Below are 144,179 nucleotides of genomic sequence, written 5' to 3'. Positions count from 1 at the left end.
CAATAGGCCTTATATCATCAGAATGGAGAAATCAATAAGAAATATCACCTATTTCTTATAATCTTTTAAAATTTAATTTCTACATTCAGATTCAGAGTATCTGATTGTGATGCTATGCATAGATGACAGTGATTTAGAATTTGGACCCAATTCTTGATTAAATAAAACAGTCTGTTGCTTTGCAACAGTTCTTTTACAATCCAGAGCATAGCAGCCTGAAACTACTCCTAATTGCCACTCCCTTATGGCATGGATCTTTGCAATACTGATGAGTCAAAAGGGAAAGTAATGTGGAAACAGTGAGGAAAAAAGCACATACAATTCCTCAAATGCTGAAAGCACCACCAAGCCTTGGAATTACAGAAGTACTGTACCCATTGATGGCTACTGAGTTGAATCTGTCATAGAGCTCCTACGTTTATTGCAATGATATAAAAACTGATGGGTCAAGTAAAAGGTACTTCTCTTGCTTATCTTTTTTATCCTCCTTATACTTTTATTTTTAAAGTGGTAATAAGTATATGTCTAATAAAGAACTCCTTCAAAAATCTTTATTACTAGCCAACCTAAATCTCTTCTTTCCCCATCCTCTTGCATCAATTTTTCAGAGACTGAAACACTGGACACTTCTTGCACTTTTCTTGGCAAAGCTTTTCAGAAATTGTTTGCCACTACCTCTTTTCTAAGACTGGCAGAAGGTGACTGTCCCAAAGTTACCCAACTGGGTTTGTGCTTAAAGCAGTAGTAGAACTCACAATCACCCAATTTCTAGCCAGATGTCTTAACCACTACATCACACTAGCTCTCCTCTGCCTTCTCTTTACCTTCCTATAATCTCTTGTAAATGAGAAAGAAGGAGTTTGGCTCTTTAAAAGAGCTCTTTGAATGCAGATGCTTTCCACACTTATAATCGCCCCTTTTCTTTAACAAAGAAGGCCCATTACGAATCCTTTCTTTCTCCGGGGCACCTCTGTGCAAAGACAGTCTTTCACACATTGGTGTAAAGATTTATTTGGTGTAAAGATTTATTTGGAAAGCTCAGAATTTAGACTGGAAAAGAAGGAGGCTGGACATAATTATGCTAAATTTAGGGGCCATTACCAAACAGATCTGAAAGCAACACTGATTGCATTTTAATTACTGATAATGTTACCTTGGAATCTTCCATGCCTGTTGGAGACGTGGGATGAGGATCTTAGAGGCAATCCAGTACTATCAGAATATAAACTTTGGGTTGGATAATATGCAATTATGATTCAATTATTAAACAAGTATGAAATTAAGATTGATTAAATATTAAAATAACTAGTTTAATGCACTGTTGTATTTGTATATAGTGGGATGAGTATATAGTTTTAAACATCTAGCAGTTGTAGTCCACTCTTAAGAAGCACTTCAATCTTTTTGAAATTAAAAATAAAATTAAAATGATACATATTTTATTCAATTACCTATTATGATGAACACTGGGTTAGATCCAAATTAAAGACAGATGGAACTATTTCCATGTGAAATCAACTAGACAGATTGGTCAAGAAAATTAAATTCAACTAACTTTTCTAGGAATACACAATTTAGTGAGTCTCCAGTTTTGGGGGACCCCCCCCCCCAAAAAAACCAGTGGGGAAACAGATTGACTCCTGACAAAACATGTCAGGATATTTCTACAAGTCTAGATCCTATCCATAGGGCTATTTTCTTGTAGAAGTTCCATTAAAGCAGATAAACCCCACAATCAATTATTATAGCCCATATGCCAGAACTGTTTTTCCTTTCCCATGGCAGTAAAAAATACAACAGAAATACACCTTCAGAACATTCTAAATCAGCCACTTGATGTGGCAGCAGATGCACTATGCCTGCCTTGTTTTATTATAAATATTTGGTTTATTTCTGATCAAAATTGGTTTTCATATAACTCCTGTTGTTCCCTTGCTTGCCCTACAGAGTGTCTCTCTTCCCCCAGGACCCTAAACTGTAGGAGAATCTGGTATGTGTAATAGGATCAGGCTGTAGCCTTTCTTTCTGAACAACTGACCCTAAGCCTTTCTTCCCTTATCTCTCCCCTACTCTGCCAACTTAGCCTCTTCCTTTCCCTTCCCCCTCCTGCCATCTTGGCTTATCCTCAACCTCTTATCTTCCTGCAGTTGTAATTCTTCCCCTGTCATATTTCAAGTCCTGCTCCTACTTCTCCCCTGCCTGACCCAAGGCTTTTATCTGGGCTCTGCAACTTGATCATGCTTTAAAAAAAACCACCACACCTTCCACTTTGTGCTGTCTTTCTTTCCTCCCACTTTCCAAGTTTCCCCCCCCCTCCAAACTGCTAGCACCAAGCTAGGCTTTTGTCCCTGGTGTAGCTGACCCCAGGAAAGCTGCTTCTGTGTTCTTTGAAACTTGGTTGCCTGTTTTGTTTCAAGCTATTTGTGATTTTTTTTCCATTTAAAATAACCCAGGCTGGGGCAACCTGATCCAATTCAAGCCAACCACAAAACTCTTCAGTTCTACATTCCTAGAGACAAATGAATTGCCATTCATGACCACCATAAAAGCAATGTACTTCTGGTACAAAATGACCAGGAAATAGGACCAGAATTCTTTAAATGTTCCATATGATGTTTCAGATTCTCCTGCCCTTGCCTCCCACCTACATACATTTTCTTGCTAGTTAATAGCTGTCCATTATTGCACCGTTTCTTGGTTGGTTTCTTTTGTATTTTTATTGCAAGCCTAATAGTGTAAGAGCAATGTCTTGTTTTGCAAAACTGGCCTAGTTAAATGCAGCAACAACTTAATGCTGAATTGTATCTCTGATAACTACTACTTTTCACCTCCAGGTCTTCACGTAAGAAAGTACATAATAAACCAAGATCAAATAAAGAACCATCTCCAAACACATTATGGGAACCCAGACGGAAATATTTTTGAACGCAATCGTTATTGCAATTAAAACACTCACTGTGCACAAATTGTAGTAAAAAATAGATTATTTAATCATAATTTATTAAACTGCAGTTGGCTAGTTTCCACCAATAAGTGAATCATACTTTGGCTTAGCTTGTTCTATAAATCTAGCCACTGTCAGACTAAACTTCTCTCCACTGTGACCAGACTACATCTGACAATAAAACAACCATGCTGAAACTGTAAGAAATCTCTAACCTAATTATCATTGCTAACCTGTCCCCTTAAGGAGCTGTTTTATTATAAAATGTTTTGAAATTCCCAAATAAATGAAGTATAGTCATATAATAATGTGCCAGAATATAGTGCTCAGTAGAGCAGGTAATGGCCAAACCATGAATTAGCCAAGTCAAATGCTGGATTTGGTTTTCCTGGTGCAAAGTAGTCAACTATCACACCAGGCAGGAAATTGCAACCTATTTATTCTGTACAGGTTTTGGGACTACATCACAAATTAAGAGAGCCCCCAATACACAAATTAGAATAGTTTTTATATACTATTATACAAAACAAAGGCACATGTTCATTAGCAAGCCATAGGCAACAAGCAACAAAATATTCACACCCCTGGTAGAGGATGGTTCTCCCAGAAGATAAGTTCCTTAGTAAAACATTACAGCTTTTGTCCCTAACTCGTCAGGCTGATAATTAAGTATGCAAAACTTTCTAGCTAATTTATCTGCAATAGGAAAGGGACTTCAGCTGGACTGGACTTATAGCTGACTCAATTGCTAGACTGGTTTGAGTTCAGGTTGTCTTTTAGGGTAAGGATGTGAAGCGTAAGAATGAAACATGAGGCCCCAAGGATAGAAACATGAAAGTTATTCAACAAAATGGAGGGGTTTTTTGGCGGGGGGTGTTTAAAACTAGTTATATACTTTTACACAAGGATGGACAGGTTTCAACCATATTTAATGGACTGTACTTAGGTTCCACCAAGTTAGAGACAGGTCAAAACTGAAGCACTTTTCAAGCATGCTATTCTAGAGAGAGAGCAGTCATTGTAAGTCCACAGAACATTCCAAGCCTAAGACAAAACATGATAATTAATAAGTTACCCCAAATAGAGGAGAGGTAAGACCATTTTCTGAGCAGTATGGTTTTCTGTGGAAAAAAAGGCACTCATAGAAATACAGGTAACCTTGTCTTACAACAGTTCATTTAGTGACTGTTTAAATGCACTGAAAAAAGTGACTTATGACCATTTTTCACACTTACTGTGATCAAAATTCAGGTGCTTAGCAACTGGTTCATACTTATGATCGTTGCTATGTCAACTATGTTACTAACTTAACAACTGCAGTGATTCATTTAACAACTGTGGCAAGAAAAGTTGTAAAATAAGCCAAAATTAACTCAACAAATGTCTCACTTAGTAACATAAATTCTAGGCTCAATTGTGGTCATGCCAAGCACTACTTAGAGCCTATTGGAGTCTGTAGTATGGTAGAAGAATGTGATCCTAGTCCTTTCGTGCAAGCAATTCTTTCAAATAATTTTCACTTCTGCATTTCATTTAGGCAAAAGAAAAAAACAACTATTGTTATTAGAAGAATCCCGTATTGATCTTTTGCAAAAACACTCAGAGTTTGAGTTTGATTCTACTTCTGGAACTGAATCACAGACAGTATGTTGCTTCATGTTGCTGTTTTGTGTGAAGCTTTTCAGGCGTTCTCCATTCTTATTGTGGTGAGAAAAAAAATGTACTTGCATAATGCTGGAACATTCTTGCATTCCATTCCATCCTGAACTGAAGCTTCTTGGCTGAGCATCCCTGTGCAGTGGGGCTGGGCTGCTTTTATTCCCGTCTCCTTTTTATCCCTGGGGCAACACCAACCCACAGTTACATACTCAGCTGGGTTCATGAAACGTAGAAAACCCTAATCCTAGATTAACAAATCACAATGGCAAATTGCATCTTATGCTATATTATTAGCATGAAGACATTACCTGATTCACACAACATGCTGGCACAATAGCTGACTTCACATAACACCATAATGCTTCAGCTAACTGAATTCATTTTAAGGCATACTTAATGTTCTGTATGTAGCTATCCTTGATTGTCTTTAGAAACTATCAAATATCAAAATCAGAAACCAGAATAGTGACTGTCAGTCTGCCTTCCTTTTTGTACAAAACCTAGAATGAGTTGTAAAAGAAAAGCAAGCATTGTAATGACTTCCATCTGATGGAAGTAATCAGGTTGCTTTTATGATTTTCCTGAAGAGCAAGCGGCCTTATGTTCCCAGGAGTCCTTGAGCATGGTTAGTGAGAGAAACAAGGTTGCTTTCTTTGTTTCCATTGTTCCTAAGTCAGAAATGAGAGAGGATGGGTTTCTGCATTTCCAAATCCTACATAACTGATAGGACTCTCACGTAAGCATGGGTGCAATTGAGCTATTTGCCATGAGCTCATCCTGTGTTGAATCTCTGCAGAGGTTCCTCTAAAGTGCCTACTATTCTTACCCTAGGATGTATCACAAATTCCCATCAGGGGCACTTTGAAAACAAAGGATTACCATCCCCCTGGAAGAAAACAATAGGCTGGTGCAAATTTGCATGGTATACCTATTGGGAAAAGAACTCCATTTGAAAAGGTATAGGATCTCCTGTCTGAGCAGGGGGGCTGGACTAGAAGATATCCAAGGTCCCTTCCAGCTCTATTCTGATTGATTGAATTTTCTCAGAGACTTCACCCTGGCAGTGAGATGAAACTCTTTGCAGTTGCTTCTCTAGTCAGTGAAGGAACTGGTTGTCCTCCGTAATAATGTTCTTCCTCAGGACATTTTTATGTGTAATACTTTGGGTTTAATTGCTGATAAATGCCTCAGAATACTCAATAGAAGAAAGCAAATATACCATCTGACTCGTGACTCATTAAAACAGACATGACTCTTTCCAAGAAGGCACATAGCTGCTCAGAGATATGAGAAACCTATACAATGTACCTAACCAACCATGTCTGTATTTGCACAACAGGAGTTAGCTAACCAAAATTTCAACCCAAATGCCAGCTTTGTATGACACTGAATCATAATTTAACCACAAGAGGTGGGCTAGTAGATACTACAAGATTAAATTGTATTTGACTAGTTTGTGATTTAATCTGTCATGCAAATAATGTCAATCACTGGATTCATGTGTCATGCTAAACTAATTATATGCTTGATTTGAAATAGGTGTATTATTTGAACTCCAATTATGATTTACAAACTATGACTTATGAAAGGAGTACAAAAAACTGATACTTGGGTGCTGCATGCTGTCTACAAATATTCCTTTTGCCATACCCATAGCCCACTGAATGGTAAATCCAAAAGCTCTGTCTCTTTCTGCATCGAGAAAAATGCTCTCTCTTCATGTATATATGAAGCTTGATTGGTGCTGTGCTGTGGGGCACAGCACCAAGAAAAGCAGCAGAGAAGACTCAACTAGAAGGAAAATACGTGGACACATCTCATTGCCTAAGTACACTGTACTTAAATTGTAAGAGATAAATTGCTATATTCACACAATCTATAAATCATAAGCCATTGTTTACTATCTGCAATTGGTTTAAATCCCAATCAATTAGGTCTATAAATTCTCATGGAATTCTGACAATATTTAAGAGGACGGTTGATAGAGATAACTGGTTGTCAGGGTGATGTACCCCAAGTTACCCCAGCACTTCTTTTTGTTTTCAATTATAGGTAGTCCTCAATTTACAACAGTTCATTTAGTAACCATTTGAAGCTACAATGGGCCTGAAAGTGACATGACTTTCACACTTACGAATGGTGCAGCATCCTCATGGTCACATGATCAAAATTTGGATGTTTGGCAATTGGTTCATATTTATGACAATTGCAGTGTCCTGGGGTCACGTAAACTCCTTTTGCAACCGTCTGACAAGCAAAGTCAATGGGAAAGCCAGATTCACTTAACAACCATGTTACTAACTTAACAATTGCAGCAATTCACTTAACAACTGTGGCAAAAAGTTCATAAAATGGAGCAAAATTCCCTTAACAAATGACTCACTTAACAACAGAAATTTTGGGCTCATTCCGGTTTTAAGTTGAGAACTATCTATATGGCTGACATTAGATTTTCTCTTTTAATCTTCAATGCAAGCCTAATCTGGCTTTATGTTACGTTGCTTGCTCTCATGTTTGTAAAGTTTTGCTTGCTGACAGAGTTACAAAAATGCATGGAATATCGAAGCACTTAAAACAGCTTTCCCCAATCTGATGCCCCACAGTTTTGGTATGTAAAGATAGTGGGAATTATAATCCAAAGCATCTGACAGATCCTGTGCTGTGTCAGATGAGAAATTGGCTTCCTGAACTACCACTTTCAGCAGTCTCCACCAGCAGGGCCAATGATAAGAGAGGATGGGAGTTGTAGTTTGGCGAATCTGGAGAGCCTTAGGTTCTGAGAAGACAATCTTTTGCACTACTTTCATCAAGAGGCCCCACCAGATGTTAATATTTTTCTCTTCCAATTATTAGCAACTTTATTTCTGAACTATATGTGTTCCATCACTATTCCCAAATTATCCAACCACCAAAACAAACACTGGAGACAGGATTCAACATTTTGTGACACTCTGCTTTCATGATGAGAAGCCTTTCACACATCACCCAGTGGCAAAGAGGCAATTGAAAGGAAAAGAACAGGGACTGGTAACTCTCAGGAGGAGAAGTGGAGCAAACAAGCTTCAGGGAGCAGAGCTTCTGTGCTACCCAGAGCATCTTGCCTTCGCCTTGACAAGTGGCAACAAAATAAATAAACAATGTAAATAAGAAAATATGCAAATAAATGCTATTTGCATATTTACACAAATTGCAAAAGACAGCATTTGGTGGGATAGCATTTCAATTGCTTTGCTGCCCAATATTTATTTATTTCTAGAGGAAGAGCAGAAGGAAGCTGTTTGGAAGATTCCAGCCATGAGTGAAACTGGTTAGTGGATTTATTTAATTCTACCTCATGTGCCTTGCTTAAGATTGCCAGCACTGAGATTTGGTCATAAATAACTTCATCCTGATGTTTTGAAGTCTTTGGATAAGTGTTAGTGAAAGGAAAGAATGGCCTGGCGCTATTTCTTTCCTTGCCTAAACTTTCTCTCTCATTCTCACTCACGACTTTTTTCATACTTCTTCCCACTGCCCCCACTCCTTCTTGCTTGTTCTCTTTCCATCATTCTTCTTCCTTTTCTACCCAGTTTTTTCTTTTGGGATTTTCTTCCCCACCCAAGCCTCCCCCGCTCCGCTCCCCGTCTCTCTCTCTCCCCCCCTCCAACTTCTTTCCTTCACTCAGCTCTCTCCTTTTCCTGTAACTTAAGCTTTTGTTGAGAGCAGGAGAAGGCCGGTCTGCCTTGAAAAGAGGCCCCTCTCTGCCTTTCAGGGTGTAATTGAAACCATAGGCGCTGTTCCTAGCCTTGGAGGAGGGGGGTATAGGATCCCAGAATCAAAGATCTGGAGCTGGGCTGGGGGGGGGGAATAATTTGACCCTTCAAGACAAACAGTGATTTATGATCCTCTTGCTCACCAGCTAGTCAGTCGCTTTTCCTACTCCAACCTTTGGCAAGCAAGGAATTCTCCCCCCATCCGTAAAACTCAGGCAACTACACACACACAGAATTTTCTACTTGCACACCATAAGCCAGAAATCCTAGAGAACATTTCATTTCAGATGACTATAAAGAGAACTACTTTTCAGCTCAACACAAAAATTCATACACAAACTAGTTACTTCACTGCTATTTACCAAACCTGTCCCGTCCCCCCTGTCCCACCCCATCTGTTTCTGCCACTAAAAGTTAAGAAAATTCAGTCAGGAGAATTATTTATTTGGTTTTGTGACAAAACTTTTTTTTCTTACTGCTCCATCTATAAACTAGAATATTCAACCAGAATTTAGGATAGATATATGATTGTTAGGGTTTCTTTTCTGATTTTATCTTGTTTTTTAAATTAGGTAAAAAGAAAAACAACAACAACAACAATAACAACAACATAGAAAGGTGAAACTGTCAGAATGGCTGGATCCTTCCAAAAAAATGTAATCCTACAACTTTTGAGCATATGCAAATTGTGTTTTGAAATCTGAGTTAAGATTCATGGCTTGATCTGTTTTGAAATTTTCATGTTCTGTTAGTCGTGGTTTGCTTTAACCAAGAAAAGACACAAAATGTCTTTGCAAATACACAAAATGTTTTCATTAGAAAAATTATCATTTATTAATTGTATTAGCTACCAGATAATCTTGACTCACAGTGGCTTGTGACTGCAACATAAAATTACAATAAAACATCCACAGTTAAGAAAATTAATCCACAATCTCAAATAATATTATAACATAAACTCATAACAAGTAAAAATGAAAAGTAATAGTTACTAAACACATTAAGAAATAAAATACCAATGACAAGAAAACTCATAACAAGATCTGATACCTTGTTCTGAGCTTGCTTGCCACTAATATTTTTCATTTTTTTTTGATGTTTTATTTGTATTTATCTTCAGTAACTTCCAGAATGTCATTAGTAAAGAAGCTGAAATCCGCATATCTCCATGTTGCCAAGGCTTAGAACCTCTATTCTAGGGACAGGCTATTGCAGAGTGTAGATGCTACTATGGAAAAACATCCACTTACAACCTCATAGGCTTGGAGCCCCTCTACCACAACGAAATGGGCTAACTTCACTTCTCCAACGCTTTTAAAACATTAGTTTAATAGCAGCAACACATTTTATTATAGCCATTGGCTGATCAATAAATAAAATTAAAATGCAATATAGTACAAGTCTTCATATAATCAAATTTTAAATAAATATAATTGGGCTGACGTGGTTAATAAAATGCCTGTAACTGAATATTTGTGTTTGTGTGGGAAAAGAGAAAGAGGGAGGGGGAGAGAAGGAGAGAATCTCCAAATATTCAGTTACTGTCATTTTATATATATAATGTATGATATATTTTATGATATATATAATGTATGATATAATTTTGATCATTGCTTAAGCAGAGTTATCAAAAGATTTCTGATTTTATCATTAACTTACTTTAATTTTGAAAAAATCCTTTCTCCTATTATACCTGTATTTACATGTTTTAAGTGATTTTTGTAATTGATCTAGAAATCAATTTAATAAGCAACCTGTAATGTAATATATTAAATTAATTCATTCAGTTCAGGTATTCTGCACAATATGTGGACGATAAATATATCCTCGGCTGTGAAAAAGATCCATTTTCATATGAGCATGCATGTTGAGGGAATTCTAGAAGTTGGGAGTCCATGCATCTTAAAGTTGCAGAGGTTGAAAAACACAGAGCACGAGGAAATTTTATTAAGAACAGTTTAGTTATATATAGATATTTCCTTATGCCTTAAGGACAATATTTTGTCTGTATCATATTCCAAAGCAGAACAACTGAATTAAATGTTTTTAGTTTGGTATGACCTGCAGTTGATCTCATGCACAGTGTAAAATGTTTGCAAGAGACCAGACCACTAGTGGAGAGCAGCTTATCTCTGACATAGTTTTTGTCCTGATTAATGCTGAAGTGAACTGAGCTCTCTTGCATACCACTCTGCTATGATCACTATTATTTCTTGCCATTTTCTGAGCAGGATGACCTATCATTTCTATTCGTATATTCATATAATGTCAAAGTGAAATAACCATCTTTTAGTTTTGTGCAAGAAACCAGGAGACCATGAATTCTAATCAAAGATGATATACAGCAGGTTCTGACTAATTCTGGAGAACTGGTAGCAGAAATTTTGAGTAGTTTGGAGAACCAGTAAATACCATCTCTGACTGGCCCCGCTTCCATCTATTTTCTGCCTCCTGAGTCCCAGCTGATCGGTAGGAAATGGGAATTTTGCAGTAACCTTCCTCTGGAGTGGGGAGGTAATGGAGATTTTACAGTATCCTTCCCCTGCCATGCCCATCAAGCAACGCCAACAGAACCAGTAGTAAAACATTTTGAATCCCACCATTGAGTCTAGTCCAGGCTTATGAAACCAAATGGGTGACTTCTAAGGAGAAGGCAGTTGGAAACTCTTTCAAAAAGACTAGCAGAAAGAAATCATTGCCAGGAGTTATAACTAATTCAAAAGAGGGAAGGAACTCAGCCTTCATGTCTACAAAGTACTTTGGCTAAGGTGACCATATTTTAAAATTGGTAAAGTGGGACACCATTGACTGGGGGGGGGGTGTTCTTGATTAAAAATTTTGCCGCCTGGCGCTGCGGCTGAAGTGAAGCCACCAAAGCTCCCGCTGGTGCCCCTGCTTGTGGCAGCGGTGGCAGCGGCTCCCCCTCCGCTCGGAGCACCTGAGCTGGGCACCGTGTTACCCCTGCCACCGCCTCCTCCTCCTCCGCCGTGCTTTTGAGAAGCCATGGGGCCTTTTTTTTCCTGCTCCCGCCCCCTCCGCTGCCTTCCTACTGGCTCCTGCGGCCTCATGGCTCCTCAAAAGCATGGTGGAAGAGGAGGGGGCAGGGGTAATGCGGTGCCCAGCTCAGGTGCTCCGAGCGAAGGGGGAGGCGCCGCTGCCCCGGGCGGGGGCACCGGCGGGAGCTTGGCGACTTCATCTTTCACTGTTTTTATTGCAGAGATCCTCTGAAATCCTCTGTATTGTTTAAAACTCCTCTAGGACTTATGACCTCGTCTCCTAGCATGTAAACAAGGACACCTTTAAACACCTGCAAAATTGCATTTCTTTCACTGCAGCCTATCTCCATCATCTCTAGATAATAAAGGAGATGCTCAGTGTGCAACTTCTAGAGCAGGGCCCCCCAAACTTGGCAACTTTAAAACTTGTGGACTTCAACTCACAGAATTCTCCAGCCAGGCTGGAGAATTCTGGGAGTTGAAGTCCACAAGTCTTAAAGTTGCCAAGGTTGAAGACCTCTGTTCCAGAGCTGTGTTAGCTTTTGAAACAGGCTTTCCCATCCTCAGTTTCTGCAGAGACTCCAAACCTAACAGCGGAGCCTCCTGCCTTTCTCCCACCGCTCCTCTGCAAGCCAGAGACACTTACAGAGTGTGCCCGCAAACATTGACCATCAGCTTGAGGGAAGGGTTTCTGTATTTGGTGGTCTTGCACCGGGGGCAACTTTGGTCATCCATGGCGAGAATCTTCCTACTAAATTTGTCGCCGGAGCTGCCACCACCCTCACTCCAGAAACACAGCATCCGCCCTTTAAAAGCATCTGTCTGGCTCTCCAGCGAGGGAAAGGATTGTTCCACTGTGCAACAGGAAAAAATGTTCTGTGCCCTTTGCTAATTACTTTATGTGGGCTTTGAAAAGAGGAGAGTGGGTGAAAAGTGAGGTGGGAGGGCGAATTGAAGCGAGTGGCAGGGCGAGTGGCAGGGCGAATTGAAGCGAATTTCTTCAGGAGGTATTTGATGTGAAACACGGTTATCCGTGCTTACTCGGAAGTAAGTTCTATTCACCCGGTTTATTTCCTTAAAATAAAATAAAAAAGCTTCAACGCTTACAATTAGAGTAATATCGGTTGAGACGAGACGATTCCTTTCCCGCGGGGCTTGCAGGAACTACTAGAGACAGCAGCCCCAACAGCAATAGGAAAGCCATAAAATAACAGTGCAATTGTTATATAATAAAGGACCTCCCTGGGCTTGTTTTGCTGAACACGGAGCGACTGACGATAGTTTGAGCAGGCGTGGCAGTCGCCCCACGCTCATCAAAACAAGTTCTAGCCGCCTGCAAAGGACCTCCCCAGCTTCTGGAGCCTCTGACAGTAGAAATCACTGCGCGGCAGTTGCAAACTGCCATGTGGTGTTTTCTTGCCACATGCGCGGCCACGCGAAAAATTGGGACTTTTTTGAAATGCCACGGGGCACGGGACAAATTATTAATAATCGGAACTGTCCCACTAAAAGCAGGACGTCTGGTCACCTTAACTTTGGCATGGTCTGTAGATCTGTGACCAAAAATAAATTAATAAATTCTCACATAGTAAGGAAATATATACCCACCTCTTCTGCTTGGAGGATGGGACATTATGGACAGGAGTTTATCACAGTCACAAAGTGTTTCAGAGCTACTCTTAGTGTTCCCCAGTTCCCCAGAATTATGAAGAAAGTGGAAATATGAGAAAACAGAAGAGGAGAATCAGCAGAGGGCATATGAAATTGGAGAATGGCAGTCAGGAAAACAAACTCAAAGGATAACAATCATACAGGGCCCAAGGATGTGAGGGAATAATAAGCAGGTGATACGAAATAAATTGACAAGTTTTCTTGGGAGGATTGTGGGGAAATGTGTACAGATGATTAAGTAGAAGGTATCAGCTTCAGCGGTTATTGGATAAAAATGTCATGAAAATTCACATTTCAAATATAAGAATTCATGAATAATGTTGAAAATCAAGACAATTCCTTTAATTATAATCAGAGATGAGGGCATTGCTGAGAGCCGTATTCCTAAATCGGGGAAGTACAGGAAAGAGTTTTTCACAAAGTTGTAAGTAATTAGGAAGAATTAAAGATAATAATCTGAAATTTTTCCTGAAGTAACATAATTTTCATCTGTGTTTTAAAAGGGTATACTTGGAATAAGAACGGGATGGACTGGAAAGATCCTTCCTACAGAATTTAGTTGACCTTGTTTGTGAATATGTGAAGGAAAGGAGCTGGGAGCCCAACTGATTTCAGTCTTGGCTTCTCAAGACTTAAACGCCACGTGCTTAGAGAAGTATTAAGTCTTTCTTCCAATCACCCCCAATCCAGTTGTCCAAACTTAGCAAGAACAGCTGAGGGCCCTCATATGACTCAGCATGGGGGCTCCATAGAGGAAAGCCAAGGAGATACCAGCCAGAGCAGGGATCCTGCAGCTGTGCTTATCAGGGTTCACCTCGTTGGAATACTTAACCATGCAGGAGATTGTGGCATTGGTTATGTAGTTCTTTTAAAGGAGAAGAGTAAACAGTTTGAGGATAGGCAGACAAAAAGAGTAAATGGTCTTTTACAGTTCCATGCTGATCCCTGAAAAAGTTGCATTTCTCACATGGGATATAATATTTGCACTTAAGAAACCATATAGCTGCTTCCTCAAGCACTATAACCATATAGTGCTTGAGGAAGCATTTTGTAAAGGGAAACAAATTTAATAAATAAATAAATAAAATGCATTTCTCAGCCCTTATCCAATATATTCTATTGGAATAACTGAAGGAATTGCTGCCTTGAAAAACTGGAATTGGATATGGGATATCGGAATACCTTGTGCCAGTGTCTTCATATTTGACAACAACTTTATTATTTGTGTTCAAAAAACACACTTGCAACAGACTCTATGTAATATTCATGCTGAAGTTGTAGAAGCAGCCTGGAATTTAAGGGTGGCCACAACTTTGGACAAGATTACTCCCATGCAGCCTCTCTTGAATCATTATTCCCAACCCTCCTCATGGTTTAGGGAAGAATTAAAGGTTCTGAAAAGGGCCAAGGAACACCTAGAACACAGATGGAGGAAGACAAGGGATGACTCTAACTGGACACTGCTTAGAACTTATATTAAGGCTTACCTCATGGCGATAAGAGCAGTGAAACAGCAGGTATTGCTCTTATTGCATCCTCAGAGTACTGCCCAAAGGCCCTAGGTCAGGCAAAGGGTTTTGTTCAGCATCTGGACAAAATTGCTTGGATTCATTCCCAATTGAAACCCATGTATGGAGATAGCCCATGTGAGATGATGGGGGGAAGGGGGAGAGGAGAGGTCTTGCCCTGTTATCTGGGAACAGTTTGAGCCAGTTGGCCCTGATGAAGTGGACAGGGCCCTTGATGCTGTCAGTGCCACCACCTGTCAGTTAGATCCTTGTCCCTCCTGGATGGTGAAAGCCTAGCAGCTGGATCCAGACAGTGATTAATACATCACTAGAGGAGGGAAGATTTCCAGATGCTTCTAAGCAAGCCCTGTTCACCCTCCCCTCCTTAAAAAAACCCACTGATTCTCACATGTCTGGACAATTTCCAACCAGTTTCCCTTCGACCAATCAGATTGAATCTCTGTTCCCGCCGGAACAGAGGATCTTGGTGTAAACTATTACCAATGTTACTGGTATCTAATACCCCTCCCCGCTTAGATGGGCTCAACCGATTTGTGACGTAGTCATGCAGGTAGGCAGGCTTTCTGGTGGCTTGCCCAGACTTGCGCAGTTCAGTTGGTGGGTGTTCTTCAATCAGGTCAGATGGACCTGTTGTCTCCGCGGCTTTGCCTGGTGGAAGCTCCTGGAACTTCTCACAGGCCGCAGCTGGAGTTTCTGGAACCAGTTCGCTCGGAACTCGCTGCGGACCTGCAACAATTACAGATAAGTGCCCTGGTACCTTCGGGATTGAGTTATCTGTGGAAGGAATGAATACGTGCTCCTTTTGTGTAGGGTTCTGGCTAACTTGTGCAGGAGTTACCTCTGATTGCCTAAGACTAGAGTTGGAGATGCGGCCACGGAGTTGGTCAATGTGCCATCTCCAATTTCGACTGTCCTCGAGCTCTAATAGGTAAGAGCGAGGTCCAGGGATGCCTATTACTGTGGCAGGAATCCAAAGAGTTCCCCCAGCGTAGTTGTGGGCGTAAACTTGATCCCCTACACTAAAGTTTCTTATTTTTCCGGTTGAATCTGGGGGCGACGCGGCAGAGTAGTTTGGGTGTAGCTGGTCTAAGTGGGACCTTAGCCGGTGACCCATTAGAAGCTTGGAAGGGCTTCTACCAGTGGTAGCACTTGGCGTGATGTCCTGTATAAGGAGGAATTAATCAACCTGTGTGCCAATCTCCCAGGCCCATCCTGGATAGGACTTCTTTTGCAGATCTCACCATTCTCTCTGCCTGACCATTGGAAGCCGGATGGAATGGAGTGACCAGGGCATGTCTGATTCCCTGTGCTGCTAAGTAGGTCTCGAATTGCATGGCTGTAAATTGGGGCCCGTTGTCAGAGACCAAAACATCGGGCAGGCCGTGAGTGGAGAAAAGTCTCTGTAACCATTTCACACCGGCGACTGCAGCCAGAGCCTCGGTTGTAGTTCCACTCGGCAGCAGACAATGTTCGTTAGTAGGCGATGGGCGCCTCGGTTTCATTGGGCATGCGGTGGCTGAGGACAGCTCCTATGCTAAACGGGGAAGCGTCGCACGTTAGGACAAGTGGCAGAGTCTGGCTATATTGGACCAAAAACATGTCCGCTGACAGCAGTTTCTTCACCGCAGCAAATGCTTCTGCCCCAGGACAACTTGGCATGTTTACTGAGAAGCCAATGCAAAGGTTCAGTAACCGTGGCTTTCTGCTTGAGAAAAAAACTGTAGAAGGAGCCTGAGGAACCCCTGCAGTTCGGCCTGATTGCAAGGAGTAGGGGCGTCCTGGATTGCCTTAATTTTTTTGTTGGTCGGGTGAATCCCAGAGCTGTCAATGAGGTACCCCAGGAATTCAACCTTTGGCACGTTAATTTGGCATTTTTCTTTTTTGAGGTGGAGGCCTCTGTCTCTGATTCTGGCCAGAAGAGTTCCCAATCTTTTAAATAATTGCACCTTATTAGCAGCTGATAACAAAATGTCATCAAAATAGGGGACAACTCCCCGAATCTCTTGCAAAAGCTGCTCCATTACGCTTTGGAACAGTCCAGGGGTGATACTAACTCCGAATTGAAGGCAGGTGCATTTGAATGCACCCCTGTGCATCACAATGTTTTGGGCCTCCATTGTGGCACCATCTACGGGCAACCTCTGGTATGCCTGGCCCATATCTAATTTTGCAAAAACTTTTCTGGGGCCTAATGAGTGCAGTAAATGCTGTACAAAGCTTTGTTTATTGTGCACTTATAATCCACGCAGATGCAGACAGACCCGTTAGGCTTGACAGGTGTCACTAGAGATGTTTCCCAGCGTGCATGATCTACCGGCTCTAGGATTCTCTGGCCAATGAATTTGTCTAGTTCCAAATCAATTTTAGGATGGAGAGCAAAAGGTACTCTCTTGGGTTTTAACCTGATGGGGGCTACATTGGGGTCCAACTTAAAAGATATTGGAGTCCCCTCATACTTACCTAGACTGGTACTGAAGACGTCCTCAAACTCCTTAAGGAATTCCTCAGTGCTTTCGTCTCGTATGGCATTGATTCTGGTCACTTCTAGGCCCAGGGCTTCGAACCAGTCAAGCCCCAGGAGGCTCTGTAGGTCTCTGTTGACTACTGTCGTTGGTAGCTGGCCACAGGACTTGAACCTTGCCTGGCCCTCGATGGGGACTCAGTTCCCCTGGTAGTCGCGAAGTCTAGAACTCGCAGCTGATGCTTTTTAAGGCTAGGGATAGCCTGTTTGAGCACAGACCAAGACATTATGGTCAAAGATGACCCCATGTCAATCTCCATATTGCATGGAGAGTCTTCAATGAGGACTGTTGACTTTCAGCTTTTTTGGCCACTTCATGTGGACTTGGCCTATGGAGGTGTGGTAGGTGACTCTGGTGTCGCCGTCTGTTCGCTGCCATACCCCTTGATTGGGCCTCTGCTGGTGGTTAGGTATGCTTCTGGGATTCCAGGTTGTAGTGGGGCGATCGCTTCTGCAGACCTTGACGATGTGCCCCTTGCGTTTGCAGCATTGACAAATGGCATCGCAGAAAGGGCAATGTGTTCTGAGGTGGTTTCCTCTGCACCCGGCGCAAGGCGGGAAACGCAGTTCCAATTTACACATCGGCTTGGTGCGATCACTGCGCATGCGATAGCTGTCATCTTCACTCTCTGAGCCTTCAGGCTCTGTGGCCTCGCGATGCAAGCCTTCCGCACGCCCTTTGGACTATTTTGGTGCTGCAGGGTTTCCATTGATTTAATTGAAGCCCTGGCTTCGTCTAGGGCAATTTGGAGAGTAAGATTAGTTTTTGCTAATCTCTGCAGGCCAATGTCCCTAACACTGCATATGATGCAGTCAAGTAGTAGTTCATCATCACTGCCTACTGAGGCTTGACTTCCGGAGGCCAAACCCCCACCGTAGGGAGGAGGAACCGACCAGGTGGTTCCGCCCCAGGCGACTTATGGACCCTCTGAGGTTCCAGACGGAGCTTGGGGTAATTCCCGACACTCTCGCCCACAGTTCGGCGGAGACTCTGGTTGCCGCCTGGCATTTGGCGGCGTCGGAGTCTCTTGACCGGATTGCACCACTACGGCCCCTCCGGGTCAGCGGATCCCGGAGACCTCCTTGGTTCACCGAGGAGCTCCGGGAGAAGAAGCGCCGGAGGAGACGCCTAGAGCACCTGTGGAGGTCCGATAAGTCCGAGGAGAACCGAGCACTTTTAACTACCTGCACCAAGGATTACATCCGGGCACTAAGAGTTGCCAAAAGAACGCATATCTCCGCCTTGGTAGCGTCCGCCAAGTCACGCCCAGCCGCCCTGTTTAGGATCACCCGCTCCCTCCTTAATAGGAGGGATGCGGGAGACCCCTTGCAGGGTAGGGCTGAGGACTATGCCCAGTTCTTGGCGGACAAAGTTGCTCGGTTTCGTTCGGACTTGGACTCCACCGCCGTAGATCCAGCCGAGACACAGGGGGATTACTTGGTAAACCATCTCTGGGCTGAGTTCCAGGATGTTGCCTCTGGGGATGTGGACAAGGCCATTCGAGCTGTAAGTGCCTCCACCTGTATTCTGGACCCGTGTCCCTCCTGGCTGGTTGCCAACAGCAGGGAGGTGACACATGGCTGGATCCAGGCGGTTGTGACCGCCTCCCTTCGGGAGGGGTACTTCCCCGCCGCACTTAAGACGGCGGTGGTGAGACCCCTCCTGAAGAAACCATCCTTGGATCCAGCCATTTTAAACAACTATCGTCCTGTCTCCAACCTCCCCTTTATTGGGAAGGTTGTCGAGAAGGTGGTGGCCTTCCAGCTTCAACGGGCCTTGGAGGAAGCTAGCTATCTTGACCCCTTCCAGTCCGGCTTCAGACCCGGTTACAGCACTGAAACCGCTTTGGTCGCATTGACCGATGATCTCTGGAGGGCCAGAGATGGAGGCCATGCGTCCATCCTGGTTCTCCTTGACCTCTCAGCGGCTTTCGATACCATCGACCATGGTATCCTTCTGCGACGACTGCGGGAGGTGGGGGTGGGAGGCACTGTTTTGCAGTGGTTCTCCTCCTACCTCTCGGACAGGTCGCAGTCGGTGTTGGTCGGGGGGCAGAGATCGTCCCTGAGGCCCCTAACATATGGGGTACCGCAGGGTTCGGTCTTATCCCCCCTACTATTTAACATTTACATGAAACCGCTGGGCGAGATCATCCGGAGGCACGGGATAAAATACCATCAATATGCGGACGATACACAACTGTATCTGTCCGCCCCGTGCCAACTCAATGAAGCGGTGGACGTGATGAGCCGGGGCCTTGAGGCCGTTAAGAATTGGATGAGCGCTAACAAACTGGTACTTAACCCGGACAAGACCGAGTGGCTGTTGTGTTTCCCTCCCAATAATTTGGCTGACATTCCAACACTCAGGCTGGGGGGTCAAATTTTATACCCCTCAGATAGGGTCCGTAATCTAGGAGTCCTCCTGGATCCACAGCTGACTTTTAACCATCAGTTGTCGGCTGTGACCAGGGGGGCATTTGCCCAGGTTCGCCTGGTCCGCCGGTTACGGCCCTACCTGGACCGGGAGGCTCTCACAACAGTCACTCGAGCCCTTGTGATCTCTAGGCTGGAATACTGCAATGGGCTCTACATGGGGTTGCCCTTGAAGTGCATCCGGTGACTGCAGTTAGTCCAGAATGCAGCCGCGCGAGTGATAGTGGGCGCACCGCGGTTCGCCCACATTACACCCATCCTCCGCGAGCTGCACTGGCTACCTGTCGATCTCCGGGTGCGCTTCAGGGTATTGATGACCACCTTTAAAGCACTCCATGGTAGTGGATCTGGGTACTTGAGAGACCGCCTTCTGCCGATTACCTCCCTTCGACCAATTAGATCGCACAGATTGGGCCTCCTCTGGATTCCATCTGCCAGTCAATGTCGACTGGCGACTACACGGAGGAGAGCCTTTTCTGTTGCAGCTCCGACCCTGTGGAACGATCTCCCCGTTGAGATTCGTACCCTCACCACCATCCAGACCTTCCGCACGGCCATTAAGACCTGGCTCTCCCAGCAGGCCTGGGGATAAGCTTTTAAATTACCCGCCCGAGTGTTGACTGTTGAATGCAAGTTGGTGTTTTATTATCTATCTTGTTTACTCACTGTTTGTCTTGTATTATTGCACCCCCTTCCCGTGATTGTAAGCCGCCCTGAGTCCCCTCAGGGAGAAGGGCGGCCTATAAATCGTAATAAATGTCTGAAATGTCTGAAATCAAGATCTCTAAACTTGCAGTATGCTGCGGCTCTTCTGAGTGCTGCAACGTATTCGTTGATGGATTCCCCTTCTTTTTGGTTACAGATGTTGAATTCATGCCTCGGGATGTATTTAGACGGTCTGGGAGCATAGTGTGTGCTCAGTGTCTGTTGTAGAACGGACCAAGCAACCGATTGGAGTGGCGTTGGCTCAGATAAATCCTTCGCCATCTCGAACACCTCTGGTCCGCAGTAGCTCAAGAACATATTCCTTTTTCAGCCTTAGGAAAGGCCCATGAGGTTGTTGGCTTCAAGGAAGCAATCAAACCTCATCATGTAGGATTCCCAGTGTTCGGTGGCTGGGTTGTATGGAATCGGTGGGGTGTGCGTTGTCATCTTGTGTTCCTGAGCGCGTTTGAATTTGCCACTCAAAGATGTCTGCTCGATGCCAAGCCGTACTCCGGGCTTGATTGACTTGCTGGATTGTCATACTCTTTTTGTCTGCCTAGTTGCTTTCTAATCCCACCCTCATCGCCAGTGTTAGATCGGGTGAATGAAGGCACACTCAGGCTTCAGAGTAACAAACAGTTCTTTATTAGCACAAGTCAACTATGTACAATCCAGCAAAGGTTCAGTCTGACAGCAGCCCTTTTATAGGGAGTTGTCAGACACTTTGACCAATCAGATTGAATCTCTGTTCCCGCCAGAACAGAGGACCTTGGTGTAAACCATTACCAATGTTTCTGGTATCTAACACAAAAGCTTCTGGGGCCATGATCTCTTGAGACTTCCGGTACCCATCCACTTTTGCAAAGAATGGATACCTAAAGTCTTGCAATAGTAGGGTATCCAGAAGCTTCCAGTCTGTGTACAAAAAGTGTTTGCACACCAACAGGAGACTTGAAGCAATGTGATTTTGCTGCCCCAAACCTCCCTTCCGTTTGCAAACACTTTTCCATGCCAACCCTGGAAGCCTTTGGAGGAGACTCACAGCCGCCACTTCAGAAGTAGCAGGTAGCCTCGGTGAGTCAGAGAAACTTAGCAGAGAGCGCTTGTCCTGCTCTCCCTCTGGTCCCACCGCTCATCAGGAGCAGGCAAAGAAACAGAGAGGCTGAAGAGAAGACAGATCTTCACAAGGTAAATGACCTGGTGCAGCAGGTTGGGGGGGAGCAATTGTGGGGACCCCAGGGGAGGAAGAATGAGGTATCTCAGTGGGTCGTGGGAAACTTTGGGTGGTCTGAAGCAGGTGGCCTGTTCCATCACTAGGCCTCCCCATGGCCTTCCCCACCCTGAGATATCATACTTCATGTGCACTTAATGAGCTAGACATTCAATTAGCGAATGTGTGGACGATAGAAGGGAGTGGCCCAGAGGTGGTATTCAGCAGGTTCTGACCACTTCTGGAGAACCGGTAGCAGAAATTTTGAGTAGTCCAAAGAACCAGTAAATACCACCTCTGACTGGCCCCGCCCCCATCTAGTCTCTGCCTCCTGAGTCCCAGCTGATCGGAAGGGAATGGGGATTTTGCAGTATCTTTTCCCTACCATGTCCACTAAGCCAGGCCCACAAAGCCATGCCACATTCACAAAGCCACACCCACAAAGCCACGCCCACAGAGACCTGGGAATGATTTTGTCAGTTTAAATTTGGCAACTTTTAAGATGGGTAGAATTTCAAATCCCCAAATTTTCTAGCCAGCATGCTACCTGAATGCTGAGAACAGAACTAGGTATGATTTCCTCAGTCTAACCCAGTGTTTCTCCAATTTGTCAACATTAAGATGGATGAATTTTTCAGAACTCCCTAATCAGCATGCTAGGGAAGGTTGGGGGCTCTAGCATGTTGGCTGGGGAGTTGAAGTCCATCCATTTTAAAGTTGCCAAATTTTGAGAAAAAGGAACCTGGTGTAAACATTGAAAGTAGATTGAGTGAAGACTGGAGCTACAAACCTTGTGATGAGCAAGTACATGTTATCAGAATCTGCCTGGACCTCATGACAGTATAGTGTGCATGTTTGAGGAATTCAGTTTGCTCTAAGAAGCGCAGTCATAGAGTACATGGGAAATCCAGCCTGCTATAGATTTTGGCAAAGTATGCCCAGCTGCTGGGACGGTCAGAAACTATTTTAACTCTCCTAAGGAACGTGATACTACAAAAGGAGACGTTTAAAAGAGACTGCAGGTGGGCTTTAGGCTTGTTGAGCCAGTCTGAGTGCTGTTTCCTTTTCCTTCCACATACTACCAGCCCTTCATGTTTGCATGTGACAAAATGCCAAGGGGGACAGCTATTTATAAGGTTGGAGAATCTTCGGGGCTGCTATGACAAATTTTTATCCTGTGTAGGAGATTTGCTACATGGAAATAATTAGCTGTACTCTATTCCCCACCCTGAGGGCAGCAACACCAACTAGCTTTCCTATTCTCTGTATTCTAGCCTATCTTAACTTTCTCATTCATTCTGCATCAGTTTTCTAGGTAGCTTGTTAGACACAAACCTGGGAATCAAGATTTGAATTTTGGGCTTTGATTACTCAACACTGTAAATAATCAGTGGGGGGACGTGACCACTTTTCTCCTGACCACTATGCTTCTCTCCCACTTCTCTCTTGAAATCTGTGATGAAGAGTAGCACTCACGAACATGGAAGTAATTGCTTGCTGAGGGAAGCTCATGATTTACTAAAACAGGGATACAAGGTAGGAATTTAATGGGAAAGAAGACCCCAAACAGTGCATTACAGAAAGACTGTCAACTTACTGTTAGAAGGATGTTGGAGTTCAGATATTTAGGAGAGAGAATTGGAGTACTCTGGAAGAAGGCATAGCGATGGCCAGTCTCTTAGAGAGGAGAGTTCAACACCATAACTTTTGCTTTGGGATCTTCATCTGCATGTACGTCACACACAAAATTTCATTCTTTGTTAGATTTATATAGTAATATTTATAAAGTCATCAAGTGAGCTTTCATGGCTGATGGTGGATTGGAACCTGTGTCTCTCTGTTCCAAGTCTCGCATCTTCATCTGTACATGACACTTATGGTAGATGAGCTTGGGCTTTAATATCTTTTCCAGCTCTTTTCCTGTTACCATGTCTTAAACTGTCTACCGTGGACCTCACCCCATTCCTAAGAGGTCTGTAAGGAGGCTTGTATAAGCACCTACCATCTCTGTCCTACTGTACCCATTTATTTCTACTCATTTCTTATGTATATATGTATACATGCTTATACTTGTATTGTTTTCTCATACATGCTTGACAAACTTAAATAAATAAATAAATTAAAAATTTTTTAAAAAATATTGAATGTTTTTAAGCCTATGAGCTGTCTGGCAATATCTGCCATTTTTAATTATCTATAGTTATGAATAAAGTGATACTGGAAAAACAATAAACTTACAGGAGTTAAGACATTCTTTGGTCTAACAAAACATCCTAGAATCTGTTCTGAGGCCTGATACATAGTAGATTCTGCTGAGATCAAGCTCCCATAGCTGATTTCTCTGGTACTGATATAAACTTTGTGAAAATATAAATTCTCCAGCTCAATATGGAATAGAACAAGACAGAATAGATATTTTTGTGGATGGGGCCATTTCTGTCGTTGGGGTAAAGAACTTTGTTTTCTTCAAATGTTATAATGGAAGTGGATTAGATCCAGAGGTGGTATTTAGCAGGTTCTGACCAGTTCTGGAGAACCGGTAGGGGCAATTTTGAGTAGTTTGGAGAAACAGTAAATACCACCTCTGATTGGCCCCACCCCCATCTATTCTCTGCCTCCCAAGTCCCAGCTGATTGGGAGGAAATGGGGATTTTGCAGTAACCTTCCCCTGGAGTATGGAGGGAATGGAGATTTTATAGTATCCTTTCCCTGCCACACCCACCACGCCACGCCCACCAAACCATGCCCACAAAACCGGTAGTAAAAATTTTTGCATCCCACCACTGATTAGATTGAAATTAAATTGGGTGGATGTTACAGGAGCATATGTAGAAAGCCAGCTTGCTGTAACCATAAAGTTGCTTGGCTCATGAACTTAGAAATAGGTACACATGTAAAGGAAGATTACATTTTGTGTTTTTTTGTTATATTCTACTGTACTATAATTGTGTTCTATTCTAATCACCTACACCAAGTTGGATAACATTTGAATAATCAATAGCCAGTAAAAGCTATTGCATAAGCTAAACTATAAAAGTGTGACATAAACTACAGCAATATCATTTGTATACTCATTAGCTTCAATGGGATAACAGAACAAGCGTTGTCTGTTGCAGATGATCTTCTTAGCAAAAACATATTCTTCAACTTAGATGGATCGCAGATCCTGTTGGTTTTTGGTTGGTTTTTTAAAAAGTCTTTAAAACATGCCTCCTCCAAAGAATTTTGAGTGTAGAATACCAGCCCCCTCCCCACTTTTAATTGGAATTTTAATATAAAGTTTTAACCATTTCTCTGGCCCTGGGGTTATTGTAATTTGCATTTTTTCAGCTTGTTTGTAGCCTTCCTATTGTAAAAGGACAGGCAAATCCTAAGAGTCTCTTGAGGATTAGAATAATATATAAATTCTAATAAATAGTTATGCATAATCATATTTTGATTAACCAAACTTCAGTATGCTTAGCTTTGCTAAATCATGCCACAGACAAAAGAAATGAGCTCCATTATTAGGGAGAGGAAGTGAGAAAAAGAAGATTGCCCACATTTTTTTTTGTTTTCCAAGAGGTGATGCAGTAAAAGTGAATTTTATGGTGCTGTTGAGCCCACAATGTATATAACTTGTATATTAAAGTAGGTGGTTTTGTATGTTACTCCCAGCCAATATGCAATTTTAATGGCAGGTAACTTATTTTGAAAGGGCCTGCTGCTTAGATACCTGCACAATAAAAGAGCTGTTCAATTATGCAGCAATGGTTTAGGTCAGGGGTGTCAAACTTCCAGCCCGCGGGGCGAATGTATCACATGCTGGCCCCCCCCCGCCCCCAGTTTAGAAAAGGAGGAAAAAGTTGCAATACATCATGTGACGATGTGTTGTCGCAAGTTTGACACCCCGGGTTAGGTTGTTAAGGGGAAGATGTACCTCAAAGCACAATTTCTTTACTTTCTTTTTCAGGTCCACATAGCCAGGCTCTCTACGCACACTTTCCAAAATTACTCTTAAAGGGTCTGGGAATGCTCCCTCTTGCTCAGGGTTTTAGCATTGATGCCTGGAGATTTGGGAGGGGGTGTTAGTGCTTGCATGCTACAAGAGGAAGACTCTTTCTTCTGATATTTTATTCCTGCACATACCCCTTCAGCTTTGCTTTTGTCTCACACTTAAGAGTCTTTTAATTAAAACCAGCTACAAAAGGCCTAACTAAGTGCTGCCCGCCAAGGAGAAAAAGAGGATCATTGCTATGGAAATCAATGGGAGAGGCTGAACTACCATTACATACTTGGCATCATCAATCAAGCGAAGCTGGGCTGGGGTAGAAAATCACATAACTACGAAATGTGGACTATCTAATGTATTTCACATTTGTAACCTGTTTCTTACCAACAGCAAGAGTTCTCACAATTCATAGATTGGGCTTGCCCTATACATAGAGAATAGGGATCCATAAGATACCCTAATCCAACCCAATATTATTTGAATTTAAAAACCTCAGATGCGCTCAGATGGTCTTTGTAGAATTGTAGAAGAGACTGAAACCCAGAAGAGGTACTAACTCAAATGCAGCGCTCTTAATCTTGTGTTCTCTAGCTTTTTTGAAATTACAGCTGCTACAATTCACCAGGCACCTCTGTGTTTACAGTGTCATGTGTTCACTTCATCCTCTAAGTGGTAATAAAGTCAAAGGCAAGCATAGGCATCTGAGTTTGCTTTTCATTATGCTTCATTTATAAATTGGTGGAAATAAGTGGAGCCAAAATAGATCCACCACATCACACCCGGTGTTCATAAACATTTATGCTGAATAATAAGTTGCTTCCAACTTCCAACTATTTTTATGCTCATGTTGGCTGAAGTGGATTTTCCAGCATTTCCTCCCACCTTACTCATTTCGCAAGAGACGATGGACCTGGCGTGGGAAAGAAGGGTCAAAGAAGTCAATTTCTTAACAAAGTTACCTACTTAGTGCACATGGATCCAAGTCAGTGTTTTAATTGCTTATTTTTGTTTAATTACACATACAGTTGAAGAAAAGGTGAATTGCTCTCCAAGCTGATAGCAATCTTAGAGTATTCAAAATGAACAAATTTTGCAATCATTGCTTACTTATCCGGCTCTACCAGTCAGTGATTTTATCCGAATAACAAAAGGTCAATTAATATCTACAATATAATTATATCTATCATGGGTTTAATTAGACTAAATCAGAGGTGGCTTCCTACCGGTTTGGACCCGTTCGGCCGAGTAGGTAGTAACTCGGTCTGCCACGCCCCCAAACTGGTTCTCTCGGCAGTGCCATTTGCTTCTGCGCATGTACGTAAGCGTTTTTTAATACTGTGCATGCACATCAGCCGCCCGGAGTCCTCCGGGAGTGGGCGGCATACAAGACAAATAAATAATAATAAAGTGTGTGAGCATCAAGTGCGTGCGTAAAGCGCATCCCTGAGCGAAACGGTAGTAGCAGCAGCCAGAACCCAATCCTGGGCTAAATGTACATTTTGTTCTGAAAAAGACTCACAATGTAGATAGTCCATGACTTACAACCATTTAATGACCATCAGACAATTACATCATCCCTGTGATAATGTGATCAAAATTCAGGGCTTGGAAACCGGCATGCACTTACAACAGTTGCAGTATTCTGGGGGTCACATGATCACTATTTGCAATCTTCCCAGGGGAGTTCTGACAATCAATGGCAAATGGCAATAGGGGAATCAAAATTTATTAAGAAACCACGCGATTTGCCTGACAACAGAGGTTAAATAGGTTCTAAAATCAGGTGTGACTTACTTTGCAACTGCATTGCTTAATGTCAGAAGTTCTAATCCCAAATGTGGTCATAAGTCAAGGACTACTGGTATAAGGAGGTAGTAAAATGTGGGAAGGAGGGTTACACTTGAATGGCATATAGGAGACAATACTCCAAAGAATTCTGAAACCAGGGCAAAAGTTAACTTTGATTTTAATTAGCTACTCTCCATATATTTAATAGTTTCCTATCATATAAAAAACAGGGTAGTGATGCAGTAGTTTTTGGAATGGTTTTGGTAGCTAAAGCTTTTGGAGCCTTTGGAATCTCTGATCTACTTGGAAATTCTGGACATGAAAGAAGATAAGCTAAAACTATGAATATTTTTTTGTTATTAAGATGTAACTGTTATTACTACTGAACTATACTGTTACATTTAAATTACAATCATAACTATCATTATTGTCTTGCTTCAAAATCCAAATTTCCCCAATACTTTGCTTTCTTTTTACTCTCTTCATTCTAAAGCTTCAGGATTCGTATTTAAAAGGAAATAAATTATTGACTTTGCACATTTCAGTCGTTCTTAAATATTACCATTCTTGAATGAGCAGCAACAATGCAAATTCTTGTCCTGCTGATATGACAGTGTGAGGATGACAATTTATCTTGTGTCTTCTTCTCAGTCAAGATGATGTGCTCTGCAAGGAGAGCATCGTCCACTCCCAAGAAGTTGCAGGTGGAAACAAGATGATTATAGAGGTCTTAATAGCTCTTTCACTCAGGCTAACTCATTCATCCCAAACTGTGGCACAGAAAATAGCAATTTGCCTAACAGGTTTGTTGCACATGGATTGCTATGTGGGAAGCCTTTCACACTTGAAATATGTCACAAAAATATTGTGGAATGCTTTTATACATGTGTCAAATTTAATTTGCCACCAACTTTTCTGATTGTTTAATAGACTTAATAGGTAGCTACATAACAAAGATTGTTCCTGAAGCTTTTTGTTGTTTGGAGCTTGGGGGGGGGGGGGGAGTTGCAGACAGTTTGATTGTGTTGTTGTTATGACTGTTGTTCCTATTAAACAGTAAACCCATCATGGATTGTTAATTTGGAGGGTGGTTCTTTTCCGCTGTTGTCAGGTTCAGTCATAGCATGCAAAGCCTTAATCTAGATATGGGATAGAGGACTTTGAGGCTGTCACAAAAAATGATATCTCTCTCCCTCTGTCTCCTAAAGCTGTACCTTTTTCCCTGCATTGCAAACTTAGGAGCTCTCCCAGCACCACAAGGTTTTCTCATCACCTTATTTCATTTTAGCCAGCTGTTAAATGTGCAGAGAATAAAAGGCTGGTGGTAGCCACCAGTACTCACTGCTAAAAAACTTAAGTAGGGGCAAAAGACTTTCCCCAGAAAACCAGCACGCTATCCTTCGGGGGAGACAACTTGGTGACCCATCTGGGGTCCAGGAGGCTGGTCTCCTTTCCCGGGTAACTTGAGGGTGAAAGTGAAGAAAAACTGGTAGTGGCGATGGGAACAAACCTTAGTATTGTTCCTGCGCTTCTTCAAAGATGGCCCGTCGGCGCCCGCCGCCCAGTCGAGAGAAGAAGCTGCCTTTAAGCGCACCTTGACCTTGCTGGCGGGGGACGGATCCCTCCACTTGTCCAACACGTCTCCTGCCAGGGAGCGGCATTGAAAGAGCCGAGAGCCAGAGCGCGCTGAGGAAAGAGCCTGAAAAGACAGCTTAGGGCCTCCCGCGGCGAGGAGCGAGGGATTAGGAGGGGCCTTTGGGGAAAGAGGTAGACTGGCAAGTGGGGAGGGAGGGAGGGAGAGTCACGCTAAGGCGGAGGTACAGCCTGGATTTACCCCAGGAGTGGATTGCTCTAAAACTCCTCGTGCTGGGGAGGCCCAGATACACCGTCCTCTGGCGGAATTCTCTTGCAATTACGTAAGGATCATATCCGAGGAAAGGAGAGGACGAACACCCAGCCCCCTTATAGGCCAGGCGGTTGGGGGTGGGTGGGGGACGTTAGCGAGTTGCTCCGGTACGGAGGGGAGCGGGATAGAAAGCAGCTGGCCGCCCCACTTGGGAGAAAAATATTTGATCCTCTTAACTATTGATAGTGTATTTCCTTGCCATCTGGCAAATTGTGGGTTTGCTCAAAACCTTTGTATTCTTCCTTCCTTTCCTAAAGGTTAAGGTAACTTAAACAGTAAAATAGCCAACTAAACATAGGATTATTGAGAAGCAACCAGAAGATGGTTTTGATTGAATGGAGGGAATGCTTGGATTTAATCTGCCAAACTGTTAGAAGAATTTTCTTGGCCCAATTTCCTGAGCCAGGTCATAAATAAATACACATGGTAACTGCTGGAAGTAGTTTAGCCATTCAACCACATTGTTAGGCGGCTACCAGTAGAGCAGTAATCTGTCCAGTATACCAGTGTATAGTATATCAGTATAATGACAAGTGGGATTTGATTTTTAGATGTGCAGACTGATGTGGTCCTATCCTGGGCATTGATCTTGAGATGTGTGCTGAATGTGTGTAGAGATAATCCCAACCAATACAGTCCTGAGCTTTGTTTTGCCAATTGGACCTACAATACTTGCTGATACTGTTAATCCATTCTGTTTTGTCTTTCATGGATGCTTTTTATTAAATGGGATCCATTCTATGACAGCCTTTGTTCACCTGCCATCAGTTTTATTACTATGTGACCAGCCCATTTGCATTTCAATTCTTTTACTCTCTTGATATCATATACTTTTGTTTGTTCTCTAATCCATGTGCAGGCCTTTCTATCTTGTCTTGTAATGCTGAGCATGTATCTTTCTCTGTGCCACTCATAGCTTTTGTATCGTGAGGTTAGTGTCCATGTTTCACCAGCAAATGTTAGAACAGGTAGCATACATTGATCGAAAACTTTTCTCTTCAGGCATTGGGGGGAGGGGTGTTGTTGAAAATGTCTGCCAACTATATTTAAAATGCCGCTCCGTTTCCTTTATTTATCATCTTCCTTTGAGATCCAAGTAAATGTAGTGGTCTACTATGTCTAGTTCTTCTCCATATATAAAAACTTTTCTTTGGTGAATTTATAAAAAATAACCAGGTTTATTTTTAAGCCAAATGGTTCTCCTGCTTTGTGCAGCTCTTGTATGTGTGGGTCTTGTGAGAAGAGAACATCATCATCTGCAAATCTTAAATGACTTAAATAGATGCCATTGATCTTTATTCTATCTTTTGCCCAGTCTATTTTGCAAAATACTTCTTCAGGGCAGGCTGAGAAAAGGATAAGTGATACTGTATCACCTTGTCGTATACCTCATTCTATGTTGATTTTCATCTTAAGATCATTAAAACAAATTGTTGCCATTGTTTTTTCATATATTGATTTTTTTAATATATTGATTGTAGTAAGTTTATGTAAGCAGTGTTACACCTTGGTTGAACAATGCCTTAATTATTTCCTGACAGTTAGAACAATTAATCGGTGGAATAGCTTGCCTCCAGAAGTTGTGAAAGCCCCAACAATGGAAGTCTTTTGGAAGATGTTGGATAGCCATTTGTCTGAAGTGGTGTAGTTTCCTGCCTATGCAGTGGGTTGGACTAGAAGACCTCCAAGGTTCCCTCCAACTCTGCTATTGTATTGTATTGCTTGCTGGAATACTGAGTCAAACGCTTTCCCCACTGTATAGATTCCAACAATCAATTAAAAATGATTATTGTTTCTGATCTTAGGGTAAGGTTTTAGAATCCCTGTTTCTGGTTTTTACTGATATTGAGTTAGTTTTTTAGTCAGGGAATGAGATTAAAGAATTTCTACTCAGAAGGAAATTACAGCTACTCTCCCCCACATAGCAATGACAGAATTGGTTATGAGTTCCTGTCAGTGTTGTTATGCAGTGAAACAGACAAACTAATCCAATATGTAATTTTCCCAGTTCTCGCCATGTTATTCTCCTCCAACTGGGAGTCTTCTTTGTCCTACTCAGCCTAGCTAATACTCTGACTCCAAAAAGTGGAAAAGTTAAGCATAGACCAGTTTGTTGCTCATCTTTGTCTAGGATAGTGTTTATAGATTTATAGATTTAGATTTTATAGATTTTATTAATATTTGTAGGCCGCCCTTTTCCCTGAGGGGACTCAGGGCGGCTCACATAAAATCGGGGAAGGGGAGTACAGACATTAAGATAGAAACATATAATAAAATAGTAAACAACATACATTCATCATTCGGGAGGGGTAACTATCCTTGTCCCCAGGCCTGACGGGCGAGCCAGTTCTTAAGGGCTATGCGGAAGGCCTGGACGGTGGAGAGGGTGCGAATCTCCACGGGGAGCTCGTTCCAAAGTTTTGCTGGTATGAAATGCAAATTGGATCCCATAGGGAAGGGGAAGTCAAACAATCTCATCAGAATCATCTTTCTGCAGTCTGTATCTTCTGGATGCACTGATATGCAACTTTTTGATCTTACTACTTTTACAGATGAAATGTCATTGAATTTCATAATGAGATTTGATTTTGCCTTAGCCTGTTTTGTGACCCCAGACCCTTGTGAGTTATTCAGCAAATATGTTTAAAGGATGGCTTTATACATGTGTTAGCCCTTCAAAGTTGCTCAGATTAGGCAACAGGCTTCACAAGAAGACTAGGAGTTTGATTTATAGAGCAGGCTATATTAACAAAATCTTTCAAATCTGACTGTATTTTCCAGCCTTTCCCCTGTGAGTCAGGGAAAAGCCAGTTTGAATCTCTACCTACCGGTAATACTACTGCCTTTCCATGGTGCAAGTAATGATGACTTTTTTGTTTTTGTAACAACTTCTGAATATTTACATCAAAGCCTTTATTATTTACATCAAAACATGGCATGATTCTAGTTACAGCCTGGAAGATCCAAAATATATTGGTCCTTATTCAATGATACTTCGGTACACATCGTTAATTGGTTCTGGGAGATGTGACAAGTACTAAAAACAATGAATGCCAAACAAACCACATGACCCTTTGTTTCAACTGGGAAGGACTTTCTGTCTTGTCACTTTTCCTATGTCGGTGACCTTTCCAGCATGGCCATCTTCCTGTCCTTACTCTGTAGTCGTCCTCCTCTTCCTTTTGCGGCAACTTTCCCAGCATGGCCGACTTCCTGTCCATTTTCCACAGCCATCCTATCGTAGCTTGTTGAGTACCATACAAACAAGTACCAGGACAATGCATCAAAATGCATTGAGTATCAAATTCAGTGAATTTTGAAATTGACAAGTATTGAAGTACCACTATACTGGAAAATCCAAACCGCCTGACATTTGGATGGCTTCACTCATTAATACTAAAAATTCACTTAGTTTGTGTGAAGCTGCACTTCATTGTAATAGCTTATACTGAAAAACAGGAATGAATTGGCAGAAAATCACAATACATTAATCTTAATTTACAACTATAAATGCTAAGTAAGTCTAAATCAAACAAATGCTTTAATAAAATCATCATATTAAACTATCATGATGTTTGCTCAATTAAGCCTTGTTAACTTGAACACAGCCAATCTGGCATGTTAAGCCATGGTTTATGGCCTGGAATGTTCTTTAAACATGGTCACTGTATATGAAATATCAGATCTGTCCTTCTCAGAATTTCACCTGGTATCTGCAAATTCCAAGAAGCCCGCCATCTTATCATACAACTCTATCCACTAAAATAGTTTGTATTACTGAATTGGGCAAATTTTTAATATGGTTAAATGAAGCCCCCTGCTGGTCATTGTTGAAGGAGCAGAAAAAAAAACAAAAATGGGAACAATATGGGATGGGTTGCACTCAATAAATAGTATTCTGAATTGCAATGATATTGAATACGCTACTTGGTGAGTCAGTATGTACTAAAAAAATAGCTCTTGTCTTAATATAATCTGCGAAACAGGCTATCACATTAAGGCACAACATATATTTGACCATAGGATGACATCTGAATAGAAGAATTATATGCCAAACTATATTATGTGGCTTTTAGGTAAAGCTTGTGACCAACAGAACTTCAGGTTGAGTTTGAATAATAGTAAGGTAAAATTTGGTTGGTCACACAATAACTTAAGTAGGTCAGTTAAGGGGTCATAGTATGCAGAGCATAGCAAGATGTTACTGTTAGATACTGTTTGTGGGCTTAGTATGAACATTTTACACACAAACACTGAAGCATCCCTATGGTCCCATGATCAAAATTTGGATGCCTGGCGAGTTGCATGTATTTATCATAGTTGCAATTGTAAGAAAAGTAATAATAGCTAAATGTTGTTTTTGCAGGTATCATACATTTTAGGGAACACTAAGAAATGCTTAGGGCTTAGAATTATAAAAAAAGGTAGATGTTTGCAGCTCCAAAATCAGGCTAGGTGACTCATGCCTACTTTGCTAGCCACTCAACTAGCAAAGAACGTATTGTGCAATGCTGCTTCACTTAATAACTCTGTCCAATTTCTGACTGGTGAGTGCATTTCTCACACAATGTCCTTGGGTTTTGTGATCATCTTTTGCAACCTTCTAAGAAGCCAAGCCAATGGGGAAGCCAACTGTCACTACAACTGAACAATTGCAGCAATTCACTTAACAACTCTGACAAGAAAGTTTGCAAAATGGGGCAAAATTCACTTAACAACTGTTTCACTTAGCAACAGGAATTTTGGGCTCAATTGTTGTAAGTTAAGAACTATCTGTATAAATTAGGGAACTGTAACTTTAACACATCTGCTGTTATGCAAAATAGGCACAGTTATGCAGTTAAATAATACACTTAGGAACCTTGGTAGTGTTTCATGAGATTTTATGACATATGATAGATTTTCTTTCTATCAGTGATTGTGGAGTGACTGTGGAGATTATTGTATACTCCTTTAGTCAATGTTCTAAAATGCTCAAAAAAATATTTATGACATGTCCATTACAGCATCCCGAGAGTTATGTAATTGAAATCCAAGCACATGTCAATCAGCTCAAATTTACAATATTTGCAGCATCCCAATCACATGTTCATGATCTGCCACCTTCCCGGCTGACTTTGGCAAGCTAAGCTAAAGGGGATACTGGCAGGGAAGGCTACAAATCACAATCACATGATGTTTCTCATAACTGATGAGGCAAAGTAGATTGTAAAATTGGGTGTAGAGATGTGATGCTTTACTTAACAACCACACTATTTAACAATGAATTTGCAGTTCTCAATTGTGGTAAGTCAAGAACTGTACTCTATGCCTGAATGATTGTATTGTACTGGACCAACAGGTGGCAGCATCATACATGTAAAAATATTTTCAAAGCAGGAAATTGGAGTAAGTTATTTTCACATCTCGGTCCCATTGCAGGTAAGTGATAATTTATAAATGTATCTCTCCTACAATCCAAAGCCATATTTTTAAAAGCTAGCTCACTGGCACAATACAATTTGGTGAAAATGTGACATATAAAGTTACAGAAGGTAATAACAGATTAGGTAAAATCATTACTCCATACTCCATAAATGTTTTAAATATAATGAGATAACTCTGTTAATGTGTTGGGTCATTCTTTAAGAGAAAGGTATAGTGTTGTTGTTGCGAGGTTGTGTCTGACCCATCATGACCCCATGGACAACGTTCCTCCAGGCCTTTCTGTCCTCTACCATCCTCTGGAGTCCATTTAAGCTCACGCTGACTGCTTCGGTGACTCCATCCAGCCACCTCATTCTCTGTCGTCCCCTTCTTCCTTTGCTCTCAGTCTTCCCCAGCATTAGGCGGTTCTCCAGTGAGTCCAATGTACAGTAGTGCAGACTCTTTGAGGGGGAATGAAGATTAAATTTAGACTGACCATATTTTTAATATTTTATGAAATATTAACCATAATAATGCCAATAATATATTTTCTATTATTTCAATGACCATTTTTACCCCAGTTCTGTACAGTTCCATGATCATTCTAAGAAGAATATATAGTATAAATAGAATTTGAATTGAATTGAATTCTTAATTGGCCAAGTGTTATTGGACACACATGGAATTTGTCTTCCATTCAGAAACACTCAATGTACATGCAAAGTAACAGAATGATGATGATAATCATAATTATACCAATAAAATGGGGAAGTAAAGAAGATAAGATAAATATTACAGCCATACTACATGGATAAATAAATGTAGGCATATAACAAAAATTATAATGGCAAATAGATTTCAACAAGTCAATATTTACTTACCTGAACTGACAAACAGAATGACCATATGCTTGCAAAAAAAAAAAAAAAAAAGCAATGGGAGTGGGAGCAACTTCTGACTTTCTACTGGTTTCCCCATTAACTTGGTTTATGGAAAGTTGGAGGGAGCATCAAATATCATTAGTCAAGTGATCGTAGCAATGCTGCAACAGCCCAACTTTGGGAATAAAATTGGTCTAAATATCATGGAAATTTCAATTCCACAGAAGTAATGTGTCCCATATTTTTAATGCATTCTTTAATTTAGTGGATTTTAGGAAGCTTGATTCAAAAATTCTTGCAGTTGAATTATCCTTTGGGAAACGTGATGGTCCAAAGAGATAAGCAATTAAAGTTTTATTAGTATATTATTTATACTAGATAATAAAGTAAAATAAAATTATAAATGTTAAATCACATCTAAGCAAAAATGTAATTCGCTTATTGCCAAAAAAAAGTAAGAAAGTAGGCATGACTATTAGGCAAGGCATTCTAAAGGTGGAATGACTGGTTGGTGTCTATATTGAACAAATCCAATTAATTGGATTTATATAATCATTGGTTAGCATTAAAAACTCTGCAGGCTTTGAAAATGTAATAAAGTTACTTGGAAAAGGGAGCCTAAGAACAAAGTCTCTTTAAAGCAACTGCATTCCTACTTTTGGCTTTAAAAACTCTTAAAAGTACAAGTGTTTTAATAAATATGATTAATTAAAGTAACCAGATTTTTAATGGGACTTATTAAAAGTAACTGCTTTAGCGTAGCTCATAAAAGCCTGCATAAAGATGCAACCGCTTTTTAAAAGAGCTGCATCCTTGTTTCTATACAAGTGTCTTCCACAAGATGATTTCTCATTCTCTTTGAAACAGGCCCAACATAAATTAACAAAGCACATCAACCACATAATCATAAATCAAGTCATGCATCATCTAAACGCATAGGATGAATTTGTAGGAATTCCTACAAATTCTCCACCACTCTTCAGGGGTAAGGATTTCCTATATCAATTTCAGGTGACTGGTGATAACCAGTTTCAAATACAGGAAGCCCACAAAGATAGCTAGAGCAGTTGTAATTTCCTGCTTTTATCAAGGCTGGCCCATTTCAGGAAAGAATTTACAGAGGAGGATATTACTTTACCGATAGGATTGAAAGGGGTGGGGAGATGTAAATGAATCAAAAAGATAGTGAACCTAAACACTATACTCAAAATCTACAATCAAATGTTTTTTCTCCTAATAATTATTTTTTAAAATTCGGTGCATGTTTAGTAAACTAAGCATTCAATTTGTAAAAACCATAATTTCTGTATTTATTCATATTTTATTCTAAGCACATTAAGTAACTCATATACTGTACATCAAACCTTTTAATTTCAGCTTGAAAGTAGACAAATATTGACATCGTTCCCATTGAAGCTTTTAAGGGGTTAACTTCGGTTAATCATTGTATTAATAAAACAACGTGAACTTTATTTTTGTTGAGATGACCTCATGAAATCAATCGAATAAGTATTCCAGTGGGAAACTCGCTACCTTTCATTCCCTAGTAGTTCCTTTCCCTCCAAATCAGCATGGGGCGTATAAATAACCTAAAAGTGGTCCGGCGAAGGAGGAGGAGGAAACTTAAGCAATAGTGGCTAATCCCCCCATGGATAAAGCACTTCCCAAAGGTGGGGAAAAGGAAACTAGCCCAGTGCTGGAAGCCCCTGTCATTTAGTACTTCTGGGGGTGGGTTATAATCAATGCCAGGAATAGATGGGTGCAATTCTTTAATAGCTTCAAATTTTCTCTGAGGAAACGTTTTTCTGCACTTAAAAGGCGACGAAGTTCTGAGCCTCCTTCAGGAGATCTCTAACCTGAAGGACGTGGGCAGTGTTAAGGACAAAGGTGGCTGGAATCCGCAGCTACTAAACACGGGGCGAGGCTGTTTCTGGTGGTTCTCGGGTGCTGCGCTTACTAAGGAGCAGCTGAGGAAAGGCATTAGAGCTGTAGCAGTTAGAGCTACAGAGGGCGAAAAGAATGGAACCTGGAGACCTCTCGGCCGCTCTCCCATCAGTAGTCAGCTTTCTGAATGTCTAGTGTTGGGGTGCTGCTCCCTAGAGAAAAAAAATGGTAAAACTTAAAACACTTGATTTTCCAAAAAAAGAGAACCAGCAAAAAGTGACTATATGTAGAATCATAGCTTGGCCGATGTAACGAAGAGCACCCTACACGATTTTAAATCATAGTTCAGCTAAACATTAATTTCTGAGTACTAAAACTTTTTTTAAAATGTCTGCGCCAGACATTACTCGGTCAGTGGGCGTTTTTTGCTGGTGGTTGTTGATAGACGTCAGGCTAATATAGGGCTACTCTTCTTGGCTGTCAGATTTCGGATTTCATATCCCTAACTTAAAACTTGATTTTTTTTAAAACGGAAAATCTCCAATACTAAATAATTACTCGGGTTGCGGCAGTTTACTTAAACTGGATTCTAGTCCAAATCCAGCGTTCACTAGCAAACAGAACACAAGCTTAACCTGGAGTTTAAACATTCCCCCCCCCCTCCTTCATTATAAAGAACAGGCAGTTCTGTTTTCGCTGCCTTGTAACAGGGAGAAGGTGGGGGCGCTGCTGGCCAATCACAATCTTGAGAAAAACCTCTACGTTAAAAAAAAAAAAGGCCAAACAGGCTCGGAAGCTGAGCGTTCGTGTGAATCTAAATCTGAGTCTGTAAGCGACGATCGCCCTGGGTGTGCGCACGTCAAGTACGTAAGGCTCCTCTTCGTCGCAGTCTCCTAAGATAAAGGCGAACCGAACGAAAATGGCGGATAGGTTTTCCCGCTTCAACGAGGACAGGGACTTCCAGGTACCGATACCCACGGCCAGAAATGGCGGCCGTGTTTGACCGTAGCATATGGGTGCCCGCCTTCCTTCCTTTTGGGGGGGACAAAGGGAAAACAGTGGCGCCCACTCCCGCTTCGAAGTGTTTATTCCATGCAGTTAAAGGCCTCTTCCTTTCAGGTTTCCGTCGCCCGCTCTGTTCATCTTTGGGGGAGCCGTTTGAAGTATTTGTCCTTTTGCTGCTTCGTTTTTCTTTTGAGGGGGGGAGGGATCGAGATTTTCCCCTTTCTGTCAGGTTTGCACTGGAGACTGAGCTCCCCAGAGTGAATAGTATGGGATCTTCTCTTGAAGTTTGGTTGGGAATGAGAGGATGCTCTTCCGTTGCATGTTTTTAATCCAGTCTTTTAAAGACAGGTTCTTTGTGTCCCCCCCCCCACCTCTCTCGCTTTCATGCCACACATCCCAGTCGAGTATATATTCTGCTTTTATTCCCTCTAGCTTCTAGGGGGATAAGAGAAGGAGAAATGTTTAGGGATCACCAGCCATGTTTTTAGCTTCCTTGCCTTCCGCCAAGGATTTAAATATTATAGATTGATTCGAAATGGCCTCCTTTACTTTCCAGTATAATGCACACTTTTAGGTAGAATTTCTGGACAATGCGCATTTCCAGTTACTTTTAAGGGGCTTCTTACTGTGGGATGGTTTTTCCATTTGATCTCAGTTTAAAGCAATAAAAATGGGTATTTTATGGTGAAGGGAATTCTTTGGTAATAATCAGATGGAAGTGGAAATGTTAAAAATGTATTTAGTATTTTCTTTTCTGGTCCTTGGTATGTACAGCCAACATACTGTATTGCAGAAAAATAAACTGCTGATCCTTGTTAATGAGGATATCGTCTTTTCCATATTGATGATCTTGCATTCTAAAGAAAACAATCCTCCACTCTTGTTTTTTGTAGCTTTGTAAAATCAAAGCTCTTGCTGCCTGATGCAGATTGAAGAATGATCTGCTACATGACTTCTTTTCCAACCTATTGCTTAAATAAGGTTACATAATTATGTTTCTTATGCCATCCAGTCTTTTATGATTAGAGTCTTTAAAACGTAGCAGTAATGGGCTTTATTTCAAATGGGGAAGGTAATCACTACTATAAGAGCTGTTGAAGTTACATATTTACTTAAAATAAGTTTATCTCACTTTTCTACTTGAAAAGGATTAGGGCATACTTCTCTTTATTACTTAAGTTTTCTTGCCAGCCAGGAACATATATTTGCAGGAGAAATTTTGGGCATGCAGCAGCAGTTTAAAATTGCCAGGGTTTTTTGCTTATTGAAGATTGTATCTATAATAATTTAAATCTTGTAATATGCAAATAATAGTCATAGTTACACAAAATTACATAAATCAAAAGCCTTGAGCATTTGAGCATTGACAAAAATATTAGTATCTCTTGAATCTCCTTTTTTTGCACAGCTGATTCCTTCTGATGTAAACATCTAGATGTAAAATTTATATTTACTTTTTACATTCAGATTTCTATTTTTTTAAAATGTCAGTCTTTGCTAGAAATGAGTATATTATATTATACTAGCTCTGTGTTTCAAAAACACTGGTTATTGAGTAGATAATGGGCATATTTATTTTTTCTGTTCCCTCCATAAAAGTAAAGCTTTTTGCAGTTTCAGAAGAAAGTACTGCATTATGCTGAACCTATCTGTAATAGCAATGGGGGTTGGAGGATGAATATTGGCTTTTCTTTCTAGATGTCTGATGGAGACTGAAATGTGAACTCTAGTTGCAGCAGAAATAATTCTGGAGTTCTTCCTTCAGCCATAGGGCTTTATCTCTGAACTGTTTGGAAAACAAGAAACTATGTTGATACATGAATTGGAAATAGTTGTACATTCCCTTCTATTTCTTTAGGGCTGTTTTTAGTAATGGACATATAACATGTTCTGTAGGATGATGAAATTTTACATTGCTATCTTAAAAATGCAACAGTTAATTTCAGTTTTATTGTAAAATAGTATCCCAAGTGTAACTTATTCTTGCATATAAAAATGATATAATTTACACAGTTTTACAGTTATTTCATAAATGTTTCACAGCTAACTACTGTTCAAACATTAAGAGAAATATTAAATTGATTTTTGGGTTTTTATTCTCCTGAAATTATCATATGTTTTTAATATGGCATATCTAAAAATGTACTGTGTAAATAAATCTTTTAAGTAGAGACATTTATCTTCATTATCTTGGTTTTCTTAATGAGATGTAATACGGTAGTAATTAGAGCTTATTTTCTTGTTTTATCTTGTATGTGTAAGATATTGTGAAGGACAGTTAGAAAACAATTCTCTTCTACAAGAGCAAGGATACAATCTCTGATGATTAAAAAAATAACTGGCAGTATAGAGTGTTTCACATTAGATTTCCAAAGAACATAAACACAGAACCTGTCTACAACACCTTAAAGAAGCTACTGGATCATATCACACACCCCTGAAAATATTGAAACTTCTGAACACAATTTTGATAAGTAAAGCAATTAATAACTTCATTGAACCAACTCTACATAAAATTATTAAGCAGCAGTCCTCTATTTCTAAGTGAGAAAGATAATGTACTAAGTTTAATAACCCGATTGTTGTTAAAACATTTGCAGATAAGAGATTCATTGCTACTTCTGTTTAATAAATTACTTTCATTAAAGATACTACAATGCTATAAACAGCCAAAATCCACCCATAAAACTCAGTCCCTCCTCCCCTCATACACACATCATCTGGATAAAATCTTAGTTTGATATTTTTGATTGTTTGTCACAGTGACTGAAGAGTAGGTCCATTCTGGAGAAGTGGTTGACCTCTTGTGTATTGTTGACCTGTCTAGTCTCAAGCTCTTTGCATCTGATTGGTTTTTCTAGTTCTCACATAATAGTACTGATGAAAGAAAAGTTGAGCTAGCCAAATTTCTTTATTAAAAACTATATTTTAGAAGATTTTAAATGTATGACTTTTGATGTATATACTCACAGAAAATTTAAAAATAAAAGGTTAACTAACCAGTAATATGATATGTACATACCATTGAGATCCACAAACTCTAACCATGTCTCAAATCACGCTTATATGGGGAAAACTATTACCATGTTTTCCACAAAATAAGACAGGGTCTTATTTTCTTTTTGGATTTGGATTTTTTGGATTTTATTAGTATTTATAGGCCGCCCTTTTCCCTGAGGGGACTCAGTGCGGCTTACATAAAATAAGGAAGGGAGGGTACAGACAATAGACACAAACAATACATAGAAGTAAAATAGTAAGCAACATTCATTCATCATCCGGGTGGGGACAAATTAGCTTTATCCCCAGGCCTGACGGGCTAGCCAGGTCTTAAGGGCTGTGCGGAAGGTCTGGACGGTGGTGAGGGTACGAATCTCCACGGGGAGATCGTTCCAAAGGGTCGGAGCTACTACTGAAAAGGCTCTCCTCCGTGTAGTTGCCAGTCGGCACTGACTGGCAGATGGAACTCGGAGGAGGCCTAATCTATGCGATCTAATTGGTCGCAGGGAGGTAATTGGCAGGAGGCGGTCTCTCAAGTACGCAGATCCACTACCATGGAGGGCTTTATGAGTGACAAGTAGCACCTTGAAGCGCACCCAGAGATCAACAGGTAGCCAGCGCAGCTCGCGGAGGATAGGTGTTTTTACTCACAAAATATGGCTTGGGCCATTGAGTGGAGGCTTTATTGTTTTGGGATTGCTGGGCGGCTGCTCTCTTGAGAGCGGGCTCCCAAAGGGCCGGGCACAACCTCATGGGTGAATGGTTGTGTTGCACTGTCGCAGCAGCGCAACACAACAGCCATGAAGCGACCATGCTCACGAGCAGCCACCCGGCAAACCCCCTTTCCAACTGGGCACAATAGCAATAGCAATAGCAGTAGACTTATATACCGCTTCATAGGCCTTTCAGGCCTCTCTAAGCGGTTTACAGAGAGTCAGCATATTGCCCCCAACAATCTGGGTCCTCATTTTACCCACCTCGGAAGGATGGAAGGCTGAGTCAACCCTGAGCCGGTGAGATTTGAACCGCTGACCTGCTGATCTAGCAGTAGCCTGCAGTGCTGCATTTAACCACTGCGCCACCTTGGCTCTTACTATTCACTGACTATTCACAACACTATTCACTGACCAAGCCGCGTGAGCGAGTATTCCAGCAGTGGCCGCTAGTTGCCGGCAGAGTGTACAACTATAGAGCGTACTCCCAGGGCCACTGCTGGAATACTCGGTTTGGAAGCCGCCGAAAAAGCCATGCTGGGATGGCGGTGGCGGCGGCAGCAGAGGTGCCCTGGCTCTGCAGGGAGAGCTGGGCCAGGGCATAGTGAGGCTGGGAGGTGCGAGAGCGGAACAGCCGCTCGCGCAACCCCCCTCTCCAGCCATGCAGAGCGCCATTCACTGGCATTTCGAAGGTGCCAAGCCGCGGGAGCTAGACGGTGGCGAACAAGCGCTCATGTGGCTTGGCGATGCCCCTAGATCAGTTAATGGCATTGTGCCCATCTGGAAAGGGGGTTTGCCGAGTGGCTGCTCGTGAGCGTGGTTGCTTTATGGCTGTTGTGTTGTGCTGCTGCATTAGTGGGGATGTTATTTCCTACATTTATGTTATAGTAAGCAATATTTCTCATGTTTATGTCTTTGTCCTTGTTCTGATTCATTTTTGATTTTCTTATTCTGTAGCCCCTGTTTTAAAATTTAGCTTCTGAACATCTTATAAAAGAATCTTACTATTTTTGATATTTTATAATTCAAAGTGCTCTATTATTTTAGGAATATAGATTAAATCTGATTATATATGAAACTATAACCCAGTTTCTCATAATATCAATCATGAGGCACAAATAGCATGGATGGTTTAACAATTATTTATTTAAGAGTTCTGTATGGCTGCCCAAGAATTTTAGTCAGGAACCTAACTTTATTTTTACACTCTTCCCAATAGCAACTTCAATCACCTTGACCCCAAAGTACTAAGTTTTAAGAGCCTTTTTAAAAGGGTTCAAAGCCAATAATACATTGAGGAGGCAGTAGGTATCCCAGTGGAAAAGGCATGCTTCCTGAATTCTATCGGATGATATTACTTCTGGGACAAGAACTGAAGCATGCCCCTCCTATTTAAACAGGTGGAGCAGATAGTTATTTTTGGAAATAAGGACAATAACTCAGTTCTATGCCATACAAGAGTTTGTAGATGATACCCAGCACCTTGAATTGCACCTGGCAGCATATTGGAACTAATGCAGCTCATAAAATAATGATGTTACATGGGTGTACTAAAATGCACCCATAACTTCACATACCACTGCATTCTGAACCAATTGAAGGTTCCAAATGTCCTTTAGGGGCTGCCACATAGAGCACATTGTAGAGATATACTTGAGAGGTGAGTCTAATTTGAGCTCTAATTCAGGAATGACTACATTTGGTGCACAAGATCAAGTTATGCAAAGGTCCTCCTGGTCTCCTGGAACTGTGTTTCTAAAAGGACCCCCAAGTTGTACTCTGCTTCTGAATTGGAGAGTGCCCCCTTCCTCAGAATCAACAGTGAAAATCTGCAGTCCAGAGATCAGGAGGATCAAGGACCCATAGACAGTCAGCCTTGCTATTCAGGTGACCACTTTTAGAAACTGGGACAGAACCTTGACAATATTGCTGAGCAAAAGCAGCAATACATAACTGAGTATCATCAGTGTATTGATGATATTGTATCCCATACCTATAGATGGCCTCCTCCAACAGCTTCATGTAGATGAGAGGGGAGAGCCATGAAGAAATCTTGCAAAATAGTGGCCTAGGATAGACCATTCCCTGCATACCGACAATAAATGGAAGTGGTGATGAATGAAGAAGTACGGTTACAAATTTTCCAACCCTCTGAGCCAGTCCAGAATTGCACCTGGCAGAAACCAGAAACCATGGTCAATGGTAAGGATTATTGAGAGATCAAGAAAAGTCAGGATGGATGGCTTCTCCCAATAGGCCATCAGCAACCAATTCTTTCTCTACTGTATCTCAGTCTGAAACCAGACTGGAAGGATTCCAAAGGACTCATTCCTCTAGGATCAATTCAATAACCTATCTTTTTAGATATTGGAGTGGAGAGTAAGGAACATGATATTGATGGAAATAGGCAGAAATCATTACCTAAGCGACGGGGGTTGGAATTTTTTTGAGTCCAGAACAACCAATGTCATTCAAAAGATAACATTTAGAAATGGATCAGACAGATACCTCCCTAATTTAGTTGTGTATAAGAGGAGGAGGAGGAGGAAGAGGTACAGCACAATCAGATATTTAAGATTCTGTCACTATAGACAACGTCAACAAAAGTAGTTCTAATCATCCTGTAGAAAAATGTATTGGACTGGTGTAACTAGTAGGGCTGACAGTTGAAATCAGGATGAACATTGCCCAATTCAGCAATGGTTTCTTTCAAACAGCACTATAGGTGAACAGATCCAACATATGCTTACTCTCTTAAGGTTCTAACCAATCAGGAAGAGTACAAATCTAAAATACAGTGCCTAATAACTAACAGCTCCAAAGATCCTCTTCCTCAGAACTAAAAGCATTATCTCCTCCAAGATAACAACAAAAGATTATGTCTCAGTCACTTCCATAGGATTTGAGTAAACTGGAATCAAATTTATCGCCAGGTTCCAAAGCAATCCTCATATTAACCTTGCAAATGTTTCCCTGATCCTTTCCTATCAGAAGAGACTGTCACATTGAACAAAGCTGCTGGCTGTCACTTGGAAGACACATTAAGAGGGGAGAAATAAATATATGTTGCCATTCCTATTCACATAAATTAAGGAAGGTTCTTACCTGTGTCCAGTTAGATCATACTTTATCTTCCAAGCAGTACTATAGGTATCTTTTCTGTAACTTTATCTTCTGGATGTCCTTTGTAAATTGAGACCCTCTGGGATCTGCATGCAGAGTCCACATTGATACAATTTTATTCAAGGTCATTATCATCTTTTCATTCCACGCATTGACTAAGACTTCATTCAACTGGGATGGATTGATTTCTTATATAATTACTTATTTTGATTATGAAATTACATTAAAACAATTCTGAGCAAGTTTATTGTGGCCCTCCATTAGTTTTTCCTCTCTCTTTCAATTCCTATTAAAAGGGGGAGGGGTGAAACAAGGATAAATCTTAGTAGTAGTCCTTTTAAATTTTATATTCTGTGGTATTATTTTATCAAAAACTGAATTCCTACATTAACTAAATTAACCTATCTCAGTTCTTTTGTATGTAGAGGCTGCTGTTGTGTTCTATACATTGAGGTTTGAGACAATGTATTTGGGTACTAATTGTACTACTATCCGTAAAAGGAAATCTAATGAATCACAAAAAACAAAAGGTTCTATTTCCCAAAAGAAGTGTTTATTTTATCAATCAGTACAAGATTTTTAAATATTTGAACCAAGAACTGTCCATCTGCACTGGATTCAGAAAAAGAACCATTGGTTTGTGGAAATTCTGAAAAGGATCTAATTTAATTGCTTAATTACTTGGATGTGCGAAAGAAGGTTTGAAAGAGACTGAAAGAGACTATTCCTAACTGCTTCAGTTCCTTCCGTTTACCTATGTCTCCTTCCAGGTTTATCAAAAGAGAGTGAAAAGAGGAATGTATTAGATTTACTGTGCTCAGCTTGACTTCTGCTGGATCTCTTCAAACTGATCACGTTTTCCTGCTTTGGGGAAGAACCTCTGTAAAGGTCTTCTGCCCAGTCCATTCTCAGAGAAAGGCTTCACAATAACAAATGTCATCTTTTTGGAACTTCAGTTCCCTTCCTTCAGTAAAGTTACCAGTGGACTCTTCTCCTTCCAGGAACCAATAACAAATACTATCACATAACTTCATTCTTTTTTTTTTCCAGTCACTCCATTTTGTATAGACTTTCTCTCTTCTCATTTTTCTCTTTATAATTTGGGATCAGATGGCCAGCATGTCTGCCAGCAACTGAGTAGTTGAATGCCCCCTCCCCGCCAGGGCTTTACTCCCCTACACTTACATACCAGGCTAGGCCAATGTCTAGCTGTCTGTTTCTACATCTCTCCACCAGTCATAGCTAGGAGCCTGGTCAGCTCATTAGCCTTTGCAACAGTATAGCTTCCTTTCAAGGCCACAATGGAGCTGCTTCTCTCTCTTTCTCCATAGTGAGGGGGGAGGAGTATCCAGAATGGGTTGACCTTATCCTCTCGTGATTGGATTGAGTCAGATAAGCTCTTTGGGCTCCTCCCCCTGGAACCGGGCATGCCCAGTTTTTCTGACTCAAAACGATCATGAGACGTTGCTCATTCTGGATCTCCAGCAATTTACTAGGATCTAAAGGAAAATTCACTTGGACCCGTCGAGTTTTGCCTCCCTGCTTCGCACACAGCCTCCTCCTGCAGGATTGGGACTGCCACTAGCCCCCCTGGGGCGGCACGCTGCCCTGGCCACTGAGGACATCCGAAGACTCTCAGTGAGGACCTTGGCCGGGCAGCAGGAGGACGGGCAAAAGCCTCTAGCAGGCAGCCCTAACCGCTGAGGCTTATAAGTCGCTGGAGCGCTCCGTTGCTCCCCTCAAGGGTTGAGCAATGAACCAGGGCTTCCAAACGCCCTGGAGTGCCCGCGCTGCCTCCACGTGGCCAGAGGATCGTGAGGAAGCCGAAGAAGCTGTTCCTGGCCACAGCGGCATTGGAGGAGAGGCAGGAGGAAGAGAATCCGGCTGGGAGCACACGTGGCAAGCTCTCAGGAGCACAAGCCTCTCTTCAGGCACTTTTAAATTTTGCGCCCCTTTGCAAGCCGGTCGGCGCCATTTCGAAGCCAGGAGGACCCACGTGGTCCAAGATGGCTGCGCCCAGCAGCTACCAGGAAGGAGAATCCCAGGCAGCTGCAAGCATGGACTGCAGCCCCACCGGAGGGGCAGAAGAGCAAGCATCCAGGTCAGTGGCTTCCCCAGAGACTGCCCGAGGAGGGGGGGGAGAGGAAAGGCTAAATGCAAAACCAAGCACCTTTCCCCCAGGGCAGATCCAGAGGAAGGGAGGGGTCACAAGACCTCCAAGCTCTCTAAATATGAGCGGAGGAGGCATAAGGCTTTAGAGAGGCTTTGCAAAAAGGCAGCCATCCATCAGGATGCCCCAGGCAAAGGGGGAGATAATCCAGGCACTCCCTTATCCAATGGAGGCTCAGGGGAGAATCCAGCCCTGCCAGCAAAGATCCCTATAGACACCTCGGGACTTTGGGGCTCTACTCAGGGGTGGCAATCCCCTACCACCCCTACTGTGGGGGCAGCCTTGCCTACTGGCTTTTCCCTTTTGGGCAGCCCCCCCCTGCTCAGGGGGGCATCAGCCCCAACCAAGCACCTCCCACAGGGGCCCCCAACTTCCAGGAATTAATGATGCAGGCTTTTCAGCAATACATGGCTGCAGCATTCCAACAGCCACAGCCTCAGGGGGCCCCCCTCCCACCCACCCCCAGGGCTCCTGAATTCCCAGAAGCCCAGGAGGAAGAGATTCACAGCTCCTCAGATTCATCCCAGGAGGACAATGAAAGTGAGGAAGGCGAGATCAGAGAACTCAAGTTGTCAGAGGATGGAAGACATGCCTCCTCCTAAACCTACATTCACCAGGTTGTTCCAGCCCTCACTGTTTAACTCTTCAAGGCCAAGGCAACGGTCAAGCTAGGCAACAGAGCAGCGGAGGCCACACCCCAACGCCAGGGCTTCTCAGCGGAGAACATCTTCGATGAGCAGGCCATTGAGGCAGACACTGTTCCTACGCCCAAGACCTTCCTCGACCTGATAAGGCGCCAATGGGCATCTCCTACAACTGGCCCCTCACCTTCCTCTTCAGACAGGGTGTTCTTCAATGTGGACCAAGAGCTGGCTAAGCTACTTGCACAGCCCGTCATAGATGATCCAGTCGTGGCTCTTCATACATCCTTCAACATGCCTGGGGAGCCAGAGGATGCCTTGAAGGCGGAGGACAAGAAAGCAGATCTCACCTTGCAGAGGGGTCATCTAGCAGCGGCCTGGGCTGTGAAAGCATCCACCACAGCCTCCTTCATCATCAGATCTTCCTTGCTGTGGCTGCTGGAGCTACAGCAATGCACCCCCATAGCAGATGCCCGGTCACATCAGGACATCAACAGGCTGGCAGCGGCCATCCAGTTCTCATCGGATGCCACCCTGGCTGCAGCCAGATTTGCTTCCAGGGCGATCGCATCGTCGGTGGCATCACGCAGGCTGCTGTGGCTTCGACAGTGGCAGGCGGAGGTTCGTCCCCCTTCACAGGGGACTCCCTCTTTGGCTCGGCTCTGGACCGGTTCCTGATTGAGAACAAGGACAAGAGGAAGGTCCTCACCACTGCCCAGAAGAAAGGCAGCTTCAGGTCGACTCCATACCCCAGACGCTCCTACTCCCGGGGTCAGGACTCTGGTTCCTTCTTTCGGGGTCAGGACTCCCTTAGGGGGTCAGAGGCAGGTTTCTCTGGAAGCAGGCAGTATCAGGGGGGATTCCCTGCTAGACAGAGGTACCCGGACAGACAGCAAAGAGGCAGGCAGCAGAAGCGGCCCTTTCGAGGAGGCGGAGGGGGGCGCTCCTTCCGCAGAAACTAAAGCTAGGCCCAGCGTTCTCCCCATTGGGGGATGCTTAGCGCACTTCGCTGACTGCTGGGACCTCACCTCCTCTGACAGATGGGTGCAGAAGACCATCAGGCATGGCCTTTCACTCGAATTTCTTTCCAGTCCCCCGAGCTTCTTCCGGATATGTCCGGTTTCTAAGAACCCGACCCGGAGGCTGCTGATGCAGGAAGCCATCCAACACCTGTTGGAGATCAGGGCAATCCAGCCAGTGCCTCCAGAGCAACAGGGTGAGGGGCACTATTCCATCCTGTTTGTCATCCCCAAGGCCTCTGGGGGCTGGAGAGCAATCCTTGACCTGAAACGCCTGAACCGTTCCATTTGCTATAGGAGGTTCAAGATGCACTCCCTACACTCTATCTTGGAGGGGGTTAGACAAGGAGACTTTCTCACTTCAATAGACCTCACTGAGGCCTATCTGCACATTCCCAGTGCCCAGGATCACCGTAGGTATCTCAGGTTCTGCTACATGGGACACCACTATCAGTACCGGGCCCTCCCCTTTGGGCTGTCTTCGGCCCCGAGGGTATTCACAAAGGTAATGGCAGCGCTGGCAGCGCACCTGAGACAGGTCCCGGTGCGCATCCAATGTTACCTGGATGACCTGCTCCTGCAGTCATCTTCCTTTAGGGGCGCTCTGCAAGACCTAGACGTCACCATGACAGTCCTGAGGGACCACGGGTTTACTGTGAACCTAGCCAAGAGTCACCTCCACCCCTCTACTAGTCTGATTCACCTAGGAGCCAGAATAGATACCCAGGCGGGCATGGTCTTCCTGTCGCCCGACAGACAGATAGCACTTAGACAGCTAGCCTCCTCGATAGCCAGGAAGCGCAAGGTGTCCTTATCCACTCTGTCTAAACTACTAGGCACCATGGTCTCCGCCATTGGCATCGTCCTGTGGGCTCGCCTCCACACCAGAGATCTCCAATGGTTCCTCTTGCCGTTCCAGCGAAGGCGCATGAGCTGTTCGCAGACCAAGGTACTTCTCCCGGTAGAGGTCTCCCGCTCCCTGACTTGGTGGACGTCCCCAGTGATCACGAAGGGCGAAACCTTCTGGCCACCCGACCGCTTGACAGTAACGATAGACGCCAGTCTGAGTGGGTGGGGTGCCCATCTGCTGGCTCAGATGGCGCAAGGACAGTGGACTCAGGCGGAAGGGACTCACAACATAAACTGGTTGGAGCTCAGGGCGGTCCGCCTGGTCCTGTTACGGTTCCAGAACTCGGTCAGGGGCCAGCACATATTAGTCCTCACAGACAATATCACCACCAAGGCTCACATAAACAGACGGGGGGACAAGATCAAGGGCCCTCATGAAGGAGGCCAAACGTCTGGGTCAGTGGGCCGAAAGGAACCTCCGGTCTTTGAGGGCAGAACACATAGCGGGGGTGGACAACACCAGGGCCGACTGGCTCAGCCGGGCCGAGGTGGACAACTCAGAGTGGAGGCTACAGCCTGCGATATTCAAGGAGGTGGCCGAGCGCTTCGGGCGCCCGGAGGTCGGTCTGTTTGCCACTCTCCTCAACACTCAGCTCCCGAGGTTCTTCTCCAGGTACTGGACACGGGGAGCGGAAGGGACGGACGCTCTGCGGAGCTCATGGCCCAGGGGTCTTTTGTATGCCTTTCCTCCCTTGCCCCTGATTCCCAGGGTCATACGGAAGATCCTTCAGGAGGGGGCGGAAGTGGTTCTGTTGGCTCCTCATTGGCCCCGGAGGCCTTGGTTTGCAGATCTCCAGTCTCTGTCGGTGGAGAGGCCCTGGAGAATTCCCCAGGAGAGGATATCCCTCAGCCAGGGGGCTCTGGAGCACCCGGATCCTCAATGGCTCCAGTTGACCGCTTGGCGATTGAGCAGAGCATCCTGAGGAAAGACCTCTTCTCCCCCAGGGTGATAAGGACTATCCAGGCCGCCCGCAGACCCTCCACAGAGCGCATCTATGGCTCCACGTGGCGGGCCTTTGACTCTTGGTGCAACTCCCGGGGGTACAACCCCATCCAGGCTACGGTGCCACAGGTTCTGGACTTCCTCCAGGCGGGCCTGGATAGAGGGTTAGCTCCTAACACAATTAGGAGACAGGTTTCTGCCATCTCATCAGTTTTCCTGTGTGGCAGAAACCAGAGCTTGACGCACCATCCCATGGTCAGGCAATTCCTTAAGGGGGCCTCCAATCTCAGACCACCTACGGTACACAGGTACTCTTCCTGGGATTTACACAGGGTACTGGACGCTCTAACGGGCGCTTCGTTTGAGCCATTACAAACAGTTTCCCTTAAGTTCCTGACCCTGAAGGTGGCGTTCTTGGTGGCCATCACCTCCGCCAGGTGGATATCCGAACTGCAGGCGCTGTCTGTCCACCAGGGAGGATCTCTGTGTCTTCCACCAAGATAGGGTGGTGTTACAGCTGGATCCATCCTTCATCCCCAAGGTGTGCTCCTGCTTCCATCGAGCCCAGGAACTGATTTTGCTCAACTTCTGTCCAGACCCTTCTCACCCATTGGAGAGGAAGTGGCACACTCTGGACGTTAGGAGGGCTCTGAGGATTTACCTCAGGAGAACCAGGCCAAACAGGAAATCCGAAGCCCTGTTTGTCTCCTTCCAACCAGGATCCCTGGGTAACAAGGTAACTTCCACCACTATTGGCAGGTGGTTGCGAACCTACATTGCCACTGCGTACCAATCCCAGGGTTTACAGACACCAAATCATATCACAGCCCACTCCACGCGGAGTGCAGCCACATCCACGGCCTGGGCCACACAAGCATCCCTGGCCGAAATCTGCAGGGCAGCCACGTGAGCTTCCCCCTCTCCCTTTGTTAGGAACTATAAGTTGGACTCCTTTGCCTCGGCAGAGGCCTCATCGGCCGCAGGATGTTGCAGGCAGTTCACAGGGCAGGACCCGTGTCTCAACAGGCCTGAGTGGAGGACACGGGGCCTCAGGGGTCTCCCTCCCTAGGGACGTGCAGGCTTTGGTACGTCCCATTCTGGATACTCCTCCCCCCTCACTATGGAGAAAGGGCGTTGGTACTTACCTGATACACCTCTTCTCATAGTGAGGGGAGGAGTATCCAGTCCCTCCCTGACTATGTTTGTACGACTAAGTGTTATGTTCATTGTTTATGTTGTTATTTAAATATTGATGTTGAAGACAATAAAATCAAAAAAACTGAATCAAGAGTCTGAAGTGAATGATGCAACGAGTCGGAGAGAGCTCTTCGTTATTAAAACTGGGCATGCCCGGTTCCAGGGGGTGGAGCCCAAAGAGCTTATCTGACTCAATCCAATCACGAGAGCATAAGGTCAACCCATTCTGGATACTCCTTCCCCCGCTATGAGAAGAGGCGTATCAGGTAAGTACCAACACCCTTTTTCTCCTTCCATATGCTGACTCATGCTAGTACATTAGCAAGTCACTAAAAAACATATTGCAATGCATACTGTACACAGAAAGTTAGTTTGATAAACTTCACTGAGTATATTGGAGAAAAATAGTTATTAGGATTTTTCAATAATAAGACATTCTTAGTGTATAAAATTACTTACATTGCATTTATTTTAGAAATAGGATTTTTAAGGTGGAAATAACAAATGGAATTGTTTACAGTAGCATTTACAACTTTTACTATTTTATATTAAGCTACATAGTTTTTGTCCTGGTCCATCTATACTTTGCATTCAGCTGAGCACTTAAGGCAGTACAGCAGTTGTACTAAAGTTGTCTGTATTTGAGGCCTAGAAGTGTTGGAGCCAAGCAGCATGTTTTTCGAGCAAAAGGCTATAGAAATTAGTTGGCAGTGGATCTTTCTGGCAGCTGTGATGCTATGGGTTTATTAAGCTTTATAAATCATCAATGGGGCATACAACTGGTTGGTGGGCTGATGTTGCCTTTGTGCCATATGTTGTTCAGGCCAAGCATGATACAGGGAGTAAGTTACTTTTTTGTGGTTTGTGTTTTCTGTTACATGAAATAGTGAGCTCTGTAATGTGACCAGATAAAATATGTTCTGTACTGTAATAAATCTTTTTATTGCTTGCCTTGTTAAAATTTGATCTTAGATTGTACCCATATCTTGTATATTTTGATGGATTGTTGTACATCAAACAACTATTACTTTATAGACAATAATGAGAAATCACAGCTACCAGGGTTTTTTTTAAATCTGTTTGGCTTCAGATACATCAAATTCATTCCAAGAACCTAGGATGTTGTAATGTATAATTGCAGTATATATACAGAACCAAGCAGCGTGGTATTTTGTAAATGCCAGATGGAAGTTTTGTCAATTTTTAAAAAGATTTTTGGTATAGCACCTAGAATGTCATTAACCACTGGGATTACCATAGCCAGTTACTTTCATAATTTTTCACCTTTGATTTTGAGATCTTGATACTATCTGAACTTCTCTAATTCTTTGCCTTCTATTCTACCATCCACTAGTATTGCCATATCAATTATCCACACTTTCTTCTTTCAAATCACAGTTTAAATCTGGTGTATTATGAGCCAAACCATTATCAATTTCTATTTGATAATCTCATAAAATTTTAATTTGCTTCTTTTCAACTACTCTTTCTCTATTCAGCCACAATATATGCTACTGGTAGTAGGTAAACTTAACTAATAGTAACTCTTAAGACTCATGTAATCATAACCATTAATACTATTTTGTGAGTACAGAAGTTTTAGATTATGAAATTTACATCTCTGGAACAAACTATAGTTCATGAATTTGCTTTCATCAGATGTATGAAACAAAATAAATTATATTCATTGCCATGAGATCCTTGGAAAACTGGTATGATAAGAATAAAGTACACTAGTCCATGCAATCTTAAATTTCACATTTCTGAACATCCATTGTCTGTATTTTACAGTGTAGTATTTATATTTTTTAAGAATATTGTGAAATTAAAGATTTCTATTGGATATTTTGCATTGCAGGAACAAATGCTGAATGTCAATTACTCCGTGTAGTGTTTAATCCATAGATTCTTCACTCGCACTGTTGCAAATAACTTGATCAAGAATCTGATTACAAAGGAGGGGTACAGTAAATATACCATTCCAGTATTTTGAGCTGGATTTGATTTAAATCTACTCATTTTAAATTATAATTTTTAAAAAGCATCTGTCATTTCTGTCCCGCAGTGGCTCCTCCTTTGACTCGCTGTTGACTCACCGACAGTCCCATTCATTTTCATGGGATGGCTGGTGATGCAGCAGTGACACAGCAAGGTGTGGGATGTGGCAGGCAGCAGGTGTGTGGATGCCCGTTAACAGGCGCTATCATGATGGATCTGAAATGACGTGCTTTTTAATATTATATTTGTAAGCTGCTTAGAAGTTTTACTTTCTTTTTTACTGCTCGCTCTTCCTCCTCACACTTGGAGCCTGGTACAGATGCGTTTCTCTTCAAACAGTCATACAGTTTGTAGTGTATATAGATTTGCAAAACAATGGGATAAAGGAATATTCCTGAACTTTGTTTTATGATTTATCTCATGGCTACTGTGAAATTGTGTGAATGCATCAATGCAGTGCATTTTATCTTTCTCTCTTTGTTTTGTTTTCTTGCATATTTATTACAGTAGTATCATTATACTCAAATGCTTTGAAACTCATCAAACTATTTTGATGCAAAATATTTTGTCCTGGTACTCATTGTTATTTGGTACTCAACACACAAGCTAGAACTTGTTGGAATAAGCTGCCTTGTGACCCAGTACATTATTCCTTATGGGAAAAGATTGTTTCTCCATAGTGAGGGGGGAGGAGTATCCAGAATGGGTTTGACCTTATCCTCTCGTGATTGGTTTGAGTCAGATAAGCTCTTTGGGCTCCGCCCCCTGGAAGTGAGCCTGCCCAGTTTTCTGACTCAAAACGATCGTGAGATGTTGCTCATTCGAGAGCTCCAGGAATTTACTAGGATCTAAAGGAAAATTCATTTGGACCCGTCGAGTTTTGCCTCCCTGCTTCACTCCTCCTGCAGGATTGGGTCTGCCACTAGCCCCCCTGGGGCGTCAGGCTGCCCTGGACACTGAGGAGATCCGAAGACCCTCAGTGGGGAGCTTGGCCAGGCAGCAGGAGAAAGGGCAAAGCCTCTAGCAGGCAGCCCTAACCAGGAGGACGGGCAGAAGCCTCTAGCAGGCAGCCCTAACAGCTGAGGCTTGTAAGAGCTGGAGATTTGACTCACCCCAATCAAGGGAAAGGTTGCACCTCTCCAGACCTCCAGTAATTTTCAAAGGATTAAAGAAAATAAACTTGGACCCGGCGAACCCTGCCTCCCTTCATCGCAGCCTCCTCCTGCAACGACCGGATTGCCACAAGCCCTCTGGGGCGGCACGCTGCCCTGGCCATTGAGTGAGGTGGAGTCACTCTGTGAGGACCGTTGCCGGGCAAGCAGGAGAACCGGGCACACATGCCTCCCAGAGGCAGCCCTTGATGAGAGGCTTCTCAGGAGCAGAAGCGCTCCTCCGCTCCCCTCAGCCACGAGGGTTTTTAAAAAAGGAAAACCTATGCTGGCAGCTATCACCAGTGGACAAGGTGAGAGCCGGAAAGGCTCTAAAACAGCTGCGGGAGATGAGCGGCAACCGCATGGCAAGCCTGAAAAGGCAAAAGCCATTCCCATGTGCTCCAGCAAAGAGGAGCCTTTTGAATTTGGAGCCGGGGGCCATCTTGAAGCCACGTGGCCAAGATGGCGGCCCCCAGCAGCTCAGGAGGCCGGCAGGACAACAACCACCACTTGAGGAGACCTACAAAGGTGAGAGACGATCGCAGAGGCATTAGCCAAGAGCGAGGGAGGCAGCAAAGGGCAAAAAGGAGTTAAAGAGGCAGGTGGTGGATCAACCCCCCCCCCCCAAGCCGGAAGAACCACACACCCCTACCTTTCTGGCTACCAAGTAACAGGAGAAGGCTTCCTCCATAAGAACATTCTCCTTTAATTAGGAGGCTGACCGGCATCCCTAGCAAGCTGTGTTTGTCACGGCTATTTCTTGATTCCCCCTTAAGAAAACTCTCCTTTAATTAGGAGACAGGGGGGGGGGGCGAGAGGCTGACCGGCATCCAGCAAGCTCTGTTTGTCATGGCTATTTCTTGATTCCCCCTTAAGAAAACTCTCCTTTAACTAGGAGACAGAGGGGGGGGCGAGAGGCTGACCGGCATCCAGCAAGCTCTGTTTGTCATGGCTATTTCTTGATTCCCCCTTAAGAAAACTCTCCTTTAACTAGGAGACAGAGGGGGGGGGCGAGAGGCTGACCGGCATCCAGCAAGCTCTGTTTGTCATGGCTATTTCTTGATTCCCCCTTAAGAAAACTCTCCTTTAACTAGGAGACAGAGGGGGGGGCGAGAGGCTGACCGGCATCCAGCAAGCTCTGTTTGTCATGGCTATTTCTTGATTCCCCCTTAAGAAAACTCTCCTTTAATTAGGAGACAGAGGGGAGGGGCGAGAGGGCTACTGGCCCCAGTAGCAAAAACTGTGTTTTGTTTTGTTAATCCCAAGCCGGCAGCCCCCCTGCAGCCTGGAAAAACGCAGGGGGGGGGGAGAATATTCAGCCCAGCTGCTAAAGGGCAGCTCCCAATGGAGCCCCCAATCAGGTTACTGAAGACCTTCCAAGGGTGGGGGTGACTAGGCAAACGGCTAATGCAATACAATACAATACTATGCAATACAATAGCAGAATGGGAAGGAACCTGCAGGCTTCTAGCTCAATCCCCTGCCCAGGCAGGATATCCTATACCATCTCAGACAAATGGCTTCCTATGGTTGATTAGGCTGACTCTGTAAACCACCTAGAGAGGGCTGAAAGTCCTATGAAGCGGTATATAAATCTAACTGCTATTGCTATTGTCATTGCCACCCAACAGCCTCTTAAAAACTGTTGGGGCTCTCACAATGTCTGGAGGCAGGCTGTTCCACTGATTAATTGTTCTAACTGTCATGAAATTTCTCCTCAGCTCTAGGTTGCTTCTCTCCTTGTTTAGTTTCCACCCATTGCTTCTTGTTCTGCACTCAAGTGCCTTAGAGGATAGTCAGGCAGCCTCCTCTCTGTGGCAACCCCAGAGATATTGGAACACTGCTATCACGTCTCCCCTAGTCCTTCCTTCCAGTAGACTAGACCTACCCAGTTCCTGCAACCGTTCTTCATAGGCTTTAGTCTCCAGTACCCTGATCCCCTGTTGCCTTCTCTGCACTCTCCTTAAGAGTCTCCACATCTCTTCTACATCATGGGGACCAAACTGAGTGCAGAATTCCAAGTGTGGCCTCCCAAGACCTTAAAAAGTGGGATTAACACTTCACGGGAGCTTGATTCTAGTCCTCTGTTTATGAAGCCAAAAACTGTGTTGCTCTCCTGGCAGCTGTTGCACACTGCTGACTCACATTAAAGGGGTTGTCCACTAGGACTCCCAAGATCCCCTTCACAGTTACTACTGTGGAGCAAGGTATCCTGTACCTGTGCACTTCACCTTCATTGCCTAAAGGTAGAACATTACTTCCTTGAATCCCATTTTCCTAGGTAGTGCCCAATGTTCAAGGGTATCAAGATCCTTCTGTAGCTTTAGCCTGTATTCTGAAGTGTTGGCTATTCCGGCCAGCCGGGGGTTCATCTGCTAACCTGATGACCCCCCCCCCCCCCCATCAGCCGTTAACAAACAAAGAGCTAACAGTCATTCCGGCTCCTTCTTATGACCGCTTGAGATAACAGCAGTTCTTAAAGGAACAGTACTATTATCATGGCATATATTTTGCTATCCCAAATGTTAGCTTACACACCTAACACCCTCATTCAAATCACTGATGAAGATGTTGAAGAGTACTGGGCTCAACACTGGACCTTGGGAGACTCCCTGCACTCTTCCCTCCATGAAGAGGCAGTTCCACTGAGGAGCACAGGTGGGTGCACCAGTTACCAAGGCACCTGGGGTGACTAGGTCTAACCCACATTCTTCTACTTACCTAATAGTAGGTTATGGTCTACCTTATCAGGACTTGCTGAAGTCCAAGTTAACTATATCAATGGCATTCCTATGGTCCACTAGGGTTGCCACCGTAATCTAATATGGCCAGTCTGGTATGATGTGTTTTTGACAAACCCATGTGGGCCTTGGGCTCTCGAGACGGTTTTTCTTCCTTTCTGAAGGGGGGGGGGGGAAATCACATCAGCAATTCTATAGTGGTTCTCCAGCACTCCAGGATCTCTGATAGATATAGTTTCAGTTGTTTGGAGAATTTGTCCGCCAGCTCCTTCAGACCCCTGGGTGTAACCCACCCGGTCCTGGGAATTGGACCTTGCCTAAGATAGACAGGCTACCATTCTTCCCTATCTCATCTTGGGTTCCTAATCTGAATTTGGGATGCTGTTCTTGATAGGTTGGATTGTTTATCCCTTCGGGTAAAGACAGATGCCAAGCACGAGTTAAATAGTTCGGCTTACCCCTGCTGCTTGTCACCTTCGGGCCACTTCTCCCAGCAAGGGACCAATCGTTTCCTTAATCTTTCTTGGTCTTATCAGGCGGGAAGATGCCCCCTTTTGTATTTTATTCTATTTCATTATTATTATTGTGGTTGTGGTTCTTGTTGTTATTATTATTAATTTACCTTTGTGGCAGGCCTTTATTGTGAGCCTTAGCTCCCCTCACTCCATCTTTACACTCTAGTGGCCACCCATTAAACTCCGTCTGTGTTTACATTCTGAATATCTCTGCGCTAATCCTAGCCATAGAATCATAGCACCCTTATGGCCGGGGGGGGGGGGGGAAAGGGGTCAGACAGGCTGGTCCCCATGCCAGAACCCACCACAAACTCAGAATGGGATGCCCGACTATGAGAGATCGCAGAAGCACCTCAGATAGCCTATGAAGTTAGACAACATTCGCTGAGGGCAGAACATACAGCAGGGGTGGGTTCATCAGAGCCGGCTGGCTCAACCGGACCAAGGGGACAACTTGGAGCGGAAGCTGCAGCCAGTTGACCGCTTGGCGGTGGAGCGGAGCATCCTGAGGAAAGACCTCTTCCCCCCCAGGGTGATAAGGACTATCCAGGCCGCCCGCAGGCCCTCCACAGAGCGCATCTATGGCTCCACGTGACGGGCCTTTGACTCTTGGTGCAACTCCTGGGGGTCCAACCCCATCCAGGCTACGGTGCCTCAGGTTCTGGACTTCCTCCAGGCGGGCCTGGATAGAGGGGTAGCTCCTAACACAATTAGGAGACAGGTCTCAGCCATCTCATCAGTTCTCCCGTGTGGCAGGAATCAGTGCCTGACACACCACCCCATGGTCAGGCAATTCCTTAAGGGGGCCTCCAACCTCAGACCACCTACGGTACACAGGTACCCTTCCTGGGATTTACACAGGGTATTGGACGCTCTAACGGGCGCCCCATTTGAGCCATTACAAGCAGTTTCCCTTAAGTTCCTGACCCCGAAGGTGGCTTTCCTGGTGGCCATCACTTCCGCCAGGCGGATATCCGAACTGCAGGCGCTGTCCACCAGGGAGGATCTCTGTGTCTTCCACCAAGATAGGGCGGTGTTACGGCTGGATCCATCCTTCATTCCCAAGGTGTGCTCCTGCTTCCATCGAGCCCAGGAACTGATTTTGCCCAACTTCGGTCCAGATCCTTCTCACCCATTGGAGAGGAAGTGGCACACTCTGGACGTTAGGAGGGCTCTGAGGATTTTCCTCAGGAGAACCAGGCCAAACAGGAAATCCGAAGCCCTGTTTGTCTCCTTCCAACCAGGATCCCTGGGTAATAAGGTAACTTCCACCACTATCGGCAGGTGGCTGCGAACCTGCATTGCCACTGCTTACCAATCGCAGGGGTTACGGACACCAAATCATATCACAGCCCACTCCACACGGAGTGCAGCCACATCCACGGCCTGGGCCACACAAGCATCCCTGGCCGAAATCTGCAGGGCAGCCACGTGGGCTTCCCCCTCTCCCTTTGTTAGGAACTATAAGTTGGACTCCTTTGCCTCGGCAGAGGCCTCGTTCGGCCGCAGGATGTTGCAGGCAGTTCACAGGGCAGGACCCGTGTCTCAACAGGCCTGAGTGGGGGACATATGGCCTCAGGGATCTCCCTCCCTAGGGACGTGCAGGCTTTGGTACGTCCCATTCTGGATACTCCTCCCCCCTCACTATGGAGAAAGGGCGTTGGTACTTACCTGATACGCCTCTTCTCATAGTGGGGGGAGGAGTATCCAGTCCCTCCCTGACTAGGTTTGTACAACTAAGTGTTATGTTCATTGTTTATATTGTTATTTAATTATTGATGTTGAAGACAATAAAAGCAACGGAAAAAAAAAAAAAAAACCCTGAATCAAGAGTCTGGAGCGAATGATGCAACGAGTCGGAGAGAGCTTTTCGTCATAAAACTGGGCAGGCTCACTTCCAGGGGGCGGAGCCCAAAGAGCTTATCTGACTCAAACCAATCACGAGAGGATAAGGTCAAACCCATTCTGGATACTCCCCCCACTATGAGAAGAGGCGTATCAGGTAAGTACCAACGCCCTTATTCATCATTTTTAGTACTCATCGTACCTCCCAGAACCAATTAATGATGAGTACCAAGGTGTCCCTATATTACTATTTTATTAATTAAATCAATTTGTCACCCATCTTATCACAAGGTGACCCTTTGCACTTTGTATTTGTATCAGCATCTGTCACCAGCAGAACTCACTGAGCATCAGAAGCCCCTGCCCCACAACAAGGGAAATCCATTGAGGGGATTATTATTACTGTTTTATCCTGCTTTTCTATATATAACTCAAGTTGGTAAACATAACTAATCCTCCTGCCTCCTATTTTTTCCACAAGAATCCTATAAGATTGGTTGGGCTGAAAAAGAGTGCCTAGCCCCAAATTACCCTGTATGATTTTATGCTTAAAGAAGAACTAAAACTCATAAGTCTCCTAGTTTTTAGGCCATCATCAACCACTACTCCAAACTAGTTTTCTAATTTTTAAGAAATCTGTAGAATTGAAATATTTCATTTAAACATGTTATATTTTTAATCATGTAATTTGAAAATTACTGTAATATTTTAAAGTGAATTATATAGCTATGGGAATTGTCCATACATGATATGGCTACTGTGACATTATACCTATGGTCCACTTTGAAGCCTGCAATTTTGAATGTAGCTTTCTGAGGCTACAGCAGAGAGGGGTTGGAGGAAGGTGGGCAGATTTGGGAGCAACTTGCAATCTTCCCTGTTGGTTTCCCATCTGACTTTCTGAGGAAGCCAGCATGGAGAGTTGCAGGTGGCAATTGTTTGATTGTAGGATGTTTGACAAGCAATCATAAGTGCAAATCGGTTGTCAAGCACCCATACCACAATCATATAATTGTGAAGATGCTGGATTGTCCGGAAATCCAAGGACAATCATAACCACCATTACTTCAGTGCCATCTTAACTTTGAACCGTTGTTGAATGAATGAACACCAAGGAAACTCTTTCAGTCTTGAAAAGCGAAAGTCAACCCAGAGAATAAACAGGAGATATAATGGCTATTGGATGAGGAAGTGGAAAATGATGTCTGGCAACTTCAACAATAACAGGCAAGAACCAAATCCTGTTAGAAGAGAAAGTTCTGTGCTTGAAATTGAGCTAGGCTACAAATGAGCATACTGGACAAGTGTTTGAAATGGGGATGGCTTATTCAATAGGGTAATGTATAGTATAGCTCTTGAAGGCCACAGGAAAAAGGGCTCAGGGTAGTAATGTTTATAAAAAAGTTATCTAGTTTGAAGAGTATGTGTATGAGTTGGTTGGGGTTTTCATTTTAGGAGATGTGCAAATTTTGGTGAAGAAGAAACACCACTCTTCTCACCTTGCAGGGATGATAATCTTTATTCCCTTGCATAGGTGTTTGGATTTCCTGGAATTGAGGGACAGAAACTATTTTGTGTATTCTGAGAAATTTTATCAACTTGCAGATTTTCTTTCTTTCTTATGATAAGAAATCCTGCATTTACCCAGTTCTTAAAGGGAAACCACTTTGCCAGTTTCAGCCTACATGTCTGCAACAGTACGTTTCTTTGTAATATTGTTGGTTAGCTTCACTGAAGGGTTAGGGGAGAAGGGGTGGCATTTAACCATTTCACCCTTTTTCTATTTTTATATTCCCACACCCCAATCTCTGGATCTTGGCTTCATGCTCAGCAACAAACCTGCATAAAGCACAGTTTGGAGCCTAACCTAGAGCTTTGTTCCATAACTTGATTTACGTAAGGAGTAATCTGAGGTGCACACAAAATTCCCAATATGTCCAAGAAGGTCTGAAAGGAGGCAAAGAACCTTGTGCCACTTTAACCTTAAAAGATCAACAGGGCTAAATAAGCTAAAGTCTAAAGACATGTTTAGGTAAGTCACTAGAACTGGGAAAGTGAATTTAATTCTGACCAGCCAGGGTAAAAGCTTTGTATCTGGAATAACGTATGAAGTTGTCATTCAAATTTTGGTGTATACTGTCATCGTCAAAAGAATTCCCTGCATGGTTGCTGGGATCAGATGTCCCAAATATTGAAAAGCATATGAATTAACAAAAGGTTGGATCATTTGCCACATTATCAGATAAGTGACAGTTTCAGATCTGCAGAGAATAAGAACATATTCAACAGATTTACCTGGCCTATTGTTTAAAAAGAGAGTGAAACCAGTGTTGAGATAAAATGAATAAGGCCAGAAATTGTGATTTATTGGCGGAACTTTGTTTCCCCAATTAGAATGGTGCAGTATCTTTGGAGCAATGCTGAGAAGAAGACATTAAAACAAGCTACGGTAGTATGAATGCTCTGCATTGTTTCAAGGTCAAAAGCTCTTTCTTTTTTCTGAAAGGATTCCAAATCTTTCAGAAAGCTGACACCTGCCATAAAGCTCAGATATGTTTGCTTTCCAGTATGAAAGTTTTACTGTGGCAGAAAAGGTTTCTTCCTAGGTTTCACCCAATGACATTCCCTAGCTGGTGGGACCCACAAGATACCTCTCTTTCCGGGCCTGATGGGATGGGCAAATACAAGTGGGGAAAGGTTTAAGTCATGCTTCTTATGTGTAGCATCAGACATTTCTGGGACTCGCAACTCATCTCTCTGATCTCTAGGACAGATGGCAAGCCAGATCTTCAGACTCTTCCAGAAGGTCATCAAAGTCTGGGCCCCCTGACCTTGGGGAGAATGATTTTCCCTTAACCGGATGTAGCAGCAGATATTAAATGATTAAGAATTGAATTTAAAATTTTACAAGCTATAAAAGAAAGTGCAACTAGATATACCAAATCTGAAAATATATTGTCAGGTCATTTATATGATCTGGAATACAGACTGGATTTTAGCACCATATAAAATACATTGCATTTTTTGAAGAAACAGAATTTAGGAGAGGCCTACATAAATATGAAAAGTATAGAAAATCAGTCTATGAAAATGTAGTATGGATTAGGTAGTATTCAGCCAGTTCTGACAGGTTTTGGAGAACCGGTAGCGGAAATTTTGAGAGTGGGGAGGGAATGGGGATTTTGCAGTATCCTTCCCCTGCCACTCCCACAAAGCCACGCCCACAGAATTGGTAGTAAAAAAAATTGAATCCCACCACTGATATGGACTTATTTTTTCTGTCCAAAGTTACATACATATGCATACACACCCACATACCCTCCCCTATATATATTCATTCATGAAAAAATATTTGCTAAAACCAATCAATGGAAAGAAAATCTATAGTCTGCAAGATTTAATCATTAACAACAAAGATGGAAGTATTGAAAACATTTTCCTTATAATTTCAGCAGTGTGATTATGGTTTCAGTGTCTCTAAATGAGCAATAATCTAGAAGAAATTACAAAGACAAGGTGAAAAACTCAAATTCAATTTGATTGAATTTCAAATACTGATAACAAATTACAAAATATCTAGAGTATACCTATATTGTTGCTGAAGTATGATGTAGGCTGAGTAAGTGAAAGGTCATATGTTTAAATTGATATAGAAATTAAACAGGACAATTAATATGTAATAATGGAAGACACACTTTTTCCCAAAACATGATATAACTATTTACTAAATATATAGATCTATCTACCTGGTTTTTACTCAAGGAATCTGATAGAAGGTCTGGTCAGGGGATAGTGCAAAGAGTATGGACTCTAATTCTTATCTATATAGTGCTAAAATTCTCATTGTTCCATCTACTACGTGATCCCCAAGCTAGTTGACAAACCCATGTTTTAAGCGTCTTCTGGAAGACGCAACACCTTTCTGAGTAAAATGATGCCTCTAAGGGCAACAATTTTTGAATCCAATTTTTGTACCTAAATGTGTTCAAAATTCAGATCTTTGAGTCCTGAGAGAATAAAATTTGGGGAAATAATGCTTCAGTGCTATTCGCTGTTACTGTAAACAAGTTTTGTGATAGCTTGCTTGTTTTGCAAACACTCATTCCCTCCCTGACCCAGCAGCAGCCTCTTATATGCCTACTAGATAAGGTAGGATAGGTTTCTAATCAAGGGTGGGTTTCAAATTTTTTTGATACCTATTCTGTGGGAGTGGCCTATTTTGTGAGCATGTGACTTGGTGGGCGTGGTCAACTTATAAAATGTGGTGAAACTCACTTAACAACACTCTTGCTTAGCAACCAAAATTTTGGGCTCAATTGTCATAATCTTTCTTTCTTTCTTTCTTTCTTTCTTTCTTTCTTTCTTTCTTTCTTTCTTGTTCCTCACTCCATCTTTCTTTCTCTTTCTTTCTCTCTTACTCTTTCTCTTTCTTTTTCTCTCTCACCCCCCCCCCCCACACACAAACATCCCTTCCAGTTGACGAAAATTTCTGCTTTGCCAGCTAGGAGGCTGGCAAAGAAGCTTCTCCCCCACCGAACTGTCCATGCCCTCCCTCCTCAGGAGGGAAAGAAAGAAGCCGATCTTGGGAGAAACCTTCCCTCCCCCTTCAGAGAGCCTGTGGAGAGGAGGCAGCCTGGTTTGAATGCAGGCGGGTGATTTAGTGGCCAGTGCCTCTTTTGCTCGTTGAGGCAAGTGGAGAAAGAAAGGTGCCTCCATGGGTGAAGGGGAGCACCTTCGCCCTCTGCTACCATGTGCCTTCTTTCCTAAGATTGGCAGGATGCCTCTCCCTACTCCCCACCATACGGTGCTGCTACACCCCGCAAGAGATTTCCTGGTCCAGGATCCTGGGAGAAACTCTTCTGCCTAGAGTTGCCAATCTTTCTGCTGGCCCAAGAGGAAGCTTCTGCTGCTGCCTTTACAGATGCTGCAGAGGTGCACAACTTTCCATCGGCTTTTCCCTCGATGGCACAGATCTGGAGCCCTTAGGATGCCACCATGGCCAGATTCTCTCTCCAGCGGCAAACCACCGCAACCAAGCAGGCAGCAGCCTGAGTAAGGTTAGGGCACGCAGGGCAAAGAGCGCTGTCTCCTTCTCTTTGGTGACCTTGCAAAAAACAGGGTCTCCCTCCCAAATGCTCCCAGCCTACAAAGGCGGCAGCAAAAGCTCCCTCTTGGGCCGGCAGAAGGATTGGCAACTATAGGCAGATGAGCTTCTCCCAGAATCCCGGGCTAGGAAATACCTTGCGGGGTGTAGCAGCCCTATATGATGGGGAGTGGAGAGAGGCATCCTGCCAACCTTGGAAAAGGAGACACATGATAGTCAGCTAACTAAGATATGTAGGAAGCACACCACAATAGTAGTAGGGGATTTTAACTACCCTGACATTAACTGGGAAACAAACTGCACCAAGTGGAAGATCCAATAGGTTCCTAACAAACCTAGCAGACAACTTTGTTTCCCAAAAAGTAGAGAAGGGAACAAGGGGATTAGCCATATTGGACTTAATTCTCACTAACAAAGAGGAAATAATAGAAGATGTTGAAGCCACAGGAACGCTGGGGGCAAGTGACCATGCAATATTGGAATTCAACATTATGCAAACACAAGTAGTAGAACAAAGTCAACCTAGAATCCTGAACTTTTAAGAGAGCTAATTTCAATAAACTTAGAGAGAGCTTGGGAAGGATTCCATGGATGAGAATCCACAAGGGGAAAACAACTCAAGAAGCTTGGGAAATTTTGAAAAGTGAGATTATAAAAGCCCAATCTAGTACAATACCAATGAAGAAGAAAAACAATAGCTCTCAAAAGAAACCAGCATGGCTGCATAAAGAACTCTGACAAATTGAAAGACAAAAGGACAAATATAAAAAGTGAAAAGAGAGGTACATAACTAAGGCAGAATATCAGCAAATAGCCTGAACCTGTAAAGATGAAGTGAGGAAAGCTTAAGGCTCACAATGAACAAAGGCTTATGACAAGTAAAAATAACAAAAAACAAGCTTCTTCCAACATGTTAAAAACAAGAAAAAGGTTAAAGAAACAATTGGTCCATTGCTGGGAGAAAGTGGCAAGAAGGTGACAAGCAACAGGGAGAAAGCAGAACTATTTAACTCATTTTTTGCATCTGTCTTTACACAAAGGGATAAACAGTCCAACCTATCAAAAACAGCACCACAAAAATCAGATTAGGAACACAAGTTGAAATAGGGAAGAAAAAGGTAAGTGAGCACCTGTCTACCTTAGACGAGTTCAAATCACCAGGACCGGACGGATTACACCCCAGTGTTCTGAAGGAACTGGCAAACGAGATCTCAGAACCACTGAACTATATCTTTCAGAGATCCTGGAGAACTGGGGAACTGCCAGAGGACTGGAAAAGGGCTGATATGGTTCCCATCTTCAAAAAAGGAAAAAAAATAGATCCAGGAAACCACAGACCTATCAGCCTGACCTCAATACCAGGAAAGATTCTGGAAAAGATAATCAAGCAACGAATTAGCGAACACCTAGAAGCAAACAAAGTAATAGCCAAAAGCCAACATGGGCTTGTCAAAAACAGATCATGCCAGACTAATCTTATTGCATTCTTTGACAAAGTGACAAATTAGTGGACCAGAGGAATGCCGTCGATATAGATTACTTGGACTTCAGTAAGGCATTTAATAAGGTAGACCATAACCTACTACTAGATAAAGTAGAAGAATGTGGGTTAGACAGCATCACCACCAGATGGATTCATAACTGGCTGACAAACCGCACTCAATGTATAGTCCTCAATGGAACTGCATCTATATGGAGGGAAGTATGCAGTGGAGTACCCCAAGGTTCTGTTTTAGGCCCAGTACACTTCAACATTTTCATCAATGATTTGGATGAGGGAATAAATGGGAAACTCATCAAATTTGCAGATGACACCAAGCTGGCAGGAATAGCCAACACTCCAGAAGACAGGTTAAAGATACAGAAGGATCTTGACAAACTTGAACATTGGGCACTATCTAATAAAATGAAATTCAATGGTGAAAAGAGTAAGGTTCTACATTTAGACAACAAAAATGAAATACACAGGTACAGTATAGGTGGTACCTTGATCAATATTAGTAACTGTGAAAGGGATCTTAGAGTTCTAGTGGACAACCATTTAAATATGAGCCAGCAGTGTGCAGCAGCTACCCAAAAAGGCAACATAGTTCTAGGCTGCATAAACGGAGGGATAGAATCAAGATCACGTGAAGTGTTAATACCACTTTATAATGCCTTGGTAAGGCCACACTTGGAATACTGCATTCAGTTTTGGTCGCCATGATGTAGAAAAGTTGTGGAGACTCTAGAAAGAGTGCAGAGAAGAGCAACAAAGATGATTAGGGGACTGGAGACTAAAACATAAAGAACGGTTGCAGGAACTGGGTATGTCTAGTTTAGTAGAAAGAAGGACTAGGGGAGACATGATAGCAGTGTTCCAATATCTCAGGAGTTGCCACAAAGAAGAGGGAGTCAAACTATTCTCCAAGGCACCTGAGGGTAGAACAAGAAGCAATGGGTGGAAACTAATCAAGGAGAGAAGCAACTTAGAACTGAGGAGAAATTTCCTGACAGAACAATTAATCAGGGGAACAGAAGTTGCCTCCAGAAGTTGTGAATGCCCCAACACTGGAAGTCTTTAAGAAGATGTTGGATAGCCATTTGTCTGAAACGGTATAGGGTTTCCTGCCTAGGCAGGGGGTTGGACTAGAAGACCTCCAAGGTCCCTTCCAACTCTGCTATTGTAGTGTATTATTGATAGCAGAGGGCAAAGGCGCTCCCCTTCGCCCTTTGCAGCAGGGGCTGCTTTATCGAGTGCCTACTTTCATTCTCTGGCCCCTCACTTGTGCTGCAGCACCCTGGCAACGGCAGCTGAGTGAGGGAAGGAGGCGCCTCCTTCTCTGCCTGTCCCAATGAGCAAAGGAGGCACCAGCCATTAAACCATTCAAACCAGGCTGCCTCCTCTCTCCCCACACAGTGTCTCTGAATGGCGAGGGAAGGTCTCTCCCAAGACCCGCTTCCCTTACCTTGCATCGCAGTTCCAGGACTGCGGGATATATTTTCTTTCTCTGGTACAGGGGCATGGCCAGGCTGCTACCAGTCGGGTCCAGTGCAGCAGATTTTCACTACCTCTTCTGGTTTACCGTCCCGGGGGGACCCACCCCTGTTCCTAATGCTGCCCACCAAATTCTTGCAAGGAAACAGCAGGACATTAAAAGTAGTTTCTGATTCCATTAGTTTTTTGCCTGCCCTTGATTACTGTGTTCCTCTTTTTTAGGTAAGGAAATACTTCTGATATGATAACCCAGAACATGGGACATTTAGTAGGATATAATAATAGAAAATTGAAACCCTGCCAGAGTATTTCTCTGCCCCTCTTATACCAAACAGAAGCAGGGTGGGGTTATTTTGAGTTTCTTACCCCTTTTCTTTGCCAAGAGTGTATTGTTGTTTATTTAATATTAATTGCATTCCTTCTTCAAGATTATTTCCATATTTTACACTACAACTATTAAAAATACAAATTATAAAATTTAAAAATGATACCAAGATAATTAAAAACAAGAGAAACGGAAAATATAGCATTGGTACTGTTTTCTTTTGACCCCCAAAATAAGTGTTTGGCCTTATTTTCGGGGAGGTCTTATCATTTTTGACACCTAGGAGGGGGTGAGCATGGTCACCTCATGGCTGCTGCTTTGCTGCAATATTTTCAGGGAGGGCTTATTTTAGTGCATGTGCTCAAAAACCCGATTATTATCCGTGGAGGTCTTATTTTCAAGAAAACAGGATAGAAATAAACTTTAATGAAGGATGTAGGGTTTTAACAGTTTACAATATACTGGGTGAATGGGAAACCAAATATACTTCCTCAAAGAATGTATTCCATTGCCTGGAGCTGATCAGGTTAACACCTTAAAATAGAGGACTGCTGGTGGGGGAGGGGATGGAAACATTAGGATCTGATCTAGTTAATTGGGCAGGTTCATAGCAGGAGAATCTTGTCTCTAAGATTGTCAGAATATAAGCCATTTAGGATTTTAAAGGTCAACTGTTACAGCAAGATTTTGATTGAAAGAACCCCCAGTTAGCTAACTATAGATGCAGTGAATCAGAATTCTATCTGAACATCCACATAGAACATCCCTTGTACCCAAGGCAAAGACAGTGTGTTCTCTATAGAGAAAGCCTGCATTTGGACAAATTTTTTAGCAATCTCAGTTCTGGAAATATTACTAGTAAGTATAGTTGTTACTTTTGCAATAATCTTTAAAAAGGTGCTAGTTTTAGTAGGTGCAGAACAACAATAAAAATGTAATCTTAGGAACAAAAGCAGCTGAAAATCTCAGGATGTACATGAATGTAAAATAAAAATAGTGATCTGTTTTCTTCTGTTTTTGGCCAGCAAGAGTTTACTATTGAGAAATGGAAACAAAAATTGTGGATTTTAATTCTTTGGAATTATTATCTTTAATATAATCTAGCTTTTTAAATGGGTGAATATTGATAAACAGATTCAAAATAAAAAAATATTTGAGGTTAAAAATACATGGAAAAATTCAAAAATTACTATTCTAAGCTTTATTTGCCTTTTGTGGAAGTTTATTTATGGCAGCACAGATGCTTATGGCCATACTATTATTGTGATATTTATTAAATTTATTTTAATAACTGCTTAATGTGCTTGCTTTATATGAGATTTGCAGAAAAATATGAGAACTGAATTGCTTTGAAATGTGATGCATCTTCATCTAACATTCAGTTAACTGTTGCTCTGTGGAGCAATGACTACGCTTGGGTATGTCAGTAAGTAATCTGAAGATATTAAAATATCTAGTAAAATATGTCATGCAGTTGTTGCATTATGTGGATACTAGATTAGAATTTTCCGTCTTTTAAGACATAGTAAACTGAGCTGATGCAAAGCTGTTAAATATAATTAACAGATGAAGTAGGCTGAGAAAACTATAGGTAGTAATTATAATGAGCATTTTAACAGTAACTCAAGCACAGTTGTTTATATCACAATGAGGGACTAATATATGATTCTTCTCTTGCAGGGTAATCACTTTGATCAGTATGAAGAAGGCCACCTGGAGATTGAGCAGGCGTCATTAGACAAGCCTATAGAATCGGTAAGACCTAATTTTTTTATTTTCAAGCCCCTGGCAAAGCTAGGTAGTGCTCACATATTTGTCTTAAATGCAGTCACATTCTTATTAGAAGAGATAGATACTAGTGTATTTGCCAATCTTACATTAATGTTAAAATAAGATAGATCATTAAGTGTTGTTCTTTTGAAAAGTGTTTAAATCACATTAATAAATCAAAAGCCTAACATAACAAAATAACTACTTTAATTTGCAGATAAATCAATATTGAGAAGTCTTATATACAGTATTTAGTTTGGCCCAGGGAAGGAGAATACAGAATAAAAACAGCAACATTGGCACAAATAAGTGGCAATCACAAAATAATACTAGTTTTTTATATTTTAAAAGATCTTCTGTTATGAATTTGCTGAAGAGTATCTACAGACAAGGAAGAATGATGTCTCTGCCTTGTTTGCTTCTCCACTTATTTTTTCTTTTATGCATCTTTCATTTTTGAATTTTCACCTCATATCATACTTCTGAATTGCTTTCTTCTTCTGAAATAAAATATAGTTTCTACTGCATAAATATCTTATTTGAAATTCAGCAGTTTAAAGGATTTGGATGAGGCTCTCAATATAAAAATGAAGTAACCTCCCTCCTTCCAATATTTTTAGAACTGGAATAAAGAATATCTAATCTATTAACCATTTTGCTCTTGTCCATCTCTTTAGTTTTTTGAATGTACAGTATCTTTAGTTTAGGAGTTCCCAAGCACCCTAATCTTGTCATCACCTATTAATCTCAGGACAGATTTGCATTTGCCAATCTCCTGCTTATAGTTAGCACTTGCTTAACAATGCTAATTGGGACAGGAAACTTTGATGTTAAGCAACATGATTGTAAATTTAAAAAGTTACATGACCGTGTTTGTTCTGGCAGTCCTGGAAATGATGACCTCTTGTCACTGTGACATGTAACTTCTTGATGGCTTCCCATTGACTTTGCTTGTCAGATGTTGACAAGGACATGACGATGATGACAACAAAGCTCCAATGGCTATAAATATGAGGACCGGTTATAACTACTACTTGTTCAGTGCTGTTATAAGTTCAAACAATTATTAGACTAACTGTTGAACAAGGACCACCTGTATTACTTTCCTCCCTCTGGTGGAAAATTGTAATTGTTCTTGGAATTTTGCACTATGGGTAGTAGACACATGGCCTAATCTGTTCTTGGCATAATCTGTAAGGCAATTCTATAATAAAGAACTAAGAAATAAGCAATAAAGACAATTCCATGAGATCCTCGAATCTTTCTTATGAGTCTTGGAATCCACAGAGCCCTAAGAATATTACTATTTTGCCTCATTTTTTATTATTTCAAATTATCTAAAACTGTAGGGAAGAGAACAAGGCCACATGGACCTTTGTCTGAGTCTAGTACAATAGTCCTCAATTTACAATAGTTCATTTAGTGACTTTACAAAGTTACAACACTACTGAAAAAAGTGACTTATGACTATTTCTCACCATTGCATCATCCCCATGATTACATGCTCAAAATTCAGACACTTAGCAACTTTCATATTTAGGAGGGTTAGTGTCCCAGGGTCATTTGATCACCTTTTGCAACTTTCTGACAAACAACGTCAATGGAGAAGCCAGATTCACTTAACAACTGTGTTATTAACTTAACAACTTCAGTGATTCACTTAACAACTATGGCAAGAAAGGTCATAAAATGGGGCAAAGTTCACTAAATAGCTGTGTCATTTAACAATAGACATTTTGGGCTTAACTGTGATCATAAATCAAGAACTAGCTATATTGGAATAGCAGAGTAATCTAGTCAACATTATTAACAGTGGTTGCTTTCCTCAACTTTTCTGGTTAATTATTTTTCAAACCACAGTATTCATTTCTTCCCCTATATTTAAGTCAATTCCTACCATGTCCCAATGAAGCCTCTCTGGTCATATCTTCTTTGGATCATTAACACATATAACCCTCAGCTATGAAGAAGTTAAGGGAATTCAGTTAAAATTTTACCTAAAGGCTATTAACTCTTATTCTAAATGTCACTGCATTCATGAATACTTAAAAATCTACAGTATTAAGAAGCCATATATTCTATATATATTTTAATCTATGTATATATCTATGCATACAAAAATTAAAATATATACAAAGATTAAAATATATACACAGATTAAAATATTTACACAGATTAAAAATATATAACTGCTTTCCTGTTTAATAGATTGATGTTTGTGTGTGTGTATTTGTGTGCGTGTTTAGATGTTCACAGAAATTTACACAACTTGGGGTGTTCGACATTTTTTCTTTCACAGCAGTTGGTCCAAATTAGCTAAGCAGCCATGACCTGGTTTGTATTTGCACGGTCTGCATTTTTAATTTCTTTTCTAGGGTTTCCTTTCCCCTTCTCCGCCCCCCTTCCCATTTCTTATTTCTGTTCTTCTGTCCAACAAACACTGCATTCAGTATCTATTCATTGTGCTGGCATGATGCTAGAATTAGGCATGATAGTCATTGGTGACACATGAAATAATGCTGCAGAGAGGGTGGGAAGGATGGTGGTAATGCAGCTGCATTTGATTCTGTTGAATAATTCAGCTTTGTTTGCATGCATAAGCACACATATCAATTGAAATGCAAAGCCAGTTTCCCTCTGTAAGTGTCATGAAATAGTTAGTTTTGGAGCAATATTGTATGGCGTATTGGAGATGTTATTACAAGGTAAATGCCTCTGTGATCCATAATCATAATGCTCACAATATACATATTGCTGACCATCCTAAAAGAAATGTAATAAGAAAGCCCAGTGCTATTTCATTGCAGTGCATCAGTGCATCAAGATACATTGCAACTTTAAAAGGATCATAAGCGCCTGAATGTTTGATTCTGATCCACAGATCTGCATAATGAATTAAATCCATAACCTTACAAATCAATCTTCCCAAAAGTCTAAAAACATGAAAGCGTTCACACACTTTCTCAGGAGCAGAGATTCTAGAATCTATAAGTATTGCTGATGTGTTCCATGGTATATTTTTTCTTAACTTTATGCAAATTTTTTTTTTTTTTTGCTTTTTGTATTGTTTGGATCCAGAATAAATTATTTAAATTTTGGAATTGGACAAATGTATTACTATTTAAACTCCATTGATTTTAGTGGAAACTAAACATAAATTTATAGAACTCAAGATTTGAGTCAATCTATTTTCAGTCATCACAATTTATATCAAAAATAGATTATTCACATTTACTGTAGAAAATTGAAACTACCGTATTTTCACGACCATAAGCCGCACTGAAAATCCTAAAATTTGATAAAAAACCGGCAGTGCGGCTTATAACCCGGTGCGCTTTATGTATGGAAAAAGATCGAAAATCTCTCCCTCCCGATTTGACGCTCAAACTTGAAGCACGAGGACGGCTGGGCTGAGCGCCCGTTTCCGAGCCCTCCCCCCCGCTTGGTAGGAAGTCCAGATCGAAAGCCAAGCCTGCAGCTGGCTGGCTGGCCAGACTACCAGCCCCAGCAACAGCCCCCGGCCAGTTGGGGTAGAGGAATACAAGCCCCATTAGCCCCAGCCCAGGCTTTCCCTCCACCCCTGCATTGACGCATCGTTCAACCGAACCATTTTCCCCCAGGGTTTTATTTGCCAGCGGAGCCCACCCACCAGACAGACCCTCGCCCCGTTTTCTCCCCCCACCCCACCCAATCCGGGTTAGAGGTGTCGTGCGAACGCGTCTCTCGGGACGCGCCCCCCTCCAATTCGGGTTCAAAGCATCGCGCGGATGCGGGAAGCCTCCTGCTTTCTCTATTCTTTCTCCCTCCCTCTTTCTCTTTCTCTCTTTTCCTCTCTGCCGTCTTTCCCGGACCGGGTCTGCTGGTGGGGGGGGAGGGCTGGGAGGGGCTGATGGATCCAGTACCTGCCTGAAAAGAGATAGAAGGGGGGGGACGCAAGCTTGGAAGCCACCAGACCTTAGTTGATTAGGAGCGGCAGGATTCCCCCCCCTGCCGCGCCCCCCCCGCCGCGCCCCCCCCGCCTCTGTATTGCAGAAGGGACGAACGGTGTCCCCCCCTTATTATTTTTTTACCAAGCTCTCAGGGTGGAGCGGCGAACGAGGCAGCCCGTAAGAGCATGTTTGGAGCCAGAAATCCGGTTACTGTGCCAGCCGACATTGGCCGTGGTCTCTCTCTCTCTCCCTCCCCCCCCTCAAGCTTCTACGCCCCGCCGCTTGATCGTTCTTGCTTTGTAAGCAAAACGGTGTGGGGGGGGAGCAGAACGAAAGGAGAGCCGGAGAGAGAGAATGGGGGGGAGAGAAAGAAAGAGAGAGAGAGAAGAGAAGAGATCAGCTCCTTTATAAAGACTGGATTGCCTTCCGTGCGGACGACGCTGTGCTCCAGGGGGCTGTTGCTCACTTTCTGCCAGCTCTCCCGGATCAGCTTCTGATACGCGCTGGAAAGTCCATCACGCTCCATTTTTCTCCCAGAGCTAAGTGCCAAAGGGGAGCAGAAGCGCCGTTTTGGGAGAAAGCTCCGCTCCCCGCTCAAAGGCTTGGGCTGCCCCCGGAGGAACAGGTGGCCCGGATCCGGATCCCCAAGCAAATAATAAATAAATCCACACGCGGGGCTTGACGGAGCTTTGAAAGCCGCTTTCTCGCCCGGAGCTTCCCTTCACATCTCTGGAACGGCTTGGCTCCTTTCTTTTTTTTTTTAGGGCGCCCCTTCGTTGGTGCGGCTTATAACCCGGTGCGCTTTATGTATGAAAAAAGTTTGAAAAATTAACGTTAACTGATACTGCGGCTTTTAACCCGGTGCGGCTTATGGTCGTGAAAATACGGTAGATTTTTGGAATTTAATGTCTGTTGTTTAGAAACTTAAAGCTGATGTTATCTCAATCAAAACTTCTTTTGATTGAGATAGGTAGGTAACAAAGTAGGTAATTGTTACACTATTTTTTGAAAAAATGAAAAATAAATAAAGCCCACTGTGTTTTGCAATAAAAAGTTATGACTTAATGGGATATGTGAATTCTGCCTTTACAGAAATATTTCAGAAAATTTCAGAGAGGAAATATATGAGGATAGAGTTAAGAACTGAAAAGACCAAACTATTGACTTTTAAATATTAACAAAGTAATAAAGATTGTTTAATCATTAACAGGAGAAAAATACTTTTCCAGGTTCACTATGATTTAAATCCATTCTTTAGAAGAATGTCTTGTGACTGGCAATTTCAATGGCTGCCTTTATTTTTTCAGCTCTGACTGTTTTTGCAGGCGAATGTCAGAGGCAGCAGCCAGCTCATAGAGAGGGATGGTTCTTGCAGGAAGCAAGAGGAACCAACTAGGGGTTGGTTCTAAGTGATGAGTTTTGTTTTTATCAACTCTTGTGTTCCTTTTTTGTCTAGTAATGAAAGTACTGAACATTGTGCTGCCTCACATATTGAGTTCATGTGCTTGTATTATATTTGGTGCAAAAGTTAAGATTTTATTTCACAAATTTATTTGTTCAACTTCAGGTAGTAATACAGTAATTTTTACTTGTGTTGAAAACGTTTTCCTAGTACTGTATTGTTCGGAGTATAAGACACACTGGAGTATAAGACGCACCAAGGTTTTGAAGAGGCAAATTAAAAAAAAAGTTTTTGCACTCTGCAGACATTCCAAAAATGGCCAATTTTTCCCCAAAATGCCCCCCCCTTTTAAAGGGCATGAATAGCCTTTAGGAGGCTTGTAGAGTGCTCTGGGGAGGGGGGGCAAAAATGAGCAAAGAAAAGGGCATGGATAGCCTTTAGGAAGCTTATAGAGTGCTCCTGGGGGCTTGAGGAGGGAGTGAGCAAAAAACTGCCATTTCTTTGCTCATTTCTGCCCTCCCCAGCCACTAGGAGCTCTCTGAAAGCCTCCTATGCACGGCCATTTTGGTGAAAGGGGTGGGGTTTCGGGAGGCAAAAATTGCTGTATTAAGTGTATAAGACGGACCCAGATTTTCATCCTTTTTTTTTTTTTTTTGAGGGAAAAAGGTGCATTTTATACTCTGAAAAATACAGTAAATAAAATCCTTTTTTTCAGCTGGAACTAAAAATGTTTTTACATAGCACTGAATAATAGTAGGTAAAAATCTTCTAAAATATAAGTGGGTTTAACTTGCTGAAAAGTATGAGACTAGTTGGATCTGGTAGCAAAGTCCAAGGGAGAGCACAAATAATTTTAGAAAAATCTGGGGAATGGCTTTGCTTGGGAACACAGTTAAATTTATATGTGGCTCTGCAGCATTATCGTTTGAGGTGATCCTGATTTGTATTGCTACAGAATAGAACTGGATGGTAGCTGTAAAAGATTGGTTTGGGAGTCTGCAGATCACTGCATTGATTAAGAATGATGTAGCTGAAATTAGTATTCATCACTTGGTAATGAAAATAGAAAACCTATTGTGCATTACTTTGCTATAGACAGAAGTAAGCTTATGTTTAGGTCCATCTGCTTTGTGACACTATATTATTGAGAAAATGTATTACTTAATATTGAGAAAAGAAATTAGATCAGTAACTGAATCCACAGGTATAAAGATATTTCAGATTATCAATCCTTTAATTTAAAAAAAACCTGTTATTTCAATGATGAAATGAATCCCTCCAAGTTGGAACATTTTTTAGAACCTGGTTTTATAGAATTAGGTTTATCTTCACATTTTTCTTATTTTTGTAACCTATCTTATTTATTAGTGTCAATTGTGACAGGGTTAAATTTAGTGGTACTACTCTGGTAATAGATACAATGTTAGTCAACCCATTTGAACACCAGTTTACATCTATTCCTGTGAACAGCAAATCTATTCCTCACTGAGGACTAAAACTGAAGGTTTTAAAAATATTGATAGCTATGTGAGGCAAAGAAAAACGGAACAGTCAGTTGTGTCCATTCTTCTGGTCAATTGATGCAGAGGGGTATAACCCTTACTTTTTAAAAAAAATTAAAAATTGATTATTACAAATATAAATAGCACTCAGAAAATATTCAGGAAATAGGAAAAGTGATGTTCCAATCCCTGTCTTATTCTGAGTGACAGAAACAAAATGAAGATTATTACACAACCATGTAGTTCTAGCATCCACTTTTGGCTCAAAAGTAACCTGTTTGAAAGCCACTTAAAGACGAAGCTTTATACTTTGGGGCACTCAGATTTCCTTGTAAAATCCTCTTTTAACAAGGGCTAAGAGTGGGACTGAACCTGATTTCTTGTCTGATACCTCAGACTCTTGCCAATTTCAGTTCTTTGGGGGAAGAAATAAAAAGAGGAACCCACATATGGGGGAAAGGTTTTACACCTTTGCTTGTTAAAAATAGGAGTTATTTGCTTCAACCTTTCTTTTTTTAATCCTCTGCCATGCAGAGCCTGGCTAGATAATAGATTTTTCCCACAGGTTAGTTCTTATCTTGTAATGATTACAGTTTTAACTATTGAAAAGGGTAGCAATTTGAGCAAATATTTAACAAACAGCGCAGTCTTCCCCCCTTTTTTTCATTCATATCAATTGTGCTTCATATTAGCAAGGCTATTTTAATATTTTATTGAGATAGATAGTTTCATATTTTCTCCTCCTTGCTTTACCCGTGTCATATATTATTGGTGTTTATAACCATCAAATATTGTAGGCAAGATGGTCAAAATTATTTCTTAACCCCCCCCCCCCCTTTGTGGAATGCAAAAAGAATATTATAGTAATTGTGGGAATTCAGTTTTTGTCACATTGCACATCTATACTGATCTGTGGACTCCCCTGGATCCAAAATGATATCTGTATAGGACTGCCAATTTGATACTTAGCAGCTGCCTGTATATTGCCAAGCACTCTAAATATTGTGCTTTCTGCAGATGCTGAATGATGTAGCACTACTCTTGGGCTTTTTCTCTCTTGCCTTCATTGTGTCATGCAGTAAGCTCTAAGTTTGGGGCTTTTGTTCTTTTTCTCCCTCCTATTTTGCATGGAAGCACCCTTTATAGCACCTAGCTGTTCTTGCTTCTAAATTCTTTGATGCACAATCAGCATCCCTTTTGAAGCCACTCAGGAGTTGATAGTGACATTATTTTATTGAATTAAACAAAAATATTTTTTGTGGTAATTTAATTGAACTTTGTGTTCGTAAGCCTTTATATCTCTCTAATCCCCTCAAATGTATAACAGAATTTAATGGGAGACAGTTAATTGCTGAAGCTATCTAGTGAAGTGTCCTTACCTATTAGTTTTTTTTAAAAGAAATGATTTGATTTGTGTGCCTGTTTTATCCACAGAAGAATAATGTGAAGTCTGAAAATTTACACATCTTCATAGGTCATAGGAGTTTTATAGGATAGAAACTATGTTGAAGCATACAGAATCTCTTGAGTGGCTTGGCAAGCGTGGTGCTAATGTGTACAACCATCCTCAGTTTTATTCTCTTTCCCTATGTTCAGTTTTAATGTTTGTTTCTCTCCCTGCTCCTCCTCTTTCACAATGTCAGTCACAATGCTGTTAAAACTCCCGGCTAGTCTTGTGTTTATTTATGCGTTCATTCTTTTTTAAAACATTATTCGCAAGCAGTGAATAAAAACAAGACAAACACATTAAAAGCAACAAATTACCACTAGTTGGTTGGACAGTTTCTTACTTTGTGTTACATTTAACTGTTCTTTTGACAGCCCAGTTTTTAAAGCCAGGTTCGTATGGAAATGCTTTCACTCCACCTGCACTGCTTTTGGAAATAGCATAATGGCTTCATTTGTCTGTTACTTTTTAGTGCATTCATCACACAACATGTTCAGCACAATGTCTCATCTGAGCAATAATTGTTTCCTTTTGCAGGAATGAAAATACAACACAGTTTTTTTTGTCAGAACTTCTTATTAATCTGATACTAATACTAGTCAGTTAATAACTATCCAAAATGGCTGCATTTTTCTATATTTAGAAAAGTCAGTATTTAAAAAGATTTAGAAAAGTTTTAAACTGAAAGTATCAGCCAAAGAAACAATCTCTTAGTCTAATTCAGCCACTAGAAATCAATAAAGCAAACACTAAGCATGGACAACAGAAGCAATAAGTATCAGTGAAGGTGGAGAAGGGGAAGCTAAGGGGGCTGGGGCGGAAGGAGGGGTTGATGAGCCTCTTATTTTTTCATAATATGGTGCCACGATTATTTTCAGCACCTCTAGTAGTCCTAAAGGAAAAATATTGTATGTATTTATTTATTTAAAAATAAGTCCCACTGATTTTAATAGGATTTATGCCTAGATAGATATGCGTGAAATTATAACAATAAATACACATATACATAGATCAGAGGTGGGTTCCTACCAGTTTGCACCAGTTCGGTAGAACCGGTTCGTCAAATCTACCAAACCAGTTAGAAGAGGTTCCACCAGTGGACCCGGAAAGCAGGCTACACCTACAGAAGAGGTTCCAAAAATCTTTGAAACCCACCACTCACACACACACACACACACACACACACACACACAGAGAGAGAGAGAGAGAGAGAGAGAGAGAGAGAGAGGCTCACACAGAGAGAAAGGAAGAAATAAAGAAATAAAAAAGAAATAAAAAGTGAGAGAAGGATAAAGAAAAAAATGAAAAAGGGACAGAGAGACAAAAGGAAGGAGAGAGAGAGAGAGAGAGAAAACACATGGCTGGCAAGCCACTTCCACCAGGTCACATGGCTGGCAAGCCACTCCCACAAAGGAGGCCACACCCACAGATTAGGTTCGGAAAATTTTTTAAACCCACCACTGACATAGATCTACATATGTATGTATCAACTATCATCTGCCTACACACACACACACACACACACACACACACACACACACACACACACACCATGTTGAATCAAACCCTGGCTTATCCAATCGGCTGTTTTATTTTGTTTGAGATTTTAAGAGAAGGAGACTTCACCAGCTTTATCATTTGAGATCCAAGGATCTTATATCTGCATTACAGGTGCATTATCATTATCATAGCCAAATTTCAGGAATATTCTTACATAAATTAAAGTGATAACAATTGTCAGAATATACATCTTAATAATAAGAGCCTCACATTGTCCATGTCTGGCCTAGTGAGTGATAGAAGTTATAGATCAACAGATATAGAGGCCACCTATTTCTACAAGGCTGCCTGAAGGGTTGGATTTAAATTAGAGTTCATCCCTGAAATAAATGAAACAGAATATTGAATTGAAGTAATTGAATTCAGGTAGAAGAAGCAGATTGATAGAGCTGTGTTTTTTTTAAAAAAAGCTCTTCTATCTAATAGCATGAAAGATCAATTGTTGAAGATCCATTGCTGAAATAAGGGAAAGAAGTTCTGGAAGAAGTTACATGATAAGAGTGTTAAGAAAAAGGAGAGCTAATTTATGTTTAATTTCTTCAGTTTATATTCCAGGTGAAGAAAATAATTTTAGGGGGAGCATTTAAGGGAGATTCACCAGGAAAGGGCTAATTATCATATATGGTTCCCTGTAATCTTTCTCCTTCCTGTTAATATTAGATAGACAGGGGAATCCAGTGTTTTTCTTGAAATTAATTTCATCCTAGCTATGTATATGCTAGTTTCTTACTTTATCTTGATGTCAAAAGCTAACATTGAATTGCTACATTTACCTCTTATTACTTTTAGTACATTTTGATTTTTTTTTAAAAGATGAGACATTATGCTTGTTGTGTTTTGTCCCTACAAGCACTAATGGTTCCTTGCTGTTTTAACCTGTTGCTAGGCCTGTTCATCCTAACATATTAGTATTTCTGTTAGTTTACATGTGTAATGCATCATCCAGTCTACGCTTGAGCTCATTTTATTTATATATACTTTGATTATTTCTAATTTGTTAATATTTAAAATTGAACTTTTGTATTTTTACTAACTTTGCTATACTTTTTCAGTTTAATAATGGCTGCATGTTTTAATTTTCATATATATGTGTGTGTATATATATATATGTGTGTGTGTGCTTGTATATATGTATATATATGGTTATATATGCATATATATATGTGCATATATATTATATATATATATATGCTATATATATATAGATATTTGTATGTATATATTATTTTCTATTTGTAAAACAATCAAATCTAACATGGATTTTGCTCTGATTGTGTTTTGGTTTCTAGTGGTGGGGCAAGTCTGACACTTAACAACTTAACGTGATCTCTTCAAAGTCTGACACACAAACAAGTAAAAAATAAACTAAACACATTGTTAGTTAGTTTGTTTGTTTATTTGTTTTTACAAAAATCAAGTGGCGCTTTTTAGGTGATGGATATGATTGTATAACTAGATTGATTTAATGCTTTTTAAATGTCGATTTCTTTATTTTTCCCCATTGCTTTTTTTCCCTGTTATGCACAAAAGTTGCCCAGCACACCATCAGAAAGTATGATGATCCTTCCTGAACTCTGTTCCTGTGGAAAAATCTTACCAGCAGGTGTTCTAGTTTTTTTGTTTTGTTTTTATGTAAATATCTTTTCCCTTTTATTGGGCAATTGTTGCCCTTAAGTAGTTCTTATTTTATTTATTTTGCATGCATACATGTAGAAAACTACCTTGCTCGCCATGTGTTAAAATGACATTGTAAAAGAAGAATATATTATTGGAATATTTTTGGTTTGTTTCTCTCTTCTGTCTGTCAGGATAATATTGGACACCGCTTGCTACAGAAGCATGGTTGGAAGCTGGGCCAAGGCTTGGGGAAATCTCTTCAAGGTAAGTAAATATATATATATATAGCCATTAAAATATTCAATGTCCTTCAAATTAAATTTCCAGTTTAGATTCTTTCCCTCCCTTCTTGCCCTTGTACTTACCAAGTTTTACATTTATCATTATTACACTCAGTTTCTCTTCATATATAGTCTCTGTATTCTGAATTATGTATGTATATCAGATTTTATTTAAAGAAAGTTGAAAGCTGGATATTGCAGCAGGAATATAGTATGGATGGGAAACCCACGTATCATTCTGTTATTGACACAAATTGTTTAGTCATTGTGTCACCATGATTTTATCATCACCTTTGGTGGATGAAACATAAGAAAAAAATGCAATAAATCTCTTCCAGAAAATAGTAATTTTTTAACCTAGGAGGTGGTTCTCAACCTTACATATCTAGATTTTAGGCTAAAATTGATTATTGTTTGCATTGCATTAGACAAAAATTGAATATTGTCTGCATTGGAGATATAAGACTTGAAACTACCATAGTAAATGTTAATCTAAATAGTAAGTTTCAAAACCTAGAGAAATCTGATTAATTCAAATTATTTGTTGCTATAATTTATTCACTTGAAGTTTCTTCTAAGAGGTTATGCATTTTGCTTAGAAGAATGTTTATTATAATTAGCATTTACCCAATACAAACTTCTGATTTTTTCTTCCTAGTTTAATTCCCCACCCTATCTCACATCATCCCATATTGAATGTTACTTTCTTTTAAGCTGTGGTACACTTCAGTTAGGTACCCAGGTTTTTGATAACCAATACAAAGTTAGTGAGTAGCCACAAAGCCATTTAGACAATAGGATAGGTAAAATAAGTCCATTATAAAAGTAAAATCCAAACATATATTGGAACTTACTACATTGCCTATCCTCTAATATGTTTCATTCCTATTATGCTCCAGTGCAGTTTACCATTAATGAAAGTGGTGAAATTTTTTTGTACTGTGTGAACAATTCAGAATGATTATTAAGTGCTGCTTAGCAAGCTAAGCTATATTTATATGAATAAGAAAGCTCCTTGGTTAATCGATTATGTCAGGTTAATGATGTTTTAATAGCTGACCAGCTGCTGTAATGCTGTAGTGATGATGCAATGGTAGTAATGAGTCAGCAGAGTTATTTGACTGTTGCCACTTTAAGGGTCTGAATTATAAGAGAGGCCCCGTTGGGGCGAATCTTCTCCATGTGTGCTTCCGTGCTATAAATTGCTGATTGATTGTTTGACCTTTGCCTAGTACGTGCATGTATATATTCCTTGTAGATAAACCACTATTTGAAAAACAAACCTCTGTTTACTATATTTTGCTCCTGGGTTGTCTCAAAATAGTCACATTGTGCACACACTGACAGGTTATGGCCCAGTCCAGAGAGAAGGCCAGAGTGATTAGTGAAACTAGAGAGAAGAGAAACCCAGTGAGATCTTGAACCAGAGCCAGAGGGACAGAACATCCTGGTTTGTTAGTGGTTAGTGCTTGTAACAGAAACAAGCAACATGGCTTCTGTCAGTGTAATGGGAGGAGGTTTCATGGTGTCCTGGCTGAATGAGAAAAACTACCTCTCCTGGATTGTAAAGATGGAAATGTACCTTCAAAGGGAGGAGTTGTGGATTATAGTTACTAATCCACCAGCAGTCCTGGATGATGGAGACAGGAGAAGAAATGAAAAGGCATTAGCCAACATAATTCTGGTATTAGTGGACAGTCAGCTGATACATGTGAGGGGTCTCCAGTCTGTGAAAGAGTGTTGAGAGGTTTTGTGCACTGTGTATGGTAGTGAGACTGGGCAGTACAGTGTTGCTAACAAGGAGACTGCATAAAATACAACTGAAGCCAGGGGAGAGCCTGTCCACACATCTGCAGGTTATGAGAAAGACATTCCTAGAATTAGAGGAAAGAGGAATGACATTTACTGAGTCACACAAGGTGTATGTAGTGCTCAGTTCATTGGACGCTTCATGCAACATTCTTGTGACTAGCCTAGAGTCTCTGCAAGAGAGGGACCTAACTGATGTATTTGATTGACCGATTGTTAGAGGAAGAACAGAAACGGCTCCCAGAGTCCCCTGGGAGTGGGCGGCATACAAATCCTATTAAAGTTAAAGAGAGATGACTAGGAAAGGGATGAGATAATGCTCAGCACAGTCCTACATCTGCAACATCCCAGGATGCCAGCAGAGCAACTGAATGTCAAAGTTCCAAGTAACACCACCAACTAATTAATTTCCTCAAAGCTCCATTTTATTAGAGATGTCCTATTGGTACATCTGGGAAAACCTGAATCTGAAACCTCCCGGGTTTCCCCCTACAAAGTAAAGTTAAAGTTCCTTCCCCTGCACCCACATGTCCATCGCATGGTCCAATCAGGTCACCATCCTAACTGAAGTTGTTTTCCAGTCATGCCTCTCCAGGTGCTGGCTGAACGATCTTGACTGCCAGTGAAAGAATGTTGTTGTGGCTATACATCTCACCCCATTGCAGGGGTGATATTAACTTACTTTCCCTACTGGCTTGCAAATGTGAGTGTGCACGCTTTGCTTGCTCACGCCCCATCCACGCTGGCGCTCAGTCTTCCATGCATGCTCTGTGGCTTGAAAACATGCCTAAATATGACGACATAGAGCCAAAGTGGGTGGGCAATTTCCACTACCGGTTCGGGTGAACCGGTCCGAACCAGCTGAATACCACCTCTGCTTGTTGCCATCCAACCCCCCTCCCAGTTCCCACAGCATGCCCGTCCACCAAGTGTGACAGCCCTGAAGATCCAAAGAAAAAATTGGCCTTCAGGCTGACAGGCTGCCCCCCCCCCCACCTCAACTGATGAGTGTGTCCTGAAATGAGATGAATCTAGGAGATTAGTCCAGGCAATCCCTAACCACCTCCTCCCCCTCCAGGAGGGCCCTTGGCTTATTAGGAAATTTATCATGGAATTGTTTTAGTAGTTATCTGCCTTCACATCCCAGCTCTTAACCCAGGTAGCTTCAGACAAAGGGTATCGTTTCTAATGGACCAAATACTGCAACTGACCTCTATGTAATTTAGAATCCAAAATTTTCTTAATCTCATAATGGGTTTCTCCTTGCACTACCATTGTACCAGGTGCTGGGCGATCTTGTGGCCTCAGTCTTGAACGAAAAGCAGGTTTCAGCAAGCTGCTGTGAAAGACTGGATGCACTTTCCCCAGCAGGCATTGAACTGTTACTGGGTTAATTACTTTCACTATTGGAAATGGCCCTAAGAACTTAAGTCCTAACTTTTTGGTGGGCAATTTCAACCTAGTGTATTTGGTGGACAAACTTGATCTTCCAGATGGAAAGGGGGCTGCAGAGATAGGTGTGTATCTTCTTGTTTCTTGCAAGGCATAAAGTGGGCTTGTTTAGAGAATAAGTCTATCACAGTCCAGATGATTGTGTTTCCCCACTCTGGGAGTTCAACTCTCTGGGAAATCCATAGCAATTTCCTCCCAGGGTAAGCTGGAGTCAGCTACTTGTTGGAGAAGCCCGGGGAGGTTTCCTGGCCTCATCTTCATGATGGTGCAGGTAGCACAACTGTTTACATAATCATCCACACCGGCTTTCATTTTTTGCCACCAGAACTGCCTCCAAGGTAGTGGAGGGTTTTTAGGAAGCCGAGATGACTGCTGAGTCAGGACTATGCTGCAAGAAGTGCAGCCTCAAGCTGGTGGGGACACATAGTTTGGAGCCCTTCCAGGCCAGTTCCTCTCTTATGGTCAAGATATCACAGTTATTAAACCACTGATTGGCTATGGCTTTTAGTGCAGTTGTTAGTTGCTATGCCCTGGGGTCTCTTTGGTGTTTGGTTTGGCCCCTGGGTGGTGACTTGCACTGCTGGTTGAAGATGGGAGATGATCCCATGGACAACTTCCTCCCGCCTATTATCAAATTGTGGCTTTCTGGAGAACACGTCTGCTAGCAGTTCTCCCCGCCTGCCCCCGCCAGATGTATTTTAGCTCAGTTGAACCATTTGAAATACTGTGTCCAGCAGACTTGTTTGGGAGACAGTTTTCAGGGGGGGGGGCGAGATTTTTGTGATCAGTCCAGACCTCGAATGGCACTTTGCTCCGTTCTAAGAAATATCTCCAGGAGAGGAGAGCCCATCAGACTGTGTAAGTCTTCTTCTCCCAGATTGCCTACCTTCTCTCGGTGTTGGTGAGGTTTTTGGACACATATGCACAGGACCAAAGCCGACACTGGGGATCCTTTTGCAGAAGCACTGCTGCCACTGCTATGTTGTTGAACAGTAAACTGTTGCTCAGGATTGGGGTGCTGGAGGATTGGCTCCTTGGTGACGAGGCTTTAATTTCTTGAACGCTTTTTGGCACTTTAGCGACCAGGCAAGTGTTTAGGTTGGACACAGCTTTGAAGGGGTGGGCTGTTTTCAGTAGTTCCGTAGGGAGAGGGCTACTTCTACAAATGCTGGAATGAATTGCCCATAGAAGTTTGCGAACCTGAGGAGCTGCTTGAGGTTGCAGGGGGTTGCCAGTCCAGCACCGCTTTCATTTTCCCTGGGTCCATCTCGATCCCCTCACTGGACACTGGGTAGCCCAAGCAGTCTAGGGAAGTCTTATGGAATTCACATTTAGAGAGCTTTGCATAGAGCTTCGCGGTGAGGAGTTTTTTCAGTACTTGCCTCAGTTTAACATGCTCTTCCAGTGTTTTACTAAATATAAGAATGTCATCCAGGTAAATAGAACACCTTTGTAGAGATGCTCATGCAGCACCTTATTGATCAGCTGCAGAATTACAGCGGGGGCTCCCTGTGGCCCAAACAGCATGACCTTAAATTGGAAGTTGCCCAGCGGGCAGTTGAATGCAGTCTTCTCCATAGAGCTGGAGATAGCATCCAGGCACAGACAGTTACTAAGCGAAGCAGGTAGCAATAGCAGTGGGAGCAATCCACATCCGGTCGTAGGCTTCTCTTAAGTCTAGCTAGGTGAATACCTTGCCCTTCACTAAGTGACTTAGCCATGTCCTTCATCAAGGGGAGGGCGTAGTTGTTATCCACAACATGGCATTAATTCTGCGAAAATCTGCACAAAGCCTCACCCCCGTCTTTTTTCTCTTTGAACAGCATGGGGGTTTGAATTTGGCAGGTTGAATGGAGCCCCTAGCTAAATTGGCGTTGATGTATTTTCTCAATTCAGTCATTTCTTTAGGGGTAATGGCTTTGGCAACTTGGCTCCCAGTACGAACTCAGTCTCGTAGTCCGGAAGGAGGGAGGGAGGGAGTTGCCATCCTATTTGCTAAAGGTGGCCATCTTTGGGCACCTGAGGATAGACAGGAGCTCATCTGTGGTGGCTGCAGCGTTTTGCAGCCGGCTAGGGCCGCCGAGATTCGGCGCCTGTTGGCATTTATTCAGCAAAATTGGTGGCAATGGCCAATGCCTATTCTTAGCATTTGGTAGCCATTTTCCCACAAGTGGGACCCATTGTTGGATCCCATTTGTCCAGACAAGTGAGACCTAGTATGATCAATTCAGTCATTTTGGGGGCTACTACAAAATGTATGAGCTCCCAGTGGCATCCCATCTTCAGTCTAATGAGCTCTGTGACAAGTGGCTGGGGCTTTGCCTATTAGTGTCCCATCGACCTGTTCAAAGCGTATGGGGTGTATCAGAAGCTTTGTGCTTATCCTTAGCTGTTGGACAGTTGGGGGGGGCTGATCAGACACCTGGTACAGCCAGTGTACCTGGGCCCCAGTTTCTGGCACTACTTAATGGAGAAGCTGTGGAGACTTAATGGAGAAGGGGACTTAATGGAGAAGGGGCAGATGGCTTCACTAACCATCAAATCCTCTTCCCCAGTGCTCCCACTGGCGGAGGCCAGAGAGGTCTTTGAGGTTGGAGTTTCCTCCTCACCAGCGGGAACCTCAACGGCTTGTTGGGTGATGCTTCCCTTATCTGGTGGCGTCCTTGGGGTTTTTCTTTCCCGAGATGCTGATGGAGTTCTGCGCCGAGGGACTGGGGCTGGAGCCAGGCACTCAGACACTTGGTCTTGCTGGTCACATCAGAAGCACTTGATTGTTCCTGGTGGTGCCATATGTGATGTTTCAACTGGCTTCGTAGGTCAGAGCCCTTTTAGCTAGTTTCTCTGTGGTGGGCTTCTTGTGTGGGTGGATCTCAGGTCCATGGTTACGGCCATCCAGTACCATTCCTGTATGTGGTCCAGAACTCTCCTATAGCCACAAGCTTGCCTGAGGTCTTGGTCTAGTGCCTCTTAGAAGTGATACACAAAGAAGTGTTCAGGCCAGTCTCCGCCCATGCACCTGGACACTTCTGCGCATGCTCAGAAGCGTTGTGCACGTGCACATAAGCAAATCAATAGTAAACAGAATTGAAACCCACCACTGTCTGGGGCCCATTCATTGTGTAAATGGGCTATACACTCCACTGCTTCTCCCTCATTCATATTGTTGGCAATTACCAACACTATATCCTGATCAGTCTGATACTGGTTCCCGTAACGATCAATGTGGGACCAAATCAGGTTCAGGAAATAGGCCAGTTTCCCCAGGGTTCTGTCGAACATTACTCTGAACATTGGGGGACGGGTGAATGCCTGTGTAGGCTGTGGGGCCAATACCAGTTGTGGGCCCTGGGCTGGCATCCACTAGTACTGTACCCACCCTTGGCAGGGGTAGAATGCCCAGCCAGGGAGGATTTTGTTGGTGGAAGGCAGTATGACGGCCGGCTGGCAAGCTCCAACATTTCTCCCTGCAATCCCAGTTTGGATTGGCCCAGAGGCCCTGGCTACTATGCAGCATTGACTTCTACAGGAGTTGTCATCCCGGTGGACCAAGCCTGACGAGGAAGGCTAAAGTGTGATCCACCTTGCGCCTGGCTCCACTCTGGATGGTTGCAGCTCCTGAGCCCGGAAAAGTGAACGTGGATTAAGCTAGGACACAGCTGGGCTGGCCGGTTGCGGGAGGCAGTACAATGCTTTCCATACTGAGTTGGTCAAACCGCCCCAAAAGACCCTCTAGCGAATGGCTCCGTGACAGTGGCTGGACACCCTATTCTCTGGATTCACTTGACTCAGGAGGCCTTGTTGCTCTCCATTCGAAGGCTTGGGTACGTTCTACTCTGATTGTTGCAATCCATGGTTCCTGAAGAATCGTCCCGACTGCCAATTCCAGAGGCAGGGCAGCCCCTGCAACTTCGCCCCATAGGGAAGGATCCAGCTGAGCAATCTGCCAGGGCACCAGCTCTTTGGGCCAGGTGCCTCACCGATGCTCAGCCTCCATGGCCTCTACTGCTGCTACCATGCTCTCCGAAGGGGAATAGATGTCTCGAGGATGACCTCTGAATTAATCCCTGTAGCTCCTTCCCTAGTTGCCATCTTCTCCATCTTACATGAGTCTTTGCACTGCCCAGCAATCAGGTCGTTTAGGGCTCAGGACCCGGGACAGCACCCCATGGAGCGGGGAGCGGGGTTAAGTTTTTAAAGGAGATTTAGGTTAATGTTAGGATTCCAAGCAGAGCAACTGAGTGTCAAAGTTCCAAGTAATACCCCCATCTAAGTAAGACTCTGAGCAGGCATTTCCTCAAAGCTCCATTTTATTAGAGATGTCCTATTGGCACATCTGGGAAAATGCAAATCTGAAAGCTCCCAGGTTTCTCCACCCAAGGAAAGTCAAAAGTCCCTTCCCCAGCAACCACATGTTCATCACATGTCCAATCAAGTCACTATCATAACTGGAGTTGTTTCCCAGTCACGCCTTTCCAGGTGCAGGCTGAACGACCTTGATTCTCAGCTAAAGAATGTTGTTGTTATGGCTATACATCTCACCATCCAACCCCCCCCCCTCCCAGTTCCCACATCATACCCATCCACCAAGAGTGACAGTCCTGAAGGTCCAAAGTAAAAGATGGCCTCCAAGGCTGACACTGAGACTGCTGCTACATGCATGGTGCTACAGAGCTTCTCCAGAGACGCTGCCCTGAGAGGAAAAACAGAGGAGCAGCGAGACAAGGGCATAGGGCTACATGAGGAGTGGTTCTCCATCATCGTTTTCCCTGGCAGCAACATTTGAAAACACCAGGAACATTTGAATGTTGGACAGTGGGGTGAGTGAGCATTTTGCTAATAATCTATGAACGCTTTCTGGCTTGAGACCAGCTAAGCAAACATTTGTTAGTTTGCCCAATGGTCAACAAACTGCTATTAAAAGGTAAGGTAAAGTCTATGTACCTGAGATAGGAAAAACATTAGATAATGCCTTTTATGTACCTGACCTGGATCATAATCTGTTCAGTGTTTCCAGGTTAGACAGTCAAGGGTATGAAATACTGTTTGCAGGAGGACAATACTCCCATCAGGAAAGATGGAAGAATTCGTTCATGAGGGATTAAACATTCTAGGAAGACAGGCTAATGGTTGTGCACAGGGACGTGCAGTCACTAGAGGCAAGGGAGGCGGAGCCTCCCCAGTCTCCTGAGAGAAAGGAAAAAGTTTAAAAAAATTTTTTTAATGAATTAAAGCCAGGATAGTTGCTACCAGATTTCAAGTCACAGTGGCTTGGTGTCTGCTCTCAGTGTTAACTAGGAGGAGGCCAGAGAACTCGGGGCCTCTTTTGCTTAAGGAATTTTTCACCTTTTAAATGTTAAGGCGGAGTTAAAAAGCAAAAGATTTAATATGCAAAAGAGGCACTGATTCTCCCGCCTCCTGATCTGGGAGCAGCAAATCATGTCTTGCACTTGAGCAACTGCGCAAGTGCAAGGGTGATTCTGGAGAGGTTTTTCTTTGACCACTAGCCGCCATTTCTTCAGCAGCCAGCCCAGCACCGAGCGGGGAGGACGAGGAGGAGGAGGAGAAGAGCGGTGAGCCCTTGTCGGGTGGGGGTGGGTGGCTGGCTGGCTGGGAGGAAAAGAGTGGTGAGTCTTTGTGCCGGCCGGCCGGCCAAGCAGGGAGCAGGTCGGGTGGGGGTGAGTGGCTGGCTGGCTGGGAGAAGAGCGGTGAGTCCCTCCCCAGCCAGCCAGCCACTCACCCCCACCCGACCTGTTTCCTGCTTGGCTGGCCGGCACAAAGACTCACCACTCTTCTCCCAGTCAGCCAGCCACCCACCCCCACCCGACCTGCTCCCTGCCTGGCCGGCCGGCCGGCACGAAGACTCACTGCTCTTCTCCTCCCAGCCAACCAGCCACCCGACCTGCTCCCAAGAATGTCAGCGGGGACGGAGGAGGCGGTGGGCGAGGCGGCAGAGCGCGGCAGCAGCGAGAAGCAACACCCCCGCCGCTGTGTCCGACAGGCATCTCGCGTTTATGTCCATCATAAACGAGAGACGCCTGTCGGACACAGTGGCGGGGACGTTGCTTCTTGCCGCTGCCGCACTCTTGCCTCACCAACGGTATCCCTCACCGCACGTCACTGGTTGTGCATGAACACTTATGAACACTCGCACACATGACAACTGTGTACATTTATGGCACAGGAGATTGGGAATGCGAGTTGCAGAGTACAGCAGAAGATTTCAAACCTAGCTGAGGGGCATAAGCCAAAGCCAAAGCAGTGCAAGATAAACTTAGATTGTGCTGTTTATAAAGAGGCAAAGTCCAGGGTATATCCTGCGAGTAGGAAAAACTCAACACTCAAGAGAGTTATACCTAGGAGACCTGGAAGGTGTAATAAAGGTATACCTCCTGATCGATTCACTGCAAATGGGATTAGAGTAGGTAGTATTCGTAATGAACCCCATAAGTACTAAGCGATATGGTCATGGTCATTGCCTAAGGAAAAACAAGATAAATGGAGGAAGTTAAAGAAAATGCCAGGCATACAGATAAGCCTAACTGAGGAAACTCAGCCACAAGATGAGGACAGAGTGTAAAGAGTCATTTAAAAATAAAATTAGGAGCAGTTCCAGCAACAGCAGTAATAATAATGGCACTAGTAGTGTATGTAGGAGTGAGAACAGAAACCAAAGCAGGAGGTGTGGACATAATAGAGATAGAAAGCATCATGAATATATTAAAGCAGTCAGCTGTTCAGCTTTAAATGGGAGGAGTGTCAGGGTAATCAGAGGTGGTACTCTGCCACCAGTAGTGGCAGCAGCAGCAGGAGGCTCCGTCCACCTACCCAAACATCATCAGGGACACACTGCGTGCTTAGAAAGTTCTGCGCATGCACAGAAGTACATACCGTGCTGTAAATTGCTGATTGATTGTTTGACCTTTGCCTAGTATGTGTGTGTATATATTCCTTGTAGATAAACCACTATTTGAAAGAAAAATCTCTGTTTACTGTATTTTGCTCCTGGATTATCTCAAAATAGTCACACTATACACACTTTGACAGATTAAGATATAGAAGTGGTTTCATATGGTTCCTGAATTGGAAAGACTGTTCTTTTCAAAGAAAAAAATTGATTGCAATGAGAACATGAATTCCTAAACTACTGTATTTTTCGGAGTATAAGACGCACCAAGATTTTGAAATGGCAAATAAAAGACCTCCCTAACGGCTCATTTTTCATGAAAACGGGCCCATTTCTTGTCAAAAAAAGAGCATGCATAGCCTTTAGGAGGCTTATAGAATAGTTCTGGGGCCTGGGGAGGGGAAATCAATAATAAAGAGCCCGTTTTGTGCTCATTTTTGCCCTCCCCAGTCTCCAGGAGCACTCTGGAAGCCTCCTAAAGGCGATGCATGTCCATTTTTGCAAAGGGGGCGGAGGCAAAAAAAATGCTGTATTCAGTGTATAAGATACACCCATATTTTCACCTTCTTTTTTGAGGGAAGAAGATGTGCCTTATACACTGAAAAATACGGTACATTGTCTGATGTTTATTTGTGTACCTGCAAATTAGTTCAATTTAAAATTAAACACTCACGTGTGTGTCTGTATGTGTTGCTTCTACTTTATCACATATTTTTAACATATTCTGTACTTACTGAGTTTCAATTTAAAGCTAAAATGCTGTGCTGTTCTTGAATGCATACAAGCATGTTTTTAGTATTTTTTTAATTATTAAAATGTGTCCTTTCTCAGGTTTGCAATGGCTTCTCCCTTCTGTCATTGCATTTGCATGCATACATGGTTGCTTTGTTTCACTGTATTACAAAAGCAAAACAACTGTATGCAGGAGCAATTTCTAAAGCAGCCATGTGAGTCTGAAAATTCTATGGTTGCTATGATGATTTTAAAAATTGCTTCATCCACACCACAGCACACTTTGAAGTACCTCTTCTGAAAGCTATTGTCTATTAGCTTTCATTATTTATATGTCCCTGCTGACATGAACCAGAGTGTTACAATTATCTGTTCTATCTAGAAGACTCATTTAAGCTTCTTATCTAATGAGAATTGGTATACTAAAATCTACCCATTAAAATCTATCCAAGAACAGTAACTGAAATTTCTGAAAAGTAAAGTAGAGATATTTTAACTTTTTGTTCTTTAGAGAATATATTGTATAGCAGAATTTATTTTTAAAAAACATAACTACTCAATACTTTTGTAAGCATTTAATGTAACGCTTCATTCAGTCACATTATTCTATTTTTCATGCTAGATTTTTACAAAATTCTACTTATAATATCTAGTTAATGTCCTCCTCTGCTAAATGATCTTGATGCTCTAAAAAGGAATTTATATGGTCACCCTTCTTAATTTTGTCAAGATGTGGTGCCTAATAATACATAAAGTAATACTAAATAAATAAACAATAATGCAATGTAATCAAGCTTCCTGGTAAACAAACCATAAGAATAATATTTCTCATTTTCTTTTATACTGGCTTTCTATGAACTAACAAACTGGCAGGTCTTTTCTCTGATAACGAAAGCTATTTATTAAAACATATCTTAACACTCAAAGTAGTAATCATTACATTCATGTTTGAAGTACTGTACAATACATAGTGCTATCCATTCACTTCTTATGTCCCTAAATTGGGGAACATCTATGAATGGTGAGAGGAGATCTTGTTGAAACCACATTGGGATTTTTTCATTGAGAAACTGAAGGATCGAAACTGAAAATAAAGTGGTTTGCTTAAATGGAGACAGTAGCCCACAGTCAGATTATAGGAAATCCTATGATTGAAGGCTAGTAGTTGAAAACATTACATCGGTAAACTGCTTCTGTGTTAATATGAATTTGTTCAGGTAACAACCAGCAACAGAGTGCTTTTATTTTACCTTCTTCCTGAAATATGCCATGGTGACATATAAAAAAGGATAATAAATGATTTATAACAAATAGTTTGTTTGATAAAGTGATTGACAGTAAAACAAGATGGTATAACAAGAAACAGGAAAATTCAGTAAAATGGTTGCAGAAGGATTAAGTGTTGATGGTAATTTAATGTCCACAAGACAAGGAAGACTATAATATTGCTGCATTGATGGTCAAGATACAGCTTTAATCAGAACAGTCACTTATAATATTAGAATTGGAAGTATCAGTCGCTTTTTTTCTGTTTTCTGCCTTGCTGTTCTTCATTTTTCTATTGATCCTGGGAATTTCTAAGAAAGATGCAGTAATTATTCCTGTGGCTTTATATTTAACGAGATACTTATTCCATAAGGAATAATGCTCATTAGCTCTAAGTCTTAAATACTTGGAAGCAAGATGGTTAGGAAGAACCTGAATATATGAAGAACGGTTGCAGGAACTGAATATGTCTAGTTTAATGAAAAGAAGGACTAGGAGAGACATGATAGCAGTGTTCCAATATCTCAGGGATTGCCACAAAGAAGAGAGAGTCAAACTATTCTCCAAGGCACCTGAGGGTAGAACAAGAAGCAATGGGTGGAGACTAATCAAGGAGAGAAGCAACTTAGAACTGAGGAGAAATTTCCTTACAGTTAGAACAATTAATCAGTGGAACAGCTTGCCTCCAGAAGTTGTGATTGCCCCAACACTGGAAGTCTTTAAGAAGATGTTGGATAGCCATTTGTCTGAAATGGTATAAAGTTTCCTGCCTAGGCAGGGGATTGGACTAGAAGACCTTCAAGGTCCTTCCAACTCTGCTATTGTATTGTATTGTATTGTATATAACCCAGTCAGAAAACATTATGATGGCTGCTCCCCCTGAACACATAATGAATGTTTATAGAACCATTTACATTCAATATTTCTTGTTCGTTCTGTGTACAAACAAGGGTTAACTCTTGATGTCTACATGGACAAATTAATGCAGCTTCTTGAGCAATATTCTTGCTAATGATATTTTTCTAAGGCTAAAAGACAGTAATCCAGAGTCATCCTATTGGCTTCGGTACCTAAGGTTGAACTAGCAGTCAGGAGTTCCATTGCTACTTCAGCACCTTAACCTCTAGACCAAACTATTTTTCATAATATTGAAAATATTATACTCAAATTTTCTAACATCTTTTTTTTTTAAATCTAGTTTTAAAGACACATTAAGTTTGTAATTATCTACTTTTAAAGAATAACAGTTAGAAGAGATCTTGGAGGTCTTCTAGTTCAATCCTCTGTTCTGTGGCAGGAAAACTTATAGCACAGGGATGTCAAATTCAATTTCTTTGGGGGCTGGATCAGCATTATGGTTGCCCTTAAAGGACCAGATGGGTGTGGTTGGGTGTTATGTGACTGGGTGACCATGGCCAACTCAATCTGGCCTGCTCAACGCCGCTCACATCAAGGGGCACCTGTGACGGGCCAGACAAGGCTGGGAGGGGTGATCCAGGGTGAGTATCAAAGGCTGGGAGGGGCAGCAGAGCATTGTTGCTTGCATGCAACTAGGAGAGTGCCTGGGGACGTTTCAAATGATGCTGCAGCTTGATTGGGAGGGGGGAAGCTGAATTGCCTGTTCGGTTGTAGGCTGAAGTCCAGGCACAGAGGCAATGCAGTGGGGAAAGGTCAAAATGAGAAACCCATGCCCACAGCAGCTTCACATTTTCATCCCCCCTCCCCATTGCAGTTCATGCAGTACTGTTCAATACCCACCCACCCACCCCCAGCACCCTTCTCAGCCACACACAAGCACCAATGTCCTGCAGTTTGTACAGTACTGTAATGCAAGATCACCCAAGATCAGTAGCACGAGATCTTGCACCACTGATCTTGCACTACAGTACTTTACGCCTCTATTCTCTGTGAACTGAGGCTTGTACCAAATCCAGCTGAAGAGCGTGAGATTTTGGGGCAGTGAAATTGCCTTGCTTGAAGGCTCCAGTTGGCTTGAAAATGCCTTTCACACCATTCCAATCTTGGCAAGAAGAGTGTTTACAAGCTGAGGTTTCAAGCAAAGCAATTTTGTTGCCCCAAAGTATTGTTGGTTGACGAGACTTTGGGGCTTTCAACACTTTTCATGCTGTCGCAATCTTCCTCTGCACTCAGGAAGGGAGGTGGACAGGAGGATTGGCAGCATTGCCACCAGCCATGGCTTTCTTACACAAGGTTGGGGTGGTCCCAGTGAAAGGAGGCTATGAGGCCATGCATGCAAGTGGGGCGTGGAAGTGTTGATGCAGGCACAGCGCTGAGCTACAACTTGGTGCAACCATCAGGGCTGGAATATGGTTGTCCTGGAGCCAATGAGAGACCACCTCACTGCCTCGATCCCCCACCCTGGGCATGAACACAGGCAACAGGAAGGTGCTCAGAATGCAGTCAGCCTGAGGGTCAAGACAGTCTTCAGGGGCACCAGGCCTCATGCATGTTCACTGCCTCCTGTGAGTAAGGGTAGTGAGGCAGACACTCAAGCCAGCTTTAAAGGCTTACTGCGTTCCTGCCCAGGTAGATACCACCAGGTTGTAGACTAGATCAGCATCGCATCTGCATCAGAGTCCCCATGCCCCACTTTGTTGGCCTTGCAATCTTCGAGGCTTCCCTTTCAGTTGGACCATCCTATGTTGGAAAGCCATGACCGGGCTTCTTGCTGCAGACTCTGACCCAGGCAAAGCAGGTGAGGGGTGCTCTGCACCTGCCCAGAGCTTCTCTTACCAGACACCCAGGTTTCACTCTTGCTCTGATCTACCAACCCAAGGGTTGGGGCACCCCCCCTTCACCTTGCTCCAAGCTCATCTCTGCCCCATGACACCTCCAGATGCCCCTGGCCAAACCCCATCCACTGATGCCGACTCAGAGCAGGGTGTGGGGCAAGGCTCTGGCAGCCTTTCCTCCACCGATAGATCAGGAAACCCGGACCAGTTTTGCCAGTGGAACTCCTGCCTAGTGGGTTCAAATGATGTGGGTGCCCGTGGGCCTCAGGATTAGTCTCTGGGCACAAGTTTCCAATGGGGGGGACAGGGGCTGTTCCAGTAAAAAGGAAGCACTGCCAGTCTCTCCCCTTCCCCTCGTCCCTTTCTGAGCCTGACCTATAATCCACAAGGCTTCTCTTTCACTGGTACCACCCCAGCCCGCATGGGAAAGCCACAGGTGCAGTAGCACAGTCTCCAGCAGCACTGCCAAACTCACCCCCTGGCCTTGTGGAGCCACCCTGGAAACAGTGAAGGACCATCCTGTGTCACCGTAGCCTGGCCCAGGCCAATCAGGCACTGATCTACAACTTGTGACAGCAATCTGGGCCTGAATGCAGGCAGCCTTAGATCTGATACAGCTGCCTCAGAGCCAGCGAGAGATAACCCCACTGCCTTGGCCCCATCCCCTGGCCATCCACACAGGAGGCAGCAAGCGCTAGAATCCTGGGTGAAAGGGAAGCACTCAGAACGCAATCAGCCAGCAGGCCAAGATGGTCCCCAGGGATGCCAAGTCACAGGTGTGCTCGCCACCTCCTGTGCTCATGCCTAGGGGGATGGGTCCCTCACTGGCTTCAGGCTAGCCTCACAGATCTAAAGCTGACTGCCTTCTTGCTCAGATGGCTGCTGCCAGGTTGTAGATCAGTGCCTGGCTGGCCTGGGCTGGACTGAGACACTTTGGGCCAGTCCTTCACTGTTTCCAGGCGGCTCCGCAAGCCAGATCTAACCACATCACAGGCTGGATCTGGCCCGCAGGCCTTGAGTTTGACACCCTTGTTATAGCATTTCAGATAAATGGTTGTTCAATCTCTTCTTAAAAACTTCCAGTATTGGAGTAGTCACAGCTTCTGGAAGCAAATTATTCCACTGTCAGGAAATTTCTTCTTAGTTGTAGATTGCTTCTCTCTTCCACCCATTGCTTCTTCTCTTCTCTTCAGATACTTTGGAGAATCGGTTGACTCCCTCTTTTTTGTGGCAACTCCTTAGATATTGAAACCCAATTCCAGCAACCAGTCCTCTAATCATCTTTGTTGCTCTTCTCCGCATTCTTTTTACACTCTCAACATCTTTTTTTTTACATTGTGGTAATCAAAATTGGATACAGTATTCCAAATGGTGTCTTACAAAGGAACTATAAAGTGATATTAACCCTTCACATGATCTTGATTCTATCCCTCTGTCAATGAAGCCTAGGACTATGTTGGCTTTTTTGGCAGCTGCAGAGCATTACTGGGTCATATTATTCACTAGAACACCATGATCTCTCTCATAATTATTACTGTTGAGTCAAGTACTACCTTATACTATGGCTCTGCATTTGGTTTTTTCTTGCCTAAATTTGCTATCTTACTTTTTTAACATTGAATTTCATTTGTTAAATAAGGCCCAATGCTCATGTCTATCAAGATCTTTCTGTATCTTAAGCCTATCTTCTGAAGGGTTGACTATTCCTGTCAACTTGGTGTTATCTGCAAATTTGATGAGATCTCAACTGAATACTTCCCTCCATGTAGATGCAGTTCCATTAAAGACTACATGTTGAATACGGTTGGTAAGCCAGTTACAGATCCATCTGCAATGTAACATAAGTATGTAGTACGATAGACTTGCAGGACTGGTGCAATATGTTCATATTGGTGCAATATATCATAATTTAATGTTACACACATATATTATAGAGGATTGTGTGTTGTTAGTATGATTCATTGAGTTAGGGATTGTCTTTATTTTGCTGTGGTGTGTATTTATGTTGGGGGTGCACTAAGGGAGGCTCAGCCAATCTCATTGTACACATGTTGTGCACTGACAATAAAGGTTGAATTGAATTGATCTGGTGGTTATGCTATCTAACCCACATTTTTCTATCTTATCAAATAGTAGGTTGTTGTCTACTTTGTCAAATGTTTTAACTGAAATCCAAGTAAATTATAGCCCTTCTCTTGTCATCTAATTTTGTCACTTTGTCAAAGAATGCAGTAAAATTTGTCTGATATGATGTTTTTGATCCATGTTGGCTTTTGGATATGATTTTGTTTGCCTCTGGGTGTACTCAGATTTATTGCTTGATTATCTTTTTCAGAATCTTCCCAGGTATTGCTAACAGGCTGATAAGTCTGTATCCTGGATCATTCCCCCCCCCCTTTTTTTTTGAAGATGAGAACGATATCAACTCTTTTACAATCCTCTGGTAGTTCCCTGATGCTCCAGGATCTCATGTGTGCAATTCCTTCAGAACTTGGATTATAATCCACCTTGTCCTGGTGATTTGAACTTTTCTAGGGTAGACTAGTGCTCTCTTAACAGTTTTCTTATCTATTTTAACTTCCTAATCTGTTTTTTTATGATGCGGTTCAGCATCGTAGGTTGGACTGGTTTCTTCCCCTCTTTTGTGTAAATGTAGACTCAAAAACTGTGTTAAATAGTTCTACTTTCTCCCTGTTTCTTGTCACCTTCTAACCATTTTTGTCACTAATTGACCAATCCTTTCCTTGGCTTCTTTCTTGTTTTTTTACATGATGAAAGTAGCTCATTTGTTATTTTTGATAACGAGCCTTAGTTCATTTTGAGCCTTAGCTTTCCTGATTTTTCTGACATCTTTTCAGGCTCTGGACTATTTGCTGATGTTCTATCTTTTTTGTGTGCCCCTCTTTCCACTTTTTATACTTGTCCTTTTTTGTCTTTCAATTTATTCGAGAGTTCTTTCTGCAGCCATGCTGGTTTCTTTTGAGAGCTGTTATGTTTCTTCTTCATTAGAATTGTGCTAGACTGGACTTTTATAATCTCATTTTTCAAACTTTCCCAAGCTCCTTGGATTGTTTTTCCCTTGAGGATTCTCACCCATAGAATCTTTCCCAAGCTGTCTCTAAGTTTATTGAAATCAACTCTCTTAAAGTCCAAGACTATAGTTTGACTTTGTTTTATTGCTTGTATTTGCATAATGTTGAATTCCAATATTGCATGATCGCTGTCCTCCAAGATTCCTGTAACTTCAATACCTTCTATCATTTCATCTCTGTTACGGAAAATTAAGCTCACTATGGCTAACCTCCTAGTTCCGTGATGGTAAATCTATGGCACGTAGCGCCCTCTCTGTGGGCATATAAACCATCACCCCAGTTCAGCTCTGCCACACTTGCACAGGTGCCTCCTGAAGGCCAGCAAAGCTCTGCACGCATGCGCGGGAGGAAGGGCACGCAGGGGGCACTAAACGGGCATGCAGGAGGGCTGTGCGAGCATGCATGGAGTGTGCGGACATGCGTGGGGGCCACATGGGCAGGGGATGTGTACGCAGGGGACCAGGATGCATGCATGGGGGTCACACGCGCATGTAGAAGGTGTATGCACACGGGATGCACACTTTGCATTTTGAGGGTTCATGAGCACTTTGGGCACTCTGTCCAGAAAAGGTTAGCCATCACTTTCCTAGTTCACTACTCTACTTTTTGGGGGACTGTTTATTCCTCATACTTAGTGCAATTTATGAAATTACATCTTAGAGAGTGGAAACAGACTGCGTCTCATGAGCCATATGTTAGGATAACTCATATATTCTCTGTCACCAGAATGATGAAGTCCACTGGAAGGAGAGTTCTAGTGAAAAAGCAGGGTCGAAAATAATTCCTTTTTGAGAGTAAAGCTCCTTCAGTTTTTGGTTATACCTTCTTAAAAAGAACAATAACTTGTGATCTACTTCTGTTATACCACAGTTACTACTTCTGGAGAACATGAAAAGAGAAGAAATAAGTCAAGAGGACAGGAAAATCTCAAAACATTATCTTTATCCTGACTTTTTTACAGTCACGAAGCTCTGAGAGTAGTTTGTATAGACTATAAAGAATATTGTGGGATTATGAAGACATTTGAGGAGTGTGGATTGCTGTATCCTCTGGCATTCTGTCTTACAGTATCAATAAGTAGAAAAGGGCAGATAATACCATTCACCTATCAACTGAGAAGTAGAAGAGTCACCAAACACAGAAGTATAACTGGGCAGTCCTTAGAGCAATCTCCCAGATGTTAGATAAACGCTGTTTCCCACACAACATTGAGAATGAGAAGAGGTTTCTTCTGATTGACTTAGATGCAATGCTGAATTCTACAACTGTATTTTCTGGTGTATAAGATGACTGGGTTTATAAGATGACACCCCCCCTACTTTTCCTGTTAAAATATAGGGTTTGGGCTATACTTGCTGTATAAAACTACGCCTCTTCCGAGGCATACCGAATAGCTAAACAGCCTTCATTTTATTTCCAGCGTCTTTCTCCAAGCAGGTGGTTTGTCCATCCAACACTCCCCTTCCCCAACCTGGACCCCAGTTGAGTCGGGTTGGCTTCTTCTGGTGACGGGGGTGAGGTGGGGGGAATAGGCTTCAGTCCAATTCAGGCCGAATACCCAAGACCCACATCGTTGCTTTGAAAGCAAAGGCGGCTCTGGGCCACCTTTCATACCCAGAGGGCTTTTCCCAACACTTCGGAGAGAGAAGCCACCACAAGCATTCTCCCTGCCCAGCAATTCTCCCCACAACATCAGCTGACGGAGGAAAAAGGTGGGGAGCTGAAGGAAATGCCGCAGTGTGGCTACCCCCCACTCCCACCAAACAGAAGGTTTCCTCGCTCGAGGAGAAGTGAATGGTCCACAAACCGCCAAGGCTACAAGCATTGCCTGTATTATAGGGCTTCCCAGGCTAGTAAACTGGATTCTGTCTCCTATATGCCAGAAAAACAGAATATGAGGCGCTATGCTGGCTTTTATTTTTGAAAGCTTTCCTAATCCTCTGCCTCTTTCCAGAGTCCCACAACAAACCACAGCCACCACCATCCCACCCGCATCCTGAACCCATTTACCTCAGGCGCCCGCAAACCGGCTGAGGGCCTCCGCACTGCCAGGCTTCCATAGTTTGAGCTCAGCACCTTCCTCCTCCAGACAGCCAACCACACCTTACTAAGCCATCTCAATGCTCATCCATCCACATGCCCAGGCAAGGAGCGGCGAGGTTATTGATTGAAAGGCCAGCATCTGCGCTGGTGACAGTGCGGCTTTTTGCTTGGCAGCATTGCTTTTTCTTTTGTTTTGGTTTTTTGGTATGGCCTTTCTTATACCCGGCATATAAGATGATCCCCGATTTTTGAAATAATTTTTTGGGGTTAAAAAGTCATACGCCGGAAAATACAGTACTTTTAGTCTCAGGAATGCAGTGAGGAAAAGGAACAGCCATAGTTATATGTCTATGGAGGGGAAGGAGAACCATTATGAGGAGTGCAGATATGCAAACCTCTGTTTTATCTCCAAATATTTTGTCCCTGAGGGAAAAGGTACAATAGCATATGGACATGCTTATCTGAGCAATAGAGAACACCACTGCTTTCTCTTTTTATGGACATACAAAATCTCCAGTTTTGAGCTGAAAAATTGGTCCGCTAAGAAATATTCATAGTGCCCACATTTAGAAGAGAACATTGAAGGCGCCATCATCTCAGTTAAAAAGTTGTCCATAACTAAGCCATGTTAATTTTACTCCTTTTCTGCATCTCCTCCTTCCTCCTATCTCTCCTTTTAATCAAACAAAAACAGATGGAGGAGACAAGAGAGAAATTCAAGAACATGATGAAGAGGAAGGATAGATGTAAACCATCACCAGCAGGAGCTCACTCAGGATTTGTCAGAAGTATCTATGTTCCATAGTTTCAACAGCAGTCTCAAGCTCAATTCTCTTGCCAAATGAACCTTGTGATTTCCATTGTGAATGGGAAGACAGTGAATATTCTAAAAATGAAGCTTGCCTATCCACAATTTACAAACTCTTCAAAAAAACACACCACTATATTCCAAGTTGCATGGCAAAGTGATGAACATCCTCAAGGCAGTAATAGGCAAATGTTCAAGTACATTCAGTTTGTGCCTAGTAATCAATGATTTCAAAAATCTTCCCAGAGAACTTTCTGGAAACAAAATTGATTTCCCCCTTTTTCTTTAACAGTGCTCAAGGACATCAAGAGAGAACCAGTGAAAACTTCGTCCCTTCCCAGCCCTAACCAACAAGTCATCTTGCCATAAAAAATAGACATACTGAATATCCTAGTCATAGATGATCCAGTCATGACTCAGGTATTCAGAAGATTAAATGAAACTCTCTCAAGGATTCACACAATTAGGTCATAGAAAAGGTTTCATGAGGTTGCAATTCAAGCAGCAAAAATACTTTGGTTATGATTAAGGGCTCAGTATTGTGGGCATGTTCTCTCTTTTCAGAGGAGCAAGTAGATAAGGTAGATTTGGATAAGGTAATTAATAGCAGCTTTATTTATGTTCTTCATCCATAGATACAATTCTATTCTCAACCAGAACTGTAGTATCGTGTGGGTCTTCATCAAAACAAAAAAAGAGATCATTGGCAACTGCTGTGATTGTTGTTGTTGTTGAGACCCCTTTTTGTTTTCAGATGCACTGGATATTGCTAGCCTTTTTCCCAACAATCCTTGATATCCATTCTTGCCAGACTTGGGAAGGGAATGGACCATTAGAGTGGCATCATCCAAGTCATTGCCAAAATGTTAGCATACCAAGAAATATATTTGCATCAGTAGATTAATACTAGAGATGGCAAAATCTGGCTATGCCCCAAATCTTTTTTTAAAAGATAAAAATTTCTTCCATCTAAATAAAAGATATATGTTAAAGAGTACTCTATGCTGTCAATTCTAAAAGTAAATGCCATAGAGTGTGTGCCTCTGCCATTTCCCAGGGCTGTTTTTTATGTTTTTCATAATTTCCCAAATTGGTGGTTGAAAAGCAATTCTAAACCTCAGGATTTTGAAAAGATTCATCAAACAAAGAACGTTCAAGAAGGAGATCCTGAGATCAGTCAAGAAAGTCAGTGTAGTGTTGTAGCAAATCTGTTGATTAAAGACTTGGAACACTCAAGCCATGGAAATTCATTGGATGGTTTTCTCCCAGTTATATTCTCTCACCCCATTTAACTCACAAGAAAAAAAAATAAGAGTACTATATATGTTGTCATGAATTCCTTGAGAAAAGATTATGTTTATCAGGAAATTTATTAGCTTCAGCAAATTTATCAAAAGTCTATCACCATGTTTTTGTCAGCCAAATCAAGATTTATTAGCTTTGCTTACAATGTTCCAAATCAATGAGATTTCCCTTTGGCTGGATTTAATCTCATGTATATGCCTTTATTTCTTCCTAGTTCAAGCAGCCCAATTCCTACATTGGTGACTCATTCTAGTCAGTGTTTTCAAGAAGCTCTGCTCAGGAAACCAACCAGAACACTAAGTGGGACACCCCTTTTGAAAATAAAGGATGTGATCCAGGGGTGGGTTCTGGCAATCACTACTGCCGATTCGCTCATGGGTATGGCCCACACATGCGCTCCATACACTTGATACATGCTGTGCGTGCATGTGCAATACATTAAAAATTGTTTGTGCGTGCACAGAAGCAAAAAACAAGATGGTGGCACCTATGGTGCCGCCCAGAGAACTGGTTCAGGAGCATGGCAGGCCTGGGTCGTTGCAGGTTCCAGTGACCCAGGCTGCCAAACCATTACCGGTTTGGCCGAACTGGGCCGAACCGGTAGGAGCCCACCACTGATGTGATCATTCCATGAGTACTTATTTTCTGTCAGTCAACTGAAACTCAGAGCTGCGCATCTGACTTAAATTGCCTTGATGCCCAGAGTAAAAGAGTGTCAAATCTGATACCTAGAGGCAGCATCTCAATAAGGTCCATGTAAATTACAAAGGAAGATTAAGATTTTTGAAGCACCACAAAGTGGTCACTTTAGCAGAAAGGTATTTTGACACTAGCAGAATACATAAAGGTGCTAATTAACATCACATAGTACATATCCAATCTCAAGAATTAGGCCTTAGCTGTTGAACCTTTTGCAAATGCAAACAAACAAACAAACAAACATACTTTTTCCAGAACAGCAGAGTATAAGTGGTGAACACATTCACCCTTTTGGCCTCTGGGATTGTTCTGGCTATTCTCATCCTGTACCAGTATTCTCCAGAATATCTCATAATATAAAATTTTTAAAGGGCTAGATCTTTTCATTGTTCTGTGCAGGCTACAGAGGGCACAGTTTTGAGGTCAGATGAATATGAATAAGGAACACACATGGCACTCTGACCTATCCATCATCGAAGCTTAGGCTGACTCTGAATATGTCTCTGTAATAGATTAACCAGATGTCTGAGAGTGACTGGAATCGTAGTCCATTTAAGGTACTTAATGACATCGATTACCCTAGTTATAGAGTTACATGGTACCTCTAATCAATCTCTACTTGCCCCTGCCTTTTTACCTCAACAGAAGCTAATCTTTTTTCTATTGAATAAATAGAATAAAAAAAATCTAGTGATCAGAAGACTATGAAGTACCATTCAAATCAGTCCAGTTACTGCTTTTGCTGAATAATTTAAGCAGCTAGAATTCTCAATATATAATGTAGAAAAGCTCTTGTGACCATAAAAGAATTCTGATTGGAAATGTAGAAATTTTTTGTTCTATTCTTACCTCCCCACAAGAATGGGGAAAGCTCATAATCAGTTTAGTACCATCAACTTAGTATTCTTTTTTTCTCTTTTTTCTTTGCATTTTCTTGCAAATGGTATTAAAATATCGCTTATTGCCTCTTACTGATAATACCAGACTAATATCAGAACTAATAATCATTATCTTATGTTAAAAAATCTCTGGTAGAACAATATTGGAGGATATTTGGTGGATAGGTTATCAGTGAGTGCAGAGTTTGAAACAATCTGAATTAGGAGATCCTAAATTATTTCCACAAGTGGTTAACATTAATGTTCTTTGGATTTAAAATCGGCATCTTGTTCATGGGCTAATTAAACACTTGCCTCCACGTTTTTGTAAAAGAAATAATGGAGCGGGTTGAAGGACTACTACTACTGATTCTAATTGAGATCCTGTGGGTGGAGACATTTGCAATGCTTTTGTTTTATACTCTCATGAAGAAAGAGGTAGTAATAGGTGCTCCCACTTGGCTTCATTTTTATTCTTTACAAAACATCAACAAGCAATTTAAATTCCTGAACACAATCCTTTTCTATTTTTTTCTTATTTTTTTTCTCATATAAAAAGCAATATAAGGTAATACAAAGTGAAATTAGAGATGGGGCAGGGGAGAAAGTAGGAAATATATAAAAGAGAAATTATAATTGGAAATAAGAAAAATCTCTAAAGAAACAGTTCCTGATCTATTTTACAGCAATTAAATACAAACAAATCTTCGCACCTCCCTTTTTAAAATTACATCATGCTTCCCTTCCTCCCATACGCAACTTTTTTAAATTGGCAAATGCAAAAATCATCAATTCATAACCACAATATTACTTGTTTGATTATGTGAAATCATACTATTGAATTCCTACATCATGTCAAATCACAATATAATTCTGAGAATCCAGTGTAAAGGAGTTAAACAGCTCATCAGTTAGCGTACACTGCATTAACAGAGTACCGGTAGGTGGATTCATCCAGCTACTGAATGAGAATTAAATCTTCAGCTGGTACAGATGTTACTAGATGTCGAGACATTTTCTTCTGAAGAAAATGGGGACCAAGATGTTTTATTTTCCTTTGATAATATAAACAAGTGCAATTTGGCCAGGCTGAGCAATTGTCTTGGAAGTTGGCATCTATCTCTTTAACCTGATTAAAAACATTTCCTGCTCTCAAATCTAATGTGGAAAAATACTGTGAAGAATAAGTGCCTCCTGATTTCCACAAACCACCTAGTTGATATCTAGAAGGCAAGTCCACATCTATCCTTAGATTCACATCTGTGTTGTGACATTAATGTTATATAGAACTGGTAAAGAGGCTTTCTTCATTCTGGTGGTAGCTTTTGTATATTTGTAAAACAAGAGTAATGTCCTTTTTGTGCCAAAAATATTTTATTCTTAAAAATTGAAATTTAACTTTTAATATGCCTTTTTACCTTTTGTAATTTGTACTTGCATTATCTGCTGCTCAGCATGATTTTTATTTTTTAATTTTGCCTTATAATAGTTAGTGCTGCTTTATGGCATTTTTCTAAAATATATTTTAGAATATTTTTTGTGTTTGGATTTGTGTTTAAGTGGATAATATTTTTATGAGTGACAGTTTCCATGTGTCTCCTGTTATATGTTTCTTATTCTCCAAAATGTTAGTTCCTTTATATACATCATTCAGCAAGCACATTCTGCTTCTTTAAATCCCCATTTATGTAAAAGAAATAGGAAAACTGACTCAAAAGGCCACCTCTTTTCTTCCTCCTCTTGTTTCTGTAACTTATTTCAGATATTTGCATATATTAAAACAGGTATATAAGTATAATCTTGGATTCCATCTTTTAAAGAATATTGTGTAGTAGAGATACTTCTGAAACTTGGGAGCAGGGGACATAACAACTCTTGTACACTTATGCTTTTCAATCTTGCTTTGATAATTATTAGTTTAGTTCCTCAACTTCCTTCTCTTGGTGGCTATTATCAAAGGTCTTCTTGCTGTATTAAAATTGCCCTCTATATTCAATAAGACAAAACATGCATATTTGAAGTTATGCATAACATTAGGATTTTTATAAAAGATAGTGAAAATGTATATGTTGTTAGTCGCATATATTGCATCCCAGTGACTATTTCAGTTGGGGTCATAAACTTGTGTTGTTTGTGCTGAAAGCTTTTCTGGTTTCTGGTTATACAATTTGTCAACATAGCTTGAAATCCTGGCAAGATTAGCATTAAAAATAAGTTTGTCTCTGAATAGTTAGGCCTATATATGCGATGTCATATGCACATTAATCCAATTCTGTAAATCACAAGCCATCAAGAGATTTTAATCTATTTTACATTTTTTTCCTTTTTATCATTTATATTATATATCCTGTTACAGCCTGTTGAATCTGTTCAAGATTTAGGAGGCTGGCCAGTCTGCTGGAAATCCTCTACCAAATACTTCATGCATTATCGAACCATTTTTAAGGGGAGGTAGTTATTCCTACATATGTTATCAATGGTTATTACTTAGCAATAATGGTAGTGCTGCAGATATCTATTTATGGATTGTGTATTTCACTTTGCTACTGTTTATTAACAGCATAAATAGAATTGTAGATTAGATTTTAGTAGTTTTTTAAGCAATAGAAAATAAAACTTCTCTTTTTAAAGGCATTTTTATTATCAGAAAAAAATCCAAACAGCTTAAGACAAGTTCAGACAAGCAAGATATGTGAAAGAATTTTGAAGGCTGAGCTGTTGCAGGTGCAAACAGAACATAGATGGTGAGTTTGGTGCTAATATTTTATAAGGAAAACTATAAGAATTTAACAGCCAATAAGCTATAAGTCAGGTTAGAATAGTGAGTGGATGACTTAATACAAAATTATGTGTCACCTTTCAGCATTGTTTGAATTAATTATTTGGGAAGCTTAATTTCATTCATATTGAATGAACATCTCTAAGGCCTCCTAGAAAAAAATGAGGATTGCCACACACAAACAAACAAAAGCTTCCTAGAAGCAGGATTGAGCAAATATAAGATAGCAGAAGGAATGGAAATATTATCTGTTCATCCTCTTGCATTTTTGATATTTCAGAATTGGCCAGATGCTGTTATATTTATATTTTAAAAATAGGCTTGAGGACACAATGTTTTAGAACACATAACATATGTGGAAACAAAAATGTACAAGCCCTTAGGTTCTGTAATGTCTAGGAGACCTTTACTTTGGCCAAATCATTTCTTCACATTATCATGGAATTAGAATTAGCAAGTGTTCTGTTGAGAAATTTCAATAGCATGATTATTGAATTACAAAACAGAAATGTGGGTATTTGAGTGTTCTGCAGATTGTTTCTTTATTCTTCTTCCCCCTTTTTTGTATACAGGGGATTATGCAACTGATCTTTTGAGTGTAGCTTCTTAAAACAATAGTCTGGTATTCTTTAACACTGTATTATATACAGTAATTTAAAGTTCTTGGCTTGTCTTGACTGAGGGAAAAGTAATGATGTATATTTGCATGTGAATTAAGATAACCAGATCAATTTATATGGTAGCCTGATACTTTAAAGCTTATTTGTTAAATAATCTCTCATGAAAAAGATAAAAATTCAAAAAGACCATATTAAACTAAAATGTGAGTTTTTCAAAACTTGCATTTTGTCTGTGGATTGATTTTTTTTCTTTTAAAAGCACCCACACAGTAATGTTGCCTGCCTGCCTTCCCTTGTCACATATACCCTAAGTACATTATTAATTCCTTTACTTTAAACAAGTGCAGTGACCTGCAGTAAAGATTAATGTTAAAGAGGAAAGATTTCCTTCTCTCCTTTCCTTCACTCCATTGTGGCACTTTTAATATCATATCATTCTGAAGGATTTCCCAGATATATTTTTTCAAGAGTTCTTCACGGAAAGGAAGTACATTGATTTTTGTTTTTCTAACCTTAAATTGACATCCATAATTTACACAATTGTTAGCTTTTTGTTTGGTTTACAGAACAGTAACGATAGCATTGCAGACATCACTATATGGATAATGTATTCCATTTTGCTAGTGTTTGCTAACAACATAAATAGAACTGTAGACTAAATTGTTAGTAGAGACTCTGTGGCAATGGAAATTTAAATTTCTTTCGTTAAGGGCATTTTTATAATCAGAAGAAAAAAAAACCATCCAAATAACTTAAGTGCTATTTCAGACATGTTCTGATACTAATTCTGATAAATACTATTTTAAATATAGTTTAAAATTCATTTGATACTTTTTATTCTGATACACTGCTTGATTTTCTAATAATTCATTGTATTTATTTAAGTTTCTTACAGATAAAAATTTCTTTTGTAAATTACTGTAAATTGTTAATGAGCATTGAATGGAGTTTAAAGATTAATAGGCAGCAGTAAAACCAATTTGGGGAATCATTCTAAAAACAGTAGTTTAAAATAGATTTGTAGCCTCAAATGTCCTTCTATTTGTCAGTCTTGCTTCTTTATTTAAGGCTATACTTCATTTAATAACTCCAGAAATCTTGATTATCTCATAAGGTACATCTTCCCCAATATTTAATAATTGGAAAATGATTAAAAATGGATTGGGAATTGATAATCTAATTTGTAAATTATATTAGACCCAGTTTTGTCTGATTTTTAGTTTAGTTGGAGACCAAGGCTGTCTTGATGGGCAATTTAAGTTGGAGTGAAAACTGCAAATAAGCCCTATAATCCTTGTTCTGTTAAATTTTCTGATAACTTTTGATACTATCAATCGTACTATTCTTTCAGGTTGCTTGGCTAGGTTTGGACTTGGGGATTAGGGTCAGAAAGAGGCTAGCTTGAGGGCAGGAGATGAAATTGTACTCTTATATTGGCCTTAGAGAATTATTGCCATTTTCTATTCTAATAAATATAGTGGGAAAAGTTATCCCACAAAGTGCAGAGTCATTGGTTTGAGTGTAAAGAAAATAGGTAGTCCTCCAAATATGATCAGGATGGAGTATCTTCATAATGGTCACATATCATGATAGATGTTAAGTGAAGCATCTCATTTAACGGTTCCCCTATCCCAGCTCTCCACAACACAATTGTGAAACACATGCAGAATGAAACAAACAAAACGTAAAAAAGTTATGATGCTTATATAGTTACTTACCAAGCACATCTAAATTATATTAAAGTAACTAAAATATCCTTATAAACCCCAAGATTTGTCACAACCTTTGGGCACCTCTAATATTTGGAAATTGCAGGTTGAAATATTTGACACACTCTAAGCAGATTGCTAAGTGCAGCACAGGATTCCTCAGGGATGGTTTTGCTGCTTTTCGAGGTTGCACAGCGCTGCAGGAAGTTGCAGAAATTCTTGTAAGGCAACAAAGCAACCCATTCCAGCACTATGGAAGGGTTCAAAGCTCTTCCAAAGATAAATGAGGAGGATGTTAAGGCCTGGTGGGTGGGGACATGGTTTAAGACAACAGAGAGCTATTGGGGAAAGGAAATGCTTGCAGGGACCTGATATTTTTTTTGGGGGGGGGGGTAGTTATGGCACTACAGCAGCCATAACTTGAGAGCCAGGTCATAGTAGCTTTCGGGGTGGGGGAGGAGTCCGCCATAATTTCAAATGACTGTTAAGTGACAGATTGTAAGTTAAGGACTATTAGTATATAAAAAGAAGCAGTAGAAAGTTTTGACCCTTGGAGCAAACAAAAAAAGGCAAAATTTAATTAAGATAGAAATTGCTTTGATTTCTAGGAATAGGTTTTCCGCCTTTTTTAAAGACACGGTAGCACTGTTTTCAAAATGTTTTTGGATGTGGGTTTCTTATTTGGATGGTCAAATTGCAGTTATAACATTTATACAAATTAATAAGTTTTTATCCTTGACAGGCAAGGAAGATCTGGCTATTGTTGAATATAATTTGTTCACACTCAGATTAGCATATTACAATTTCTACATAGATATTGTCTTTGAAATATATTTGCATCTACTGCTAGAAGACAATGCTGCTCCTTTGGTAATAATGCTAGCACAATATTTGATCAGATATTGCTCAGTTCCAAGGATTGGTTACTTCTTTCAAGGTCTGAAATGGTTTCATGTAAAAATACTCCAAGTGTGTTTTCCTGTGAAGTGGGATAAGATAAATTACATTCTAAAACAAAACTAACTTGACATATATATTGGACAAAACTGCCTTAGTTGTGGGAAATAGTTCCGAAACCTATCTAGATGTTTATTCCCTGCTGGAGGTATAACAGAAATGTATTCCCTTGCTTGGGTTGCCATTGCTCAGTCACCTTTGTCTTATTTTTAATTGCTGTCCATTTTAGTCTTTTTTTTTTTTTTTACATTCTGTTACTAAATTGAAACCTTGTAGCTCTTGACCAAAAATGGCATGAATGTTTTAATACAAATAAATAATATTAGTATAATTTATTTCAGAATAGTTTTGTAATAGCCTGTAACTATGACTCTTAATATTTTATATTTTGAATGGTAAAGGACAATACTGATTATCAGAGAATGGGATAAAGGGTACACAAAGACCAAAATAAATATATTATGTTGTAATTCTGTTTACATTTCTTTTTTTTTTCTTTTTTTTTGTAATATTCAATATTAGAAACTTTGTTACTTTTTTGGAGGCTGTTAATTAGAATTATAGTAATAGATCCATTTAGAATACGTACTTATTTCTTTTGCTGTTGAGCTGTTTTCTGGATTTAAAAAAAATTACCATTATACCCATTATATTTGACACTGCTGGAGAAAGGATGTTGATAAGAGGGATGAGTATAGTTTACTCCCTCCCTCTGTACCCTTTTTCCAATATTCAACTACTTATCTCTTGGCCATTTTAAAATGCAGATCTGCAAAACATTGGAAGATTGAATTGTATTCATATTATTGGATCGTTTGGTCAATTTCTTGAAATAGTGAATATATTTTAGGGCTGAATTGCTACTGGTTTAGGTGAGGGCTTTCAGAAAAAAAAACAGTATAATGCACTAGCAGTTGGGGGAATGTTCTGTTTTATGTTCTCATCAACTTACTAAGTTTTAAGCCCCCCAGAGTTATTACCTTTTTGGGGAGACAGGCAGCATATAAATTTAATACATACATATGCACATACATACATATACATACATACATATTCTATGTAAAAGTGCCTTAATTTTCCTGGAATGTGGTTCAGTGTTTGCTTCCAACAATTTAATGTTGTTTACTATGTGGATGAGATTATCAGAAGTTTGGGGAACATTCCAAAAAAAGCTATTTCTTAGCACTTGTTACACTGCAAAACAGCCGTCCCTGCCCCCCCATCTAATTTAATCTGAAAAATTATGAGTGCCGTGTTTATTAAAACTCTTAGCGTTAATGTTCAGTATGAGTTATATGCTGAATGCATCTTGAAAATAAATTAGTGTTACTCCACATACACTATTTCCAGAAAAAAAGATGGCATGGGATAGGTGGAAATCCTAGTGTCAGTCTGATTTCTCCCCCTCCCCTATAACCCCTGCCCACCTGCCTACTGCATAGGGCCTTTTTCTGCCCCTTGACAGTTTCTGCCTAACAAATGGTGTTTCTTTTTTACAGCATAATGATCCGGGACTTGTTGTGGTGATGGTAAACTTAGTGGTAATTTTTAATTTTCAGACTGAATTTACTTCTTTTTTGTCATCAGAGCACCAAATATGTTAGGCTTACTTTTCTCTGTTGTAGCCTTCATCTTTTCTGCTTGGTCTTTTCGTTTCCCTTTTTTCCTTTCCATTTCTTCATGCACTCTTTTGTGTCTGATCCTTGTTCATTAAGGGTTTAATGCTCAAAAGGGATGTTTGTGTTAGAACTGCCAAAAATTTGTGGAGATTCACTTCAAATACCAAATCTCTAATACTGTCCAAACTTGATCTCCCCCCACCTTTCCCAAGCACATACTGATTGTTAGTAGTTGCTATGACAATTCAGTAAATAATTGAAATTGAAAACATTGACTGCCTTGGGAAGCAAAAGTACTAATGTATTCTTCACATTATTAAGGAGTCTGTCATATTCATTTGGACAGAACAAATGTCATTCCTATAGACATAAAAATTTTAAAAAAAGTATATAATTTAAAATACAGTATTATGAATGTGGTCCTTTTGCTCAAAACTGCAGTCATCGTTTTGTATACAATTGGGCATAAATCCCCTTCGTCCCCTACCCTTCTTACTGAAAATGTGTGTGTGTATATATATATATATTTATATATATCTAAATAAAAATTGTAATTAAAAATGCTTTTTCACAGATGGCTAGTGTTTACAAATTTGATCACCCTACCCAGGTTTCTAAATTTGAGATACAGCAGAAATTTCTCTCTAGAAGAGTTGTTCAACCTGGAAAATGTTGAAATGTATTCCCAAATTAAATTTACATTGGGGATTGGTTTGCTTCTATTTTAATGGCACATAAAGGGCAAAACTTTATTTAAACCTCATGTTAAATATTGTGAGGAATTACAATTCCTGTTTTATAATTAAGAAATAAAAGCAAAGCTAATAAGTCCTCTGACAGTAGTGAGACATGAACTCGGATTTCCCAAGTACAGTCTTGTCAGTTGGGCTACTATAAACTATCAAAAAAATAGCTATCAATTTTATTTAGAAATGCAAATACTCAAGTATTTTAAAATATTATCTGTTATGCCACATAAAGTCCAGTTTCCTTATTTCAGCACAATTCAAGCTTGGACATCTTTTGGCCCAAGGGTATAATATATGTGTTTTTGAATGAGAGGAATATTGTTAACACCAATCCCCCCCAAGTTTGATAATGAGGGAAGTAAATATCTTGTTTTTTCACTCAAGGTATGCACCAGATAAGGTAAGTAATTCCTTTTTACCAGTGCCCTTACATCACAACTCACAGCGCATGTTGTGATGTAAAAATAAACACCCCAAAGGCTGTGATAGTCGAAGTGCTCGTCTGCCCCATTTTGCTTTGTTTGGCTGGTTATGAGTGAATTAAAATACATATGGAATCTTCAGCATAGTTTGATTAGTTCAAAGTCAGTTTTCTTCGCAACTAGTCCTTTTCACAGCTTATAAGGAAAGAATATGGCAGTATCCAAAGAGCCCATTTTGAATCTAGCAAGGTTTTAACACAAAGGTTAATCTTCCAAAACTCTGAAATAATTGCATGTTAAATGGGTGTTGATAGACATTGGTAATCTATGATCTGACAGAATGCATTTTTCCCATTCCTCAATTTTTTTTAGCTAATATAAAAATCATTAATTGTAGTATTAACTTGCTCAAATATTTGGGCTAAAAGCTAGAGGCAACAAAGAGAAAACAAGGCTACGTCTGGCAATCAAGATATACAGACTTATGATTGTAAGCTGTGAGAATGGCTTGTGTTTGGTTCTCTGTAGCTTTCTGGTCTCTGCACTCCAAAGGCAAGATCTCTAACCAACCCCAAACCAATGTGTACAAAGCGACTTACCAGAGGATAATCATTCTGTCCTATTCACTCAACTGATAGGTCTCATTCCCTTGCAGGTAGAACAGATCCCATCCCTATCGTTGTCAAATATGATGTCATGGGCATGGGACGGATGGAAATGGAGGTAAGTGGCCCTTGCAACATATATTTTGTATCAGTCAAGATTAAGATCTGTGCATGTGTTTTAAAATCATGAAACGTATCTAAATGTTTCTCAAACTGATGTGCTGCTGGATTACAGTTTTCATCATCCAACCCTAAGAATTATAAGTGTTCTAATCAACGCACATAGAGAGCATCCATAGGAAAGGATCTTTGGGTCAAGGAAATAATAGTGCTTCAATATAATATAAATGAAGAATAGGCTTCAGTTTGTAGATTTTTGGCCAAGAACAAGTTTGCTGAGCTCATTACTATCAAGGGATACTCAGAAGTAATATATGTAACTTAATGCCTGAAGAATGCAGCAGGTTTTATTTATTAGATACACTGGAACAGAACTTTCTGTTTTTCAGATATGGAACCAGATACCTTAGTATGTCAGAAAAGAACTATTCTGATTTCTACACAAAGAATATCTGTCTTTAGCTAACTATCAGAGATTTGACACAGTCTGTAACAGATGCAATTTTAAAGAATCTACTAAATTACTTGTAACATAAATCATCTGAAAATTGGAGCTTCTATATCCATAGATAATGGTAGAGTTTTTTAAATAGACTGCAAAACATTTGGAAGAACATTTCATGAAGGAAGAGCCTCTGAACTACTGCTCAAAAGATTATGTTCTCTGTACGGATTGATGTCACTTGTGCAAAGGCTCCTTCATGGTATCTCATTGAAGGTAGTCTTTGACTTACAACAGTTCGTTTAGTGACTGTTCAAAGTTACAATGGCACTGAAAAAAACTGACTTTATGAACGTTTTTCACACTTATGACCATTGCAGAATCCTCATGATCACGTGCTGAAAATTCAGATGCTTAGCAGCTTGTTCATATTTATGATGGTTGCAAAGTCTGGGGTCATGTGATCAATTTTTGGGACTTTCTGACAAGCAAAGTCAATGGAAAAGCCAGATTCACTTAACAACGGTGTAACTAGTTTAATAGCAACAATTCACTTAACAGCTATGGCAAGAAAGATTGTAAAATTGGGCCACACTCACTTAACATGTCTCACTTAGCAACATAAATTTTGAGGTCGTGAATTGAGAACTACCTGTATGTTTGTATATGTGTAGGAAGCACTCAATGAAACCTGTGATGAGCTAGATAGTGTAGATATGCTGTTGAAATGGCTACAGAAGGTCTTTAGGAAGACATGGAATTTTGACACTTCAATTCCTCTCTGAATAATTTGTACAGCCCTATTTTTTTAAAATACAGAGAAATGCTTAAGGAAAGTACAAGAAGTTTATCAAATCACAATTTGTTCATAGAGACAAGATTGTTTTCTTAAAACATAAAATGATTGAAGTTGTTGGTAAACTTTTAATTTTTTTTGGCAGAATACAATGGTGATAGTGGTTTTGGAGTTTACTCCTTCTACCTATGCTTACTGCTATTGCACAAACCTGGAAAATATATTTCAGTGTGAGAGAAAATAATTTTCTCTGGTGCACTGCTTGGAGTGTCCAAGCAAGGGTTAAATTCTGTCCCACTGCCCAAGGACTGATTGAAAATCTTTGGCCACGCTCTCTGGCTCCTTCCATCCTCAGTTTTTCAATTCAGTCCAAAGCTCATCGGACATATTAAACAGCCTTAGCTGACAGAATTCAAATACTACTTTTCCTTAGCTTAGATCTTTATTGTTTTACCTTCTTTTTCAGTTAGTTAGCCTTCCTTACTTTAGCTGTATCCTTTGCCTTGCCCTGAGAAACCAGATTTGCTCCAGACGGAGCAGAGCGCTTCTCAACCTCCCAGGCGGCCTGTAACCTCCGTGGTATCGCCCCATCTGATCTTCACCGGCGGGACTGCCAGAGCCACGCCGCGTATTCTCACTGGGTGTGGCCAGCTTGGAAAGCGGTGGTGGCCATTTTGGAGGCAGTTTTTTTCCCGTTGAATTGCTGTCCTTTGCTGCTGGAGCTCCAGGACCCAGCGGACCCACTTCTCCCTGCAGCAGTTTCGGGCATCACGGTGACTCAAGTCCATCGTGCAGACCCACCTGAGTCTCCAGGGAGCCAGGGCCTTTCCCAACCTGCCCCTCCCTCATCCTCCTGCCCAGTGGAAGACCAGGGACCATCTCTCTCAGCCAAAATGAGGGAGGTGATATCGCAGGGCATTGCCCAGGGCCTTAAGGAATGTGCTGAAAAGTCGGGCCAGGGTCACAAGAGCAAGTCTAAGACTCCCAGACCTTCCTCACCCTCACCCTCCATGGTTAGTGCTGAATCAGTCTCTGAGGGGGAGAATCTGGCTGAACCAGATCTGTCTGAGGGGTTGGTAACTGATAAGCATGCCTTGACCGGCCTGTGCAAGCCTTCTTTATTTAAGTCTATGTTATACAAGGCAAAAGTTATTACTCACCAGGAGACGACCCCCATCATTACTCAGGAGTCTACAGACCCTGCTGACCCCAGTGGGGGGTTGTTTGATGAGACCATCCAAGTCCTGAGAGTCTGGCATGGAAGATTTTCTCAAATTGCCGGAGGTCAATGCTCCGATGACAGCCCTGACTTCTAATTCCATTCTTCCCCCAGATCTCTTGGAAGGGCTCAAGGCGGAAGATAAGAGAATGGAAAGGGCCTGTCATAAGACACACAAGGCTGCAGCATGGGCCATTAGGGCTTCCACTCGGCCTCTTTCTTTAGCAGGGCTTCCATTGCCTGGTTGCATCAACTGCTCACCCGTATTCCCCAGGGAGATACCAGGCTCTGCCAGGATGTTAACAAATTAAGCTGAATACACTGCAGATGCCTCCCTTAACACATCAAAGTTTGCTTCCAGAGCCATGGCCGTTAATATCCCCTCCCACCAGCTCTTATGGCTCTGCCATTGGGACGCGGACATGCGGTCTAAATGGAAGCTTGCATCTGCTCCCTTCAAGAGTGGCAAGTTGTTTGGGGATGCCTTAGACTCTGTCCTTTTTGAGAATAAGGACAAGCGGAAGGTTATGCCTTCTGTCTCGCATAAACCGGACTGTAGAAATTCTTCCTTTCGGAAGCAGTCCTTTGGAGCTGTTGACTCGCAACCTAATTCCTCCTCCACTTCTGCCTTCTTCCAACGCCCTTATGCCCAGGCTCTGAAAAAAATCAGGACAGGCAACCTTTTAGGGACAGGACCTGTCATCAGTCCTTCTCTAGATGCTCATTTTGAGGCGAATCAGCTAACAAACTGTTCCGCCACAACAAATGACCACCAATCACACACTCTTATAGGGGGTCGGCTTCAACTGTTTGCAGAACATTGGGAAACAACCATGCCAGATGCGTGGGTATTGTAAACAGTGAGGCTCGGCCTCATCTTAGAGTTCACCCCCCCCCCCGTCATTTCATCTGTTGTCTTACCCCCAGGTGTGCCACCAAGAGGGGGCTCATGGAGACAGAGACTTCTCATCTGACAGAAATAAGGGCCATAGAACCGGTTCCCCTGGGGCAGGAGAGGGGGTGGTATTACTCCATCCTCTTCCTAGTCCCAAAAAGCTCAGGAGGGTGGAGGGCCATCTTGGACTTGTAGAAGGTCAACTATGATCTTGCCTATAAGAAATTCAAGATGCAGTCCCTCCAGTCAATCTGGGCAGCCTTTGACCGGGGGATCTGATGACTTCCATAGACTTACAGGAGGCCTACCTCCACGTTCTGATAGGACTGGCCCACAGAGGATTCCTGCGGTTTTATTACACATTACCAGTATCGGTATTTTATTGGCATTACCAGTATCGGGCCCTCCCCTTTGGCCTGTCATCAGCCTCAAGGGTCTTCACAAAGATACTGGCCGCAGTGACGGCAGATCTCCGAAAGTGCCCCATTCATCTGCCATGTTATCTGTACGACATTTTGATCCAGTCATCATCCCACACGAAAGCACTGTGGGACCTGAAAATTACCATGGACTCCCTGCAGGACCACGGTTTTTCCATCAACTACAAGAAGAGTGATCTCCCTCCCTCCACGAGAGTGTTACACTTGGGAGCGATGATCGACACTTCGTCATGTCTTGTGTCCCTGTCTCCAGATCGGACTCGCAGCCTCGCAAGAGCTGGTACAGCAGGTTCAACAGTCTCCCATCGTTCCCATGGTCCTGCTGTTGCAATTGCTGGGCAAGATGATTTTCTGTCTGGCAATTGTTCCTGGGCAAGGCTGCATGCAAGAGAGTTGCAATGGTTCCTCCTTCCATTGCAAAGAGGCAATGCCAGCAACTCCAGGGCCTGCATTCGCCCATCGCCGAAAGTACTTCGCTCTCTCAGCTGGTGGCGAACACCAGCAATGATGAAGGGCTCATTGTTCCGAGAATCCAAGCACGTGGTACTCACGTCGGATGCCAGCCTCTTCAGATGGGGAGCTCACTTCCACAGCAAGATAGTGCAGAGCAGGTGGTCTGCCAGCGAGCTTGCCTACAACATCAACTGGCTGGAGTTGAGGGCGGTCTGCATAGGTTCCAATCAGACCTGCAAGGGCACCTTGTGCTCGTCCAGATGGACAATGTGGCGGCAAAAGTGCACATAAATCGCCAAGGCAGCACCAGATCCAGCACATTGATGGCGGAGGCACATGTGCTTGGATGGTGGGCAGACCGTCAGTAAATTCCATAAGAGCAGAACACATATCGGGGATAAACAGCGATCAGGTGGATTGGTTAAGTAGGGCCACCCTGGACCAGTCAGAGTGGCACCTGCATCCGAACCTGTTCCGTCAACTCTGTCTCATGTTCAGCACTTCTCTAGTCAACTTTTTCGCTACCCTGGAGAACGCCCAACTTCTCTGCTTTTACACCTGGAACAGTTCGCCTCAGGCAGAAAGGGTAAATGCACTCAACTGCCCTTGGCCCAAGGGCCTGCTTTATGCCTTCCCGCCCTTGCCTCTACTTCCTTGAGTCATCAGGAAGATTCTGCTGGAACAAACATAAGTGCTGCTGGTGGCCCCTTACTGGCCATGAAGAACTTGGTTTGTTGACCTCACCAACCTCTTGGTTAGCCAGCCATGGAGAATTCCCCAGGAATTGGTCTCCCTCAGCCAGTTGGTCCTACAACACCCAGAGCCCCAGTGGCTTAATGTGAGTACCTGGCACTTGAGGGGGATCGCCTAGCTCAAGCCAACTTCTTGAGGCAGGTCATTCATACCATCCAGGTGGCCCGGCGTCCTTCCACCACCAGAATCTATGGTTCACGTGGTCTGCCTTCTCCACCTGGTGTGGCTCACATCATCTGGAGCCATTTTCCGCGTCTCTCCCTCAAATACTGGACTTCCTCCAAGAGGGATTCGATAAAGGACTAGCTCCAAATACTTTACGACACCAAGTCGCTGCACTGGCCACTGTGATATCTGTAGACTCTTCCCAACTGCTCAGCCGTCACCCCAGTGTACGGGCCTTCCTTAAAAGCGCATCGAACCTGCAGCTGCAGGTGATCCATTGATACCCACCCTGGGACCTCGCTGTTGTTCTCAGGGCTCTATCAGAACCACCCTTTGAACTTCTCCGCTCTTCTTCCATCAGGCACCTTTCCTTCAAGACGGCCTTCCTTGTCACCATTACTTCGGCGAGGCGGGTGTCTGAACTGGCAGCCTATCAGTTAGGGAGCATTTGTGTCTCATCCATAGGGACAGGGTCATTTTCCGTCTGGACCCATCATTTATCCTGAAGATCAATTCCTACTTTCACAGGGCCCAGGAGCTCGTTCTCCCAATCTTTTGCCTGAGGCCCTCGCATCCTAGAGAACGCCGTTGGCATACCCTCAATGTGCGGAGAGCGTTGAAGCACTACATTAAGCATACATCCTCCTTCCGACGCTCAGAGGCTTTATTTGTATCATTTCAACCAGCGGCCATGGGCCAAAAGATTTCATCTTCCAGTGCGCTGTCAATCTCCCAGACTGACAGCGCACTCAACCTGAAGCACAGCAACTACTGCAGCCTGGGCTACCCAGGCCTCGATTGAGGAGATCTGCAAAGCTGCACTACAAGCTGGACAAATATGCCTCTGCAGATTCTGCCTTCGGAAGACGTGTCTTACAGAGCGTGGTTTCTGCTTGACCCTTGATGTGGATTGTGTACCTCATTGGAGGCACCCACCCTAGTGACATTTTGCTTGGGCATGTCCCTTGCTTGGACACTCCAAGCAGGGCACCAGAGAATGACCATTGACTTACCTGAAGTGTTATTCTCGGTGCACCGCAGGAGTGTCCACTCCTACAGGAGTGCACTGCAGGAGAACGCCTTTGGCATACCCTCGACATGAGGGTATTATTTCCAGGATGTCCTGCTTTTCCTTGTGAGGATACTTTGCCAGTCGGACATCCATCTCAGATGGACCATACCTTCATTGAAAAACTGAGGATGGAAGAAGCCAGAGGGCGTGGCCAACGGTTTTCAATCCAGTCCTTGGGCAGTGGGACAGAATTTAACCCTAGCTTGGACACTCCTGCAGTGCACCGAGAACGACCTTCAGATAAGCCAATGGTCATTTTTCATGTAGTCATAGGAAAGAAAAATGAGAGTATATTTTTAATTGTCAGTGAATGGGTATGCAAAAATTTTCTTTGGAGGACAAGAGTAGATTTCTACTGCAAAAAAGGTTGGTCCTCTTTTTGAGCTCCAAAATAGATCAGATTTTCTTAAAATAAAATGTCTCCTCTAGAGATTTTTAGCATGAGTAGTTTAGTACATTGTACATTTTTATTTATCTTGCAGATGAAGTTGATTCTTTGAGATAATAAGATTTATTATTATTATCATTATCATTATTATTATTATTATTTATTAATATTTCCTGCTCACTGAGTTTTAATGCCCAATGCGTATGACTACTTGATTTGTCTCTGCTTTGACAGCTTGATTATGCTGAAGATGCCACGGAAAGGAGGCGGGTCTTGGAAGTGGAGAAGGAAGATACTGAAGAACTCAGGCAAAAATACAAGGTACTTTCTGCTGAACTAATTAAAGAATCATGGAGAATTTTTCATTGCATAGTGGTCTATCCTTATCTAAAGCATCTCAGTGTAGAATCATTTAATATCTGTAAGATACAGATTTTATAAGTTAGGTTAGCTTAAGAAAGATTCTGTGATATGACAAGATGCATGTACCATCATCTAATGTAGGAATAGGCAAATTTGCAACCTGGGATGGTTGATAACTTTGTGACATTATCAAAAGGATGAATATAATTTCTTGAAGGGAGTTGCCATAGTTTTTCATTTTTTGGTGTGTTAAGGTTTAATAGAAATAATTTACACATTTTGTCATTGATGTTTTCCTTCCTAATTAGTTTGAAAATTGTACCTTTGGTAGTCTGATGCCAGATTTTGACAATATGGTTTCTTAAAAAATAATAATGTTCTTTTATGTAGTTTTATGTTGTTTTATGTAGGAAACAAAAGCGAAAGTAAGAAATCACATTACATTGAAATCAAATTACTTTTATTTGTATACATCTTCTTTTGGGACATTTTTTGTACTCTAGCTAACCTCAAGTGACATTCCCTTGAATCTTCTAAGAAACATCTTATCTAGTCACTTTCTTTTCCATCCTCATCTGAACAAGTCTCGCTGCTAATAAAAATCTACTGTATTTTCCTCTCTCCAAAATGCTTACTTTGTTGATGACCTATTATAGGTTGTAAGTACTGTGAATTAGTATCAAATAATTTTAAGTGTTTAATGTTTGTTATCTCAGCAGTGAGTTAAGTAGACTGGTAACTGGGAATTATATTTAATATTTTTGTGTAAGTAGTAATCTTTAGTGGGTGAGGTTAATGAAATAAAGTGAGAGGTCAATCCATACTTCTTAAGACCTACCAAACACCTTTTTAATAAATTCTTTCTTGAAACAATTGCACTACTGAACTTTGAAAACATGGTAAAAATTATTCAAGAGGTACAAAAATGACTGCTGAGCTGAGGCCCTGTACCAGGAGGCTAAATGGTGTAATGAAAGCCTTCCATAAACATTTTTGTTGGATGCTAGTTTCTTCTGAGGATTTAAGGCTTATTCCTTTTGCTATTGCAGGATTACGTGGACAAAGAAAAGGCAATTGCCAAGGCACTTGAAGACCTTCGAGCCAATTTTTACTGTGAGCTATGTGATAAGCAGTATCAGAAACATCAGGAATTTGACAACCACATAAATTCCTACGACCATGCTCACAAACAGGTAAAAAGCAGATTTTTTTTACATTGTTTGTGCTGTGTAAATGTCACTTTCTGACACTGTGATAACTTCCTTCAATCTGCTTAATGTTTGTCTTCTTCCTTTAACACTCCCACTTCTAGCAATTTCATCTTGATGTTTCTTGATTTTATAAGATCCCTTTTGTATCTTAATCAAAACATCAAGAGTGACAGTTTTATCTTAGCTCAGTAAGTCAAAGCAGCATCTTTTTTTGTTTTTTCTTTAAAAGTCAGTTCTTTTGTTGACTAGAAAATTGAAATTAGGTTCCTGACTTTTGTTTTTGGATGTTTTTCTCAGTTACCCACAGAGAATAGGGTGCTAGAACCTCAAATGCTGATTACTTGCAGCCTGATGTTTAGGAATATGTTGTAGGGATAGTTTCTGAGCAGGTTAGAATTGGTGAGGTAGTTTATGCTTTAGTCCCGTGATGGCGAACCTATGGCACACATGCCATAGAAAACACATAGAGCCATATTTGCCGGCATGGCAGCCTTCAGCTCTGGTGTGCATGTGTGCACTTGCCAGCTGATTTTTGGCCTTCTGGAGGGCCGGGGGAATGCTGTTTTCTCCCTCCCCAGGCTTCAGGAAAGCCTTCAGAGCCTGGGGAGGGCAAAAATCAGGCCTGAACCTCTGGTTGGGCCATTTTTCACCCTCCCCGAGCTTCAGGAAAGCCTGCAGAGCCTGGGGGAGGGTTCCTGCAGGCATGTGCAGGTGGGTGGGCATGCGTGCATGCACGATAGCGCCACACACACAATTTTGGCACACCTCTAGAAAAATATTAGCCATCTCTGCTTTAGTCCGATCTTGATATGTGCACTGGGGTTACCCATAAAAAGTATCCAAAAGTTACAGTTGTTGCCAGCAAAATTTAACAATATAAAGTGTTCTGAAGAAACTGCACTGGTTGCACTGTTTATGATGTTGACATTGATTTTACATGCCTCATCGATCTTATTGACAGCTTATTTTCCATTGCAAACCTGTCTATCAGAGAAAGAGATCCTTTTAAAGGCTGGCCTCCTGGAAGACCCATTCTTCTAGGATGCAATAGAAAACCTCCCATCCTTTTCTCAACTCTGGAACATGGTATCAGTTATGGAAATATTCCTTTTCCATGGGGCTAAACAACTACAACCGCTCAGTCTTTTCAGGATCGAACTAACATTTTTTCCTCCCCATCTGAACCTAGACAACCTCCAGACAGTGGGGCATTACATCAGTAGTTTCACCTAATCAGCCCAGGATTGAAATGTATATAGTTGGATATCATCAGCATACTAATGATACTGAACCTCACACTGATGGATGATTACATCCAGAGGTTTCATGTAGATGCACACCAGATCAGCAATCACCTGCCTAATGATATCATGGGCAAGGACATATTTATTACACACTGACCTAGCATTCAGAAGTGATAGCCAGGAATATCAAGACCCCATCAATCTGATCCCAATAGTGACTACTGAGAGCAAGTGATCAGGATTATTATCAAACAGCATTCCCAGTATCCATGAGTAGTAGCCCATCCTCTAGCTCTGCCCTTTACTGTACTAATAACGCTTAATATAGTCCTCATCTTACAATCCCAGTTGAGATCAGAATTTTGGTTTCTAAGCAAAGTGGCTCTTGTGAGTCGCAGCTACTTTTATTACCTTTTTGCCACCACTATTAAGCAAATCACTACAGTTGTTTAGTGAATCATGTTGTTAAGCGAATCCAGCTACCCCAATTGAGTTTGCTTATAGGAAGCTGGCTGGTGATCACAAATGGGGACCAAATGATTTTAGGTCACTGCAACTATCATAAATACATGTCAATTGCCAAGTACCCAAATTCTGATCACAAAACCTTAGGGATGCTGCAGTGGTTGTAAGTGCGAGAATTGGTCACTTTTTTCAGTGCCACTGCAACTTTCAACAGTTGCTAAATGAATGCTTGTAATTCAGGGATTAATTGTATCTCTCCAGAGTTTGCCCATGAGTTCTCCTGTCCCAGGCACATCCATCCACATCTTCCAACCTCACAGCACTGCATCTAGTAACACTAAACAATCACAGAAAAACAATATCCATCCATCCTTCACAGGCACTCTGTTAAGTCTTTCTGATCCCCCTATGGTCCTTAGACCTCACCAGCTGTTCTGCTCACAGCACTCTGAAGCTGTGAAGCATTTGGACTTCCCAGGGAGCCCCCACTTTAAACCAATGTAAATGAGTCAGTGCACACTTATTTTTGTAGTAGTGAGTCAGCAGCTGCAACGGATGTACCCTTCAGGGATCTATTATTCTGTATCTCACATTGCAATAAGTATTTTCCTTGAAAGATTACAGCAATTTTTTTCTGGTAGGGAATGAAGCATTTCTGAGATCCAGTAGCATAGAATATCTTCTGTGTCTGGTTATGCTTAGCATTTTCATCCACTGCTTGTAATGTATGTGTGTATGCATGTATGTGCGTATTAGATTTTTACTTTAGATTTTATCCAACCTTTATTCCTCATAAATAATTTGAGGCAGCTAATCTATATAATAGTCTTTCCTCCTCCAATTTCCCCCACAAAAACAACCCTATGAAATGGGTTTGGCAAAGAGAGAGAATGATTGGCCCAAAGTCACCCAGTTGGCTTTCCTACTTATGGATGGACTGGAGTTCATAGTCTCCTAGTCTCTAGGCTAGCACCTTAATCACTACATCAAACTAGCTCTCTGATTCTTTTCCTTACAGCAGTGGTTCCCAAACTTGGCAACTTTAAGACTTGTGGACTTCAACTCCCAGAATTCTCCAGCTAGCTCTTCTGGCTGGAGAACTCTGGGAGTTGAAGTCCACAAGTCTTAAAGTTGCCAAGTTTGAAACCACTGCCTTACAGTAAGTTATTTCCTATAGTATAATATAGGAAGTATAACTTTTTTACAGAAAGTTATTTCCTGTATCAAACAAGCAAGATTCCTGTTGTAGAACGTTGCTTGTTTGATATATAAATCTTTCTTAGTAGCTGAAATATGGTCTTATGGGCCAGTCTTGAGTTTTTTGTAAACACTTTTGCGAGGTTGTTTTCAGGCAAGAATACAATGTATTGCAGCAGGTCAAGATCACAGAATCATGTTCTTAAGGTAGTGGAAAAGTATTTTTTATTATCCTTTTCTTGGCTCTCAGTAAGCAAATTATGTTTTTACTTAGAGGGAATGTTTGGTAGGGGTTTCTTTTGCCAAACTAGTTTCCTAGTTTTAATTCTCTTTTTACTAGCTTCCTGAAAGTTCCAATTTTCGTTCTGATTCATAAATATATATTTTGTGGTTGGCTGTTATAATTATTGTGGGGTATGCATATGTTTTCGTGATTGCTATTTTGTGAGAAAGCATCCAATGTGTTATCAAAATTCCAGATGTCCCAGCAGTCTCGAAAAACTGCCTATTCCTATTTTAAAATGTAAAAATTTTGTTACCCCATTGAAGATATTCATCAAGTAGGCACAGTCTATGGAATAATTTGTCTCCTTTTTGTTATCATGATTTGTAGCTGAAAAAAATGGATTGGCAACTAAAGCAGCATTAAAATATTGCTTTGTTCTGGTGGAAGGATCAATGCTGCCTCCTTGGCTAAAACTCTAGAAAGGTTTAAAAGTAATTCTCACAGATTTATATCTGTTACGGATTCATTAGTTTTTCTTCAACTATTTTTTTCTTTGCTTTGTTTTCCTTTTTTTCTTTTACAAAAATGTACGCTTGTCGATTTCTTCTGGAGGTCTGCTTTCTGACTTCTGTTTACCTAAATCTCTTTCCTAAAAGAAAAGGAGCTTCATTTGTTCTATTTGTATCCTAAATTTTTGGCCAACAGATGGAGCTTGGCAGCTAGCAAAACAAAAAACAAAAAAACCCCACAATATAATTTGAAGACAAGCCTTGTTTTTTAGAAACTAATTGGGTTTTCATGCATTTCATAGGTGACTTTGTTAAACACAAAGTGCAAACTATAGAAATGTCAAGCTTATGTTGAAGAGAAGCAAAGGTGCAAAGAAACAACCAGACTTAAAGCTGGAATGTTACTTTAAAAAAATCCATTTGGCACGTGTTAGTCTAAACATAAGTGTAGAGTGCATAATTTAAATTTGTATTGTGTCATCAATAAAATTTGCTGGTAAAATTTTCTAGTTGTGGATCTCATAATGCAGTTACCACTAAAAACATTCCTTGTGTGAGAAGCATTCAATTATACTAACAAAGGCTAAGACAGCCTATCAATCTGATAACTCATCTGTCTTTGAGTGAATCTTTATCATTTCTAGCATTATTATTTTATCTGTTCTTATTCTCTTTTGAAGGGAAAGGATAGGTCATGCATAAAACAGAGAAGCACTGATAAGATAGTGTCCTGATAAGATAGTGTCCCCATTATATATTTTCACACTAAAACTGAAAGAAATACTTAAACGTGTGCTTCTACAGAAGTCGCAATAGTGGCATGAGTTCTATTTGATTTAGTCCAACTCTTACACTCTTATAGTTGAAGACTAAAGCATAGATAAAACCTGCAGGATTTGTTTTCTCTGCAGGCACCCAGCACATATCCTACTTAGTGGAGAAAGCCCATTGTTTATAAAACTCTTTGTTCCATGCAGGAAACTAAAAAGAGTGATGGTTTTTCTTATTCTGCACAGTTAAAATCCATGGTGGCAAGTTTAACTGAAGTTAGTTGGGTGACTATATGTGAATCTTCAGCCACATTTGGTTACTTATATCTAAGCGTGAAAATCGATGGGAGTAAAATGCAATATATGGAGACCTTCAGTTGAGGATAAAAGTAGTTGTAGCAGCATCCCATAGTAATCCAGGGAGTCAAGAGGCAATGTTTACTAATATATGTTCTTCTTTTAGAAGAACATTGGACAGAATGAGTACCAATTGATGAAATGAGCTTTTCTTGGACTGGAATTGTGTTTTTTCGGTGCAAAATGGAGGGTTTAGAATTAAGAATGCTCACAGCCTTAGTAACAGTAGCTGTCCCCTACAGTGCATAGAAAAGGATTTTAGTAACTAAAGACAATCTAAGCTTACCACTTGAAACATAAAACAAGCTCTTTTAAAGACATTTCATGACATCCAGTATAAAGTACAACCATATACTTTACGGTTAGAGTCGTGTAGTGAAGTGGTTAGAGTGCAGTACTGCAGGCTACTTCTGTTGATCACCGGCTGCCAGCAGTTTGGCAGATTGAATCTCACCAGGCAACCTTCCATCCTTCCGAGGTGAGTAAATTGAGGACCCAGATTGTTGGAGGCAATATGATGACTCTGTAAACCGCTTAGAGAGAGCAGTAAAGCACTGTGAAGTGGTATATAAGTCTGAGTGCTATTGCTATTGTCAGATTTGCACAACTCACAGTACTCTTCATTCCCCATTTGTTAAGTACTACACAAAAGGCATTCTCATGACCCATTTGGGTATTGCCTTGATCCTTTACATGAAATTCGAGTTTCCTACATCAATATATATGTCTTAGATTAAAATGAGCAAAGTAAACTATCCACTTGGGACATTTACACATTACAGAATTAAGATAAGAGAGTTCTGCAGCTTTTTCTAATTAAATTTTATGCATTTATTTGATTTATATATTGTTTTTCAAACAAAAATGTCCACATATTTCATGTAGCTCTTAGAGTGAAAGAGCCCTATTACAAAACAAATGTAGTTTTGTATATATTTCCTAAATATTTTAGGAATAATAATTCCTAAGAAAATAATTGCACAATTATAGAATTGTATACATATCTACTCAGCTTTGTCTTTTCAAGTGACCTCTAAATTACCCTTCCAGAAGTCTCTTATAACATTCCTTAGAAATGTGTTTGTTATTAATTATAAGAATAATAGCTCTTTTTTCCCCAACTGTACACAGTTTGAATATAAAATTACTGCTTACCATAATAAAGCAGCCTCTTCCAAATGAATCTTGTTCTTTCTTGCTTTTGTTCTTGCATATTGAATCCAATTTCTGAGATTTGATTACTATCTAAGTTGGACTCCATTTTCATCCTACCTTGACCAACATGGCCAAATTTTCTGGGAATGTTGTGAATCATGGACAAACCATCTAGAGTAACATACTGAAGCAGGGTGCATAGAAACGAGTATATAGGCATGCTGAATCTTTATGTTCATAAACGCTTTTTTTTTGTGCGTGCTTTTGCTGTTTCCTCCTTGCACTGATACGTAATGCATTTACATATATCATAGTGTGACAATAAAAAGGAGGTTGTGAAGGCTAAATCATTAAAGTGTTTAAAAATTAGGGTGATCAGTCAATTGTTTTTTCAAAAGTATGAATTTTGCTTTATAATCTGTTTTTCTCCTGAAGTTATTTGAAATTATATTCACTTATAGTTTTGTCTGATGTATTTTAAAAAAATGTTTGTTTTTCTCTCCATAGTATATTATCATTTTCTTCTATTTTGCACAGAGATTAAAAGATCTGAAGCAAAGAGAATTTGCTCGGAATGTTTCTTCAAGATCCCGGAAAGATGAGAGAAAGCAGGAGAAAGCCCTTCGCCGTCTGCATGAGCTGGCTGAACAGAGGAAGCAACCTGAATGGTGGATTATGAGCTACTTACAAGGATGCAGAATATTTAAATTTAGAGTAGGGGGGTGGGATATGTGTGTTTAAATAGAGCTTTTGGCCATTTTGTTCCTTAAAAATACTCAAGCTGCCTTCCATGGTTCCTAGTCCCTTTCAGTTTTTTTATTTAATCCTCCATCTTCTTCCTAGGGTATTCCCGCAGGTGTAGGGTCAGCTTTTTACTTAGTACTCAGTATTCTTTGCAATGTGGTGTTTGAGCTGACAGAATTTGGACATGGTTTGGGGGGGGGGGGAGGCAGTTTTGTTTCAACATACAAGTTAGACTTGTAATTAAATACGAAATTCTTTCAAGTCATACAGTAGACTAGAGACAGAATGAAGTGCTGCTTGATTTTGAAGGCTGGTATTGTATATATTTAATTTTAATTTTTATGTTAATTCACTTTCTTAAAAGTATGCTTTAGAACAAAGTAATATTTCCATAGTGCTTGTAAGAGTAACAAATTCTGGAAGGAACCAGAAATTTCAAAACAATGGTTACTGAATATATTCATTGCTTGTACAGCAATTATATAAAAGGTAAAAAAGATTGCATATGCATAAATGTAACACTAAGGTGAAAATGTTAATAATCATATATTCTATTCTCTTTTTTGGTCTGCTTTTTCTCCTTCTCTGTCTTCCAGTGCTCCAGGAAGTGGGCCGATGTTTAGAACCACTACTGTGGCAGTAGATGAAGAAGGAGTAGAGGATGATGTGGATTCAACATTTCCTAGTAGTTGCTCCTCCTCCTCACCAACTTTGGGGCAAGCTATCAACATGACCATGGATAAGGGTATAGCTTGCAGCAGTGGACAAATCAGTAGTAGTCCTGGACTTGCTCAAGTTCCTGCCCAGATACCACAAGCTGTTGGTCTGGGAATTAACAAGACAGGTGTGTCTTTCTCATTTGCCAAAAAGGCCCCTGTAAAGCTGGACTCAATTGCTTCAGTATTCAAAGACCATGTGGATGAATCCAGTTCTCCTGATGATGAAGTTAAAAGTGATGAAAGAGCCCATTCAGATTCTGGAACTTTGGTAAAAATTGGAGAAATTGAGGGAACAAACAGCTCTGACAGCAAGGGAGAAGAAGATGAGCAGTCACAGGAGAAAGATGCTACATTATCAAAGCTTAAAAAAGTGAAACGGGATGACGGACCTGTGGCAGTAGAACCAGAATATTATCACTATATTCCCCCTGCACATTGTAAAGTAAAGCCCAACTTTCAGTTTTTGCTGTTTATGAAGGCAACAGACCAAGTAGAAGCAGAAGCTGCAAGCAAAAAAATAGCTCGTGAAAGGAAACAAAACAATTCCCCCAAACTCAAAGTGGCAAAAAGTGATGAGAAGGAGGCGGCAGCAGAATGTGTGATTCCTCAGAAAGAGCAGAGTCCTGCCAACCAAACCAACAAAATGGAAGATAAGGACATTTTGGGGGAAACAAGCAAGAAGGAAGAAAAACAACTTAAAGGAAATAATTCTTCTCTAGATTCAGAGGTTATTAAAGAGATTCCCCAGGCTCCAGGAACTAATAAAGAAACCACAGAAGGGCCTAAACATTTAACAGGGCCATTCTTCCCTGTCCTGAGTAAGGATGAGAGCACCACCCTCCAGTGGCCTTCAGAACTGCTGATCTTCACCAGAGCAGAACCCTCTGTGTCATATAGCTGCAATCCCTTATATTTTGACTTTAAGCGGTCTCGTAACAAAGACACTAAAATGAAAGGAACAGAAAAACAGAAAGGTACGTTAAACCTTTCAAAGGAAAAAGTGCAGGCTGCCGAAGATAGTGATGCAAGCAAAAGCAAAGAGAAGGATATTGTAGCTGGCAGTTCAACTGCAGTGTCGGAAAGCAAGACCTTGGTAATGTGTGGCAAGCAGGAAGTCAGCCCTATAAGAACTGGCAAAAGTGAAAATCTGGAAGACAGCAGCAGAGGCAATCTTACTAGTCGTAAAGACAAAATGGGGAAGTCTCACAAACACAAAAAGAAGAAGAAGCACAAAAAATCCACCAAACGTAAACACAGGCGCAAATGTGAGGCAGAGGAGAAAAGCAGAGAAGGGGAGTTGGCAGAAGATAAATCCAAGAAGCCGAAGAAGCACAAGCACAAAAAGAACAAATCATCTTTTCCCACTGAGGCTGAACGGATGCAAAAGGCTGAGGATGCTGGCTATTCTAAAAAAAGAAAGTGGTGTGTACAGGACTCTCAGAGGAAGTCTTTTTCTATTGAAGAAAGCAGTAAGAAAGAGGATGGTGGTACTTCTTCCCAAGATTATGGCAACAAAAAAACCAAGGGCGACGTGCAGCAGCCTTTATCTACAAGCAAAAAGCGACCTTCCACCTCCACTTCAGTTTACCCCAGTCATCGAGTTCAACAGAGCAGTGGTGGCTATGAGAGTGATGGAGATTCCTCCTGCCACAAGCACTTCAGGCAGAAATCAGCATCACAATATAGTGATGATTATGACTCTGGCAGTGACTGTTCACGAAGCTGCTCCCGCTCAGGACATAGACACTCCTCAAGAAGATCATCTCAGAGATCCTATTCATCAACTTCTTATGCTTCCTCTGACAATAGTCGGTACAGTCGGCGCCATAGCTACTCAGAAGACAGCTATAGCGATTACACTGACCGATCACAAAGTCGTACTAAGCACTCCCATGACACAGAGGATGATTCAGATTATACCAGTTCCAAGCGCAGGTCAAAGAGGCGCAAGTACTCCTCTTCAGAAGATGACTACAGCCTAAGCAGAAGCAGGTCCCGGAGCAGGAGCAGAAGTCGAACTCATGCCAGAGGGAGGTCAAGGACAAGAAGTCGAGGAAGGACACGCAGCAGTAGCTGTAGCCACAGTCGAAGTAAACGGCGGAGCAGGAGCCGAACAGGACATAGTTGGAAACGGAGTAGAAGTTATAGCCGAGAACGTAGTCGGAGCACAAGAAGCCTTTCACAAAGATCTCTCACACGGAAGGGGTCCCGTGGTCATGAAAGCCCTGGAGAAAGAAGATCTGGCCGGCGTGATTTCATCCGGTCGAAGATATATCGCTCACAGTCTCCTCATTATTTCAAAGTCAGACAAGGTGAAGGGTTTGCAAGAAAGGACGAAACCAGAGGAGAAGAAGCTGCAGGAGCCTCCAGTCTCTCTCAAAATATCAGCAGCTCTAACTTTGGGAACAGCTGTAACTCTGAGGAGAAAAATTCTGCCACAGCTAAACTCCTTCTGGAAAAAATCCAGTGTAAAAAAGTAGAGAAGAAATCTACCAGCAATGATGATTCCATTACAGGATCTCACAAGGTAGGAATTAAACTGAAAGATCCACCACAGGGCTACTTTGGCCCAAAGCTTCCTCCCTCGTTAGGCAATAAGCCTGTTCTTCCATTAATTGGGAAACTTCCTGCAGTTAGGAAACCAAGCACCAAGCAGTGTGAGGAATCTGGTTTAGAAAGAGGAGAAGAATTGGAACTATCAGAGCTGGATGAAACAACTCATGAGAGTGGAGGTATTGTTTCAGCAAGTCAGCCTCAAGTGGAGGAAACCTTGGTGACAGAAATACAGGACAATGTTTCAGCTGAGCAGAACCCAGAAGTAGCCACAAAGCTAGTTCCTGTTCCTCTTGAGGCTCCAGTACCCCCAGAGCAGTATGGATCTGGTGACCTGGTTGTTCCACACAACTTCCTCCCTGATCCCAGTGAGAATGAAGCTTTAGAGTCTCTTGACAGTGGAAACCAATCTGTCTCTATAGAAGGAAGGATGGTACCTTTAGTTCCAGATGTCGAGCATTTTCCTAGCTATGTAGCGCAAAGTGGGGAGCCCAGCATCAGTGGGGAGCCTGAAGGCACTGAAGACTCTTCCTTGGCCCCTCTGGAGAGCCAGCCCATCACTTTCACACCAGAAGAGATGGAGAAATATAGCAAGCTTCAGCAAGCAGCTCAGCAGCATATTCAGCAACAGTTTCTTGCCAAGCAGGTCAAGACCTTTCCAGCCTCAGCTGCCCTAGCTCCTGCCACAGCCCCTGCCTTGCAGCCCATTCATATCCAACAACCTGCGGCAGCTGCAGCCACCTCCATTACAACTGTGCAGCATGCCATCCTGCAGCATCATGCAGCAGCAGCTGCTGCAGCCATAGGAATCCATCCTCACCCACATCCCCAGCCTCTTGCTCAAGTACATCACATTCCCCAGCCCCATTTGACACCTATCTCATTATCCCACTTAACTCATTCAATCATCCCAGGGCACCCTGCTACATTCCTGGCCAGCCACCCTATCCATATCATCCCTGCTTCTGCCATCCACCCGGGTCCTTTCACTTTTCATCCTGTCCCTCATGCTGCCCTCTACCCAACTCTCTTAGCTCCCCGACCAGCAACTGCTGCTGCCACAGCATTACATCTCCATCCCCTTCTGCATCCCATTTTCTCAGGGCAGGATTTGCAGCATCCTCCTAGTCACGGCACATGAAGAAGTGAGAAAAAGGTGGCCTCTCTTGGGGAGAACATAGGGGTATATATCTCTGTGTGCATTGGTGTTTTGTACAGACTGTCTGAAGGCTATAACTGACACCATCTGAGAATAGTGAAATGGGAGAACTGGGTGTGGAAAGGGGAAGTGAATGTAACATATCCATGGAAAGGGGGGAAATGTTGCTGGTGTTTTGCTTGTCAGTATTTTCAGGGTCCTCTGCACCCAGAGAGGTGACTTACTCACATCTATATGAATGTGAAGTTCTTCAGCAAATATGCTCCTCTTAATTGCTGATACTTGTGTTTTTAAATCATTTCCTCTCCACCCTGAAATTCTGAGTGAATAATATCTAAATTATTTGCCTTCTTTATTTGCTATTTATTTGAGTTCACTTTAAAGCTTAAAACTTTAAGCAAAAGAGTCAAGAGATAGTCGACATTCAACCCATTCCTCTGTTCCTCTCTCTACCCAGCCAAGAACCATTTTCAACAACCTGCTGATTACTACAAACAGCAAGCTTTCTTCTCAAGCAAACTTGGCCCTGCTATCCTCCCTGTGCCACTGCCCCAAGGGGAAATAGAAACAGAAAATAATTCCTTTAACAGTCTTTGAAGCAATATGTTGTACTGGAATCCTGGGAACATCCAGAATATGACTTATATTCTGTCCTCTGTAATATTTGATGGTTCCTTATTAACTTATAATTTTTTTTCAGAAAAGAAAAGGTTTTTAAAAATTGCACTGAACTCTGTACATGTCAATGCTGCTTTTTGTAGCTCTTCTGACAAAAGTTCCATAATGATAGTATACTGCAATAACATTTTTATAGCTTGCTCTCTGAGTGGTACTTGTTCAGGTTGTTTGGGTTATCTTATACATTTTGATGTAGTTGGAAAGAAAGCTTGCAACAAAGGTTCAGAGCTCATTGTGGCAAAGGCATAAGAAGACTCCAAGCAAGTCTATTCCAGCTCAGTTTTGTTTTCTTGGGTACCATGGAAAAGGAAAAAAAAATAGGAATTATTTTCTACTAGAGAAAAATGTGACAAGATTTGGAATAAAGTAAAAAGCAGTGATAGGAACCTTTTTGTACCATAGCTAATGAATTCCAGTGACTATAGTGAGATACCTTGGAACATCTGTGAAGCCTGTGTGATATTTTGGTCTTTACTGCAACCTCTTGTCAGGAGCCAGGCTGCTATTTGGAGAGAAGTAGCCCATTGGATGGGTAAGAAAGAAAGTCCAAATGACTTTCAAATCAGAAGAAAAAGTGTGCCCCACAGAAAAATCTCAAAAGTCTAATAATTTTTTGGGGGGACCTAAGTCTTTGCAGTAACAAAGTTTCTATATAGAGGTGTGTGACTCTGTGTGTGTGTGTGTGTGTGTGTGTGTGCGCGCGCGCGCACGCTTTTGTGTGTGTATGCACGCACACTTGTGTTTATGTTAAGGCTGTTGTTTAAATGTGTGCCTTTACTGTATATGCTTTGGAAAGATTCTTGAGTGGTGTGCTTTTATTTGGATTCCTTCCAAACAAAGGAAGTGATAGGTTACCTGATTTTACACCTGTCCCTTTTAATGGAGAGAATGTCTGCCTTAAGAGAGACATAATAATTTTGTTACATTTAATTCTTCTAATTAATTTTTTCATGGGGGCGGGGAGAAGGCAAGAAAAGAAAGTGAGCTTTTTGTGAAGCCATGTCTATTTATAACATAACTGTCCAACTACTGCTAATGTTGATCATGGAAAATGGCCTCCACTCCAAAACTTCCAATATAGCCACTTATCTGGATATTTAATTGCTTATCTGAATATTTCAGACTCTAGGCTTCCTCTCCTTTGCTAATTAAAAAAAAGCACTGGAAAAAGCTGTTCTGACCAAGGAACTCAATATCCAATTGCTCAGATCTGAGGTAGTAAAACAGTATTAGTGTAATTACTGAGTGCTTCATTTCCCTGATTAAGACCCAAAATCCAGCATTCCAGTGGGGCATAAGAGGAAACTGGACTTCTGCAGAACTGTTCCAACACAGAACACTTATTTCAATATCAGCAGGCTATGTTAAATTTTGTCACATAAAAGTGTGTGTGTGTGTGTGCGTGCGCGCGCATTATATGTATGTATGTGCATACATATACATGATATAAAAATAAAGAAAATAAACTTTATAATAAACTAGTAGCGTTGGGGAAAGTGTATATTCTTGTTTCCAAAGAAGCAGAATCAAGTTGCTAGTTCTCATATTATCACACCCACTTTTTAAATAGGTCTTAGCAGAAAGATGTCCTATAAACCTGGCTCAGTATATTACATATGGTTTATCTAACCATATGTGAACTGCATATTGCATGTGCAATAACATTCATTCTGATACTTTGAAGCATGTGAAATACAACTTATAAAAATATTTGGGTATAAAATACTATTCACACTGATGTTCCAATATGCTATTCAAACATTACTTTTTTAAAAAGCATGGAAAAACTTGGAAAAGAAGATTACAACAGAAGGCTTTTGTTTACCATATCTTGCACTTCCAGTCTAGAGAAAACGCTCAGGTCTACCCAAAGAATTAATAACTTAAGGCAATGAAGAAAATTATTCTCTGTTCCCCTGCAAAAAAAATCAGATACTGTATTAATTAGCTCAGGAGGAGAGAGTGGAATTGGAGAGTATGTGGAGAAGCTGCTACAATTGTCATTCAACCTCCAACATCTGTCAGGAAGGGCAACTCCCTCTATTACCATATGTTATCTATACTATATGTTACCTCCTAATCCACTTAACATTTGTTTTTGGCATGAGGACATATTTCTAGGCAGAATACTGAGCTGTAACCAGCCATTTTTACTTTTCAAGAAAAGTTACAGCTTCCAACTGGGTGTTATTCTTGAAATAAAAGTGCTTTTAATTAGCTTTGAAGCTTAGTAGCCTCCTATTTTTTGGTGTTCTTCAATGTTAAAAAGCAGGTAGAATTTGACAAGCCCCAAGAAAATATCTGTATGCCCCCCCAGCTGGTATTTCCACAATGAACTCATAACTATCCAGAAGGGTTTATGATTTTATACTAATTTGTAGAAAATATTCTATGCGTAGAATGTTTATAGCCCTTTGGCATCAAACATGGATCAATGAATGTTAACAAGTGGTCAACTTATTAAGAAATTTCAGGCCCATCACCAGCATTAAGAATAAAATAACTATAGCACTGGGCTAATGCTAATGTAAAAGAAAAAGAATTGTGGGTTGTCAAGATTGAAAACACTAGACGAATTTCATTTTTAATAATACACTTTAAAAGGAATAATCTAGTCAGTATATGGCTTTTTGATAAGGCCTATGTTGGTTTCTCCATGCATAGTGGAGTAACTGCACTAAGTTGATAACAAGGCCCCATTCATGTATGCAAAGTAGGAACAGTTCCTATCCCAACAGATAAAGGCCACAGAGTCAATTTTACAATTCTTTTTGTCCTGCAAACCTAATAGAGCCATAGTTTCAGATGGGAGAGAATCATTTTGTATGTTTAACAGAACTGTTGTCAGTTAATACAGATTTTGAAAACTGATGTTCAAATTAAAAGTCCTATCTCAGAACTCTTGATGTCCTTTTCATGTCCTATGTTGTACAGCAAAGACCTTTGTTTGAAAACTACACAGCCTAGACTGTTTGATCCTTATTACTAAAGGCTGTCATAATAATGCCAGATCTATTACTCTATTTACTTTATTAATTGATTAAAGGCTTAATATATATTGCAAATCTGATTTTAAAATACACTTCAATTCCTTATTTTCATCACATTTGCTTTTGATTAAAGGCTATTTGTAGTCATTTCAATTGGCACTCTTCAAGTTGAGGTAATGTACTCTTAAATTTGATGCCACTTGCAGTCTTTCTATGTGGTACACTCTTACTATATAAGATTGCATCATAAGCAAATACTAACAAGATTTCATTGTTTTAAAAATGTAACTTGAAAAACAGTATTTATATAGTATTTTTAAATATTACAAATAATACAGATAATTAAAATACCTCTTATATTCAACAAAAACCTGAGGCTGATTATAAACACATTTCTAGAACCCAGTTGAAGTGAATTAAATGAGTTCATCAGATGGCAATTTAACAGCAATGCAAAATAAATACAGGATGGTATATGTATTGTTCTTGTCAATAAATATGCCTTGGGACTCTAGTGATGTTCTGTTGAAGACACATTATTGTTACTATTCTAGCTATTCTTTCCCTAAAGTACAAGACATTATTTGGTGTTAATCTTCCTCTGCCTAACTTGATTTGTAATTTGGAATTCCTGTAGGTAGACTTCAAATATTTTTTTTAAAAAGTTTGTAATGACTAGAGTTTTGATCTAATGCAATGGCTATGATCTCATGCACGCAAGTCTTATGCCAAATGACAGAGTCACAATTTTATCTGCCACAGTGTAGTTTATTTAAAAGTGTGGAATTCAATAGCTACATCTAAGCTTTTATTCAAAAATATGTATATCTAGCCTGGTAAATTGGTAAAAAAATTGCTTGAAAGAGACCAGTGCCTAACATAATTGTATGCAGGAAAGGCAATAAATAATTGTGTAGTGGCTGAGCTGGTGGTGTTCATCTCAGGAAATACACTACATACAAACACACACACTCTTTTGTTTTACAACCCTTACAGCCAATTGGTTTGATTGGAACAGCTTATAAATCCAGTGAATAAAAATAACAAAATTCTACAAACAATTTTTTATTGTAACAATGACGCATGCTTGGTGCTAATGTTGATAACAGCTTCCTGAAGGTTGATAACAGTCCATGCTCTTTCCTTAGGAAGGAAATGAATAGAAGCTGGCTGATGATTTTTTTAAAAGTAGCCCTCTTAGTGAATCCCTCATAATTTGTGATATGAATTACATATGAGAATCTTGGGGAGCAAAGTATTCTATTTATAAGGATGACACTTGTTTCTTCTTAGCTTCTTACATAAGGATCTATCAGAAATCCAACATTGCTATCTATGGGGGAGAGGTGGCTGTAAGGAGGGCAAGTTTGTAACATCTCAGGAAAAAAAATTTCCACCAAACTTGCCTGCTCATGGAGTCACCATATTAGTGTTAGGAAATCCGTCACAAGGGCTTTGTAAATTCACAGAAAATTATCCCACAAAGCATGCTAAAATCTAATGATTTTTAATTCTATTTGAGTGGAAATGAGAAGAGGCTTTCACAATGGAAATGATGTTGCCCAAGACACTTTAATAGTTGTCTCTGCTGGACTTCTCCAACTCTTCAGCAACCACCTTGAGTAGTAGCAGGAAAAACGTAAAGGAGGTGTTTGATTTATATATGCTTGGTTAAGCATCACTGGCACAAACCTAAAGCTGGCAGGATGGAGCCTTCTATCTTCAGCCACCACCATCATCCCAAGTTGCACGTTTGTTCTTCATTCTTCGGATACCTGGCTCTGCCTCAAGTTCCTCTGGATCAGTTAATCAGTTCCTCCTGGAATAAACAGCTTTGTCAGCCAATATTGCTTACAATTCATTTTGAATTATTGGAATTTCATCTTTTTCCTTGCCTAAGATTACTTGAGTTTCCTGGCTAGAATATTAACACATTTCCCCCACCCCTTTTTCATTTATTAAAAAGTTTGTTTTCCTGAGAAAAAGCCTTACTTTCTTGTCCCTGCTAATTTATCAGTTAAAAGATAAATTAATGTGTATATAAAAACTGGTTTGGTACAATGATGAGGCATCAAGTTAGAAACTGGGAAACTAGTCCTCCGTAGGCGCTAAGATACAAAACTGAGTTATCTTAAGCCAATTACTTTCTCAGTCTGGGAAGGAGGCAATGTCAAAATCCTTGCAAAAAAACCCTGCAGGGACTTGTTCAAGCAGCCACTAGGAGTCACAGGGCTGACTTGAAATACCTGCCTTCCTTCCATTCCAAAATCTCACAGGATACTTCAGCAATTATCAATTTTAACAAGTTCCCATCCAACCTATTCAATGTATGAAAATTAACCCAAAAAATGGCAGGGTGGGTGGGTTAATGATGCTACCTTGCAACAGTTCTTGGGCCCTAATAGAAGTTTGCTTCAGCTTTCAAGGGCAAGCATTCCACCATTCTTGTGTTTTATTGTTAATATTCCCTGGTTCCTGCTGTGGAACTTCTGCAGGATGTCTGATAAATTGATATCTTTAGGTCACGATGGCTTTACGGGGAGGAAGCAGTTTAGGAAATGGGTCATGGTTGTGGTTATTAGGAGTATGATAGAATTAGTGTTATAGCATGAACAGCATAGTGCCTGGAAAGAAAGATGAAGAAGATGGTTAAAGGCCACAGGTCCTTGGATTTGCTTGTCATAGTCTGGCCCTTCCTGGTGGCACTTCTATTCCTTTGCCAAAGAGGATGGACCCTCAATTTGCATACAGATGCCCCCATTGTGTATTCTGGCCCTACTGGAAGTTATTTTGGATTTGCCTTGGACTTCTTCCAGGACAGTAAAGGAAGGTAGGACCATATTGGGCAGAGAATAGTAGACTCTGGCATTGTTACATAACAGGAATTGGGGAATACAAGGTAATCCATTTCTTGGGGCAGGTCAGCACCATTTATTTTATAAATACTAGAGATATATTCCCAAGCAGAGAATTTTAATGATGTTATATATTTTGTGAAATCTTGAAAATGGGCTTAAAATCTAAGCAATTTATTAAAAGATTAAAATAATTTGTCCAAATTCCAAGGCACTATTGATAATCTGGGAAGATTTGTTAAAGCTGGACATTTTCAAAAATAGGACCTCAATAATTCTGTAATGATGGATAATCTCCATAATTGTCTCTTCCTGATTCTCAACATCCAGTAGCTACATATAATTTGTTTTTTTTTAAAGAGAGTACTTTTCCATATCAAAATTTCATTTGACGAATGAAAATCAAATGATTAATCATTCTTAAACTAGCAACTGAGCAAAGTTTATTACAGCATACATACTAAAGTTAAAGAAAATAGAATGGTGCTTTGTTAATAAACAGGTAGTACTTGACTTAAACCATTGACTTAGCAACCAAAGTTAAAACAACACCGAAAATAGTGATTTACAATCAGTCCTCATAACCATTGCAGCAATTGGTACTGGCAAATGGTACGGTTTTAAGAAAATTGCAGCATCCTGGGATCACGTGATTGATGCTTGCAACCTTCTTAGCTGGCTTCTGACAAGCAAAGTCAATGGTTGAAGTAGGATTTGCTTAATGACATCATGATTCACTTAATAACTATTGCAAAAAGATCATAAAATTGGGTATTACACACTTAACTGTCTTGGTTAAGAATGAAAATACTGGTCTCAAATGTTGTAAATTCAAGACTACCAGTAGTACAATTACACACACTGAAATGGAATATCACCAAGTGCTGCTACAGTGGCCAAAGCCTCTATTTCAGGATTTTTTTAAACTTTTCCACAGAACCTCAAGATTTCATGAGAACTTGATAAGAGTCCATGAGAGATTAGGGCGGGGTGAACACAGTTGTTTTTGATCAATAGAGTGGAGATTTGGGGTGGTGGTGTTAAATTAACAAATTCCATAGAAAAAAATTGAAAATACCTGGACTAACTCATAAAGCTATAATTTTATCCACAATTCACTAACAACCTATAATACTATATTATGGCTTAGTGTTCTCTGCTAACGGCTCCATTGCTGACTCATAGACCTATTAGCCAAGTTACATCTCTTAATGTTATTACAATCTATATGGTTCTTTAGTTAAATTGGGTTTAGAAATTATAGGGTCACTATAACTGGAGTTTGCCAGGTTTGGAGAGGCTGAGCTAGATTTTCTATCCTCTGGCAGTTCCTGCTTTCCAGCATTATTCAAAGATTGAAGGTGGATCTTGACTTGAGTTTAATGGATGGGCACGAGGAGCCTACTCAACTTGACTATGACATAGATCCTTTTGTGCATATACATTGTTTCCTAGAAGTGATTGGAAAATTTATTCCTGTTACCTGTTCAAAAAAACCTGATCTTTATGTTATACCATTTATGATGATGCCCATGCAACCTACTTTCTGATCAGTGGACACCAAGCAACTCCAGTCAGCACGTCTTAAAGCAGGAAGTACTGATAATATCTGATAAAGATTTACATATTTATAATTTATACAGACATACAATCTAAGAATTGTGATAGGTGTCCTCTCTTCGAAAGATTATTAAAGGTGAAAGGGAACGCTTTCTGCTTCAGACTTCTCAGTAGAGACGTTTTCTGTTTAATTTAAACTGCCCCTGCATCACATATGCAATACACACTCCCCTTGTTCTCTCTACTTACCTAGAGCAGAAAAAGATGATCCGTATCTGCCCATCATCATTTATCATTTGTTTTTATGATGCAGCTGACCTTCACCGAAAGCAAAAATCAAATGCAATGAACATATTTTAAAAGTTAACATTCATGCCATGTTTGTAATTGTCTAAGGTACACTAACTTAAGATCTAACTGAAATAGAAGAAATCCAAATAATCAAATCCTTTGTATTTAGGATAAATCACCTAGTGTCATATGATCATACTTGATTACACATTCTGACAATATTACTAGGATAATTGTAACTAACTACTGTAGGTGGCACAGCAAAGGTAACCTTTTCCCTGTTTTTCCATTGTTCTAAAATATGAATATAGGAATTATTCTTAATATCTTCCTGCATGTTTCTTGCAGAATGATTCATGCAATACAACCTTGTTTCATTCTAGTTCTAAAAATTTCAACAAATTTAGATCTGAAACTAAAGAAACATTAATCTAACAGTGCAATCCAAAATATTTGACTTTGCAGTCTACATATTTTTGTCACACAGAATACAATGTAGTTATTTTTAGGAACGCCCCATATATATGCAATGATACTAAAAATGGCCAATTGAATCAAAAAGCATACCTTTAGTCTTGTTGAGGTCATGTCTTGAAACAAATATCAAAAAACAAAGTAAATATCCAGTATAAAAGATTGAGCTATAATATATTAAGTTTTCAACTTTCCAAAGGCAATACTAAGGTGGCACAGTTGTTAAATGCAGCACTGCAGGCTACTGCTAGATCAGCAGTTCAGCGGTTCAAATCTCACCGGCTCAGGGTTGACTCAGCCTTCCATCCTTCCGAGGTGGGTAAAATGAGGACCCAGATTGTTGGGGGCAATATGCTGACTCTCTGTAAACCGCTTAGAGAGGCCTGAAAGGCCTATGAAGCGGTATATAAGTCTACTGCTATTGCTATTGCTATTGCTATTACTACTAGGTGAAATATATATTTCTAATAAGATGGGTCTTCATACTTTATTGTACACATGCTGCTTTGGAAACTCTTGATTTTTAGAAGGATTTTTATTAGATAGACCTTC

The 144,179-nt window shown here is 41.4% G+C and overlaps 1 protein-coding gene across 3 annotated transcripts; it reads left to right on the top strand.

Annotated features, from left to right (window-relative positions):
• Positions 1–38,103: 38,103 nt before the first annotated feature.
• On the top strand, positions 38,104–138,522 carry GPATCH8 (G-patch domain containing 8). Of its 3 annotated transcripts, none has more exons than XM_014076423.2 (8): positions 38,104–38,243; positions 70,336–70,410; positions 82,074–82,146; positions 115,415–115,482; positions 122,342–122,428; positions 123,520–123,663; positions 130,142–130,272; positions 130,945–138,522. In XM_014076423.2, the coding sequence occupies exons 1-8, from the start codon at positions 38,199–38,201 to the stop codon at positions 134,759–134,761; spliced, it is 4,440 nt and encodes a 1,479-aa protein (XP_013931898.2). In that variant the 5' UTR covers positions 38,104–38,198; the 3' UTR covers positions 134,762–138,522. The 3 variants fall into 3 exon arrangements, with proteins under 3 accessions (XP_013931898.2, XP_013931899.2, XP_087569501.1); XM_014076424.2 differs by lacking the exons at positions 38,104–38,243; positions 70,336–70,410 and adding exons at positions 81,802–81,868; positions 113,469–113,510; XM_087713375.1 differs by lacking the exons at positions 38,104–38,243; positions 70,336–70,410 and adding an exon at positions 81,804–81,868.
• The last annotated feature ends 5,657 nt before the right edge of the window (positions 138,523–144,179 follow it).

This window comes from Thamnophis sirtalis, unplaced genomic scaffold (assembly GCF_051295495.1).
Source record: "Thamnophis sirtalis isolate CommonGarterSnake01/CBP01778 unplaced genomic scaffold, rThaSir2_p1.2 scaffold_4, whole genome shotgun sequence".
NCBI lineage: Eukaryota > Metazoa > Chordata > Lepidosauria > Squamata > Natricidae > Thamnophis > Thamnophis sirtalis.
Note: the sequence above shows the minus strand (reverse complement) of the source record. Positions and strands in the feature narration are given on the sequence as shown.

Excerpts from the sequence above, each read along its gene's own strand:
- GPATCH8 (XM_014076423.2), top strand. The coding sequence starts at position 38,199 with ATGGCGGATAGGTTTTCCCGCTTCAACGAGGACAGGGACTTCCAG. Across the intron at positions 115,483-122,341 it reads TGGGACGGATGGAAATGGAG|CTTGATTATGCTGAAGATGC; the intron begins GTAAGTGGCCCT and ends CTGCTTTGACAG. Across the intron at positions 130,273-130,944 it reads CAGAGGAAGCAACCTGAATG|TGCTCCAGGAAGTGGGCCGA; the intron begins GTGGATTATGAG and ends TCTGTCTTCCAG.